At 45.8% G+C, this 144179-nt stretch overlaps 3 protein-coding genes across 3 annotated transcripts in view; all 3 read right to left on the minus strand.

The window, feature by feature from the left end:
* Positions 1-27275: 27275 nt before the first annotated feature.
* On the minus strand, positions 27276-36684 carry CHST12 (carbohydrate sulfotransferase 12). Its single transcript, XM_040439791.1, has 2 exons — positions 36534-36684; positions 27276-29094 (listed from the first exon to the last, which is right to left on the minus strand). Exon 2 carries the CDS (start codon positions 29007-29009, stop codon positions 27744-27746), a length of 1266 nt encoding a protein of 421 aa, XP_040295725.1. The 5' UTR covers positions 29010-29094; positions 36534-36684; the 3' UTR covers positions 27276-27743.
* A 5906-nt stretch (positions 36685-42590) lies between these two features.
* Positions 42591-105549, minus strand: LOC121008731 (kinesin-like protein KIF19). The gene is made up of 20 exons (XM_040441426.1): positions 105508-105549; positions 104378-104458; positions 100794-100904; positions 100593-100680; positions 96975-97111; positions 95801-95926; positions 84264-84458; positions 83308-83460; positions 81994-82116; positions 79193-79355; positions 76723-76891; positions 74737-74920; positions 73509-73779; positions 71453-71574; positions 60255-60412; positions 58474-58576; positions 56663-57079; positions 54086-54299; positions 53423-53530; positions 42591-42747 (listed from the first exon to the last, which is right to left on the minus strand). Exons 1-20 carry the CDS (start codon positions 105547-105549, stop codon positions 42644-42646), a joined length of 3069 nt encoding a protein of 1022 aa, XP_040297360.1. The 3' UTR covers positions 42591-42643.
* A 24432-nt stretch (positions 105550-129981) lies between these two features.
* The window catches only part of EIF3B (eukaryotic translation initiation factor 3 subunit B), a 21616-nt gene continuing 7418 nt past the window's right edge, over positions 129982-144179 (minus strand). Inside the window, exons 4-19 of the mRNA XM_040439790.1 lie at positions 143589-143646; positions 143280-143408; positions 142262-142419; positions 141285-141416; positions 141136-141202; positions 139198-139244; positions 135665-135875; positions 135077-135149; positions 134009-134131; positions 133849-133927; positions 133217-133355; positions 132287-132412; positions 132126-132203; positions 131706-131814; positions 131376-131488; positions 129982-130460 (exon numbers count right to left, since the gene is read on the minus strand). Of these exons, the coding sequence (XP_040295724.1) occupies positions 131391-131488; positions 131706-131814; positions 132126-132203; positions 132287-132412; positions 133217-133355; positions 133849-133927; positions 134009-134131; positions 135077-135149; positions 135665-135875; positions 139198-139244; positions 141136-141202; positions 141285-141416; positions 142262-142419; positions 143280-143408; positions 143589-143646 (1627 nt within the window). The 3' untranslated portion in view covers positions 129982-130460; positions 131376-131390. The remainder of the gene's footprint in view (positions 130461-131375; positions 131489-131705; positions 131815-132125; positions 132204-132286; positions 132413-133216; positions 133356-133848; positions 133928-134008; positions 134132-135076; positions 135150-135664; positions 135876-139197; positions 139245-141135; positions 141203-141284; positions 141417-142261; positions 142420-143279; positions 143409-143588; positions 143647-144179) is intronic.

The following is a 144179-nucleotide window of genomic DNA, read 5'->3' on the forward strand; positions in this document are numbered from 1 at the left end:
AGCACCGGGTCATTACCAAATGTATGCAGTGACGAATAGCGGCATACATCCTACAGTGCCTGTCAGTATGGGTAGAACATTACTGCTTAGGACTCAGGAATGCGCAGAGGACACGTTATTATGTGAGACCTCTACTTAGGTCTCAGGGAAGCGCAGAGGACACGTTATTATGTGAGACCTCTACTTAGGTCTCAGGGAAGCGCAGAGGACACGTTATTATGTGAGACCTCTACTTAGGTCTCAGGGAAGCGCAGAGGACACGTTATTATGTGAGACCTCTACTTAGGTCTCAGGGAAGCGCAGAGGACACGTTATTATGTGAGACCTCTACTTAGGTCTCAGGGAAGTGCAGAGGACACGTTATTATGTGAGACCTCTACTTAGGTCTCAGGGAAGCGCAGAGGACACGTTATTATGTGAGACCTCTACTTAGGTCTCAGGGATGCGCAGAGGACACGTTATTATGTGAGACCTCTACTTAGGTCTCAGGGATGCGCAGAGGACACGTTATTATGTGAGACCTCTACTTAGGTCTCAGGAATGCGCAGAGGACACGTTATTATGTGAGACCTCTACTTAGGTCTCAGGGAAGCGCAGAGGACACGTTATTATGTGAGACCTCTACTTAGGTCTCAGAGAAGCGCAGAGGACACGTTATTATGTGAGACCTCTACTTAGGTCTCAGGGAAGCGCAGAGGACACGTTATTATGTGAGACCTCTACTTAGGTCTCAGGGAAGCGCAGAGGACACATTATTATGTGAGACCTCTACTTAGGTCTCAGGGAAGCGCAGAGGACACGTTATTATGTGAGACCTCTACTTAGGTCTCGGGGATGCGCAGAGGACACGTTATTATGTGAGACCTCTACTTAGGTCTCAGGGATGCGCAGAGGACACGTTATTATGTGAGACCTCTACTTAGGTCTCAGGGATGCGCAGAGGACACGTTATTATGTGAGACCTCTACTTAGGTCTCAGGGAAGCGCAGAGGACACGTTATTATGTGAGACCTCTACTTAGGTCTCAGAGAAGCGCAGAGGACACGTTATTATGTGAGACCTCTACTTAGGTCTCAGGGAAGCGCAGAGGACACGTTATTATGTGAGACCTCTACTTAGGTCTCAGGGAAGCGCAGAGGACACATTATTATGTGAGACCTCTACTTAGGTCTCAGGGAAGCGCAGAGGACACGTTATTATGTGAGACCTCTACTTAGGTCTCAGGGAAGCGCAAAGAACACATTATGTGAGAGACCTCTACTTAGGTCTCAGGGAAGTGCAGAGGACACGTTAATTATGTGAGACCTCTACTTAGGTCTCAGGGAAGCGCAGAGGACACATTAGTATGTGAGACCTCTACTTAGGTCTCGGGGATGCGCAGAGGACACGTTATTATGTGAGACCTCTACTTAGGTCTCAGGGAAGCGCAGAGGACACGTTATTATGTGAGACCTCTACTTAGGTCTCAGGGAAGCGCAGAGGACACGTTATTATGTGAGACCTCTACTTAGGTCTCAGGGAAGCGCAGAGGACACATTAGTATGTGAAACCGGCATTAATTTAGATTGTCAGCTGTAATAGGGCAATGTTGGGGCATAAAAAGCCATTCATGATTATTTCAATTCCTTGCCAAGGCAAATTTACTTTCCAATATCTCATTGTTAAGGTAATTACGGGTGAAATTTCCATTAGTGACATTTTCTGTATCTCGACAAGTGAATGCACTCACCCGTGTAATGATAGCTTCTCTGAAAGTCACAGTCCCATTGCTGAAGTCTAATCAATCCCATCTTGTGACTGCCCCCTTGTGGCCAAGCCCTGGAATGCAGGAGCATGAAAGCCAACGAGTGAACCTGAATGGTCCTGGTGATACCGAGATGAATGAGATGAAGCAAATACTGAATGAACGATGATATAAAGTAGACATGTGCAGACATACAGTACAGACCAAAAGTTTGGACACACCTTCTCATTCAAAGAGTTTTCTTTATTTTCATGACTATGAAGGCATCAAAACTATGAATTAACACATGTGGAATTATATACATAACAAACAAGTGTGAAACAACTGAAAATATGTCATATTCTAGGATCTTCAAAGTGGCCACCTTTTGCTTTGATTACTGCTTTGCACACTCTTGGCATTCTCTTGATGAGCTTCAAGAGGTAGTCCCCTGAAATGGTCTTCCAAAAGTCTTGAAGGAGTTCCCAGAGATGCTTAGCACTTGTTGGCCCTTTTGCCTTCACTCTGCGGTCCAGCTCACCCCAAACCATCTCGATTGGGTTCAGGTCCGGTGACTGTGGAGGCCAGGTCATCTGGCGCAGCACCCCATCACTCTCCTTCATGGTCAAATAGCCCTTACTTTCAAAGTTTTCCCAATTTTTCGGCTGACTGACTGACCTTAATTTCTTAAAGTAATGATGGCCACTCGTTTTTCTCTACTTAGCTGCTTTTTTCTTGCCATAATACAAATTCTAACAGTCTATTCAGTAGGACTATCAGCTGTGTATCCACCTGACTTCTCCTCAACGCCACTGATGGTCCCAACCCCATTTATAAGGCAAGAAATGCCACTTACTAAACCTGACAGGGCACACCTGTGAAGTGAAAACCATTTCAGGGGACTACCTCTTGAAGCTCATCAAGAGAATGCCAAGAGTGTGCAAAGCAGTAATCAAAGTAAAAGGTGGCTACTTTGAAGAACCTAGAATATGACATATTTTCAGTTGTTTCACACTTGTTTGTTATGTATATAATTCCACATGTGTTAATTCATAGTTTTGATGCCTTCAGTGTGAATCTACCAATTTTCATAGTCATGAAAATAAAGAAAACTCTTTGAATGAGAAGGTGTGTCCAAACTTTTGGTCTGTACTGTATATAGAGGTGGTGTAAAGTGACTGCATATTTGACTTTAGAACTCATGTCATATCATACCAGACTCCAATAGGCTTTAACAGGCAGCCTAATGAGAATAGAGCAAGTGTCACGAAAAACATATTCTACATTTTTCAAATCAGCACCTGGATCTGAACACTTGTAATTTCATGCAATCAAAAATTTAGTATAGGCACTGAGTTATTCAATAAAAATCTATCTGTATAGCGCCACCTGCTGGGTTTTTTTCACCCTATTTCTTTGTCCGTCTCACTGAGCTGATCAAACATGCTCCGTTTAAATCTTCAACTGTCACCAGATATGGGCTCTGTTAGAAGCAGTGGCAGTCACAGAGAGAGAGCTTCAGCAGAAAGGACACGTCCCCTGCCAGACTGAAGATAATCTAGCAGAACAATTGTAACAGTTAATGTGGAGATCTCTGGATCCATGTGAGGTGCAGGACTGGTTCTAGCTTTGTTACAAATGTACCGCCATGTACTATATGATCTCTTATGTTAATTTTTTTCATCAATCACTGGATAACCACTATAAAGGGGTCGGCTAGGACATGCCATCAATGTCACATAGGTGCGTCTCTGAGTGCACTCTCTCGACTATTTTTGGGAATTCCCATAGCAATGAAATAGAGAACACACCATGCATGTGCAGAGCGTTCTGTTTCAGTTTGGGGGCCCCGTTCTGGAGATAGAAGGTTGTAAAGGTTGGACCCACACCCATCTGACATTGATGACATATCCTAGTGATATTTTCTGCAAGCCCAGGAGAGAATAAGCAGTGGCTGCAATAATCATTGACACTGGCAATCCTCACACCGATGCTCCCTAGGGCCAGGGCAGCGACAGGAGGGAGCAGCCTTTTCTTCTCCTGCTCCTGCCTAATGGTAGTTGGGGTGGCCTTGATGTTGTTGGTTTGGTGCAGATATAACCTACAACAACCCAAATGCAATACCCAATTCCTCAGCCTACTACAAACTATACAAAAAAAGAGCAAGGATGTATCACGATAAAAAATCTCACTTTATTCAATTCAAATGACATCATCATTACAGGTAAGAGCGAAAAAGGGAACAGGACATGAAGACTGGGCCTGGAGAGCTCTACAATGTGGAGAATCCCATTTGGGGGTGAGGGTAACCATGAACAGCAGATCACACAAGTTTATGCAGGAACTATAGACACAGGAGTAGTTGTGGATGCAATGTGCTATTCCCTAATTAATGACAACTGACATCCTCTCAGTCTAAGTGTCTCACAAATAGATACTGTGGGGTATTGAAAGGACGGTGGAGTAATAGCATGAAGGTGACAATATACAAAGTGACTAAAGCCACCCGTCCAACCCTGCACAGGGTACCATGTTACCTACCCATATTGCTGCTGTAAACTGGTGACACGAATCCCCAAACGCCTCTACCTCAACACGTGTTTCGCCACGTAGGCATTCGTCAGGAGGTGCATACAAACTAAGACAGGATTGGGCATATAAAGACTAAAGAGGAGGGGTCAATTAACACTAACCACGATCATCCGTGTCAGGGGCGTTCCTTCAGCGCTTCCTGGTCACCTGATTTGCGACCTAGCTGGAGCACTTCCGGGTAACAGCCACACAGCGCATGCGCCGGCCGCCTCATCCCCCGATCACGTGATCACTGACCGGTCACCTGGTCCTGACGTCATGAACACATGACAGTCTCCCAGGTCCTTCAACCAAAACTGCACTGTTCACAGGTCCGGAGCGCTCATATGCACTCTCACAGACCCTGTGCATACTAGCTGTCAATCAATCATGACGCCATAACCCTGCGACTGACCTACGTATCCCATACTATCTCTGACCTCAATTATGAGGTCATTACATCATATGGAAACTATTACGGGTATTTTAATTTGACATCCTTATCTAAATCCCAGGGATGGGTTGATGTTATCATTGATTGAATTGCAGAAAAAGGGGGGGGGGGGGAACCATCCTCTCATCCATTCATACAAGGAAAAAACATATATCTTGATTAGTAAATAAACTAGTGCAATATATTGGCATTAAACCACTCCTCAATCATGAGGGATAAAGTGCATAAGTGCTACAATAACAAAAATAGCCAGCCGTAAAATCCTATATAAGCGACCATTGCCGTGTGTAACCGTGTACAGTAAGTTGCAGGCGACCCCGACCCCCAGTGGCGAGCTGCAGGGCGACCCCGACCCAGGAGGAAACTGGGAGTCCACCGCTCCGCAACCGCCAGTGGCAGGTCAGTTCCGCCCTAACTGTAAATACATAAATGAGGACATGCTGTCCAGATGAGGACGGAGCGGAACCACCCAATATGGATGGCCCAGTCCCCCATCAGATGGACAGCATACCCAATAAATAACCCCACTGGAGTGCTGAATACAATTGTTACAGACGACCCCACCCTCCAGTGGACTACAGCAGAGGAGCCAACCCTGCCTTAGGTGTTGACTCGTCCGCCGTGCACAGTGGAGGGGGGGGGGGGCGCCGCCATCCAGAAAAATAATAAAGTGCAAGGGTCAGCTGTCCACCTAAGGGCGGACTGAACGACCCCTAATCATGGACTCCATAGTGCCTTCCATAGTGAAAGGTGTGCTGAATTAGTGATCTATTATTCCATCCTTGATTAAAAAATTACTCGTCAAAGTTGACATGATGAAAACTATCATCATGATAGTATAGTGATTAAAAACTAAAAGGTGCTTCATCACTGGTAGAAGGTGACAGTCCCATAGATAGTACTGGATTAGGGTCCATCATAAAGACACAACCCGTGTCTCCCTTTCAATTCACGTCATACGGTTGGCAGACTTGCTCGTGGCTCGTGGCTCTCACACCATCCAATCCCACTCCATCGTAAATCTAGACAGAAAATGAAAATTAGAAACATATATATAAAAAAGCTTATATGCCCATATATAAAATTCACGTCTTACAAAAAGGATTTGAAGCTATTATACTCATTTAAACCACCTGGAGCCACTGTATCCAGCAAAGTGATCCACTTAGTTTCCTTTTGTAGTAACGCTTTTTTTGCGTCACCACCCCGCACCCCCAACCTCACTTTGTCAATCCCTCTTACCCTCAGAACACTGGGATCACTATTGTGGCACTTAAAGAAGTGCCGTGGAACAGATTGTAATTCATCCACGTCCTGATCTTCACATTGTGAGGCTGTGCGGATTTTGCTGGCGTGTTCCAGTATCCGAGTTTTCAAAACTCTAGTTGTCATGCCGATATAGATAAATCGGCACGGACAAGTTAGCCAATATACAACTCTCTCTGTGGTACAAGTTATATAATGAACGATCTTAAACTCCATGTCCCCGGAGTCGTCATAGAAGGTGGTGGAACGTTCCATGTACATACATGCAGCACATTTGCCACAGGCTCTCGAGCCCCAAGGGGGACCCTTACTCCCAAAGATTCCCTTGGGAATATCTGCTACATAATGACTCCTTGTCAAGATGTCCTTTAGTGTTCTTGACCTTCTCCAGGTGATTTGGGGATAGTTGGGTAAGGAAGACCGCAGATCCCTATCAGTCATCAACACTGACCAATGCCTCTTCATTATCTCCTGCATTTTGCGCCATTCACTGTTGAAGGGAGTGATGAATCTTACTGAGCCATCCTTCGGTTTTTCAAATGGCTTTTTTCTAGACAGTAGGGCATCCCTCGTCCTGGTTTTGGCCATCTCATAGCCCTTTTTCACCACCCCCGTCTGATACCCCCTGTCCAGAAAACGTTTCGCAAGATCCGAGGATTGTTGCTCAAACCTCTCATCCTCAGAGCATATGCGCCTCATCCTCATAAATTGACCTTTCGGTATGGCCTGTATTACCTTAGGATAGTGTGATGAGGTGGCATGCAACAATGCATTCACCGATGTAGGCTTCCTATGTACATCTGTCACTACCACCCCCCTCCTCTCCTTTTTGATCATTATATCAAGGAAGTCCACCTCAATTGGGCTGTACTTCCAAGTGAGCTTGATGTTGAACTCATTAAGATTGAGAGCGGCCAAAAAGTCATCCAGCTGCGACGTGGAGCCCTGCCAGATGAAAAACACGTCGTCGATATACCTCGACCAGAGCTGGGCCGCGTCATAACCCACCGAATTCTGGACGATTTCTCCCTCCCACAGACCCAGGAACAAATTTGCATAAGAGGGCGAACATGGCGCCCCCATTGCAGTTCCCCGGAGCTGAAGGAAGAAGCGATCCTTGAAAAGAAAATAATTGTGGGTTAATAAAAAAATCTAATAATTTCAAAATCAATTCAATAAGATCATCGTCCAGATTCGTCATCGAGAGAAAATATCTCGACGCCCTTAAGCCCTGGTCGTGGCATATCGACGTGTACAGGGACTCCACGTCGCAGGTGACCAAGAGCATGTCATCTTCCAGGCACAACCCATCCAATCGCCTTAGCATATCAGATGTGTCCTGCACAAATGATGGCAGAGTCTCCACGCAGCTCTTAAGATAAAAATCAATGAACCTCCCAATATTGGCACACAATCCACCGATTGGGTCGTCCCGGTGGATCGGTGGCATTCTTGTGTAGCTTGGGAAACAAGTATAGTGTAGGGCTGACAGGAGACTCAACCATCAAGCCCTCCATCATTTTAGAGCTGATGACATTATTAGTCACTGCCTCATGCAGCAACATGTATAATTCTGCCTGGTACTTAACCGAGGGGTTACCATCCAGGCGCATGTAGCATGACTTGCCATTAAGTTGCCTAAAGGCTTCCTGCTCGTACAGCTGCACCGGCCAGATCACGACATTGCCCCCCTTGTCCGCCTGTTTAGCTCCCTCATTGCCATCCTTTGTGGTGGGGTCAGGTTATCTTTATATTTTTTAGATTAAATTTTCTTAAAGTCTTCCTTCACCAATTTGTTGAATATATCCACTACTGGACAAAGTGACCTGGGGGGAAATGTCTGTGATCTCCGGCGCTGGTGTACGGGGGCAAGCGTCCCAGACTGACTTTCCTGTTCCTCTAAGAGGGACATCAAATCCTGAAGCGCCTGTTGTTCAGTTGTATTCACAGGTGCTGATTTGTCATCTTTCTTATTGAAGTACTTCTTCAACAGTAGTTTGCGGGAAAAGAGTTCCAGATCCTTCACTGCCTCAAAGAAGTCAAATTTCCCCACAGGGGAGAAGGACAAACCTTTTTGTAACACCTGTATTTGGGGAACACTAAGGGTAATGCTAGATAAATTAATTACCTTCAATTCTTGGGTTTCCTGTTCTTGTCGCTGGTGTTCCCATTTTTTCTCTTCTGAGATGGGGTGCGCAGGTTGTACTTTTCTTTGTCCACGTCTGGACCTCGTCCCAGGCTTTGGACGCTCCCCTAAAAAAGGTTGTCCACATTCTTCCTCAGAGGTAACCGAATTGCTAGATATGGAGCGTCTTCTATCCCACGTTTTCTGCCACCTGAACACCTTGTTTTGTTGGTAATCTCTTAGGTCACGCTGGAATTTTGTGGCTTTAGTGGTTTGGATCTCCTTCTCACATTTGAGCAAATCCTGCTCTACCACTTGATCAAACGCATCCAGCTGCCGCACTTAGGTGGACAGCCGACCCTTGCACTTTATTATTTTTCTGGATGGCGGCGCCCCCCCCCCCCCCCCCCCCTGTGCACGGCGGACGAGTCAACACCTAAGGCACGGTTGGCTCCTCTGCTGTAGTCCACTGGAGGGTGGGGTCGTCTGTAACAATTGTATTCAGCACTCCAGTGGGGTTATTTATTGGGTATGCTGTCCACCTGATGGGGGACTGGGCCATCCATATTGGGTGGTTCCGCTCCGTGCTCATCTGGACAGCATGTCCTCATTTATGTATTTACAGTTAGGGCGGAACTGACCTGCCACTGGCGGTTGCGGAGCGATGGACTCCCAGTTTCCTCCTGGGGTCGGCCGTCCTGCAGCTCGCCACTGGGGGTCGGGGTCGCCTGCAACTTACTGTACACGGTTACACACGGCAATGGTCGCTTATATAGGATTTTACGGCTGGCTATTTTTGTTATTGTAGCACTTATGCACTTTATCCCTCATGATTGAGGAGTGGTTTAATGCCAATATATTGCACTAGTTTATTTACTAATCAAGATATATGTTTTTTCCTTGTATGAATGGATGAGAGGATGGTTCCCCCCCCCCCCTTTTTCTGCAATTCAATCAATGATAACATCAACCCATCCCTGGGATTTAGATAAGGATGTCAAATTAAAATTGTAGTTTCCATATGATGTAATGACATCATAATTGAGGTCAGAGATAGTATGGGATACGTAGGTCAGTCGCAGGGTTATGGCGTCATGATTGATTGACAGCTAGTATGCACGGGGTCTGTGAGAGTGCATATGAGCGCTCCGGACCTGTGAACAGTGCAGTTTTGGTTGAAGGACCTGGGAGACTGTCATGTGTTCATGACGTCAGGACCAGGTGACCGGTCAGTGATCACGTGATCGGGGGATGACGCGGCCGGCGCATGCGCTGTGTGGCTGTTACCCGGAAGTGCTCCAGCTAGGTCGCAAATCAGGTGACCAGGAAGCGCTGAAGGAACGCCCCTGACACGGATGATCGTGGTTAGTGTTAATTGACCCCTCCTCTTTAGTCTTTATATGCCCAATCCTGTCTTAGTTTGTATGCACCTCCTGACGAAGCCTACGTGGCGAAACACGTGTTGAGGTAGAGGCGTTTGGGGATTCGTGTCACCAGTTTATAGCAGCAATATGGGTAGGTAACATGGTACCCTGTGCAGGGTTGGACGGGTGGCTTTAGTCACTTTGTATATTGTCACCTTCATGCTATTACTCCACCGTCCTTTCAATACCCCACAGTATCCATTTGTGAGACACTTAGACTGAGAGGATGTCAGTTGTCATTAATTAGGGAATAGCACATTGCATCCACAACTACTCCTGTGTCTATAGTTCCTGCATAAACTTGTGTGATCTGCTGTTCATGGTTACCCTCACCCCCAAATGGGATTCTCCACATTGTAGAGCTCTCCAGGCCCAGTCTTCATGTCCTGTTCCCTTTTCGCTCTTACCTGTAATGATGATGTCATTTGAATTGAATAAAATGAGATTTTTTATCGTGATACATCCTTTCTCTTTTTTTGTATGGTTTGGTTCAGATGGCAGGAGATGTAGGTGCTGTGGCCAGCGAATGGTGCTGGAGTCAGTAAGCAGGCCAGTTGTAGAAAATAAACGTCTCCCTTTAATAAAGTTCAGAATGAGAGTTGTAGTACAGTTCCACACAATTGTCAATGCAAGTTTTCCCAAATAGCAATGTATGGAGATAGGCCAGGATGAGGGTTGTAGTACTCCTTCCCTCTGTCTCGCTTTACAGAATCTAAGGCTGCCAACATTACTCTTACAATGGTGGCTGTACTTCCCAGGCTGAGTGGTACAGGGTTGAGATACGGCTCACCAGGACCAAGTGTGAAGGGTGTTTTAGCAATGTCCCCCTCACTGCAGTAAAGTCTACATCACCTTAGGCCTTATGCACACGACCGCGTGCTGGCCATGCCCGTGCTGCAGACTGCAATGCACGGGTTCTGATCGTGTGCCCACCGTCTGCGCACACAGACCGATTCACTTAAATGGGGTCCGCGATCTGCATCTGACGGTCCGCAACGCAAAAAAGTAGTTCACGCACCATTTTTTTGTGGTGCAGAGGCATGGACAGAAAACCCACGGAAGCACTCTGTAGTTCTTCTGTGGGCTTCTTCTCCGTGCCTCCGTTCCGCACCGTATCTCCCAGATTGTGGACCCAATTCAAGTGAATGGGTCCGCATCGGTGATATGGTGCGCACGCGGCTGGTGTTTATGGGCCGCAATACGGGCACGGCCGCCCCACTGTCATGTGCATGAGGCCTTACTGACTGACTCCGGTGCTTTGCCATGTGGATTTTGGACCTTCTAGTTCTTTCCTTTCCCTCTCTGGAGCACTGCGAAGTAGGGATGGCTCTCTCTCTATCAATTGACTCTCTGGGATGAAGGCCTTGTTCTTTGATGAGTGAGCCCATGTAGCTTCCTCTCACTTCCTCCACTAGCACACTACCGACTGACTGAGCTAGGCGCGGACCTAAGTCCAACACCTAACTTCCTACAGGGGCAGAGTCAGGATTGCTAACCCCAGACTAATCCATATGAGCCCATTCTGGTGCATCACAATACATTAGAACATTACATAACAATAAATAACATTATGCAACAAAAAAATAATTTGCATGTACCCTATTCCATCAATGTCCGAGATGGGAATACCCCTTTAATAGGTCAGGAATTAACGCAGCAATGTAATTTTTTAGGGGAATGTACACTTTTGCAACCAATGTTTAATATTGCTACAATGAATCCAATAAAGCAAGCAGGCTATATAACAACATAAAACAACTCATACCGTTTTGTGTATACAGCTCCTCTGCAGACCGATGTGTTAGAATGGTTACACACTAGAAACAAATCCTTTGTAGTCTGCTCCTGCCATCATGTCACCCCCTTCTTGTCCCCTTTGTTTCCTGAGCCATCATGTCACCCCCTTTGTCTACTATTTGTAGGTTAGACGGCTGACAGGCCTAGGTATATGTGGAAAATGATCGGAGTGTTGCCTGTAGGTTAACACAAAGAATGGAAGGGGGTCAAACATGGATGCAAGGGGCAGACTGCACAGGGTTTGTCTGTATTCTGTATACACATGTGCTTGCATATGAGCTGCATACACAAAACGGTAAGAGGTTTTTCATCAAGACTGTCTGCAAAGATGTTTTAGTTGATGCACAGGAGTAATAAAAGAAGCATCGGATGCAAAAAGTATACATAGCCTTTTTAAAATGACTCCATGATAATGGAAGGTGTAGGAAATACAGCCACGTGGTATATTTGCCTGCAACCGTTGCCCCCGGTGGGTAGAGGTGTTAAAGGGTTTCTGTCACCCCATTAAACAGTTTTTTTTTTTTTTCATTAATAATAATCCCTATAGTGCGATCTCTTGATACATAATAAAATTAATCATTTTGATTCAGTAGATTTAGCTAAAAAACGATTTTTAAAATATGCTAATTACCTTGCTACCAGCAAGTAGGGCGGCTACTTGCTGGTAGCTGCCGCATCCTCCGTTCGTAATAACGCCCCCTCGGCATGCTGATTGACAGGGCCAGGGAAGGGAATCCTTCTCTGCTGGCGCTGTTCGAATTCGAAATCTCGCGCCGGCGCCGTACCTGGCTTCAATCGGCGCAGGCGCACTGAGAGGCGGCCGCTCGCTCGACCGCTCCATCCTCAATGTGCCTGCGTCGATGACGTCATCGCATACACCCGGAAGAGAAGACGAACAGCGCCAGCAGAGAAGGGTTCCCTTCCCTGGCCCTGTCAATCAGCATGCCGAGGGGGCGTTATTACGAACGGAGGATGCGGCAGCTACCAGCAAGTAGCCGCCCTACTTGCTGGTAGCAAGGTAATTAGCATATTTTAAAAATCGTTTTTTAGCTAAATCTACTGAATCAAAATGATTAATTTTATTATGTATCAAGAGATCGCACTATAGGGATTATTATTAATGAAAAAAAAAAAAAACTGTTTAATGGGGTGACAGAAACCCTTTAAGACACATACCTACAAATGATGGGCTATCCTCAGGATCGGTGGGGGTTCGACGCCCCACCTTACCACCGATCAGCTGTTCTGCAGTAGCTTTGGCACCGGAACTACACAGCGCCATCCAATGTGCAGTGGGCAGAGCTGGTTACTGCATTCACTTCACTTACCAGCTATGTCCACTAGATGGCGCTGTGGAGTTTCTGTGCCAAAGCTGCTGCAGAATAGCTGATCAGTGGCAAGGCGGGGTGTTGGACCTCCCCTTTAAGACAGTAATTCCCTTTTCATACCTGACCTCAAGCAGCACAGGAGTCGCACACATCCCTCTGTCCACCCCCAGACCCAGCATAACACCCTTTGATCTCTGGTTCAGAGGGATAATGCTGGACATTAAGAGCTATTTAAGAACACGAGAGTAACTTCGTCTTAAGAAGCTTTTACTACGCCGCTTACAGCGGAGGGGGGGGGGGGGCTTTTACTTGATGACCACCGATGCATTAACCCTTTGGCCCCTTTCACACGGGCGAGTTTTCTATGCGGGTGCAATGCGTGACGTGAACGCATTGCACCCGCACTGAATCCGGACCCGATCATTTCAATGGGTCTGTGCACATGAGCGATGTTTTTCACGCATCACTTGTGCGTTGCGTGAAAATCGCAGCATGTTCTATATTCTGCGTTTTTCACGCAACGCAGGCCCCATAGAAGTGAATGGGGCTGCGTGAAAATGGCAAGCAAGTGCGGATGCAATGCGATTTTTTCACGGATGGTTGCTAAGGAGATGATAATAAATTGGGATGAGGTCCATTCACTTTATTATTTTCCATTACAACATGGTACAGAATGTTTAGTAAAATGTCCCTTGAGGGTTAAAAAAATAATAAAAAAATTACTCCCCTCACCCACTTGATCGCGCAGCCGTTATCGTCTTCTTTCTTCTTCTTGCAGGACCTGCGCTGACGTAATCGCGCTCACCACGTGGTGACGTCAGCGCAGGTCCTGCTGAATGAAGACAGGTCCTTTTGTAGGTTCTGCAAGAAGAAAGTAAGAAGACGATAACGGCTGCACGATCAAGTGGATGAGGGGAGTCATTTTTTTATTATTTTTTAACCCTCAAGGGACAGCATTCTGTGTTAAAGAATGCTATAATTTTCCAGTATAACCATGTTATAATGGAAAAAAATACAATTTAAAGAACACCGAACCCAAACCCGAACTTCAGTGAAGAAGTCCGTGTTCGGGTCTGGGTACCACATTCAGTTTTTTATCACGCGCGTGCAAAACGCATTAAAACATTTGAACAACGCAACACAATCGCAGACAAAACTGACTGAAATTGCGTGGGTTTCCCGCAACGCATTCGGACAAAATCCGTGACGTCCGTGTGCAAGGGGCCTTTGAGTGAACAGGAAAAAAAAAATTATTAACGTCAAAGTGTGTGCAAGAAACTAAAAGCAACATGTGCTGTGCAAATCCAAAAGATGGCAGAGCTTAGAGTTCTAAAAAAATAAAAAATACATTTAAAAAATATGCCGCTGACGAGATGATCCTGGAGTTGATTATCGTCTCTGGCGCGGGGCAGGAACACATGTTTTGGATGAATTACACACTGCAAAGAGCAGAAAGGATTCTGGCGTCTAAACACTCAGGAAATGATGGGATTCCAATTCCTCCACATAACAAAACGCTTCCAGGAGGCACGTGACGGGGATTGTGCAGCGGTCAGTATGACACGTCATCTTCTAAACTTCATTTTGCAGTTGGAATTGCACACCCGAGAAGCTGCGGTGCCGAAAACTGTATAGCGTAAGGAGCAGAAGCATAAGGCTCCGTGAAGTGTGTAGCTTCACTTGAATGGGAGCTGAGCTGCAGTACACCAATATGGCCACTGCACAGTGTATGGCGCTGTCTGCTTCCAGCTCCGTTCAATGTATGGTTTCCAGTGGCTGCCCAAAACAGGTGACCGATGCAGAACGCCCCCACCAATCTAATATCGATGACCGATCGGTCATCAATAGCTGGAGTCCAGACATCAACTTTAAAATAGGTGCGCCAATAACACTAGCATACAGTGCACGAATAGTCTCTAATCGGTGGGGGTGGCGAGTGCTGGCATCATGAGAAGAGGGTCCCAAAGTCTCCAAAGTGAATGGAGCAATGTTGGCTCCTGCCAGGGATAGCCCAGCGCTCGGCTTCTCTTCAGCAGCACCATAGAGATGAACAGAGCTATAGTGAGCATGCACAACCGTCTCTCCATTCACTCCAGTGACTCCGAGACCCCGGCCTGGTGATCAGTGATGAAACCAGTGGTCAGTCCCCCCACAATCAGATACTGGTGACAGTGCCCTTTATGGGGAGTGCCATGCTTGTGATCAGCTGCGCCATCATCCCCCATCGTCACTCTCTCCCATGTGTGTCCTTAAAGGGATCTTCCGATTTGCCTCAGCACCCTTTAGACTAATCATTTATGAAGGATACTGTCATTTTGTAATGTATTTCTTTAACCTTTATGGCTCCTATCTCCTGTTCTGGGCTGTGGTCACATGCTGCTCCTTCTCATTTCCTGTGATAGGGGAGTGTCTATGTAAATAACAGTGTAGGAGGAGCTATAAACTAGCTGGGTGGGAAGGGCTATAAACTAGCTGGGCGTTGTTAGGGGCGGTGCTGGAGCTGTGGCAGAGGAAGCAGAAGTGCATCATGGGTTTGGTTGGATACAGGAACAGGAAGTGCTACCTACAGCATGGAAACGAACCAGAGGGATTGGTTTATATGGGGAAAACAGGTCAGGAGGGACCAAATTGAAAAAAATTGATAAATACACCCCAAAAAAATAAGCCATAAATCGTCAAAAAATAAATTAATGAAACAACCATCCATACACATCAATACCATGCATAACACAATCCACTCATGCCTATGGCAAAAAGTGTATACACCTATATGCCAATTAAATGAATTGCCAGACCGCATGAAATATAAATATAATTTATTAACACTCTTTATAAATGACAATCCATACATAAAATCAACCGCAGGGAAAAGGCGACATCGGGAGACACAAATGGTGACTCAATCCCTATTATAAATAATATTAAAGTGCAAGTGCATATAAATATCTCATACATATAATAAATAGAGTCTATTTACCCATTATGTGTCTCCTCTGGGATGGCGCCAGCCCCGACGCGCGTTTCGGCGGACCTTAGTCTCCCAGAGGAGACACCATAATGGGTAAATAGACTCTGTTTATTATATGTATGAGATTATATGTATGTATAATAGGGATTGAGTCACCATGAGTGTCTCCTGATGTCGGCTTTTCCCTGCGCTTGGTTTTATGCATGGATTGTCATTTATAAAGTGTGTTAATAAATTATATTTATATTTTATGCGGTCTGGCAATTTATAATTGGCCTATATGAAAAAAAAAAAAAAAAAAAAAAGAGCATATACATGAGATAAGCAACTCCATGAGCAGGTCTGTTAAACACTATAGCAATCCTGGAAAATCCTTTTAGGGTCCATTCACACGTCCGTCCAATTCTGCGGAACGGGTGCAGACCCATTCATTCTCTATGGGGCGGGAATGGATGCGGACAGCACATTTCCGGAGCGCGCCCACGAACATGTCCTATTCTTGTCCGCAAGGCAGTTCTATGGGGGGGTGCCAGATCAGCAGTACACTACGGACGTGTGAATAGACCCTTAAAGGGGATGTAGAACAATGTAGGGGGTGCAGCCGTACCAGATATTATGGAATTGCTCTTCATGCCCTAGCATACTAGAAAAGGTTCAGCGGAGATGATACTTCTCTCAAAATAATGAAGCACCCGTTTTTTCTCTGCGGCTGAGGGTTGCCCTCCCAGACAAATAAGGCATAATTTGGGCGTCAATACAAGCCGGGCTTTGTATGCCAGGCTCCCTCCTGGTCACCAGTGAGAACCGAGCAATGTCGAGGCAACGCAGGAAATTTTTCCATCTCAATGCTTTTTTTCTTTTTCCAGGCAAAAATTGAAGAAAACAGTTAAAGGGGCGGCTTGTGGATGTCTATGACTCAGAGAACCTGAGTGTAGTTTTCCATGAATTCCTGAGCCCGGTGTCAAAGCCAGACCGGTTTGCAGCGTTGCAAACACTAGAGGCCTTTCACAGAGGATTTTCTCACAAGTTGTGATGAAGAGAGACATCCTTCGTGAATATCCAAAGGCTTTCATTGTGAGACACTGCCCCGCACAAGACATGTCAGTGTGAGACGTGGAAATAACTTATTCCTGAAATGTACCGCCTCAGGCCCTGCATTCATTAAGTGGCTTAAAGCTGAATCACTCAAGTCCTCCACTCTCATTTCACATGTGGTTCACCTTTAAGAGGGAATTAGTACCAACACAGCAATTAGGATTAATTAGGACTTAATAAGGCCACTGTTCTCGTCAATACGACTCCACATTGGCCAAGTGCTTCTCCGGGCCGCATATACAGGATGGCACCGTATTCATTATCGCTACCTATGTCTTGATCTTCTACAATCAAAGGTCTCATTAATCAATACATAAATCTATGATCTATGGCCAGTGGTTAATGAACCCAAAATATGAGTCATTAGAGGGATTTTCCATATAATACAGATGACCTATCCTCAGGATACGTCGTTAATATTTAATTGTGGCACCTACACCTACACCGATTAGCTGTTTGAAGAGGCTGAGGCACTCTGGAGTGCCAGTGACATCACGTTCATCGGTCACATGGCTTAGAGGGGTTGTCTCATCACAGACAATACAGGGGGCATATCACTAGGATATGCCCCCCATTGTCTGATAGGTGCGTGTCCCACCTCCGGGACCCGCACCTATACCAAGAACGGAGCCCTGAAAGCGGTGGAGGGTGCACAGTGCTGGCTCGGCTATTTCCGTCGGGCCTATAGAAGTGAATGGGAGCGGTGGCCGGTCATGCTCGATGCGCTCCCATTCACTTCTATGGGGAGAGCGCTTGGTGGTGGCCAGACCGGAGTCCTCCAGCCACCACCTTTGCGGGGCTCCATTCCAGATAGAGGTGCGGGTCCCAGCGGTGGATATGCCCCCATTTTCTGAGATGAGACAACCCCGTTAAAGCGGAATCACTCAAGTCCTCCACTCACAATTTACATGTGGTTCACCTTTAAGAGGGAATTAGTACCAACATAGAAATTAGGATTAATTAGGACTTAATAAGGCCACTGTTCTTGTCAATACGACTCCACATTGGCCAAGTGCTTCTCCAGGCCGGAACTGTATTTATGATCGCTAGCTAGGTCTTGATCTTCTACGATCAGAGGACATTCAGGCCTGATTAATCAATACATAAATCTGATCTATGGTCAGTGGTTAATCCACCCAATATATGGGTCATTAAAGGGATTTTCCATACAATATTGATGACCTATCCTCAGGATAGGTCATTATTATCTGATTGGGGGGGGATAGGCTGACTCCTGGCACCTCCACCGATCAGCTGTTTGAAGAGGCTGCAGGACTCCGGCATCTTCCTAGGCCACAGCAGCTGGAGTGCCGAAAGGTTGCTCATCCCTGGCCTAGGTGCTGCTCAGTCCCATTCTAGTGAACGGACCTGGGCTGCAATACCAAGCATAGCCACTATACAATGTACGGCACTGTGCTTGCTTAGCAGTGAGGAGGCCGCGGAACTCACGCAAGTACCGAAGCCTCTTCAAACAGCTGATCAGCAGTGTTGATGAGTCGGACCTACTTTGATCAGATATTGATAATCTATCCCCAGGGATAAGTCATCAATATTCCGCCCATTTTTAGAGGAGCACTCCAGGCAAAAGACGTAATACACTCTGTGATGCCAAGAGAAGTGCTTGAGGGGGCGGAGCGTGACACAAGGATTCAAAAAACATTCTCACTCCCTCCCAATCAGACGACAGGGACAGTTTCATGCACACATCCAACGGCCAGCAAGCCTCTCGCTTATGTCCTATGCCAATTAGTAAGTCATGTGCATGCAGCTTGCTGCGCATCAGACATCGGCCTCAGTAACTGCGCAACAGTGTCTTGACACGCCCAACGTCAGATCAGGTGGGAGAGTGAAGCTGGTTCCATGCACTGCCTCTTAAAGGGGTATAACAGTAGTAGTAATAAATATGGCAGCCATGATGCCTAATAATTAAAATGGTCGCCGCCCCCCTTGCAGGAACCTCCCGGAATACTGCCTGCAGAGGTACACCACTTAGGCTAAACCTCACCCCCTTATTTTCCAAAGGATTAGGAAAGGATTAGTTGTCAGGAGATTACAGAAAGTCTTGTAGGCCGATCAACATGATTTTCTCATTTCACTGCCCTTGTGTGTCGCATCCCTTTAAATTTCACAACGCTTTCCCTAGATTCCTATGGGCAATTATAATCCCTTGACGATTTCTTACCATTGTCACTTTCTGGTACATCTCCGATTTGCGACAGCAGTTACATTTAATGAAGACCACAAACCATGTTTTCCGCCCGGAGTTTGTCGTTATTACGCGATCTGATGGATAGGAGCAAACTTCAAAGTACCAATCCTGGATCTGCAGAGAAGGAGGCCTGCTTCTATCAACATTTAAAGAGACATTACGCCTACACTTTAAAATCTATGTTAAAATATGCAACAAAGCTCTCGTGCACACAGCCGTTGCCCGGCCGTGGCGGTATTGCAGCCCGCGTACGGCGGGTCCGCAATACACGGGCACCGGCCGTGTGCATCCCGCATCATGGACCCAATCCGGGAGATGCGGAACGGAGGCACGGATCTGAAGCCCGTGGGTTTACTGTACGTTCCTCCGCACCGTGAATGGGTCTGCGATCCGGGGCCCGGCCAGCACACGGTCGTGTGCATGAGCCCTAAAAGCGATCTATTGCTCCATGTTATCACGTCACACGCACCCCCCCACACACACACACACACACAAACCCATTGACATAGGCTCTTTCAGGTTCGTGGTTCCTTTAAGTCCAGCACGGGTTAACGTTTTCTATTTCAAACATTTTTTCTATGATTTATTCAGCGCCCTTTTAAGTCATCTCTTGGCCGCTTCGGTGTAATTTCAGCGCAGCTTTTCCATGTACAAGATTCCTGATGCTTTACAGCTGCATGAAATACACGTTGGCTCTTGTCATTGCTGATTCTGGCTCTCGTTAAGATTTTTTATTTTTTTTTGCCTTTCCACTTGAAGCGGATACAATTCCCCCTCTCCTGTACAAAAATTATATTTTTTTTCCATAGTCTATTCCAAAAAGGTCTCATTTCTACAGATTTTAGCTAAGGAACGGTCACACTCTCTAGAGCATTGCACCCCCCCCCCCCCCCCCCTTAAAAGCAGAAAATCCATTCCGACCAGCCTCGTGCACTTGGGCTATAAAAATGGAAAAGGCTCCTTGGTTCTGAGCCCCCTGGAGGGGCCCCAAGCACCCAGACCTCCACCGATTAGATATTGATGGCAAAACTAGTCAATACTCCATCATGGACAATTCCACATAGCGGGCCCAACGCGGGTTTTCCACAGCAGAAAATCAGCAGCACATCTGTCCTCTACATGGATAACCGATACTGTGACAACCACCGGTATGTTGCCCAAATGACTAGAAAACTGCCTACATAACAACTTCCTAATATATAACCTATAAGAAAATGAAAAAAAACAACACCTGGAAAAATGTATGCGATTGAGCCGAGATTGACAGAGTGCAAACTGTTGGTGGTGCATCATCCTTGATCACACAACCAAGGTGGGGCCCCCTTTATTTTGGGTTCTGCAGCAGGGTATATGTTGAGGCAGGGTCACATTAATACTAGGGGCATCTCCCCTTGCTGCCCCTCTGGCATGGTGACGGTCATACAGATGCTGGATATCCTCCTGTGGTCATTCCAAGATCTTCCTACTTAAAGCCGTAGTTCAGACAAGTTGGTTGTTGGCCGCTGTGTATGGGAGGTCCATTGCCCCATCCAGTCCCAGACATGCTCGATGGGGGAAAGATCTGGTTATGGAGATGGCCAGGGAGCAGCTGGATACCCTGAAGAGGACGTTGTATGGACGGGCATTATCTTGTTGGAATGGTATGTCTCCTAGCAGGGTCAAAAGAGGCAGTAGGACTGGTTCCACAATGTCCTGGACATATCGAAGGCTGGTCATTGCTCTCTCCATGAACACCAGATGGGAACGGCCAGGGTAGCTAATGATGCTGCACACCAGGACACCTGGTGTTGGTCCTGTGTGTCTCCACACTATGCATGATGGCAGTAAGCACTCTCCTGCCAACTCTGATGCGGCCATCATTAGTACCAGGACAGGACCTGCTTTCATCACTGTCCTGCAAATCAAAGAAAGCATATACCCTGTAAAATGAGACAGGAGTGTAACTATAGGGGCAGTGGAGTAACTAGAACCGACTGGGGACCCACAGCAAATTTTTTTATGTCAGTCCCCTTAATGCAGAAAAAACAAACAAAAAAAAAACTCGCCTCTCTTCTCCTCCTGCGAGTGCCTCCGGTCCTCCTGCAGCACTGCGTCACAGTTACACAGCCTCCACTCGTAGTGCGGTCCTACGCACACTACATCCCGTCCTGAAGCCGTGAGCGGCCAGGACTTAGTGCAGGTGCCCAGAGAAGACGACCAGGGAACGGTGAGTTATACCAGTGCTAGAACTAGGAGAACTATACTCGTCGCTCCCTGGGCCCTGAAAAGAAATGTATTTGTCCTCCTCCTGGGCCCCTTCCTGAGTATGGGCCCCATAGCAGCCGCTTCCCATGCTTCTATGGTAAGCATGCTCCAGTATGGGGGGTAGGACTTCATTTGCACTCAAAGGGCCCTATAGATTCTTCTGCGCAATATGAGATAAAATTGTTATGAAACTACAACTCCCAGCATGCAGATTTGCTCAGCTATTCTATGAATTTGCACTCGAAGGGCCCTATAGGTTCTTCTTCCCAATATGAGATAAAATTGTTATGAAACTACAACTCCCAGCATGCACATTTGCTCAGCTATTCTAGGAATTCCAATGGAGCATGCAAGGGATTGTCATTTCACAACAACCGCAGTGCTGGAGATTGCTGATCCCTGTGCTATATTAGCTGGGGGTCATTTTTTTTTTTTTTTTTTTACATTCAGGCCCAGGTGCTTCAAGTTCCGCCTCTAGTCTGACACGACCATACATGAAGCCATAGTCTAATGCCTGCTAATGATGTACGTTCTCTGGCAAGGAAACCGAACTGCACTCATAAAGAAGGCAACCGATAGCAATACATTGGGTAATTGCTATCTGTGATGCTGTTGGTTAGACCCACAGCCAGGCCGGAATATACAGCTAGAAAAATGCAAAAATGCTCCCGTCATCATCGGTCTAAAGGCAGTAGGTGCAAGTATTGCAGCCGATATATAGAAGCTAGAAATGGGCGACTGTACAGACCTGCAAATATGCCTTAAAATTATACATTTATCAAAGACCGGCTTTTAATGCGGTATCGGAGGATGTGCCTAATTTATAACAAGGGGTGTGACTCGTCATAAATTAGGTGCATCCTCCACCAGACCATGCGGAGGATTCCTTACTGGAGTAGACTTCATCCGCCATTTATGCCAGGGTTGAGGGCAGTGTAAAAACACTGCATGCAACAATATTTTGTCCCATGGAGTTAAAAAAAACGGGCAACGAAGTCTTAATAAAATGCCCCCCCCCCCCCCCCCCCCCATCCCGTTTATATATGAAAAAAAACTAAATCAAGCCAGGTACAGTAAGTATCGGAAACCCTGGCAGCAAAACGGGAGAGATATCTGGAAGACGGGCATGTTATCGTAGCTTTTGGCGTAACCATATACTGTTCTGTACTTTAGTATGAATTGCTGGTCAGAAAAAGTAAGGACACATTTATTGAAAACTGTGGTCAAAAAAAGCCGCCAGATATGTTAGAACCCTGAATTAGTATAGTAGAATAGCCAAACTACTTTCTAGTCAATGACCGTGGTGCAACACGTGCTGTGCATTTGGATCTGTGGAAGGAACCCTTCAATGTACTACCTGACCAGGCAGGAACCCAGTCATACACAGCAAGTGTTAATCAGTTTACTGGATGCCTTTATGAGGGTTCATAAACATATTCTCCCTGTCAAAATACAACCAGAACCGTCTCCAGGACTTCTCCGAGCTGCATCTGTTTGTGGAGTAGTTACTTATCCCTAAGAAGAGGAACCCCACCCTACGAGGCCAAGCAACATCGCAGTATTCTCTGTCAACTGGTGAAGGTCAAAATTGTCCCAAATGTAGTATGAATATTTAACTACATAGAAATGATTTTTTTAAAAAGCTGGACATCTGTGAGCAGCTGCTCTAATGCGTGTAAAGTGAAGAAGCTCTTCCCACGATCTCGGTAACAGGACACGACCATTAGCACATGGACACAGAAGAACCGGACGTTCTCAGCAGAAGTCGCCAGTGCTAGAAATAAAGTGGAAAAGCTACACAATAAAGCACGGGGAAACAAAACAAATTATCCATCTCTGATAAGTAGCCTAAAGTCAATAAAAGGATAAAATGTGTTTTTTTTCCCTAAAATAACCCGTGGCTCCCTGTTATCAGCCATTGCAAACGAGGTCAAGTTTAACTGACGTGGTCTTCAATGGGACGACTTACGTGAAGTTCGGACAAACCTCTGCCTTCATGATCCGTGCTCTACATGCGGTTTTGAGAAGATAAAGAAACCTTTACATACATAGGACGTGTTGTTCTAGCACAGTGATGGCTAACCTCCAGCACGCCAGCTGTGGTGAAACTACGACTCTCAGCATGCTCCATTCATTTCTATGGAGTTCTGTGAACAGCCAAGCAAGTGTGCATCTTGGGAGTCGCAGTTTTACCAGAGCTGGAGTGTCGAAGGGTTAGTCATCACAGTGATCATGGAAGCTCACCACTCTCCAAACGCCAGGAACGGGAGAAGCAGAGATACAACGTCATCACTAGGGATGAGCGAATCGACTTCGGATGAAACATCCGAAGTCGATTCGCATAAAACTTTGTTCTAATACTGTACGCAGCAGGAGCTCCGTCCAGTATTAGAATGTATTGGCTCCGATGAGCCGAAGTTATTGCTTCGCGAAGTCTCGTGAGACTTTGGGTAATAACTTCCTAAATTAATTTGTACGGTAAAAAAAACATTTCCTGAACTCGGGTTCGGTTCCAAGTAATTTATGAAGTTATTGCACAAAGCCTAGCAAGACTTTGCAAAGCAATAACTTCAGCTCATTGAAGCCAATACATTCTAATACTGTACGGAGCTGCTGCTCCGCACAGTATTAAAATGAAGTTTTATGCGAATCGACTTTGGATGTTTCATCCGAAGTCGATTCGCTCATCCCTAGTCTTCACTCTGGATGGTAAATGGTGTTTTTTCTTTGGGCACACCTTCCGTCCACTGATTAAGCGCTCATGCACACGAACGTGTGCCGGCCGGGCCCGTGCTGCGGACCGCAAATTGCGGTTTGCAATGCACGAGCACCAACCGTAGGACTGCCGTATGCAAATGCATGACCAATGGGTGAATGGGGTCCGTGATCCGCATATGATGGTCTGCATTGCAAAAAAGTAGTGCATGCACCTTCTGGATTGCGGACCGATTCACGTAGTGTGGTGCACAAATGGCCAGTTCCTGTATATTGCAGACCCACTGTTTGCCACAATAGTGGCATGGCCGGCCGTGTGCATAAGCCCTTAGTATGTTGCTAGGCTAAACAATCCCTTTAAACGGTTGCTGTCCAGAAGATTTCAGCTTCTGATGTGTATTGGGGTGTCCCAACTCTCCCCCGACAGATGTATTGGGCATGCGTCGGGCAGCAGCTTACTACCCTCTGCCCATTCAGAACACATGCATACTTGGGCAATGGTCAATCTGCTTCTGTAAAGTTGCCTTAGCTTTTAGTTGAGCTACACTGGAACAATTAAAAAAAAATGGTTGAATACATGGCAATATACAGGTTCTTCTCAAAAAATTAGCATATTGTGATAAAGTTCATTATTTTCTGTAATGTACCGATAAACATTAGACTTTCATATATTTTAGATTCATTACACACAACTGAAGTAGTTCAAGCCTTTTCTTGTTTTAATATTGATGATTTTTGTATACAGCTCATGAAAACCCAAAATTCCTATCTCAAAAAATTTGCATATTTCATCCGACCAATAAAAGAAAAGTGTTTTTAATACAAAAAAAGTCAACCTTCAAATAATTAAGTTCAGTTATGCACTCAATACTTGGTCGGGATTCCTTTTGCAGAAATGTCTGCTTCAATGCGGCGTGGCATGGAGGCAATCAGCCTGTGGCACTGCTGAGGTGTTATGGAGGCCCAGGATGCTTCGATAGCGGCCTTAAGCTCATCCAGAGTGTTGGGTCTTGCGTCTCTCAACTTTCTCTTCCCAATATCCCACAGATTCTCTATGGGGTTCAGGTCAGGAGAGTTGGCAGGCCAATTGAGCACAGTAATACCATGGTCAGTAAACCATTTACCAGTGGTTTTGGCACTGTGAGCAGGTGCCAGGTCGTGCTGAAAAATGAAATCTTCATCTCCATAAAGCTTTTCAGCAGATGGAAGCATGAAGTGCTTCAAAATCTCCTGATAGCTAGCTGCATTGACCCTGCCCTTGATAAAACACAGTGGACCAACACCAGTCCAGACTGTGGGTACTTGACACTGGACTTCAGGCATTTTGGCATTTCCCTCTCCCCAGTCTTCCTCCAGACTCTGGCACCTTGATTTCCGAATGACATGCAAAATTTGCTTTCATCCGAAAAAAGTACTTTGGACCACTGAGCAACAGTCCAGTGCTGCTTCTCTGTAGCCCAGGTCAGGCGCTTCTGCCGCTGTTTCTGGTTCAAAAGTGGCTTGACCCGGGGAATGCGGCACCTGTAGCCCATTTCCTGCACACGCCTGTACACGGTGGCTCTGGATGTTTCTACTCCAGACTCAGTCCACTGCTTCCGCAGGTCCCCCAAGGTCTGGAATCGGTCCTTCTCCACAATCTTCCGCAGGGTCCGGTCACCTCTTCTCGTTGTGCAGCGTTTTCTGCCACACTTTTTCCTTCCCACAGACTTCCCACTGAGGTGCCTTGATACAGCACTCTGGGAACAGCCTATTCGTTCAGAAATTTCTTTCTGTGTCTTACCCTCTTGCTTGAGGGTGTCAATGATGGCCTTCTGGACAGCAGTCAGGTCGGCAGTCTTACCCATGATTGCGGTTTTGAGTAATGAACCAGGCTGGGAGTTTTTAAAAGCCTCAGGAATCTTTTGCAGGTGTTTAGAGTTAATTAGTTGATTCAGATGATTAGGTTAATAGCTCGTTTAGAGAACCTTTTCATGATATGCTAATTTTTTGAGATAGGAATTTTGGGTTTTCATGAGCTGTATGCCAAAATCATCAATATTAAAACAAGAAAAGGCTTGAACTACTTCAGTTGTGTGTAATGAATCTAAAATATATGAAAGTCTAATGTTTATCAGTACATTACAGAAAATAATGAACTTTATCACAATATGCTAATTTTTTTAGAAGAACCTGTAAATGCTGGACTAAAATCTGTAAAACATGAAACCTGCATGAATCTTTAAGTAACAGGGGCTGTTCTGTAACTTAACGGTTTCTTCTGCTCACCGCAATAAGTCGCCAAGATAACAGTAGGTTTATCGCTTTAGGAAAACCACAGACAACACATGGCAATATTGAAATAAGTTTCAGCAAATGACAAACTCAGCTCTGCTCCATCTAGATATATACATTAAAGGGAACCTGTCATCAACTTTAGGGTAAATTCATATGACCGTATTATTTTATCCGCATCCGATCCACATTTTGCGGAATAGATGCGGATCCATTCATTTCTATGGGTGAATAAAATGTGCGGACAACGTTCAGTATGTCGTCCGCATCCGTGTTTCCGCATTTCTAGTCCGCAAAAATATAAAGCTTGTCCTACTATTGTCCGCACAGATCGGTCCGCAGCCCCATTCAAGTCAATGGATCCGAATGGTTTCCGTATGTCATCCGTTTTTTGCGGATCCGTTTACGTATTTTTGAAGGCCTTAATAATTCTTTTTTTTTTTTCTTCCATTTTTTGCGGACCGTAAAAAAACGAAGACATACGAAACACAACCGGAAGTCATTTGTCCGCAAAATGCGGACACACGGTTCCGTTATTTGCGGACCCATAACGGAAAGGATTACACACGACCGTATGTATTTTGCGGTCCGCAAAATGGGGATGGTGTCTGTGATTTCAACGGGTCTGTGGTCCGCTTTTTGCAGCCAAGTATAGGACATGTTCTATCCCTTTTGCGGAAGGGACATACGGATGCGGAAGCACACGGATGATAAATGTCCGTTTCGCAAAGGATAGAACATGTCCTTTCCTTGGCCGCAAAATGCGGTCCACTGACCCATTGATGTCAACGGGTCCACAAAAACAAAAAAAATTTATGCAGCACAGATGTCATCCATATTTTGCAGATCGCAAAACATATATGGTAGTGACAGGAATGATGCCTTATGAGTCAAGCAGCCAGCACATGACTGCAGCAGCTGTACTGCTGCCATCGCCGTGCGGTGACGCCTGTAGTACAGCATATGTAACTGAAGTCGCCAATTGGCTGCAGCAGTCGCATGCATTTACACTGGATTGACGTAGGATTGAATAGGTGAGTACTGTTTTGCTCCATTTTATTTTTGGGTTGTTCTTTTTAAGAAACTGGAGAACCTCTTTATTTCCTAAGGGGAAAGTCTTACCTATCACAAGTCGGCACCGGGGACCTAAAATGTGAACTGAGTGTGATATGACCCAGACTATGAACCACAAGAACAGGAGTTCTTTAACAGACAAGCCTTTACTCAGTCAAGTCCTCCTTAGACACAGTATTAAATAGTTTAAATAATATATTAATTTATAAAATAACGGTAAAAAGCATTTCTGGGAAGTCCTCCTGAGAAAGTAGAATTGCAAGGAAATTTTTTCATGGCATTTTAGTCTTTAAAAGTGGAAAGAAAAATAAAATATCCTTCTTAAAAACGCATCCACTTAAAGAAATCCAATCCTTGGAGGTCCCTCAGCTCTCGTAGGACATGAAATGGAGAGTAAGGGGTGGAAATCAGGTACCATTCCAGGAAAGGCAGCAGACAGGTGTTCATTTTTGGTATTTTACATTAGTTGTTGACTCTTTTTATACATTTAAGATGTTCTCAGGTTTAGGGTATCCAAACAGAACGAAATCGGGCTCATATAATTTGTAGAGTTTTTGCCTCCATTCTAGAGGTATCTTGGAAAACCAGTCCTCCTCCCAGCTACTCACGGTCCTGTTCCTGTAACTGGGGGGAAACTGGAAGAGAGAATCTAGGTTTAACTGTCTTAGAAGCTGAGATGCATCCTCATCGAGGGTCTCCAATGTCCCTATAAAGTCATAATCAATTTGACACGGGTGGCAGAGACGATACACTTGACGCCAGTGCTCATTGAAAGGTCTCTGTTCTTCCGTCCGCGCATCTAATAGGTACTGTATAAACTGAGAAAATGACGGCTTTGCCCCAGAAGAGATTGCTTCTCCGGCAGATGTGGGAACGTTGGTCCAGTTGGAGTAACGGGTCAATATGGGTATAGCAAACGTTTTATAGAAGTCCTGGTTTTCTAGCTCAAACTTGCTGCGGAAAGCGGAGATAAGACGCACGAAAGGATCACGGACAAAGATGAATTTGGTGTACTTTTTTAACTTGATCTTCATCATGTGTCTGGAGAACTTCCCATATCTTCTCCAGAACTTGTTAAAGGTGAGATGACTGGTTGTATTGTGGACATCTTCACGGGGGATCTCGAGAGGGTCCTGATACGGGGCTCCTTTTTTGTCTAAAAGACTTTCGCTCAACACAATCATGACCCGTTTCCAATTGGTGCAAGCTACTTTTGGCACGTAGCAATAAATGATGCCGTGCCGATCGTCCACAATGAGGTGATCTAGCTCCTTGTTTGGAATATCATCAAATTCCCGGTCCTTGGTTGGAAAATGAAAACTGGAATTACCACAGAACTTGCGTAAATTAAATTTTCTTTCCTCCTGTATCAATTCCTGATCTAAAATCCCTTCCTCCAGTTTGCTTCTGGAGGACCAGTCATACCCTCTCACATTTTCTTCAAAGCTATTCGATTTTCCTCGATGGGCCAATTTATTCCCCTTTGTGCTTAGTGCCTCATTTTTTGCTGTGCCAAAATTAAGAAAACCATCTAAAAATCTGTCCACGTCTGATAGATCATTGTTTTCTGTGGCGGAGACTGAAGAAGGGGGCTCCGCGCTTGGATGAGTTGGAAGAGACTTCGAGAAGGCTGTATGAAGATTAAAATTTGCCGTCCCAACATTGTCCCAGTAAACGATTATAAAAAGGACCATAAAAGCAGAGCCGAGGACTACCAGCAAACAGAAGAGACGTGACTTGGTCATTCTTCTCAGAACTATCTAAAATTTGCTCACAGAGACCTCATGCAGTGGTTGCTCCTACATCCATACTGAGTCAGCGTGGACAACCCTAAAATAAAACAGAAAATTGAGGAAGTTAGAGTTATTTCTTAAAATGGGTTCTGAACGTCTTAGACGCTGTAAAAAGAGCTGAAATAACAGGGGGGAAGGGGGGGAGGCGACATGGCGCTTATCTGTACCAGCAGCTGTATGATGGAACGGAAGCATGCCCAAAATGCTCTAAGGGCCTATCCAAACTATCCCATAAATGGGTAACTAAACATATTTAACATCCCCTGTTGCTAACCGGACCATGAAAGCACCTTACCAAAAAAATCCTGTTGTTAGCTGGCCATAGACAGGAGTCAATCAACAGAGGAAACGTAGGATTCTAACGGTCCTATTACACGGAGCAAACATCGTACAGAACAAAAATTTACGAGAATCAGGTGATGTAATAAGTATGAACCATTCAAAGACGAGCGACAAACGGCTTGTTTCTCGTCCATCGTGATCTTTTAGCATGCTGAAAAAATGTATGCTCCTCGTTAATAGATCAGTTCGTATAATATGGAGCCGTCTACTCGCTAACGATCTTATACATGCCTTTTGACCAAGCATCTGTCCCCCATCTTTACGTGTTATAACGAGTAACGACCGCAAGTACGAACAATTATCTGCCTGTAAAATAAGCGAAATTTTCGTCGTTAACGAGCCGCTACATCTTCGATCGTATTCTGTATGACGTCTACTGGTGTAATAGTATCTTAACTCTGTGGGGGAGATGATAACAAAGATTAACCACACCACTTACCACCTGGAAGAGGAAGACTCTGTGCTTTGTTGGCCCATCTCCTTTTTAAACAAAAATTTATTATACGTGTTTGGACTCCCACCGCAGTGAATGGAGAGAGCCACCATACATGTGCACGGCCACCTCTCCATTCATTCTTTGATCTGGATGCTACATCCACCTCACTAAACAGTTCGGAAGACTCTCCTTCCTCATATAGATGCAGGACCCAGAGGTCTAGAAGGCTCTAATGGGGGCCATTTAATACCCCTTGCGCTGGGGCATGATGTGCCTAAGTTATGTAGCTCTGTTTATGCCAAGGGAATGGCGGAGACCTGCCACAGAGCAGTAACAAAAAGGACTACAGACAGACGAGTTGGTCTTTTTCTTTTTTTTTAAATGGTCGCAGATTACGACCATTGGGGTTGTCGGCGCCTAGGTTAACCCTTTATATGATCATTTTGGAGCACATTTATAAAGACTGGCGTTTTAGACGCCAGTCTTAAGAAGCCCTATAGCTGGCGGTGGATCTGCCAGAGTTATGAGGAGGCACCGGCCTCTAGAGAACTGCAGGGGATCCAGCGCCGGTTCTAAATCTAAGACAGCTTCTTAGTAGCCTTACATTTAGACCATTTTCAAAGCCTAAACCAGAGATAGAAAATGATAAATGAGACGGGACTGCCGGGCCACCCCCTTCCCCGCCGCACCCACTTTTTAAAACTTGGTGTCAGTGGAGAAAAAGTTGCAGATTCTGCCGCACCAAAGGGGCATAAATGACCCTCGTTATTTGTTTTCAGTGACCAAATTTGTTGATTTCTTAAGAATTCACTTTAACCTCCAATGGTTCCTCTTATCGTTGAAAGTTGTACTGTCTTTGCGTAATCACTTCCCATTTTGTAGGCGCTAGAATACTGTAAGTAGTATGTGTGTATATAAACTACGGGAGTCATTTATTTTACTGAAATATGCCAAAATTTGGTGTATTTCAGGTGCAGATGGCACTGCAACTGTTAGTTGCTCCATTACCTGTGACTTCTCCCTGCCCACGCCAGGTCTAAAATTGTGGCGTGGGCAGGCTGGCAGGCCCGTCTTATTCCTTATTTTCTACGCCTGTTTTAGGTGAAGAAAATGGTCTAAATGTCTTACATTTATAACTGGTACTGGATGCACCAATGTTATGGAGGCCGGCGTCTCTTCATAACGTCGGCGGATCCTCCGCCAGCTATGGGCCTTATTAAGACCGGCATCTATACACACACACATATTTCAGACTCTTACTACACTTGGGCTAGGAAAACCCATGGAATCAGGTAGTCAATCACCTTACAACACCTTAGATGCTGCGAGTGTAGTATAAACTGCTGGGATTGGAGTTCTCTGATCCCGGCAGCTGCAGATCCCTGTAGAACAGCCCCGATCCTGTTGCAGTCCATGCATCTTTGAGATGACCATGATGCAGATGGCACGTTGCAGTGCAGGATCTGGCTCCCAATATTTTGTGATTGGATGTTAACAGGTTAAACGTCCCCCAGGAGAAGAGGATATAAGACTCTGCATGCTGCTTATGCTTCCACGCAGTATCTGAAATAAGAAAAGCCTCTGATGTCACGGGGGACCGGGAGGGGTTTACAGCATGGCAAGGAGTTCAGCGAAATGCTGGAATGAGTACGTCTGCTTAAAACAGAAACATGTGGACGCACGCCGCGGTTTTCTGCAGAATTCTTACAGACAGGATTACTTTAAAAGGGAAAAATTTCGAGACAATTTCTGCAGCCGTGTATATTTATAGCGACAAGTTCTAGGGGGCCCCAGCGCCTGTAGAGCCACCAATCACCAAATATCTTCAAGAAACATCACCCAGGAGTCTACAGCACACAGCGGGGGGAGTCTCCCCTCTGCAGCTTGAGATTCGGGAGCCTGGTCTTGGGTTAGAGCGGTGACATCATAGCACCTGGGCGCCTGAGTCCCAGCGTCTCAGGCCACAGAAGGGAACGGGACTCAGTATTTTTTTTTCCTGCCCTGGCCACTTGGAGACATTGCACTTTGAGGGACATTACTGGGAGGGCACTATGGATGCATTGGGTGCGGGACATTACTCCCCTAGGGCATTTTAATATTGGGGCACTATGGGGGATTTTTTTTTGTATTGGGGACATTATTATTACTGAGTTCACAATAGGGGACATTATTAAAGAGGACCTTTCATGTGTTTTTTTTATTCTAGATAAATACCTTTACTTTCAGGGTACCCCCTGCTGATGCTGCCACCTTGCTTGTTTTTTTTTTTAAATATCACTCCTGTGCCCCCCTGCAGTTTTCCCGCTCAGTATGTTAACACTGAGCATCGGTACAGGGAGGAGGAGACACCTGGGTTTCTCAATGGGCGTCTCCTTCCCCCTGGCTGTGCCGCCATCCAATCACAGCGGAGAGCGTCACAGCCAGGCAGAAGGTGAGCTTTAATACAGAATGCGAAGTAAAATGTCCATTAAGGGTTAAAAAATGCTGCGAAAATTACTCACCTCATCCACTTAATCGCGCAGCCGTTATCGTCTTCTTTCTTCTTCTTCTTGCAGGACCTGCAAAAGGACCTGCGCTGACGTCATCGCGCTCACCATGTTGTGAGCGCGGTGATGTCAGCGCAGGACCTTTTTTTGCAGGTCCTGCAAGAAGAAGAAAGATGATGATAACGGCTGCGCGATTAGGTGGATGAGGTGAGTAATTTTTTTTTGTATTTTTTAACCCTTAATGGACATTTTACTTAGCATTCTGTTTTAAAGAATGCTATTATTTCCCCTTATAACCATGTTATAATAGAAAATAATAAAATCTACAGAACAGCGAACTCAAACCCGAACTTCAGTGAAGAAGTCCGGGGGCGGGTCTGGGTACCGCATTCAGTTTTTTATCACGCGCGTGCAAAACGCATTAAAACGCATTGCACTCGCGCGGAAAAGACTGAGCAACACATTCGCAGACAAAACTGACTGAAATTAAGTGCGCACTCGCGCGGGTTTCCTACAATGCACCTGCAACGCATCCGGACAAAATCTGTGACGCCTGTGTGAAAGGGGCCTTAGACTTCCTGAACTGTATATATACCAAGTTGGTCTTCAATAAAGTCAGTTCTTGATTTACTCTTCAACATTGGTGCTGCCTGATGATCGAGGAGTTTAGCGTCCAGTCCTCATATTGGCTCTGTCCAATTATTAGGCAGGTTTGGGCTGAGGACACTGGAATTCGGGTTCCAGTGGAGGGGAAGCTGTTTTCTGATGGAGGTACCCAGTCGGGGTACTAGGCGGTCTGTCACAAACTAAATACAGTCACATAGTGAGTATACACAATACACATACAGTACTCCCCTATATACAGTCAGAGAGTATACACATACAGTACACACCTGCATACAATCAGAGATTATATACATACAGTGCACCTATATACAGTCAGAGAGTATATACATACAGTACACACCTATATACAGTCAGTGAGTATATACAGTCATACAGTGAGTATATACATACAGTACACACCTATATACAGTCAGAGAGTATATACAGTCATACAGTGAGTATATACATACAGTACACACCTATATACAGTCAGTGAGTATATACATACAGTACACACCTATATACAGTCAGAGAGTATATACATACAGTACACACCTATATACAGTCAGAGAGTATATACATACAGTACTCCCCTATATACAGTCAGAGAGTATATACATACAGTACTCCCCTATATACAGTCAGAGAGTATATACATACAGTGCACATCTATATACAGTCATACAGTGAGTATATACATACAGTACTCCCCTATATACAGTCAGTGAGTATATACATACAGTGCACACCTATATACAATCATACAGTGAGTATATACATAGAGCGCACACCTATATACAGTGAGTATATACATACAGTGCACACCTATATACAGTCAGAGTATATACATACAGTGCACCTATATACAGTCAGAGAGTATATACATACAGTACTCCCCTATATACAGTCAGAGAGTATATACATACAGTACTCCCCTATATACAGTCAGTGAGTATATACATACAGTACACACCTATATACAGTCAGAGAGTATATACATACAGTACTCCCCTATATACAGTCAGAGAGTATATACATACAGTACTCCCCTATATACAGTCAGAGAGTATATACATACAGTGCACACCTATATACAGTCATACAGTGAGTATATACATACAGTACTCCCCTATATACAGTCAGTGAGTATATACATACAGTGCACACCTATATACAATCATACAGTGAGTATATACATAGAGCGCACACCTATATACAGTGAGTATATACATACAGTGCACACCTATATACAGTCATACAGTGAGTATATACATACAGTACTCCCTATATACAGTTAGTGAGTATATATATATATACACAGTACACACCTACATACAGTCACACAGTGAGTATACACATACAGTACACACCTACATACAGTCACACAGTGAGTATACACATACAGTACTACCTTATATACAGTCATTGAGTATATACATACAGTACACACATATATATATAGTCAGTGAGTATATACATACAGTGTGCACCTATTTACAATCATACAGTGAGTATATACATAGAGCGCACACCTATATACAGTGAGTATATACATACAGTACACACCTACAGACAGGCAGTGAGTATATACATACAGTACTCCCCTATATACAGTGAGTACGTACATACAGTGCACACCTATATACAGTGAGTATATACATACAGTACACACCTATATACAGTCATAGAGTGAGTATATACATACAGTGCGCACCTATATACAATCATACAGTGAGTATATACATACAGTACACACCTACATAAAGTCAGTGAGTATATACATACAGTACTCCCCTATATACAGTCAGTGAGTATATACATACAGTACACACCTACATAAAGTCAGTGAGTATATACATACAGTACTAGCCTATATACAGTCAGTGAGTATATACATACAGTACACACATATATATATAGTCAGTGAGTATATACATACAGTGTGCACCTATATACAATCATACAGTGAGTATATACATAGAGCGCACACCTATATACAGTGAGTATATACATACAGTACACACCTATATACAGTCATACAGTGAGTATATGCATACAGTACACACCTATACACAGTCAGTGAGTATATACAGTGTGCACCTATATACAATCATACAGTATATACATACAGCGCACACCTACATACAGCCAGTGAGTGTATATACATACAGTGCATCTATATACACAGTATACAGTGACTATACATACAGTGCACATCTATATACAGTCATATAGTGATTATATACATACTGTGCACCTATATACAGTCATACAGTAAGTATAAACATACAGTGCACATATGTATAGTCATACAGTGAGTATATACATACAGTGCACGCTTATATACAGTGACTATATATACATACAATGCACACCTATATAGTCATACAGTGAGTGTATATACATACAGTGCACCTATATACACAGTCATACAGTGACTATATATACACATACAGTGCACACCTCTATACAGTCATAAAGTGAGTATATACATAGAGCGCACACCTATATACAGTGAGTATATACATACAGTTCACCTATATACAGTCATACAGTGACTATATATACATACAGTGCACACCTATATACAGTGAGTATATACATACAGTTCACCTATATAGTCATACAGTGACTATATATATATATATATATATATATATACACACACATATATACAGTCATACAGTGAGTATATACATACAGTGCACACCTATAGTCAGTGAGTGTATATATATACAGTGCACACCTATATACAGTCATACAGTGCGTATATACATACAGTACACACCTATATATAGTCATACAGTGCGTATATACATACAGTACACACCTATATATAGTCATACAGTGAGTATATACATACAGTACACACCTATATATAGTCATACAGTGAGTATATACATACAGTACACACCTATATATAGTCAGTGAGTATATACATACAGTACACACCTATATACAGTCATACAGTGAATATATACATACAGTACACACCTATATACAGTCATACAGTGAGTATATACATACAGTACACACCTATATACAGTCAGTGAGTATATACATACAGTACACACCTATATATAGTCAGTGAGTATATACATACAGTACACACCTATATACAGTCAGTGAGTATATACATACAGTACACACCTATATACAGTCATACAGTGAATATATACATACAGTACACACCTATATACAGTCATACAGTGAGTATATACATACAGTACACACCTATATACAGTCAGTGAGTATATACATACAGTACACACCTATATACAGTCATACAGTGAGTATATACATACAGTACACACCTATATACAGTCAGTGAGTATATACATACAGTACACACCTATATATAGTCAGTGAGTATATACATACAGTACACACCTATATATAGTCAGTGAGTATATACATACAGTACACACCTATATACAGTCATATACATACAGGCATATCATATACAATGTAACCCCTTCGGCGCTGGACAGGCTGATCTACCATCACTCTTCAGCCCCAGCAAATTTCCCCAAGGGCCCTGGAAAAAGCGGAGCTATATTCGCCATCACCGATGCAGAAGACAGCATTTGTCACGACATACCGCACCTTAGCCATCAGCTGGATGCCTTTCCATGTCGTCTTCCAGTTTCCCCTCGTCGCCGACATGAATCTAGGGAAGGAAGCAGACACACAGCCAGCTCAACCCGGATCGCCAGCTCTCCACTACAACCTCCTCATCCCCTCACAGAGCCGGGGACCGCAGCCCCGCCCACACTCCCAGGACCAGAGAGGAGGCGCGGACCACGTGATGGGGCGGCGACCGCCATGATGCTTGTGGTCACTGAGGGCGGCCGAGTACACAGCGGTGACACACCGTTATCTAGCAGTCACTGTTAGTTTTTTTCGTTTCAGTTTGCAAAGAGGGGGTTATTTATGGAGTGGAAGATTTAAAAAAATAAAATAATTTTAAGTGTTCCCCGATTTAAAGGGACCTTTCCTAAAGCCATTGCTAAATGTATTGTCTGTCAGAATCCTACTGGGAGTTGTACAGTCGTGGCCAAAAGTTTTGAGAATGACACAAATATTAGTTTTCACAAAGTTTGCTGCTAAACTGCTTTTAGATCTTTGTTTCAGTTGTTTCTGTGATGTAGTGAAATATAATTACACGCGCTTCATACGTTTCAAAGGCTTTTATCGACAATTACATGACATTTATGCAAAGAGTCAGTATTTGCAGTGTTGGCCCTTCTTTTTCAGGACCTCTGCAATTCGACTGGGCATGCTCTCAATCAACTTCTGGGCCAATTCCTGACTGATAGCAACCCATTCTTTCATAATCACTTCTTGGAGTTTGTCAGAATTAGTGGGTTTTTGTTTGTCCACCCGCCTCTTGAGGATTGACCACAAGTTCTCAATGGGATTAAGATCTGGGGAGTTTCCAGGCCATGGACCCAAAATGTCAACTTGTTGGTCCCCGAGCCACTTAGTTATCACTTTTGCCTTATGGCACGGTGCTCCATCGTGCTGGAAAATGCATTGTTCTTCACCAAACTGTTGTTGGATTGTTGGAAGAAGTTGCTGTTGGAGGATGTTTTGGTACCATTCTTTATTCATGGCTGTGTTTTTGGGCAAAATTGTGAGTGAGCCCACTCACTTGGATGAGAAGCAACCCCACACATGAATGGTCTCAGGATGCTTTACTGTTGGCATGACACAGGACTGATGGTAGCGCTCACCTTTTCTTCTCCAGACAAGCCTTTTTCCAGATGCCCCAAACAATCGTAAAGAGGCTTCATCGGAGAATATGACTTTGCCCCAGTCCTCAGCAGTCCATTCACCATACTTTCTGCAGAAGATCAATCTGTGTCTGATGTTTTTTTTGGAGAGAAGTGGCTTCTTTGCTGCCCTTCTTGACACCAGGCCATCTTCCAAAAGTCTTCGCCTCACTGTGCGTGCAGATGCGCTCACACCTGCCTGCTGCCATTCCTGAGCAAGCTCTGCACTGGTGGCACTCCGATCCCGCAGCTGAATCCTCTTTAGGAGACGATCCTGGCGCTTGCTGGACTTTCTTGGACGCCCTGAAGCCTTCTTAACAAGAATTGAACCTCTTTCCTTGAAGTTCTTGATGATCCTATAAATTGTTGATTGAGGTGCAATCTTAGTAGCCACAATATCCTTGCCTGTGAAGCCATTTTTATGCAACGCAATGATGGCTCCACGCGTTTCTTTGCAGGTCACCATGGTTAACAATGGAAGAACAATGATTTCAAGCATCACCCTCCTTTTAACATGTCAAGTCTGCCATTTTAACCCAATCAGCCTGACATAATGATCTCCAGCCTTGTGCTCGTCAACATTCTCACCTGAGTTATAACAAGACGATTACTGAAATGATCTCAGCAGGTACTTTAATGACAGCAATGAAATGCAGTGGAAAGTTTTTTTGGGATTAAGTTAATTTTCATGGCAAAGAAGGACTATGCAATTCATCTGATCACTCTTCATAACATTCTGGAGTATATGCAAATTGCTATTATAAAAACTTAAGCAGCAACTTTTCCAATTTCCAATATTTATGTAATTCTCAAAACTTTTGGCCACGACTGTAGTTTTGTAACAGCTGGAGAGACGCAGTTTGGAGACTGTTGGTCTTTAACAGGGATCAGCAACCTTCGGCACTCCAGCTGTTGTACTACAACTCCCAGCATGCTCTATTCACTTCTGTGGGAGTTCAGAGAACATCCAAGCAAGTGTGCACGATGGGAGATGTAGTTTCACAGCACCTGGAGTGACGGAGGTTGCTGATCCCTGGTCTATAAGATCTTATTTGTAAGACGGAATTTAAAACAGAAGACCAATTACAATCATTTTCTGGGAGAAATAAATGACTGTGTATGTACTACGGTATATGAACACTGTAGTGTAGTATTATTGGATATGGTACTATTATTTGTGTCATTTAGGGTAGTGACGGAGAGATGATTGTGGCTGTGTACTCATCATCTCTCATCTGTAGCCTTCTGGTTGTCGTCGGACTCCACCCGGGGTCTTCATTCGGTGATCAATATCTGTTTTTCAGATGACAAATCATCTCCATAACAGTGCCAGCCACAGTGTCCTCATAGCAATGTCAACTACATAACGCACCTACAGCTTCCATACGGCTCCATTTTTCTTGACAAGTGAAAATGTGTGTATGTGCTGAGTTCTCTTCCCTCAATTGCCACAGACATGGTGTCACGCTTCAGCGTGGTAGAAACACCACACCGAGCATAGGAGGGAAAGGGGAACAGGGAATCAGGCCTGAGAACTAGGGAAGGAAAATGGACACCTCCTAGTGAAAACCCTAACCAAAATCCTGACTGACTACTAGTATGAACAGACCCCAAAGGTAGGTGAGTTCATACGCAGGAATACCTAGAGTCCTATCTAGCTCTTTAGGACCCTGGTACTAATGGCAGGGACGAGACTACCTGTTCCTCCAAAAGGAAGGACGAACAGGAGTCTCCTTCAGGCCTAATACAAAAAATAGGGAAATGCAACACACAGAACCCAAACTAAATACAAAAGGGAAAGGAAAGACCTAACTTCAACGAGGCTATGGAAGCACAAGGAACTCAGCCGAGATCCAACCACAAACAATCCACAGGTACTGAACCTATAAACCGCACAGCATAGTGGGAGCAGCAACTATAAATAAGGAAGGTTAACCCCTTAAGGACCCGTGACATACATGTATGTCATATCTGGACGTGACTTAAGGTCCAGTGACGTACATGTACGTCATGCTGATCGGGCGGGTGCAAGAGTAATACCAAGATATCAAAAAGTCATATCCACCCCAAAATAGTACCAATCAAACCGTCATCTTATACTGAAAAAATGAGCCCCTACATAAGACAGTCGCCCAAAAAAATAAAATAAAACTATGGCTTTCAGAATATGGAGACACAAAAAAATCTTTTTTTTTCAAAAATGCTTTATTATGTAAAACTGAAACAAGCAACCCAAAATAGTAGTCATATTTGGTATTGTTGCATCCGTAACAACCTGCTCTATAAAAATAGCACATGATTTAACCTGTCAGATGAACATTGTAAGTAACAAAAAATAAAAACGGTGCCAAAACAGCAATTTTTTGTTACCTTGCCTCACAAAAAGTGTAATATAGAGCAACCAAAAATCATATGTACCATAAAATAGTACCAACAAAACTGCCACCTTATCCCGTAGTTTCCAAAATGGGGTAATTTTTTGGGAGTTTTTACTGTAGGGGTGCATCAAGGGGTCTTCAAATGTGACATGGCAACTTAAAATTATCCCAGTGAAATCTGCCCTCCAAAAACCATATGGCGTTCCTTTCCTTCTGCGCCCTGCCGTGTGCCCGTACAGCAGTGTACAACCACATATGGGGTATTTCTGTAAACTACAGAATCAGGGCAATAAATATTGAGTTTTGTTTGGCTGTTAACCCTTGCTTTGTTACTGGAAAAAATGGATTAAAATGAAAAATCTGCCAAAAAAGTGAAATTCTAAAATGTCATCTACATTTTCCTTTAAAGGGTTAACAAACTTTGTAAAATCAGTTTTGAATACCTTGAGGGGTGTAGTTTGTAAAATGGGGTCACTTTTGGGTGGTTTCTATTATGTAAGCCTCACAAAGTTACTTCAGACCTGAACTGGTCTTAAAAAGTGGGTTTTGGAAATTTTCTGAAAAATTTCACGATTTGCTTCTAAACTTCTAAGCCTTCTAACGTCCCCAAAAAATAAAATGGGATTCACAAAATTATCCAAACATGAAGTAGACATGTGGGGAATGTAAAGTAAGAACTATTATATGAGGTATCACTGTCTGTTTTAAAAGCAGAGAAATTGAAATGTGGAAAGTCGCAAATTTTTCCAATTTTTTAGTAAATTATGTATTTATTTTTTAAATAAAAATGAAAAATATTGACTGAAATTTACCACTATCATGAAGCACAATGTGTCACGAGAAAACATTCTCAGAATGGCTTGGATAAGTAAAAGCGTTCCAAAGTTATTACCACATAAAATGGCCTGATCCTTAAGGTGAAAAATGGCAGGGTCCTGAAGGGGTTAAATGACCACATAAGCAACACCTGGAGGCAAGGGGTGCGGCCATTACCAGAGACAACACAGACACCTATTGATCCGCAAGGAAAGCCTGTCAGATTAAACCACGTGTTGCCAGTCTCACAGATCTCCTGCCACTCACTGTCGCCAGGACGTCCATATGTCTCGGTACATCCGTGACACATGGGGACCCCTAGCGAATATTAGTTTTCTCCAGGGTCGGACTGGCCCACCAGAGGATCCAAGCTCTGACAATAATTAACCCCTAATAAAACAGGGCCCTTAAAGGGGTTATCCGACCCCTGAAATGCCCCTAACCCCCACCCCCCCATATGCCCGGGCCTCTCACACACAATGTACTTACCTCGCTCCCCGGCGCCCGCGTCGCTTCTGAAGCCCACACGACGGCCGCTGAATTTCCCTGTCGCCGGATGAAAACATCCCGCGTCGGGGAGGGGCAGCCAATAGCAGTTAGTGATGGGGATGAGTTCCCCTAGCATCGCGGGTGGCAGGGAGATGCAGCAGTGGCCGTGCTGGCTTCAGAAGCAACACGGGTTGCGGGGAGCAAGGTAAGTACATTGTGTGTGAGGGGCCCGGGCATATGGGGGGGGGGGCATTTCAGGGGTCGGATAACCCCATTAAGGTCCTATATACACAGAGGGTGGGTCCGCAGAATCCTCTGTTGGTCCCAAGTGTCTTCAGTCCGACGCTGTTTGGCTCTGACTGTTTTTAATGGTTTTATGGTAAAAATGCTTAATACTTGTGTAATGGAAAGTTATTGCTCAGACCTCTGCTGGCTGTCAGTGAATAGAAACATTAATTATACGCATTCCTGAACTGTAAACTTGTCCTGGTCATGTCCAATTAAAGAGGTACGGCTAATTACAGGAGATCCTTAGAATTAAGGGGCCACAGGACTGCATCTGCTTCCGACCCCCCGCTGAAAAACAGTGACCCGGCTGCAGGGCCAAATTCGCGCTGCAGCCCTTTCATTCTGAGGACTGATGGGGGTCCAAGAGGTCAGATTCCCACAATCATAAAGTATTGGCATATTCTAGACTGAAATTTCCTTTTTACCCTGTGTTAGGGCTCATGCACACGATCGTATGCATTTTGTGATTCTCAAAACACGGATCCGCAAAAAAAAAAGCATGACATCTGTGTGACGTCTGTATTGCATCTGTTTTTTTTTTTTTTGCAGATCCATTGTAACAATGCCTGTCCTTGTCTGCAAAACGGACAAAAATAGGACATGTTCTATCTTTTTTGCGGAACGGACATACGGACACAGAATGCACATGGAGTTTTTTTCCAAGCCTGGATGGTTCCGCATATGGACCTGTAAAAAAAAACGGAACGTAGATGGAACAAAAATACGTTCGTGTGCCTTAGTCAAACATGGTCGGTACGAGTTTTGAACTAAAGGATGTAAACCATGGTGTTTCTGTTCACCAACAGCAAGCGGAGAGCTTAAAAACATTGAGCGGTCGACTCACACAGACTATTGCAAAGCTTCTCACATCGCGTACAAGAGAAATCAATGGACTCATCTTCTTAAGTTATGTTTTATACAAGATTTCACTTATACACAATTCACAGGTTCTTGACGTTTTCCAGTCCGGTCATTTCCTCCTGTTCTTCTGCCTTGATGGGATTTTGCCCGCGGTGTATTGGGGGTGTAGATTTCCTGGAAATCTGGATTTGCCAGCTGTGACTTCTCCTGGACCTAGAAAATTAAAAAACATGAGACACGGGTATGAACAGGCGCAACGTCGGTCATGCTGTCTTGACATCACTGACCTGGCCCTCTCCTGGACCACATCATACCTCACAGACCGGACGTTTAGCTTCTCCCACTCTCGCACCACCTCCTCGTCTCATTCCCTCTCTATTGGTGTCCCGCAAGGCTCTGTCCTAGGACCCCTGCTCTTCTCTATCTAAACTTTTGGCCTGGGACAGCTCATAGAGTCCCATGGCTTTCAGTATCACTCCTACGATGACGACACACAAATCTACCTCTCTGGTCCAGACATCACCACCTTACTATCAATATCCCACAATGTCTATCTTCTATATCATCCTTCTTCGCCTCTCGCTTTCTAAAACTTAACATGGATAAGACAGAATTCATAATCTTTCCCCCATCTTGTTCAATCCCCCCAACAGACCTATCTATCACGATCAATGGCTGCACACTCTCCCCGGTCAACAAAGTCCGCTGCCTTGGAGTGACCTTGGATTCTGCCCTTTCCTTCCGACCACACATCCAAGCCCTTTCCACCACCTGCCACCTCCAACTCAAAAACATCTCCTTAACTTTGAATCTGCGAAAATGCTTGTACATGCCCTAATTATCTCCCGCCTAGACTACTGCAACATTCTCCTCTGTGGCCTTCCATCTAGCACTCTCGCACCCCTCTCTGGTCCAGTGACAGTTAATTGGCCCGAATTACATATTATAATAGATGCATACATAGAGATGCTGTGGGTATCGGTGCGCATGACAGCCTCACCATGCGCGCACTTGCGCCGTCATCCATCGAGGCCACCCATCGGCGAGTTCAATCTGCGTCATCAGTGACGTCGTGTGATTGCCCTCTCTGATGCGTGGACTCAGGGTGAGGGCGGAAGTTGCGGAGCGCGGTGGGTGGAGGCGTGTCATGCGCCGAGCACGTTACCTCATCAGCTGGAATAATCAACAGAGAACACATGAATAATCACATGACCCCACGCTAGGATAGTGATAGGACAACATATGATTTAAAGGGAACCTGTCATGTGGATATTTGATTATAATCTAACTAATTATATACAATCATTAACTACTAAAAAGTGCCTTAGATGTATTCACTTAGTGGTGTGACAGATGGTTACCTCATAATATACACACAAAGATGCCGCATGCCGCATGCTAATGAGCTGATTTGAGTCCAGCGTGATGTCATTGAGTCCAGCGTATATTTAATTCAGAGCTATAGCCACTCCCCTGCCCACCTGCTGCTGATTCATATGGAAAATAACTGTCATTCAGCAGCAGGTGGGCGGGGAGAGTCAGGAGCTCATAAATATTCATGACTCATCATTATCAGCTGGAGCTTTTCAATACAAGATGTTGGCAGATTGACTGGGTCAATTAAAGAAAGTGACCCAGCATTTTGCTAAGAGAATCAGTCACTTATTTACAGTGGGATGCGAAAGTTTGGGCAACCTTGTTAATCGTCATGATTTTCCTGTATAAATTGTTGGTTGTTACGATAAAAAATGTCAGTTAAATCTATCACATAGGAGACACACACAGTGATATTTGAGAAGTGAAATGAAGTTTATTGGATTTACAGAAAGTGTGCTATAATTGTTTAAACAAAATTAAGCAGGTGCATAAATTTGGGCACCACAAAAAGAAATGAAATCAATATTTAGTAGATCCTCCTTTTGCAGAAATTACAGCCTCTAAACCAGTGGTTCTCAACCTTTCTAAAGCCGTGACCCCTTAATACAGTTCCTCATGTTGTGGTGACCCCCAACCATTACATTTTTTTCCTTGCTACTGTTATGAATTGTAATGTAAATATCTGATATGCAGGATGTATTTTTATTGCTACAAATTGAACATAATTAAAGCAGAGTAATTAATCACAAAGACAAAATAAAATAAATAATAAACAACAAATACCCCCTAAAAAATAAATCAGTGGTGTGCACAGTACCCCTCAAATAAATAAATAACTCTGTGGTGCTCACAGTACCCCCCCCCCCCCCCCCCCCCCCAAAAAAATAAAAATTAAATCAGTGGTGCTCAGGGTACCCCTCAAATAAATAAATCAGTGGTGCTTCAAGTCCCCCCCAAATAAACAAATCAGAAGTGCTCAGGGTCCCCCAAATAAATAAATCAGCGGGGCTTCAGGTCTCCCCCAAATAAATAAATCAGCGGTGCATCAGGTTTCCCCCAAATAAATAAATCAATGGTGCTCAGGGTCCCCCAAATAAATAAATCAGAAGTGCTCAGGGTCCCCCAAATAAATAAATCAGCGGTGCTTCATGTCCCCCCAAATAAATTAAGCCTTGCTCAGCCAAATAATTAAAATAAAATTAGCCAGGCTCAATTAAATCATTGGTGGCAGTGGTGCTCAGCGGCGGTGTCATTAACGAAAAAACTCGGACCTCAGCAGACAGGCGGCCCGACTTACCAGTGACGTCAGGCTCCTTCAAGCACAGGCAGTGATAGGACATCACTTCCTGTGCGCGAGGATAAGGGGCCACTGCCGTTGTGCGGGCGACCCACAATAGGAAGCCTCAGGCGACCCCCCGGAAAGGGCCGATCGACCCCCAAAGGGGTCGCGACCCCTAGGTTGAGAACCGCTGCTCTAAACGCTTCCTGTAGGTTCCAATGAGAGTCTGGATTCTGGTTGAAGGTATTTTGGACCATTCCTCTTTACAAAACATCTTTAGTTCATTCAGGTTTGATGGCTTCCGAGCATGGACAGCTCTCTTTAAGTCACACCACAGATTTTCAATTATATTCAGGTCTGAGGACGGAGATGGCCATTCCAGAACGTTGTACTTGTTCCTCTGCATAAATGCCTTAGTGGATTTTGAGCAGTGTTTAGGGTCGTTGTCTTGTTGAAAGATCCAGCCCCGGCGCAGCTTCAGCTTTGTCACTGATTCCTGGACATTGGTCTCCAGAATCTGCTGATACTGAGTGGAATCCATGCGTCCCTCAACTTTGACAAGATTCCCAGTCCCTGCACTGGCCACACAGCCCCACAGCATGAAGGAACCACCACCATATTTTACTGTAGGTAGCAGGTGTTTTTCTTGGAATGCTGTGTTCTTTTTCCTCCATGCAGAACGCCCCTTGTTATGGCCAAATAACTCAATTTTAGTTTCATCAGTCCACAGCACCTTATTCCAAAATAAAGCTGTCTTGTCCAAATGTGCTTTAGCCCACCTCAAGCGGCACTTTTTGTGCTGTGGGCGGAGAAAAGGCTTCCTCTGCATCACTCTCGCATACAGCATCTCCTTGTGTAAAGTGCGCCGAATGGTTGAACGATGCACAGTGACTCCATCTGCAGCAAGATGATGTTGTAGGTCTTTGGTGCTGGTCTGTAGGTTGACTCTGACTGTTCTCACCATTCGTCGCTTCTGTCTATCCGAGATTTTTCTTGGTCTGCCACTTCGAGCCTTAACTTGAACTGAGCCTGTGGTCTTCCATTTCCTCAATATGTTCCTAACTGTGGAAACAGCCGAAATCTCTGAGACAGCTTTCTGTATCCTTCCCCTAAACCATGATGGTGAACAATCTTTGTCTTCAGGTCCTTTAAGAGTTGTTTTGAGACCCCCATGTTGCTACTCTTCAGAGAAAATTAAAAGATGAGGGAAACTTACAATTGACCCCCTTAAATACGCTTTCTCATAATTGGATTCACCTGTGTATGTAGGTCAGGGGTCACTGAGCTTACCAAGCCAATTTGAGTTCCAATAATTAGTTCTAAAGGTTTTGGAATCAATAAAATGACAACAGTGCCCAAATTTATGCACCTCCCTAATTTTGTTGAAACAATTATAGCACACTTTCTGTAAATCCAATAAACTTCATTTCACTTCTCAAAAATATCACTGTGTGTGTCTCCTATATGATATATTTACCTGACATTTTTTATCGTAACAACCAACGATTTATACAGGAAAATCATGACGATTAACAAGGTTGCCCAAACTGTATGTTGCCCTTAGTTAGGACACCATAAAACTGGTGACAGGTTCCCTTTAAATGACCCATTCCAAGTTCACTCCTCCTGAAGAAGTTTAAGATGACGAAACGCGCGTCGAGGAGCGGCACCCCCATCCATAACGCCCACCCACACAGGTAATGACGAACTTCAGATGAGGTTCATCCACATGCATCAGCCACTTTATTTCAATCAGATACATCTATTGACATCAGTGCGGTTGAACATAGTTGGGATTCTTATATCTGTCATGGCCTATGGTGTGCGCTGTGACACTGTTGCTACACTTGCAGTTGCCCGCGGCAACGTGTTGCTGTGTGTGCATGCGGTGGCAGTGTCTCGGCCTTCTGGGTGATTGCTGTGACATGGTTGCCATGCATGTTGTTGCCTGCGGCAACGTGTAGCTTTCCTATGTTTGTGTGTGCACTTTTGTCCTTTAAGTGGCTTCCTCCCCTTGTCTGGTGTTGGAAGGGTTAACTCACTTCCTAGTGTTTTAACACGGGGTTTATGTGTGTGTGTGTGTGTGGCTGCTTGGGCTATTTAGCCTCTGCTGGGTGCCTGAAGCTGGGGGTTACTCCAGCCATGGTGTATGCTGGAGTTATCCTCCTGGTCTTCATATGCCATCTGTCCAGTGAGGGCCACCCTTGTGGTCATAGATGTTAGATGTTCTTGTGGTGTCTCACGTTATTGCAGCTATGGTTGTCCTGGGTTCCTGCGTGGTTGTGTTGTGTGCTGTGTCCTTTTAATGTTGGTGTGGACACCAGCACTTGTGCACGGGTTCCAGTCAGTGTGTCTGTGGCAGGTAAGTGTGTTACTGGTTTCACTTACCTGCCATCTCCATGTGCTGTATGTGTTCCCCTCTCCTTGCAGCTTGGCCAGTGGAGACTCCTGTTCGTCCGTGTTGTGGAGGAACAGGTTGCCTTACCCTGCTCCTAGTCCAGGGATTTCCTGAGGGTTAGTAGGGCCTCGAGGTTCTGGAGTATGAGCCCTCCTACCATCTGGGTTGGCTCATACGGTTAGGAGTCAGGGTCAGAATTAGGGACGCATTAGGAGGTGACCTGCTCCCTGATCCCGGCGTCCTGGCCTAGCAGCTACCCGTTATCCATTTGATACCGCACTCCCCGCCGTGACAATATCCCACATAGTCAGGCACATAGCATGTCCTTTTGATATCAACATATGATTGTCATAGTTTTCATGGTATAGTCATTGGGTGTTATAGATGTGGGCAATCTTGGATATTCTCACCATATACGTTGTTTGTATTTGTGTCTAGTACACTTTTTAAAACAAGGTTCAATAAATATATATTTTTATTCAAGGAATTACATATACTCTTTTCGTGTTGTTGTTGAATTGAATTGTTGAGTATTCCGGTCACGTTAGATCCGTCTAATCGTAGACCTTGTTGTGTAATAATGTGTAATATGATGTTGACAGAGCTGGCCTGTCTCAGAACGAAATGCAAGTAGCTTTAAAAGTGAAAAGCAATTACCAGGGAGGGGAGAGAAAAACAGCTGATAACAGGAGAACTAGACTTTTCTCACTGATAAGACATATTGTAAAGTTTCTTGTTGCAGTCCTTGTGCTATTGATTTATGCAAAGTTGTGTGAAAAGTTAGTGACCATTTAAAGGAAAAAAAAAAAAACTCAACAGATAATCTTCCAACATGATCTGGGTTTATACAGGCTGAAAATAATCATTTCATCTTTTCCTCTGGCATAACTAGTTGCAGACAACTGAAGATCTTCAAACGTCTAGCTGGCCCACATATAACTCTGTGAAGATGTTGCTAAACATCTCGGCAGCCGCACGAAAATCACACAGCTCCAGGAGTGGAGAGGAGACTGTAAGAGACAGCTGGAATCGCCATAGAGAGTACAGAGACTTTTCATTACTATCTCTGCCTTGATCATTGTAAGTATGGCGCTACGTATGGTGTTCCTCCAGTCCCCGGGGATCATCTCATGTCAGCCTCAAGAGAAAGCAGCAATAAAAAAATAAAAAATTTCATGGTAAAAATGTCCCATAAAGATCTCTTATGACGTTAAAGGGAACAAATTATAAAAATATACCAAAAAATATATACAAAATAAACATACAAAGAACCAAAAACGGTGCTACCAGCACAGACTACAGCTCCATCCCCATCCTGATGACTCAAAACTATGCATTCCATATATATAAATGACTGTATCGGAAAGGGGGACACAACTTAAAGGGTTTGTTCGGGTTCATGAAATAGATGACCTATTCTGAAGGTAATTACAGCTTCTTCTCGCATTGACTTGAACGGGAGAAGTAGCTGTAATTGCCCTGCACGTCGCGGCGCGCTGGTTAACACTGAAGACGATGCATCGCTCGTACTAGCTCACCTTCAGACAGCTGATCGGTGGGGGCCTCCTGGCGATCTGATATTGATGATCTACAGGGGTGCACTACCAATGAGGCCTTGTGAGGCGATCACCTCAGGTAGCACTAGGTAGGGAGCAAGAGGAGGGGGCAGCCGAAGGGCCATGGGCTGAAGGGAAGGGGTTAGGTTAAAAAATTGCCATTGGGAAGGGGAGCGCCGATTCAGTTTTCGCCTCAGGCAGCAGAAAGGCTAGGTGCACCCCTGATGATCTATCAATCATGAACCCTTTTAAAAATGTATTTTAGTGGGGCTTTTTGTGCTTTAAAAAAAAAATATTTGAAAAACGTTTTTTGAAAAGGATGATTTAAAAAAAATATTTTTCAGTGATTTCACCCTTCCAAAATTTAAAATACTAATATAAAAAATGTCACAAAAATAAAGCCCAATGTAGTAAAAATTACGAATAATAGAATAAGAAAAAAAATATATAGCGAAAAAAATATATACCGAAAAATAAAGCGACCGATCAAAACCAGTAAAATAGTCGAGTCTTGGACCAGTTAAACAAGTGCGGCACTGGACTGATTGCTTTGCTGTTGATCTTTGATTTGGTTTGTTGGGTGACCTTTTAAAAAGGGAATGAAGGAAAGTTATATTTTAACTAGGACTTTAGTAATGTTTGCAGCCATGTCTTCATTGTTTCCTAGGCCTTTGTGCGCACACATTCCCCCTTAGTTAACCCCTTAGTGACCAGCCTGTTTTGGGCCCTACTGACCAAGCGTTTTTTCTTCCTTTTTTCATCGTCGCGTTCCAAGAGCTATAACTTTTTTATTTTTCCGTCTATATAGCTTTACGAGGGTTTGTTTTTTGTGGGACAAGTTAAAGTTTTTAATGCCGCCATTTTGGGGTACACATAACTTTCTGATTAACTTTTATTAACTCTTTCTGGGAGGGAGATGGGAAAAACAGCAATACTGCCACTGCGTTTTTACGCTATAAATTTTACGGCGTTCTTTTTTCGGTACAAATAACAGAATATCTTTATTCTCTGGGTCAGTACGATTACAGTGATACCAAATACATATAGTTTTTTTACATTTTACTACTTTTTTGCAATAAAACCCCCTTTTTTTTTTTGCAAAGAAAAAAGTGTTTTTGCATTGCCGCTTCCCAAGACCCATAACTTTTTTTTTTATTATTTCTATGGAGTTGTGTGAGGGCTTGATTTTTGTGGGATGACTATTTTTTATTGGTATCATTTTGGAGTAAATTGAGCTTTTTGATCATTTGTTATTAAATTTTTTCGGTGACAACTAAGAATAAATTAGCAATTCTGTCTTTTTTTTTTTTTCTACGGCGTTCACCGTAGGGGATAATTTACATGATATTTATTTAGTCCAGGTCGTTACGGAAGCGGCAATACCAAACATATGGGGGAAGATTTTTTATTTTTTTTTATTTTTTTCATTGAAAAGTGTATTTCCAATGGCAAAAAAAAAAATTATGGGATTTTTTTATTGAATAAATTTGTTGTATTTTTAACTTTTTTTTACCACTTAATAGTCCCACAAGGGGACGATAACAGACAGCTTTTTGATTTTAAAATGCAATGCACTATCCCAACAGTGCATTGAATTTTAATGGCAATGCTATTCTGACATTGACCAGCAGGCTGCGCCAGAGAAATTACTCAAGGCTGGTCTCTGGCCTACATCAGAGACCAGGCAACCTTCACACACATCGGCACCCCGCGATCGCATTTGCGGGGTGCCAATGGGAGACAGAGGGAGTCTGCTCCCTCTATCAGCACTTTACATGCGGCGGGCGCCATTGCCCGTGTCAAGTAAAGTGTTAAACAGCCCGGATAGGCACTCCTGCCGGTCCAGGCTGTTAGAGCAGGGCCGTGGCTCTCATGTGAGAGCCGGGTCCCTGCTGCACGGGGGACTTGTGCAGCGCTAAGACTGGGCCGCAGTAAAAAAGCGGCAGCCCAGCCTAAGGCCCCTTAGTGACCGCCGTAAAAACACGTATGGGTGGTCACTAGGGGGTTAAAGGGGTTGTTTGGGCACTTGATATTTTTTTTAAAGGGTCAGAAATGTTATAGACTCCACCCATACGGCATGGCACCCACCTTACCGGTCCACCGCAGCTCCTATTTTGACACTCTACTTCCTGAAGTCTCTTGACATGCAGGAAGTGACCACCGAGCCAATCGCTGGCTGAGTGGTCACTGCAATGGACGGTGATTAGCCGAGCAGTCATTTCCTGTGCATCGAGGGAACCGGGAAGGAAGTGATGGGGGACTGGTATAGTCAGTATGAAATATTGTACCCTGCACTTCCGCCCATCTGCCCAGGGCTTTTAATCAGAGCATTATACAGCTGGACTCTATATTGCCCTGACATTTTTAAGGTTTAGGCCCAGGAGAGATAAGTCTGATGGTGGCTTCCAACAGATGGGACCTACACTTTGTCGCCCGACACAATTTTGATCAAGGGTGTGCACAGAAAGCTTCTAGTTTTCCTATAACATGCCAGGGGGATAAAAACAGAACTGGATCGCACATCCACAGTGCTATGCTTTGATCTAATCAGCGCAATATTAAAGTGTACAGCCCCCTATACTGCATGCTGTACAAGAGGCATTAGTGTACATTTTGATCAAAAGGAATAGGCCCACTCACCACGCCAAGGTCACCTCTTTGAGTGGGACCTAGTCTGACAAAAAGGCGCAGCGCAATGCGGTGACAAAGCGGCACTGCCCTAGTAGGCGGCGGGACCCAGGAGTCAAACAGCAACCCTGCTGTCCGACAATGCCACCCATGGCACTGGGTCCCACCAACCCTCCAGCACAGCGCCACATAAACAAAGGCCACCACGCAGTACTGCACCATGTGAACAGTTGTCTAACACAACATGTCCATTACTATCAGGAGCTTCAGGTCAATGACCACTATATGCCGACTTCTGTGATTAAAACCACCTGTGCTGATACCAGTAATAAAGAAAAAGATAGTCCGATAACATGCCAGGGGGAGAAAAACAGAACTATAGTTTTCCTATAGTAGTGATGCATTTTACATTTATGCGCATGACAGTGTGCTGCTACTTGTAGTCCTTGTTTGCTGTTGCATTGCAGCCAAGGTGGCGTGCACCTGAACCCCTTTGTTTAGTCTCATTATTTGATTATTTTACACCATGAGGAAGCCTGCCTGACAACCTCTTCTGGTGTATGGATTATCCAGTAGGATAACATAAGGTATTTCGGAAACGCTTTTGTTACAGAAGTAAAAGACGTATAAGCCGCTGTTCGCTGGAAACATATATGAGCTTCACAAGCCCTCGAGATAGCTCCAGCTGTGTCATAAAATATTCATCCCAATAATTATTTTCCGTGGTTCTTAGGTTGATCAGTGAAAGACGTCACAGATCCTTTAAGAGACAGCATGGAGGATGGCATATGGACTATGCTGGAGCTCTGCTGCCCATTGTGCAATAATCCCAGTATTCAATATGGATATACACGGCAGAGCATAGCTACACCTGTCAGTATACACCCTCAGGGCTCACCTTCCCCAGATTGACGTCATTGCAAGGACCATGTAGAGGGACCCTGCAATGTACCCCATGTCTATGAACCAGGGACTCAGCACAGCCAAGGTATTACGGTAGACGGTTGTAATACTGCATTTCTCCTGTAGTGGCCACTGTAGGGAAAACGCGTGGTCTGATAAACAGACTTATAGGCTTAGAAGGAGACTGGGAGACCAATACTTTCTGTATATACCTAGAAATGAGAGTGTCTGCATGGCTAACATAGAAACATAGGGGCACATTTATTAAGCCCCTGCACTGACGGTGGATCGGCAAAGTTATGTAGAAGCGCTGGCCTGTACAAAACTTTGGCGGATCCACCGTTGATTCTAAATATAAGATAGCTTCCTAGCTGTCTTACATTTAGACCATTTTCTACTCCTAAACCAGGCAAAGAAAACGACGGGTCTGCCGGATTATCCCCTTTCCCGCCCATGCCATGCCCCCTTTTTTAGACCTGGCGTGAGCAGGGAAGAAGTCACAGATTCTGCCCCAACATGGTGTGCGACTGAATCTGCGCCAGATAACCACCAAAACAGTGGCGTATATCTGTTCGTACATGCCCGCCATAGTTTGTAAGGCTGAAAAGAAGACATCCGTCCATCCAGTTCAGCCTGCTATACTGCAAGTTGATTCAGTTGAACCATGAGACCATATCGCTACATGGCGGAAGCAAGTAGTGTCAAGCCGGGACTACAGGGCCAATGATGACAGTTCTAATGGCTGACCTTTGACTCTCTTGTGTAGGACTTGGCCCTTCTCTGATCCTGCATTGATCTGCTGGATCTTGCTGGGAGGCGTCCTGTTGACCTGAAGAACCTGAAGAAGACCTTCTCCTGAGAAGACAAATGAATTATATTCTTAGGTATTTGTTTACAGCTTCTTATAGAATCCTGTCTCAGCATGAACTACTAAAACCCAAACCAAATTTACATCCATGGTCTAAGCTCTGTTATAGATTTTGTGCTGGGGCCCAGGAACTTCACCTCTGCAGGTGGCTAATAGTTCATGAATATCTCCCTGACCATTGCCTTACAATTAAGGGGCTTCTGTTCAGTTTAAAGAGCATCAAAATTATGTGCAAAATTATAAAGGTATGTGAAGAACATTGAGAGCAGCAGCTTACTGTGTACTGCAATGGTAAAACTAAGTGGGCCCCCATTCCAGATTCTGCTTTGGGGTCCCTCAACTATTTGTTGACCTTCCATGTTGTAGAGTCACCACTTTATGTATGGCCAGCTATATACAACAGAGGTGTGGCGTGGTGGACTTTAGATCCCCAAGGTGTTAACACCTGGTTAAAATTGCTACCAATGCTTCCCCTCTAGATATGCTATTGATATGTACAGACTATCGTGCATATGCAGAAACCAGAAGAGATGAACATATACCGGTTTGTTGATCACAGTTCTCAGGCATCATGGTTGCTGGTGGCACGTTGTTAGGAATACTCTTCTTCCCCTTGGGCCTCACATATGTCTTGGTATTCAACATGATCTTGTCTTTAGAGGCAATCCGTGTTGGCTTGGTGGGAAATTCGGAATGAGGTGATGTCCAATGACGTCTGTTGGGATAGGCTCTTTGCATACTGTGAGACTTTGTCAGCTGAAAGAAAGTTTCCGCCATAACCATATGTTCTGTAAGATCAAAACCCGTATGAGTAGGTCATCACAATACCTGACTACCTGGCGACTACCTGGCGCAATGACACGAGTGTGACTGTCCCTGGTCCTGCAAGACCAGGCACAGCCACTCTTCTATTGTCTTTAGCAATGCTTTTGTAGACTTTTCCAGCTTTACCCGTCTGTATAACTGTCACAGACGTTCCCGCGACAGGTGGCAGGAGAACGGTGAGACTGGCAACACGTGATTTGATCTGCCATTTTTACCGTTTGGATCAAATGATGTCTGTGTTGTTTCTGGTGCTTGCCACACCTTCTTTCCCAAGGTGTGGCTATTAGGGTCATTTAACCTTCTCTATTTATAGTTGCTTCATCCACAATGTTGTGCAGTTTATAGCTTCTGTTTGGACCTTTGGATAGATTGTGGTTGGATCTCGGCTGAGTTCCTGGTGCTTCTATTGCTCCTTTGAAGTTAAGTCTTTCCTTTGCCTTTTGTATTTTGTTTGGGTTCTGTGTGTTGCATTTCCCTATTGTTTGTATTAGGCCTGAAGGAGACTCCTGTTCGTCCTTCCTTTTGGAGGAACAGGTAGTCTCGTCCCTGCCATTAGTACCAGGGTCCTATAGGGCTTGATAGGACTCTAGGTATTCCTGTGTATGAACTCACCTACATTTGGGGTCTGTTCATACTAGTAGTCAGTCAGGATTTTGGTTAGGGTTTTCACTAGGAGGGGTTCATTTTCCTTCCCTAGTTCTCAGGCCTGATTCCCTGTTCCCCTTTCCCTCCTATGCTCGGTGTGGTGTTTCCCTACCACACCGAAGCGTGACACCATGTCTGTGGCGATTGAGGGAAGAGAACTCCGCACATACACACATTTTCACTTGTCAAGAAAAATGGAGGCGTATGGAAGCTGTAGGTCCGTTATGTGGTTGACATTGCTATGGGGACACTGTGGCTGGCACTGTTATGGAGATGATTTGTCATCTGAAAAACTGATATTCATCACCGAATGAAGACCCCGGGTGGAGTCCGACGACAACCAGAAGGCTACAGATGAGAGATGATGAGTACACAGCCACAATCATCTCTCCGTCACTACCCTAAATGGTCTTCTGAAAGTTGTTTGCATCGAGGCAGCTAATCTTTCATTAGATCAGATTGATCAGTAACCACGCTTTGTGTGCCTTTTATTTAATTTGGAGTTTCCCTTAATTGAAACACATTTTGTCACTTTGCTTTTGTAAAAGCCATTAAAATAGAGGTTCACTGAGGCTATATTCAGATGAAAATAGGCCATGTGATTGCCATTTTGACGGCTGTTTTCAGAGCCAAATATTGTCTATGGAGCTGTCCACATGGCCATTTAACGGCCACTGAATGGTGGCCATCAAAAAATAGGACGTGTATGTTTTTGGCAGTTTTCACAGCCAGATAGGTGATGTGAACCCACCTTAGCGGGTATGGAGGTGGTGTGAGGGGCATTATTATGGCCACTGTGAGGACATAAATATAAGGTGCACTATAAGGAAATATATACAGGAGGCACTATGGGACCATTATATATACCGAGGGCGTTATTGGGGCTATTATAGATACTGTGGCACTAAGGTATATGTCCAGGGGGGCACAACAGAGAGGCATTATATATACTCAGGGTACTGGGGGGGGGCATAATATATACTGAGGGCACTGCTGGGGTTGTGATGTAAAAAAAAAAGCCTATGAAATGCAACTGTTATGGCCGTTTTTAAAGTCCATTAAAAACGGATGCAAAATGGCAGTTAAAAACGGATACATGGCCACACTGTCAGTTTCAGAGTCTATTTTAAACGGCCGGTGAATTACATACATAAAAAAAAGTAGGTTGTCCTATTTTTGGCCGTTTTCACGGTCAGACATTCCCCATTAAAATTAATGGGCCCTTTCTTAATGGATGTATAGACAGGAGTGAACCCAATATTTATCTCATCCACTTGAACACACTGAAGGACGTGGGAAGGGAAATGGAAGGAGCTGACGTACCCAGAGTCGTGATGTCACATGTGGCACTGGGGGCACTACAGGGGGGTCACTATAGATACTGGGGGCACTGCAGGGTTTGGGATGCTAAAAAAAACAATGACACCGATCTCCCACCCTCTTCTTCAGTGCATGACCTCTCCCTGGTGTCCCACCCTCTTCTTCAGTTCATGACCTCTCCCTGGTCTCCCACCCTCTTCTTCAGTGCATGACCTCTCCCTGGTTTCCCACCCTCTTCTTCAGTTCATGACCTCTCCCTGGTCTCCCACCCTCTTCTATATAAGGACTCCCACACTAGAAGCTCACAATATAAACAACAGCGCAGTTACCTGTGAAGAGGCAGCTTCAAATGAGCGGGACCTTTTTCCCCAGAAGCTTTTTTGGATTTGGAGTTTTTTGGAACTGGCAGAGGCGAGGAGCTTGGTGTCCTCATCTTTCCTTGGAGCTATTGCGGCCACGCTTTCTGTGCTCACAGCCTTCCTTAGAGGTGGAAGAAGTACGATCCTCGGGGTCTCTGGGACATGCAATGAGGGGACGCCATTCTCTTTCTTTAAAATGAATGAAGACTCGGTGCTGGCAACGTTTGAACGTCTCTTGGCCGCAACTAGGGAGATGCTTTTCGTTCTAGCAGCAATCTCTTCCAGGGCTTCAGGGCTGAGCGGCAGGACAGATAGGGAGCATCTCCGATTAAAGGAATTCGGAAACAACATGGTCGGTGTGCCTTCTTTGGAGGGATAATTCACTGTCTAATAGAAGGACAAGTAAACAGATGGTTATTTTGCCATCATCTTGTAATGATAATGCAGGTTTTATGAATAGATATTGCAGAAACCCCATAGCAAACATAGCGATGGACCTTATTCAGGTGCTGGTTCACACTGGCATTCCTCCATCTTTGGACAAGCGGATACAATGCTTATGCCCAGCCCCATTCTTCCTCTTTCTTATGATCGGCACTTGCCCTTCTCTTTCTGTTAGCTAATGATGCACTGTGACAACGTCAGGTGATAGTGCGCTCCCACACCCACTACATCACGGCCACGGACTTACAATGAAGAAGACCAGGTGAGTAATACCAGTGCTAGGACTAGAAGCGCTATGCTCACCGCTCTTGGGCCCTGAAAATAAATCCATTTTTCTTCCAACCGGACCCCATAGCAGCCGCTTCCCCTGCTTGCCATGGTAGCTACACCCTTTAACACCATATATTACCCAAATAATACAATTTTACAGTACTCAAATAGCAAAGATGTACAATGCCCAACTACTAACACCATGCAGTGCCCAAAAAATACTGCTATACAGTGATCAAAAAGCAAATTTCTACAATGTACAACTAATAACACCGGGCAGTACAGTGATCAATTAGCCAAGTTGTACAATGCCCATCTAATAACACCACGCAGTGACCAAATAATACTGCCGTATGTGATCAAATAGCAACGCTGTACAATGCACATCTAATAACACCATACAGTGCCCAAAAAATACTGCCATGCAATAATGAAGTGATCAAATAGCAAAGTTGTTAGATGCCCAACTAATACCACCATGCAGTGCCTAAATAATGCTTCCATATAGTGATTAAATAGCAACGTTATACAATGCCCAATGAATAAAACCATACAGTTCCCAAATAATGCTGCCAAATGGTGCTAAACAGCAAAGTTATATAGTGTCTAACCAATATACCATTCTGTGCCCAAATAATATCAGCCCCCAGCCCAAATATTCACCCACAGCCTACTGATCCATCTGAGGTAAATGTAGACAGTATATGGCCGTTGGTTTTCCTCCGCACAGTGCTGGTGGTGTAGTGAGATGATCCTTCTAGAGATTACGGGAAGGTTGGATGTTTAGAAAAGCAACTGTAAGTCTATTTCTCCACAAGGGAATTTAGCAGAGGACACGGGCCACAGGACCTCCTGAACATTTGACGGAGCTGGTAGATGCCCATTTGCCCTCTCTATAACCTTGCAGTGGTTGCAGACGTAGCCTCCATACTTGGTCCTTGGTTTCTCTATAGTGTGACCACCACCACCACCACCAACCTGCTGAGTGATAGGTACACCAGCATGCTACCAGCAATCATCTATTCCAATTTTAGCATCTTCTAGGACAAAACAATCATATCACTGACCTGATGTTTTGGGGTCCTCAAATGGTGAAAGGGTGTTAGGCTCAGGGAAGAATTTTGTCTTGTGGGCTTCAATCCAGGAGTTGATTTAGAAGTCCCGCAGTCACTGGTGTAAAAATATGGTTACGTTAACTTTTCAGTTTTTATATATCATAGAGGTGCCACAGTAGTGGGCCGCCTACCCGCGTCTATCATCTATTACTGGAGGAGAACTAAAATGGGAGCTCTGTTGTGCCACTGCGAGGGTCAGCAACCTTCAGCACACCAGCTGCTGTGAAACTACAACTCCAAGCATGTACATATTCTCAGTTATCCTCGTAACTGCTACAGAAGTGAAAGGAGGATTCTGGGAGTTGTAGTTTTAGAACAGCTGGAGTGCCGGAAGGTTGCTGATCCCTGTACTTCTGGCTGTAGAAGGATCCTCCAGTGGGCCAATTCGATGACACAAAAATGGGCCGTAAAGCTCCAGCAGAAGACAACCCCTTGTAGAGGTGAGCCCATCACTTTCAACGGTCAGTTCCTCATGGGATGCTTAACAAATAGCCAATGGGATCTTATTGATGATGTGTCCTGTGTCTGCAATGGTGACAGAGATTGCAATGTGGACAGGGGAGAATTGTTTTACAACCAAAATACCCCTTTTTAAAGGAGTTTTCTGGATATTAAATATTTATAATTAAATAAATAAATAGTAATTTAATAATTAAATTGTGATCCTCTATCTTCAGGATAGGTCATCAATATATGACCGGGGGTTGGCGTCTTTCAGGATCCCTGCTGATTAGCTGTTGGAAAGAGTTGCGGCACTCGGGAAAAAGCTGCAGCCTTTTCCTCTGCGAGAGCCGTCGCGTCCATCGGCCTTTGTGCAGCTTAGTCCCATTGAAGTGAATGGGATTGAGCTGCAATACCAAGGACAGCCGCTGTACATTGGACGGCACTGTGCTTGGTATAGTATGAAGCGGCTGCAGCGCTCATCAGTGCTGCGGACTCTTCAAACATGTGATCAGCGGGGGTGCCCGGAGTCGGATTCTAACGAGGGCACCAATATTTAAAGGGAACCTGTCACCATGATTTTGCGCACAGAGCTGGGGACATGGGCTGCTAGATGGCCACTAGCACATCTGCAGTACCCAGGTCCCACAGCTCTCTGTGCTTTTATTGTGTTAAAAAAACCTTTTGAATGATATGCAAATTAGCTGATATGAGTCCTGTAGCCGGAGATGAGTCAAGCGTCAAGGAGCCCAGCACCGCCCCGCGTCCTCCGAATCTCCTCCTTGCCGGCTGACGTCACAGAGCTGGAGCGCCGAAATCTCGCGATGCGCGAGCTAGCGCATGCGCAGTGTCGGCATCATGTTCATTCCCTGTGCTGGCATCAGCACAGGGAACGAACTACGCATGCGCTAGCTCGCGCATCGCGAGATTTCGTCGCTCCAGCTCTGTGACGTCAGCCGGCAAGGAGGAGATTCGGAGGACGCGGGGCGGTGCTGGGCTCCTTGACGCTTGACTCATCTCCGGCTACAGGACTCATATCAGCTAATTTGCATATCACTCAAAAGGTTTTTTTAACACAATAAAAGCGCGGAGAGCTGTGGGACCTGGGTACTGCAGATGTGCTAGTGGCCATCTAGCAGCCCATGTTCCCAGCTCTGTGCGCAAAATCATGGTGACAGGTTCGCTTTAACTCACGGAAAACCTCTATTAAATTCATATATTTGGCAGCTGAATAACTGGAACATTAGTATACGGTCATACAGGGGGAAACAGTAGGTGACTAGGTGTAATACCTGTCTGAATCGACGGTGTAAGGAGACAAGCTGTATCTTGTGCAGTACCCACCGCTCTTCTTCCTGTCACTCACTGCTTTTTCTTGTTGTTCTATATCCAGGTGCAGGAGTGAACCTCCATTATTCTCCGGGTCAACCCCATTTTGCACTGTATCGTCCTGTAAAATGATAAATAACGGAATTATCTGAATCAGATTTTAAAAAATGTACGTTATTATAACCTAAAAAACAGTACGGCTAACAGGTGGCACATGCCAGGGCCCAATGGGTTTGGTGGACCCATGGAGATCTAGGTAAAGGTAGGGTAAACAGGGGATCCACTGTGAATGTCTGCCAGGGGTCCTCATACACCTAGAGTTGGTCCTGAATGGGAGTACCAGGCTGCAGATCGAGGACCCTAAGGCCCGGTCACACGGTCAGGATTTTTACATGGATTTTGGGTGTGAAATTCACAATAAATCCAATGATAATCTGCATGCCGTGGATACGAATGGGATTTCCGCAGTCCATCCACATGTGATGGAAACTTTCTACAGATTTATAGCTGTGGCATGTGCGGCAATGTGAACATTGAGGTGTTGTTTGCACCAGGAGCATGTCACCAAGGGGCCCCGCCTTGGTAGAGTAAGAGCCATAGTCCAGGTGTCCATTAAAGTAGTTGGGGGACACCATATAGATAGTGTAGCTGGTTCAGCTATTTCAGGGCGGGCTTTTACTGGGAACAGGCAATGTGTTGGGTGGGTGCCTGTTCTCCATGCTCCAGTCCGGAACTTAGGGCATGCTCATGTCCAGGGATCCTATTTAATCCTGCTACTGGATCTTGGGTGTGTCTCACTCTGGAGTGTCTTGTGAAGCAGAGTCCTGGTGAGACTCTGTGTGAGTGGTCTCAGCGGGGTGGGCTGAGGGGCCACGAGGATAGGCGATAGCCTGAACTTTGGGGGACGCGGTGACGCCTGTGAAACAAGGATCACGAGGCCAGAGTCGGGAGGACTACTGGGCCACAATCCCCCAAAAGGTATTGAAGTGTCACAGCCTGGAGGTTGCTGGACTGAATGGCTGAGGAAAGCCGCATTTGTGCTCCATGTGTGAACTGGGCTCTCTAGGCGAGTCAGGGTTACGCTTATGTGTTTAGTTAGAGCCTAGCCGGGCAAGGGTTTGTTATTTTGTCTGGATGTCACACGTAATAAGTTGAAGCTGTGACTTCTTAACTTGTGCTTTGCTAAAGTGTCTGAAATAAAACAAGAGTTTGGACATTATAATCGTGTCTGCGAAGATATCCGTGATTGTGACCCCCTGAAAAGAGACGATCCCTTACAATTGGTGGAGGATACGGGGAAGTTGTCCATGAGAGAAGGGCAACGGTCGGTTGCTAGGGGCAATGCTGAGACTGCAGGTGCTGCTAAAAGCAGTTTTTTGCCGTGTGTGGAGTTAAAGGGCCGGAAGCTTTTTTTTTTTGTCCAGTGGAGCAGGTGCTGCTCATAAGAGTGTGGACTATTTTGCTGTGGTGCAAGTAAAACTGCAGTGAATTAAAGGGCCAGTAGCCCAGCAAAAGTGGACTTGTGGCTGAAAGTTTTTCCTGCTACCGTGGGTCTCGGGGAAGAGTACGTCCGGCGGCGCTGGCGCATACAGCAGGCAGAAGAAATGGCCATAGCAATTGGCTACACTAAAAATGAATTGGCGAAATTTGATGCAGAGCGAGAGGCTTTGGAGGCACAGTTGCAGCTGGCCTTGAGAAATGGGTTCTCAACGCTGTATGGACCCTGTACAAGAGGCTGGTGGTGTGTCGGGACTATCGGGGGGAAAAGCAAAGATATGCCGTTGCCAAGGGCAACCGTCGGGAAGATAAAGAGGGGGGGAGCGGTTCAGCTCTCAGGAGGTCGAGTGTTCCCTACCAGGGGAGACAGAGTCCTAGAGAGGACGTGCCGAGGATCTGCGAGGCTGTTGCTAAGGGCAACCAACCGCAACAGGGTGCGGCTGCCCAGCAGTTATGGAGCGGAGCAGGTGGCTTATATTCTGTGGCTGGAGATCCCAAGGACAGGTCTCCTGAGAGTGTGACTCCACATCTGGAAGGAGGATGGAGTCACAGCGTTTCTCGTAGCAACCACTGCAGTCAGGAGGCTGCAGGTGACTTTGTAATGGAGGATCCTGGAGTATCCTTGGATTCTGGGACTGCCGAACCCGTGAAATCGCTGGGTAAGATCGCTCCTGTTATTAATTATGTGACAGACCCAGTGACAGTGAGTCGGCGGCAGGGGATACCTGCTGGGAGGGTGAGTGATAAATCACCGAGGCGAGGAACTGTCTCGGAAGTGTGTGACATTGGAGAAAACGCAGGGTCTGAACAGGCGGGTAAGCCTGTTGCGGTTGTTCCCTTGCAGGACTTTGCAGGGAAGAAGGTTGTGTTGCCCAAAATGCCCGTGACCAACGCTAGGCATGGGGTGGCAAAAATTAGAGACCCTATGATGGCCCGGGTAAGAGGTAGCACAATATGGAAACCTGAGATAAATAAAGTGGTAAATATGCTGGACAGACATGCGGTTAATGAGGACTGTCCGGTAGTTCTCACCGAGTGTGAGGCTATAGTGTGTCATGGTCTTACCTTCTTGCTGTTCTCCTTCGTTTGACATGTGCTGGCGGCCATCTTGGTTTCTGGGTTTCTTGTAGCCTCCCACCCTGCGGCTCCTCCTTCCCACTGGGAGGAGCTGGATGCCTAGCTCATATATATAGGAGGTCTGTGGCTTCAGTTCCTTGCTTGGTCCCCCTGTGTTCACATGCTTCTAGACTGCTGCTTCTGGTTCCTGATCCTGGTTTCGTCCGACTACCCTGCTGGTTCCTGATCCTGGTTTCGTCCGACTACCCTGCTGGTTCCTGATCCTGGCTTCGTCTGACTACCCTGCTGGTTCCTGATCCTGGCTTCGTCTGACTACCCTTCTGGTTCCTGACCTCTGGCTTCGCAAAGACTCTGCTTCGGTTTCGCCATCCGTTTGGACTTTTGCTTTACAGCTTTATTTTCAATAAAGCCTTCTTATTTTCACTTATCCCTTGTTGTACGTCTGGTTCATGGTTCCGTGACATTAGGACCAAGCCATGAATTCTGACGGTACAGGGCCATCCTCGCTACCCACGCTGGTTGCCAGACTTGATCAGCAGGATCACCTAGTGGGTCGGTTCGCTGTGGCGTTGCAAACCCTGCTTGAACGCACGGCTCTTTTAGCTCCCGTTGCCGATGGGTCGGTTGTCGCTCCTGGGCCCGCTCCTACTGCCGCTCCGGTTGTTGCGCCAGAGTCTACCCCGACACCTGTTGTTGCACCTGCGGTGTTTCGGGGTATGACCGGTTCTGCCCCTCTTCCACAGCGCTTTGGGGGAGAGCCAACTCAGTGCCGAGGTTTCCTTAACCAGGTGGGCATTTATTTCGAGTTGCTGCCACATGCCTTTCCCACTGAGAGATCAAAGGTGGGCTTCTTGATCTCGCTGCTCTCGGACAAGGCCTTGGCCTGGGCCAGCCCTTTATGGGAGAACAACAATCCGGTGGTTGCCGAGTTTTCCGGTTTTGTTGCTTCTCTTCGGAAGGTATTCGATGTGCCGGCTCGTGCTGCCTCTGCTGCGAAGCTCCTTATGTCCATCAGACAGGGTTCACGATCCGTAGCTGAATACGCCATTGAGTTTCGTACCCTGGCAGCAGAGGTGGGCTGGAATAATGAGGCTCTGGTCGCTGCTTTCTCTCATGGTCTCTCGGATGCCTTGAAGGATGAGGTTGCAGCTAAGGACCTACCAGTGGAGCTCGAGTCTCTTATTTCTTTCCTGATTTTGATTGACACCAGACTCAGGGAGAGACCTTCCTTTAAGGAGAGCCTGCAGAGGTTTTCTAACAGATTGGCGCCTACGTTTGCTGTCCCACCCGTGCCTCCCTCTCCTCCCACGCCTCCTGGGGATGACTTGTCTGGGGGTGAACCCATGCAGCTGGGGTTTGCTCGCCTGTCCGAGGGGGAGAGGGTACTCCGGAGACGCGAGGGCCGATGCATGTACTGTGGTCTCGGTGGGCATTTTCGGTTGGCATGTCCGAACCGTCCGGGAAACGCTCGCACCTGAGATCCTGTCGGGGGCAGATCTTGGGTGGAGTCTCCTCGTCCCCGGTTTCCCGTGTTGACAAACCACTGATCACTGTTGTCCTCTCCTGGGTCGGGGGCTCGGTGACGACCCAGGCGTTGGTGGACTCTGGTGCTGGTGGTTTGTTCATTGATAATGTGTTCGCTGCCGCCAATTCCATTCCTCTGCAGGCTCGAGGTTCCCCACTGGCTCTTGAGGCGATAGACGGCAGACCCCTTCTGCCGCCACACGTGACTCATGAGACCCTTCCAGTGGGGATAGCCATTGGTGCCGTTCACAGAGAGTCGGTCTGCCTCCAGGTTATTTCGTCTCCACACTACTCGGTGGTCTTGGGGTACCCCTGGCTCCGGAAGCATAATCCGACTTTCGATTAGAGATCGGCCGAGATCCTCTCGTGGTCACCGCAGTGTGGGGCTAGTTGCATCCATGGGTCTGTCAAGTTGCTGTGTACTTCCTCGGACTCTCTGTTGCCTCCTGAATACGAGGAGTACCGGGATGTATTCGATAAGGTGCGCGCGGTTGCCCTACCTCCGCACCGCCCATACGATTGTGCCATAGAGTTACAATCTGGTGCCGTTCCTCCTCGTGGCAAAGTCTATCCACTGTCGGTAGCGGAGAATGAGGCCATGGAGGAGTACGTGAGGGAGGCGCTTTCACGCGGACACATTCGCAAATCCTCGTCCCCGGCAGGGGCTGGATTTTTCTTTGTGAAAAAGAAGGGCGGTGAGTTGAGGCCTTGCATCGATTACAGGGGTCTCAATCGCATCACGATCAAGAACTCTTACCCGATACCCTTGATTTCCGAGCTGTTCGATCGCCTTAAAGGGGCCACGGTCTTTACCAAACTCGACCTGAGGGCGGCATATAACCTGGTAAGGATCAAGGCGGGCGATGAGTGGAAGACCGCGTTTAACACCAGGACCGGTCATTATGAATCCTTGGTTATGCCCTTTGGGTTGTGCAATGCGCCCGCAGTCTTTCAGGAATTCATCAACGATGTTTTCCGTGACCTGTTGCAGCAGTGTGTGGTGGTCTATTTGGATGACATCTTGGTATATTCTGAATCCATGGAGGCCCACATTCTGGATGTCAGACGAGTGTTGCAACGGTTACGAGAGAACAAGCTGTTCGGTAAGCTTGAGAAATGCGAATTTCACCGATCCCAGGTAACCTTCTTAGGTTACATCATTTCCGCTGAGGGGTTCTCCATGGATCCTGAGAAGGTTTCGGCTGTCTTACAGTGGCCCCAGCCCAGTGGTCTTCGTTCCCTGCAGCGCTTTTTGGGCTTCGCCAATTATTATCGGAAGTTCATCAGGGACTTTTCCATGCTAGCCAAGCCTCTCACGGATCTGACCAGGAAGGGCAGTAATTCCCAGGTCTGGCCGCTCGAGGCCATCCGAGCTTTTGAGGCTCTAAAGTCCGCCTTTGTGTCGGCTCCGATTCTGTCGCATCCCAACCCTGGGTTGCCCTTTGTCCTCGAGGTGGACGCGTCTGAGACGAGAGTAGGCGCCCTTCTGTCTCAGCGTAGAACACCAGAGGGTCCTCTGCTTCCTTGTGGGTTTTACTCCCGTAAACTGTCTTCCGCGGAGTGCAACTATCAGATTGGTGACAGGGAGTTATTGGCCATCGTGCAGGCCCTTAAAGAATGGAGGCACTTGCTCGAGGGTTCGGTGGTTCCGGTCCTCATCCTGCCGGACCACAAGAATCTGACCTACCTTTCTGAGGCCAAGAGATTGACACCACGTCAGGCCAGATGGGCTCTGTTCTTGTCACGTTTTAATTACGTGGTCTCCTACCTACCCGGTTCCAAGAACATCAGGGCGGATGCCTTATCACGGCAGTACTCCGAGCTGTCCAGGGAGGAGTCGATTCCGACTTCGGTCATACCTCCGAATCAGATCTTGGCCGCCATTCGCACCAGCCTGACCTCTCCCCTGGGTGAGCAGATTTTGGCGGCTCAATCTGGTGCTCCCTCTGGGAGACCCAACGGCAGATGTTTTGTGCCTGAGGAGTTGCGCACTCGATTGTTGCGAACCTACCATAACTCCAAGACCGCGGGGCATCCTGGAAAGAATCAGCTGTCCTGGGCTGTTTCACGTCTGTTCTGGTGGCCTTCCCTACGTTCCGACATCGCCGCATATGTAGCGGCATGCTCCGTTTGTGCCCAGAGTAAGTCCCCTCGGCACCTTCCGTTGGGCCTTCTGCAACCCATAGCCACCGGGGAGCGCCCATGGTCACACCTGGGGATGGATTTCATTGTGGACCTCCCTGCATCCCGAGGCCATACGGTCATTCTCATGATTGTGGATCGGTTTTCCAAAATGTGCCACTGTGTTCCTCTCAAGAAGTTACCCTCTGCACAAGAGTTGGCCACGATTTTTGCCAGGGAGGTCTTCCGGTTGCACGGTTTGCCCAAGGAGATTGTGTCGGATCGGGGGAGTCAGTTTGTGTCCAGGTTCTGGCGCGCCTTTTGCTCCCAGTTGGGGATTCATCTCTCCTTCTCCTCGGCCTACCACCCTCAGTCCAATGGGGCCGCAGAACGATCCAATCAGGCCTTGGAGCAATTCCTTCGTTGCTATGTCTCCGATCACCAAGACAATTGGGTTGACCTCCTGCCTTGGGCTGAGTTTGCCAGGAACACGGCGGTGAACTCTTCCTCTGGGACGTCTCCCTTCATGGCCAATTATGGGTTCCAACCTGCCGTGTTACCGGAGGTATTCTCTCCCCAGGATATTCCGGCTGTGGAGGATCACCTTTCCGTCCTACGTGCTTCTTGGGTACTGATCCAGAAGTCCCTTGAGGTCTCTGCGCAGCGCCAGAGACTCCAGGCTGATCGCAGACGAGCGCCTGCTCCTTCCTACCAGGTCGGAGACCGTGTATGGTTGTCCACCCGCAACCTCAAACTTCGAGTGCCCACTCCCAAGCTGGCGCCTCGCTTTGTTGGCCCCTTCCGAGTGCTTCGCAGGGTAAACCCGGTAGCCTATGCCCTTGCGCTTCCTCCTGGCATGCGGATCTCCAACGTGTTTCATGTCTCCCTGTTGAAGCCACTGGTGTGTAATCGTTTCACTTCCTCGGTTCCTCGGCCTCGTCCGGTCCAAGTGGGTAATCGTGAGGAGTATGAGGTGAGCAATATCCTGGACTCACGCCTGGTCCGCGGTCGGGTGCAGTTTTTGGTCCATTGGCGTGGTTATGGTCCAGAGGAGCGTTCCTGGGTTCCCTCCGCAGATGTCCATGCTCCTGCCTTGCTCCGAGCCTTCCACGCACGCTTCCCTCAGAAACCGTTCTTTACTCCGCGGAGGAGGGGCCCTTGAGGGGGAGGTACTGTCATGGTCTTACCTTCTTGCTGTTCTCCTTCGTTTGACATGTGCTGGCGGCCATCTTGGTTTCTGGGTTTCTTGTAGCCTCCCACCCTGCGGCTCCTCCTTCCCACTGGGAGGAGCTGGATGCCTAGCTCATATATATAGGAGGTCTGTGGCTTCAGTTCCTTGCTTGGTCCCCCTGTGTTCACATGCTTCTAGACTGCTGCTGCTTCTGGTTCCTGATCCTGGTTTCGTCCGACTACCCTGCTGGTTCCTGATCCTGGTTTCGTCCGACTACCCTGCTGGTTCCTGATCCTGGCTTCGTCTGACTACCCTGCTGGTTCCTGATCCTGGCTTCGTCTGACTACCCTTCTGGTTCCTGACCTCTGGCTTCGCAAAGACTCTGCTTCGGTTTCGCCATCCGTTTGGACTTTTGCTTTACAGCTTTATTTTCAATAAAGCCTTCTTATTTTCACTTATCCCTTGTTGTACGTCTGGTTCATGGTTCCGTGACATAGTGACAGCTGGGACTGATGGACTTGCTGCCGTAAATTCGCCCCGTACATGAGAGAAGGTTGTTCCGTGATTTGTGGGGTAGAAACACTTCTGCAGTCGGTCACGTAACTCCCGCAGAACTGGTACCTAGCCCATTAAATGAAGTGACCATTAGAAACAGTGGAGCTGATAAGGTGCAAAGTGATGGTACCATGTTTGCCGAAATGCATAATGGGAATGGGATGTCATGTGAAATATGTGATAATAATGACATGCCTTTTCCTTTGCAGGCTGTGATTGGTGAAGAAGCTCTCCCTGTTGGTAAACGTGTCTGATGTAAAAGTGTTGATAAATGTTGAAGGAACACCGCTAGTAGACCCCATTCTAGACAATGTGGCGGGGCTAGAGTATGTATCACATGTACCAGAAGTGGGTATGCAGTCTCCATGGGGTTCTATGGTTACTGAGGAAATGTCCAATGTGGGGATTAGCTCGTGTGTGCCCCTAGAGGTCAGGGATGATAATGACAAGAGTGGGACACGTGATATATGTAATGTGGCTGATAGCAGCTCAGAGAGCGAGGCTGCCATGTCAGTTTCTGGTGAAACTAAGGTGGTTACTAGTAGCAACCAGATGACAGTTATACCTGACGGGACGAGAGCTGAGTGGGGAGACGGCAACCTAGTGTCTGAGACCCATACCCAGGCAGGGGTAGATGACCTGACAGGTCAATACAGCTACAAACTTGAAGATTTTTTCCCTCGCTTCGCATTGTCCCTAGATACACTAGAGAAGGGACTAGCGGTAATCGCAGAGCAACTGCAGAAAGCTCCAGAGGAGTCACGGGAAGTGACTCAGAAAGAGATGTATGAACTGAAGGATCTAGAGTCACAAATAGAAGCGGAAATTCTCCAACTTCAAGAGGAACTTGTAGCTTCTGAGCGATCCAGACGTCATGCAGAGCAGGAAAGGGATGAGCTGGCTGATGAGGTCTTAAACAGCGCCTCAGAAAAATCTGCTCTCTTGGAGGAAAAAAGACATTTGGAAGCCAGGATGGTGGACCTGGACCACCAGAGACAAACTGTGTCTAGATTGGAGAAGAAACAGAAGAAGTTTGACCAGCTCCTGGTTGAAGAGAAATACATATCGGCTCCATATACCAAAGAACGTGACCGAGCGGAGGCTGATGCTCGGGAGAAGGAGACCAAAGCCCTCTCCTTGGCCAGAGCCCTTGGAAAAGTGCTTGAGGAGCGAGATAAATTTGAGAGGCTGAACAGGCAACTCAGAGCAGAGATGGAAAATCTCCTGAGCTCAAAAGAAGACGTCGGGAAGAACGTCTTTGGGTTAGAGATATCTAAGCGTGCTCTCGAGCAACAGGTAGAAAATGAGAAACCTGAAGAGGAGAGTCCTCTGAAAGATGTCAAGAAGTCTAAGCCAGAGCCTGTTAAGAATGGGACTGGAGATGGTGGCGCCGTGGTGCCGGCCAAGGCAGAGAAGAAGATAGAAGATGTATCTGCTGAACCAGTTGATGGAGCTGATGTGGATGCAGAAGACAAGATATTCATGGCAATGTGTGGACAGGACCTGGTCATGAAAGACATTTCCTCTGCTGTCAATGCTCTCCAGAAAGCCAGCAGTCTTCTGGGGAAGAAATACGGGGAGACGGATGACCAGTATGAGGATCCTGTCTACAACAATGGACTGGCTCTCCCGAATCTTGCCCGAAAGGAGAACAATATCCTGGGTGATGAGCCTATGGAGAAAATACCAGAAGACGACGAGTCTAGTGAAGACCCTGGTGTCCCCAGTAACTCCAACCTTGATGAGAAAGAGGAGGAGGGGTTTAGATTGGAAGTATATGATGCCGTGTCTGAGAAGGATGAGAAAGCTAACAAAGTGAATGAAGACTCCAAAGGAGACTCAAAGGCTGAAGAAGCTAAGGCCGATGAGTTGGAGTGGGAGAAATCCTCAGATGTTTCAAAGACCAAGGATAAGGCTGAAGAGGGGTCTGCCGAAGTGGGGAGAGCCACTGAAGAAGCAGAACACTCTGATACTGAAGCCAAACCTGAGGTAACCCCTGTGGGGACTAAAGAAAAAAGAGAAGTGCTATCTGATGATAGAATAAAGAAACAAAGTGAGTGGGAACACCAGGTGACATTAGAGCGGCTGAAGGGTGGTTTAAAACTGACCAACCAGATCTCCAACAAAAGCAGGAGGCGAGAGCTCCCTATGGAAAACGCGGCTGTAAATGTTGCGGAAGTTAAGGGTTGTGGGCCTAAGAAAAAATCTAGAAAAGAAGTAAGCCAGAAAGCTAAGTTCTCCGGCGAAGAGGAGACAGAGGAGGCCCTTAGACACTGTAGTCTAGGTAGCAAGGCAGTGTTTATGACAAACCAAGCTCTGATGGCCTGGGTCTGGCAAAATAAAGGGAAGCATGTGACGCTGGCCATCTCTTCCAGGGGGAACGTTGAGCCGGAAGATGGCAGTATAATGCGGATGCCCTGTCACGAGCATCCAGTTGGTACATGTGTTCACCCCCACAGGTTAAAACAGAGGGGGGAGATATGTGGCAATATGAACATTGAGGTGTTGTTTGCACCAGGAGCGTGTCACCAAGGGGCCCGGCCTTGGTGGAGTAAAAGCCCTAGTCCAGTTGTCCACTAAAGTAGTTGGCGGACACCATATAGATAGTGTAGCTGGTTCAGCTATTTCAGGGCGGGCTTTTACTGGGAACAGGCAATGTGTTGGGTGGGTGCCTGTTCCCCATGCTCCAGTCCGGGACTTAGGGCATGCTCATGTCCAGGGATCCTATTTAATCCTGCTACTGGATCTTGGGTGTGACTCACTCTGGAGTGTCTTGTGAAGCAGGGTCCTGGTGAGGCTCTGTGTGAGTGGTCTCAGCTGGGTGGGCTGAGGGGCCACGAGGCTAGGCGATAGCCTGAACTTTGGGGGACGCGGTGATGCCTGTGAAACAAGGATCACGAGGCCAGAGTCGGGAGGACTACTGGGCCACAATCCCCCAAAAGGTATTGAAGTGTCACAGCCTGGAGGTTGCTGGACTGAATGGCTGAGGAAATTTGCAGCAGAAATTAGTAGCATGCAACTTATTCTGTGTGAAAAAGCAGAGGATCAGCCTCACTGAATGACCATGGGGCTAACCCGTGGATCTTGTAGTAATATACTGTACATATAGGATTTGCTAAGCAAATGCATAAATAAAGCACTGAAGCAAGAATAATAACAAAAAAAAAAATATATATATATATATATAAATATATACATCCATGTATAACAATATACTTTAAGTCTGCCTGATAACAGGGAGTGCAGCTGCTCCAGTCGGCCTATCGTTCCACCCTCTATCTCCTTTGAGTATGATTGATGAAGCTTCTCCAGCAGCTCTGGACCAAGAGCCTTGTCATCTGCAAAATCAACAGGTCACAGAAAGGAAAACAAGGGAATATGGAAATAAGGAAGCACAAGATGCATACATTATACACATCAAGACAACATAAAAATTCAGGTATGTCCTTGATCAAACTACCCTTCTCCTGTCACACGCCAAGGAATCCAGGAAGCTAAGCTATAAGGAACTGATTGGTGGGGTCGTGATACTGATGGCCACCAGTGATTTTCTTTACCTAACAAGCAGGGGTCAGCAACCACCAGCACTCCAACTGTTGTGAAACTACAACTCCCAGCATGTGCACTGTTTCAAAACGTGAATTCTAAAGATTTGAGAATAAATAAGCTTACGCAGGCTAAGTGAATAAATATGTTTACTAAGTGTGAATAAATATAAGAGAATTCAGACAAATCACATACAGCAGAGTAAAAACTAAATAATCATCGCCGGCCTACATATTCAATATGGGGTAGGACTCCGGTCGGCCATGTTGTTGCACATGAACGACACCCCAGGGTGTACAAGAGAAAGGGCAAATCAATTCATCTTACCTAGAATGAAGTCTTCAATGTTTTTTTTTAGCATTTCCTCCCATTTTGGCCACTTTATTTTAGTGATTTTTCTTTATATATAAAAGAGACAGAATTAAGGGGGACAGAACAAATCAGCTCTTCAAAATACCCTTACAAGACAGCACTTGCTGGGCCATTTTGGAAACTCTCATAGAAGTGAATGGATCGTGCTGGGAGTTGTAGTTTCACAGCAGCCAGAGGCTGCATCTATCATCTCTGCACTGATGCTGTAAAGATCATCACCGCGGCATTGTGAGGAACCCTACCCAACAGCTCCACATATCTCAGCCTCCTAGATGGAAAAGCAGGATATATGTTGTGAAATTGTACATTGCAATCAAACACGTTTACCCCATAGTAGTGATATTGGGGGGGATACTAGTCTTTAGTTTCAGTAGCGCAAATTTAAGGCCATACCCACCCATAGGCACACTTACTGAACAGGACCAGGATGAGGCAAGGGATGGAGGTGGAGCTGCAGGACTAGTGGACTACTACAGATACGTGGCAGGGTGGCCCTGCACTGAGGACTGCACATATGTGGATGGGGTCTGGGAATGGAAGGCATCTTCCAAAATAGAAAAAAAAAACTCCTGTTCCCTTTGATCCCCATGTACCATCTGGCTAGTCCGACATTTTAAGGGGTTTGTCTAGATTCATACAGTGGGTCCCCCTTCAGACTTGAGGAGTCCATAAACACTTGATCTAATGTGTGGAGGCCTGCTGACTGTCCCTTGACTAAAGTCAGAGGGCAATGTCAGACTTCCACATCCCCAATCCTTTCTTCTGCTGCCAGTTCTGTTGACTCCTGGTTCTCATTGAGGAGATCCTTCTTTGAGATCCACCTTTATATTGAGGAGGCCGCACAGAAACTGCCTCCATTCTTTGCTGCCGTTTATGCGGCCAAGGTATATCTTCTGCAACTGCGCCTAGAAACAACAGGTCCTTTCTTGGCATGGTGTCCTGATATTAATCAGGGCTAAAACATTAGTCGCCAAACTGAAAAACCGCAGCAGAAACCCACTAAAAAAGGCAAAATCAGAAAATTATGCACTTACAGGCAATGCTCCACGGGAAAAAATTGTGCAAATTAGCTTTTCTACAGAAGGAAGACAACTGTCTCTCTAGTGCCACCTATAGGTAACTACCCTCCAAGCCAGTGTCTGACCTAATCATGTTTCAAGGCTCTTATAGGTCAGATATTAACTTACGGGGTTGCTACCGCAAGGACAGCTGCTTGCTTGCTTGCCCCATGCATTATCGGACAAGCCCAACAAGCATGTTAATAGGGGTAAAGGTTTTTGCAGCCATAATCACTTGCAGTTTTATTTTATGCAGTTTTTTTCATTCAGGTACATTTGTGGTCTTTCGTTGTCACCTTCTATGAGAGCCTTTTGCAGATGGATGATCTTTTCACATAAGGCCTTGTACTGCTGGTAGCTCATGATCACAAAGTCCTTCTGGTAGAGTAGACTGCTGTCCTTGCAGACACTCCGGGCCCGTAGCTCTGTATTCCAGACCTGCAACTCGTGGAGTTTGTGCAGCAACCTAAAGACCTCCCGCTGGTCACTACTGAGCTGATCTGGAATCATCTGCTCCAGCTGAGATGTCCTCATTTTAGCTCTTGCCCAAAGTTCTTCCAGTTCCTCCTATGAGGGAAGCATGTGACATTTTCACAGAGAATTTTACAACATACCTAGAGCAAATTAGTGGAATTGCTTCCAGTTTTGGTTTAAAGAAAATTTTAATACAGTTGTGCTTCTCACCAGTAAGGCACCCCCTACTTGTTGGTGAGCCACAGCTGGGGAGGCATATTTGATATAAGTGATTATATGCTGCAAAGGCCGTTCTCAGGCTGCAGCAAACTCTGGCAACATAATTGACTCCTTGTGTGCGGATTTTATTGCTCTACTAGTTTTAGGAGACAAATTTTAAGATGACTCAAGTAAATATTTAGAAATTTTGGCTTAGGCTTCAACCAATGGCGAGGCCCCAGTATACAAAGATTGAGAAGCCATGCTATAGAGGCTGCCAATAGAGCTGCTATGTGGCTTAAAGAGAATGGGGGCCCAAGCTTATGATTCCTCATGAGTGGTGTCAACCAAAGGGCTTCATGTGGACTTATCAATGAAGGAAGAAACACCATGAAGGTCATGCCACCCTTTTCTCCAAGTAAGAAGGGTGAACTAGTACAAGACTTTGGTCTTCAGTCTAGGGATAGAGGTATATCTGGTGGCATGAACCAACAAAAGCAGAAGGTCCTATTTTGCTGATGTCATATCTCCTATAAGAACAACGTTCTGGCAGGATTGACATTTGAGGTCCACCAATTTATTGTTTGGCTACAGATGTGGCAATGAATTTCTCATTTTCACCCAAGTAGTCCACACCTGGCCACTTACAGTCACAACCACCTGGTGTTATATTTCAAGTCAAGCTTGGACACAGACTGATGCACTAGATTAAAACCAACTATGGATCCTCAATAACAGAGAAAACCTAGTAAGCCACAACTTTTGGTCACCACTCAACCCATTCCTGGTGCTTTGGCCCAAATTTTTACATATGTTTCCTATAGAAAGACACATCATTCACGTTATCCATACCATCATAGATGCAGTTTTCTTCTGCTCTGCAAGAAGCACATTAATTTCTTCTCTGGCCACCACGACTTCAAGAGGCTCAACCACATCTGCATCTTCTTCATCCGCCTCGTCCCCTGAGTATATGTCCTCGGTGACCTTATCTCTTCTTGGCCGTGTGGATTCCCGAGCTTTCTCCTGCTCCCAGCTGTATCATGCCAACAAAAATAAAGGAACAGAATGTCGAAGGAGGTAAAAATTCAAAGCGAAAGTGATAATATTTTGCAGTAAGGATATGGCACAAAATAGGAAATTAGCAGATTTCAGTTAACCCCCTCCGCGCGGATATTGGGCTAGCAGAGCTGGAATAAATAGCATTACACGGATAGGGACTGGGGGTAAAAGAAGACACCAGTCCGTCAAGTTCAATCAGTCTTCATTTCTTGCTGTGTTGGTCTTTGCAAATCCCATAGGGTGCCCGTACCTGGAGCATTAGTAGCCGAGAACCACGTGGCAAAAGGGTTTTACCATGGGATGCCTCCGTTTTGCAATTTGGTTTTTGGCTGCACGGCGCATATAGCACCTTGAATTTATTGTACAAGCACCCATAAGATGTGAAACCCCATCTCCAATAATCGGTGCAGTATTTCTGCCACTTTTTTTCTACCTCTAAAGGGCAATATCATGACATAACATGACCGGTTTTCTCTTTGACCAGTTTTACAAATGGACAGCACACGGACGCATGCAAGTCAACGGGGCTATTCACGCATGCACACATCAGATCCAAACTCACCGCAGGTTCTTATCCACTTTTAAGGCTAGTTTCACACTAGCGCTGAACTGTTGCAGTAGGCTGTTCCGGTAGAGGAGCAGCCCGCCAGAGTTCATCATATCCGGCATAGTCAGATACTACCTTTCCCTGCCAGAGCCCATTGACTATAGTGGGACCCGTTGGGGATCCGGCCTGTTTCCGGCACTAATGTCAGATCCCCACCAGACCCTATTATAATCAAAGGGACTGCGGCTGCGGCAGGATCCGGCTGTGCCAGATGCGCTGAACAGTTCAGCACTAGCGTGAAACTATTCTTAATCAAATAGTCATTTTTCATCTACTCTTGTCTGTTTTTGTCAACTTGACCATTTAAGTATGGGACTGAAAAACCAAATGTAATGCACACGGGAATTCATCGTACGCTATCTGTTTTTCATGGATCCCTTTTTTTTTTTTTACAGCCGGAAATCGGACATGGTCGTGTGAATAAACCCTAAGGCCAGAGTGCCGAGGTTTAGTATGGCCTCTGAATTTGGTACCATAATACCAGCCGCATAGTCTCCATAATGGTGGAAGTCACACCGTTCCCAGAAGAGTGCAGGTTGCGCTATCCTAGTACAAGTAAGGCCTCATGTATACGACCGTATTTTGCTTCCGTATCCTGTCCGCATTTCTTGTGGATTGCCAATGGACCCATACATTTCTATGGGTCTGCAAAAAAACGGACGGCACACAGGTGTCATCGTTCTGCTGTCCGCATTCGTATATCCAGTTATATTATTGTACGTATTGCGGACGATAATAGTGATTTCTAGTGAAAGGAGTGAGAAAATTGCAGATTGCACACAGAAAGTATCCGTACTTTGAGAATCTGTGGTTTGCGGACTGCATTACATCCTTCACTCCCAAAGAATCCTCGGTCTAGAGCAGGGATGTCCAATCTGCGGCCCACCCAGCTGTTACAAAACTACAACTCCCAGCGTTCCAGGACAGCCTAAGGCTTTCAGGGCTTGCTGGGAGTTGTAGTTTAGCAATAGCTGGATTTCTTCAGGTTGGGCATCTCTGCTCTAGAGTAATATCGTCAATAGAAGACAAGAAGGAAAGGGAGAAGCCCCCATGCACATTGTACTCCACCCCTATGACCAGAGCTGGCTCATAGGTGAACCTATGCTAATGCAGTCAGCGCACTTACAATAGCCCATAGTACTGTAAAGTTCACACAGAAGAATACTCACTCAGCAATGGTGGCCAGATGTCTGATGGCATCGATACGCATCTCCATATTAGCATTGTTCAGCTGCAGGAGGCTGCGTCTCACTTCCAGATGCTCCTGAAAAGTGTTGATGAGCTGTTCTTCCAAACTGACATGATCTTGATCTGAGAGGTCGTCCTGAAGTCCGACTTCTAAGGAACAGAGTATATGTATTACAACTACTGAGGTCACTATGTTCTTTTCCCACTGCGTGTGGATGGGGTTTTGAATACACTACACATATATACGGTGCTGTCAGAACTGCATAGTGGATCCTGCACTCCCATTCCACTGCAAATGTGCAGAGTATGAGCTTAGCTTAGCCAACGTGGAGAGCAATGAGTATCTTGCTCTGGAGGGCCAGACCAATGCCTGCTTCATATGGACTGCCTATTGATTCTCAGTGGAAACTGTGCAATACTTAATTTCCCCTGTGGTGGCGCTGTAGGGAAATTAAACACTTCATATTGGGTTCTCCCCACAGATCACAGCTGATCGCCATGGGTTCAAGAAGCAGGACAGCTTATTTCCGATGGAGCATTCCAACCAAAATAAATATCGTCTGAAGCAGACACCCCTTTAAGCAAATTTTGGGTTTATTAAAAGGGGTTAAATTTTTTTTAAATGAAAATCAGACATTATATAGTACATAAGCTAGAAGCAACCCTGTACCTCACATGGGTCCAGAGATCTCCCCATTCATTGCTACAATTGTTCTGCTAGATTTATTTCAAGTTGGCAGCTCAGGGGATGTGCCCTTTCTCAGGGGGTGTGTCTCTTCGGCTGCAGCTCTCTCCCTATCACAGCTCAGGGGGTGTGTCTCTTCTGCTGCAGCTCTCTCCCTATCACAGCTCAGGGGGTGTGTCTCTTCGGCTGCAGCTATCTCCCTATCACAGCTCGGGGGGGTGTCTCTTCGGCTGCAGCTCTCTCCCTATCACAGCTCAGGGGGTGTGTCTCTTCGGCTGCAGCTCTCTCCCTATCATAGCTCAGGGGGTGTGTCTCTTCGGCTGCAGCTCTCTCCCTATCACAGCTCAGGGGGTGTGTCTCTTTGGCTGCAGCTCTCTCCCTATTACAGCTCAGGAGGTGTGTCTCTTCGGCTGCAGCTCTCTCCCTATTACAGCTCAGGGGGTGTGTCTCTTCGGCTGCACCTCTCTCCCTATCACAGCTCAGGGGGTGTGTCTCTTCGGCTGCAGCTCTCTCCCTATCACAGCTCAGGGGGTGTGTCTCTTCGGCTGCAGCTCTCTCCCTATTACAGCTCAGGGGGTGTGTCTCTTCGGCTGCAGCTCTCTCCCTATCACAGCTCAGGGGGTGTGTCTCTTCGGCTGCAGCTCTCTCCCTATCACAGCTCGGGGGGGTGTCTCTTCGGCTGCAGCTCTCTCCCTATCACAGCTCAGGGGGTGTGTCTCTTCGGCTGCAGCTCTCTCCCTATCACAGCTCAGGGGGTGTGTTCTTTCTGCTACAGTTCCCACCCAGTAAGGGCTCATGCACATGAATGTATTTTCTTTCCGTGTTCATTCCGATTTGTTTTTTTGCAGGTTTTTTAATGGGTCCACAAAAAAAATGGAAGTTACCCCGTGTGCATTCCGTTTCCATATGTCTGTTCCGCAAAAATATAGAACATGTCCATATCATGATCAGTGTGGGGGGGAAACTCCACACTGAATACAGGAGGGAAGGGGAACAGTAACTGGGCCTGGAAACTAGGGAAGATACAAACAACAGGGAATATAACAAACGCGACACCTAACTTCTGTAGAGACGGACAAGCAGGAACACCAGAGACAAACTCACACCAGCTCCGCCAAACCCAAATGAAGCTATCTACCACATAGTCAAAAGGGTGGGGTCAGACTATAAAGGGTAGAAGTGATGACCACTGAGCAACAGCTGGGAAAAGGGAAGTGGTCATTAACCCTATCAACACTGAATCAAGAGAAATCAAAGAGGCTGTTAGATTTCTCCACGCTCAGCCAATCTACTTGATCTCCTGACATCAGTCCCCTGAGGGACCGTGTCAGTCCTTCTATTTTTCCGTTCCGCAAATATACGGAATGCACATGGACGTCCTCCGTATTTTTTGCGGATCCGTTTTTTGCGGACCGCAAAACATATATGGCCGTGTGCATGAGCCCTAACTCACAGCTTCTAACAAAATATAGAGCTGGTGGCAGTCGAAGGATGGAACTGGGCATGTGATGTTACCGAGATGGACAGAAAAAGAAGCAAAAGAACAAACAACAGGTGGCGCTATACAGAGACATTTTATTGAATAACTCAGTGGCTATACAAAAATTTTAATTACATGCAATTACAACAGTATTCAGATCCAGGTGCTGGTTTTAAAAATTCTGAATACTTCTCACGGGGCAACCTTTTTTAAATTGTCCCTATGCAGACAAGTTTGAAGCAAATGTGACCAATCAAGGTACATCCAGTATTAGTGATAACAATACCTTGTCTGTCTCGCATCCTTAGCCCCATGTCTTTGAGTTCTCTTAGCTCTCGCTCGTGTTGCCTGAAGCTGCTCTGCAGCTGAAGGATCTCTCGGTGAAGGTTGGAGATGGATCCACCATACTGAGCAATGTGCTGTGTGACGCTCTCGTAGTTCCTCTTCACCTGGAGGAGGAAGGTTTCCACAAAGATTTAGCAAATTGGCAACCATTTTCTTCGCCACTTTCAATGTTTCTGGACTAAAGGGGTTTTCCGTTTCGGATAATCCCTTCTTGTTTGAAGGCTCTCCTGACAAAAGACAGTTTGTAACGTGTCTTCCTGCAAGGGCCCCAATGATCAGCTGTGATCTGTGGGGAAACCTGGCAGCAAGTGTTCAGTTTCCCTGCAGCGCCACCACAGGGGAAATGAAGTCTTGCACAGCGTCCATTCAAATCACGGAACGGTCTGTGTAATGTAGCTGTTCTCCACTCTGCCCAAAAGATGAGGGCCCTGAACAGAGGACCCCCCCCCCTCCATTTATTAACTCAGAATTCACTAATAGGGTGTATGGACATGGGTTTTCAAAGCTTGGCTACTCCTTTTAACCCCTTTAGCACTGCCGCTGCAGACGTATGGCAGAAATGCGTAGTTTAAAACTGCCACCCGCTCCTGAGCGCCATAGCCGCCAGGTTTTTGCTGTTTTCAACAAACAGACAATAGGGGGCTTATGTCTGCGATCGGCGATAATGCTGGAACTGGTCCACCTAGCATCGATTGGGGGGAGTCGTTCATTACTGCTGTGGCAGTCTCTCTCCCTCTGAAGGATCGAAGGCCTGCCACAGCTATGTTCCTCCAGCAGTCCATAGGAAGATAGCAAAGCGTGCTCGTCAGCGGAAGAGACCACTATTACATGCAGCGATCTCCTCCACAGTATGGGGAGGAGCGATCATTATGCCATTGTTCGTCCCCATACTGAATTATTGTTTGCTGGCTGCAGATCGTGATCAGACCTGCAATCTGCCGCCTGCAAACGATGATTTTTAAACCTGATTCCAATTAACCATCGGGTAATCGGTGGCAGTATAACACTGCCAGATGATCACTAACGAGCGTGCATACGAAAGCTCGTTAGCAATGACCTGCAAGATTATCTGCTCGTGTTATAGAAGTGTAAAGAAATCTTATTATTGCTGGTTAATTAGGACTCTCACACAGTCGTGTCCATGATGACATCTGTGACAAGATGGTTAGTGGTTCATCCATGTTTGGTCCTGGTGTCCGTTTTTTGGCCTCCTCGTGTCAACTGTATTCCACAGACACTGCTAGGCTGAAAATTAATTTCCAGAGCATCCCCTACCAATGGTCCGTGAAAAGCATGGACCAAACATGGATGGCATCCTCGTTGTGTCTCATAGACTATGTGCACGAGGAATCCACAGACAGAAATCAGGCATGCTTCCACGGTGTCACCATGGACCTGTGGTCCCTGGAAATCCAGTGATGTATGAATATACACATTAAAGTCAATGGATACGTGAGCGGTCCGTGGAGATCACAGACCGCAAACGTCAGCAATTCACTGACATGTGAAAGGGACCTTAGCACATTCCTTAGGGCCCTGAAATTACAGCTTAGGCCGGGTTCACATCACCATTTCATTTTCCGCTTTTCTGATCCGTCAGAAGAACAGAAATAAAAAATTTGGATGCTGTATTTTAAGCATCCGTTACTCTTATTTTGCATCCTTTTTAAGCAGTTTCCATCCAAGATCCGTTTATTTCAGTCTAAAAGAAACGGATCTCAGATGGAAATGGCTAAAACAGATGCAAAATGTGCATAACGGATGTTTTTTTTTTTCACAGGATTATTATTTTTTTTTTTACTGGATCAGAAGAACGGAAAATGAAACGTGATGTGAACCCAGCCTTACAGTCAGGTAAATCGTCATCCATGCGCCAGTGTTCCTCGGATGTGTGCTGTACGTGTTCTCCATGGACCGCACACGTTCCCATTTACTTTTAATGTGTGTATTCATTCACACATCAGTTTTTTACCATGGTCCGTGGGTCCGTTTTTTTAGCCCGGAAGCATGCTCTATTTTGTCCGTCCATCACGCCCATTATAGTCTATGGGACCGTGAGAACTACGGATGCAACACGGATGCCATCCGTGTTCCACAGATCATGAGGAAGTGTATGCTTTGAAAATAATTTTTCAGCTGTTCAGTGTCAGTAAAACACGGATGGCACACAGACAGCAAAAAACGGACACACGGACCACACACGGATCCATCACTGACCATCTTTTCACGGATTTAGGGCTCATGCACACAAACGTATTTTCTTTCCGTGTCCGTTCCGTTAATTTTGCGGACCGTATGCGGAACCATTCAATTCAATGGGTCCGCAGAAAACGGAAGTGACTCCTTGTGCATTCCATTTCCGTATGTCCGTTCCGCATTACGGACAAGGATAGTACTGTTCTATTAGGGGTCAGCTGTTCCTTTCCGCAAAATGCGGAATGCACACGGACGTCATCCGTATTTTTTGCAGACCGCATAATACATACGGTCGTGTGCATGAGCCCTAAATAAGTCTGAGAGAGGGAAATGGAGGAGGAGGAGACAGAAGAAGGGGAAGACCCACTGAGCTCTGAACTTGCAGTTCCGCAGGCAGGACTATCAGAGAAAGTAACATTGTATCTCTCCAGATACATAGAAATGTATATTGTGTACATATGATATTGTATCCTATGCACCCTGTTTGGCCATGGCCTATGTCATGCTATGTCTGCCTCCGTCTATCCGCCATATACCCCGGCTCACCCTTGTCTTGATGTTCTTGGCTCTGCTGCCATAGATGAGCGTGGTGCGGGATTCCTCGAAGGCGGCGGCGGCCGGGCTGATGTGCACTATCATGACTGTCCTGCTGTTCCCACCTAATGCGTCCTGTGATCGAGAGAGCGTTGGCTGCCATTAGCATTTATAATGAGAGTTTTACAGATCTCCATTGAATTTTATTAGAAAGCCATCATTGTAATAAATGGCTCCCGGCTCGGAGATTTTCATGGAATATTAAAAAGATTGTTGTATTGTCTTAATAGCATCAATGAGCTATAATGAGTCTGCTGGGGGCGATAGGAAATCGTAGTAATGTATTCAACGGCATAACCTAAGCAGTCTGCAGCTTGTGCCTCCTCTATGGTTGTGTAACTACAACCCCCAGCATGCCCTGATAGTCAAATCTCAGTAAATGAGTCTTCCTATTCTGTTCAACAAGGGCCTGTCACCTCTCCTGACAAGTCTGTTCTACTATATAATTGTATTACTCATAATATAACAATTCTGGAGCATCTTAAACTAACTCTGTCTTGTGCCATTCCTCTGTTATTCCTCTTAGAATAAATTGACAGCTGGGTGTTGCCAGTTGAGGGAGGGGTGACCCTGCACAGTCTGACACTGTCAAATCAGTGCTGACAGGGCCAGACGGTGCAGGGATACATTGGTAACACCCAATTGTCAGTTTCCAGGAGGAATAACAGAGGAACCACACAATGCGGCGTCCTAAGAGAAGGTGCTCCAGAATTGCAGTTGCATGGGAAGTACAAGTATTTACTAAAACAGAGATGTCAGGTGAGCTAAATGTATATTCATATCTCCTTCTGGGAAAGCTGGGTGACAACTAATAGGGTTTTACCCTAAGAGGTAACATGGCTGCTTTTTTTTGTTGTTGCAGGACTGTCCCATAAACTGGACTGAGAGAGGATGATAAATGGATAATAATAATAATAATAATAATAATAATATAATAATAATAATAAATCTTTATTTATATAGCGCAGAGCTTTACAATAAGATTGTCCAGGATTAGAAAAACATGGCTCCTTCCTAAAACAGCAACCTCCCCGTCAATGGGTTCTGTCTAGTACTGCAGCTCAGCTCCAATGGGGCAGAGCTGCAATACCGCACACAACCTGTGGACAGAGGTGGTGCTGTTTTAGGAAAAAAAGCTGCCATGTTTTTCTAAAAGCTGGTTGTCAACCCATGTGGGAAGTGTGACAGCGGCTATATAAGTTATCACTAGGTGGGCACCAGGTAGACCAAGCGTTGTCCGTGGACCCGCTCGCCCTGAGGACATACCTTTAAGAGCCGAGTCAGTTTGCTGTCTCTGTAGTTTATATGATGAGCATGGCTCCCCCCTCGCTCGCTCAGTGCTGTGATACAGTTCCCGAGTGCTAACAGGGAGCGGTTGATATGCGCCCCCTCTTTCATCCTCTGGCCTCGGTTTTGTGTCTATTAAGAAAATAACAAAAGCAAAATCGATAAGAACATTAAAAAAGATAATAAAAAATTATAATTTGTTTAATGTATTACAGCCCATACAAATGTGATAATTATTAATCAATACGTTTTTCACATGGATGTGACCAGTAGGGGGCACTGTGTAACTGTAGTCATGTTTTTTGTTAATAAAAATGCATTTTATCAAAGCTTTGCAACCAGGTTTATTGCCCCAATGTATCTACAATAAAAAAAAATCTACCAACTCTACTGTTTTATGTCCACAACTCCTGTGCAGAGTTATGTGTCCTATAGTTAAAGAAGTTATGGCATAATTTATGTAAAAAATTTCAATCAGACATCATATAGCACATGGCAATACCTAACAAAGCTAAAACCAGCCCTGTACCTCACATGGATCAAGAGATCTCCCCATTCATTGCTCTGCTAGATTATCTTCAGCCTGGCAGCTCATGGGTCGTGTCCTTTCTGCTGCAGCTCTCTCCCTGTAACTGCCACAGCTTCCAACAGAACATATGGCTGGTGGCAGTGGAAGATTTAAACTGAGCACGTGCGACCAGCTCAGTGAGATGGACAAAAAAAATAAGAAAAAGAACAAGCAGCAGGTGGCGCTATACAGATACATTTTATTGAATAACTCAGTGGCGACACAAAATTATTAATTACATGCAATTACAAAAGTATTCAGACCCAGATGCTGGTTCAAAAAAATGTGGAAATGCTTTTCGAGACAACCATTTAAAGACTCAAAAAGTAAACCTACACCACTAGATCTTATAAACAGAAGCCAGTACCTGCGCCGCTCTCTCTGACCCCGCCAGATCAATCATGTACAGCTTTGCGATCCTAAGCACATCTTGGACATTGTGTGATTTGCTCATGTGCTTCACAGTGACCTGCAGCACTGCATGGGATCGGGAAGAGGTCTTGTTAGCGGCAGTAGGTTCTTGCGTCCGATGTCTGTTTCCCTTTTTTAGCAGCTGTATGGACTGTGAAAGGAAGAGTAGCATAGTGGTAAGTGCACATTTGGCAACCTACCCTTCCTGTCACTTTTCAGCAGTCATCTTATTATCAGAGGGCAGAATTACAATAGGAGGTCACACTTCTATTATAAAGCTGGAGAAAGATCCACCATTGACATTGGCCCAGCTCCTTCCCCTCCCTGCACAATGGATACTGCCCATGACACTCTCCCATAAAAGGAAATGTATTAAGGAATGTATTCAGATCAGCATTTTGTACAGCGATCTTTAATCTCTGTTGCTCTGGCGTGAGATGCACCACAATCATTGAGAGCTGCACGGCGCTTAAAAATTGTGGCGCCTCTCGGGCCGCCTTCGCCAGAACTGATATCTATGGCAGTTTACTGGAAATTCTAAGAAATGTGCCAGGGCAGCCACATCACCCACTTTTCAGAAAGGTGCCAAGCAGGGTGAAAAGCCCCCAAAAAGTCCCCAATTTTTGCACAAGCGGGAACTGAGCCAAAATTTGCAATTTTTTTGTCACTAGAAAATTGATGTAGGGGGCTTGATAAATGTGGGCCAATAAGTCATTTTCTGGCTAAAGTTTCTTATGACCATGAGGCTACTGTAAAGCAAATTATTGGGATCACAGTGGGCATTTTTGCATGGAGGATGTATATGGGAGATGGAACAAGTGTCATCGGACACCCCCTCTCTCCCCCAGGCATAGCACTACATAGAATATATTAAAGGGATGTCTGCCCGGTCAACGTTTTTTTTTTTAAAAGGTGCTGCTACTGTTACTCACCTTACCGATCCCCTGTCGTTGCCGTTCTAATGCTTCCCGGTCTGTACTTTCATTTCCAGGTCCATCTCAACAAACAGGAAATGACCACTTAGCAACGGAACGGGAGTGGCAGGGGATTGTCTTTTTTTTTTTTTTTTACTATTGTGAGCTTCTTTGGGGGACACATAAGTTCTGTATATACCTGAAGTAAAAGGAAGCTGAAATTTCTGAGCCTGATGATGTCATCACCTAATGGACAGACAGTTCTCATTGGATCACTACTCCAGGGAAGACAGGTGCTCACCATATGGCCATATCTCTCCATATTCAGGTCAGTCACAAGCAAGCATTGGAGAGTGCTATCAGCAGACAAGTGCATACATGGAAAATCCTTAACCCTTTCTACCCCGGAGGTTTTTATTGTTTTTGCGTTTTCTTTTTGCCTTCCCAGAGCCATAACTTTTTTTATTTGTATGTTCACATAGCCATATGAGGGCTTGTTTTTTGCAAGACAAGTTGTGCTTTCCAACGCCACCATATTGCATATGATGTAGTGGGAAGCGGGAAAAAATTTCCAACTTACTTTTACTCTACAGGTCAGTACGAATCCGGCGATACCTTATATGTATACTTTTTCTTGCGATTTGATAGAGATAAAATAATAAAAAAGTGGGAAAAAAATCTGTTTTATTTTTTCAGCGCCATATTTTGACCCCTATAACTTTTTGGTAATTATGTGTGTGTGTGGCTACTTTATTGCGGAGAGATCTGAACTTTCCATTGATACCATTCTGGAGTATGTATGACTTTTTGATCATTTTTTATTTATTTTTTTGTAGAAAATAAAGTGACAAAAAACGGCGAATCGGCCATTTTAATGCTTTTTTCCATTTTGCTGTTTGCCGTATGGGGAATATATTTTTATACTATGGACGTTTTTGCACATGGCAACACCCATTATGTGTATTTTTAAAAAAAAAATTGTTCTTTTATTTTTACTTTGGGAAAAGTGGCTGATTTGAATTTTATTTTATTTTTTTTACACTTTTCTATAGTTCACATAGGGAACTATAACAAGCAATCATTAGATCGCTACTCTCATAGACCCCAATGCACTATGAGAAAATTGCTAGTTTTCTATGGAGCCCTATTACAGGCAAGGGCTCCATAGGAAATACTATTCAACAGCCTCCTGTTTTTCACAAAGACTGGGGCTGCTGCACACAAGCTCCGGCTCCTCTGATCACTGCACGGGGGAGCCAGAGCATCACCGGAAGCCAGTGGCGCATTATAATTGGGGCGTTTGGGTCGGCAGCCCCGGGGCCCATAAACTACGGCGGGGCATGGGAGCGCATAGTTCCCTGCCCCGACGCCTATCACCGCCATAGGCTTCAAGCCTCGTAGAAAAAACAATAAAGACCAGAGGTAGCCAATTGGTAAAAGTGGAAAACAGTGTCCACCCAATAAAACCAAAAGGACACCCGTACAATGTGACTCGGTACTAGCTCCCGAGTGAAACAAGCGAAAAAACTAAGAAACGGAGCTCATAGTACCGTGTATAAAAATAGATAATTGTATTATGACATGATTAAAATATAAAGCAATAAATAATATGCCGTTAAAAAGTGAAAGGAAGCAGAAAAAAGAACGCCACCCTGGGATAGCACACGTGTCAAATATAAAGCATAATGATCAATGAAATATCCAGCCATTGACCAAGAATAGATCATAGATATCGGTTGAGTCAACAATCAGGGCTGGATGAACAGGGGTTGCATGCAAGTGCAGCATAAACCAGATGGGGCAGACCCCGATAGTAGCCAGGTATCAAATAACCTAAATCCAATGCCGTGTAAGTAAAAAAAGGGGACAGAGACTCACCAAAAAGGACCGTGTGCTATATCACCCAGGATGGCGCTACCCCAACGCACGTTTCGGCGTGCATTCGTCCAGGGGTCAAGCCTAGTAGGCCTGAGGCCTATGTGGTGGTAGAAGCCCGGCGTGCGTGGTGACGTCATCGCGCGGCGTGTAGCTGGCCAGCTAAGACCTGTCCTAGGTTGCTAATATAGCTTATATGTTTATACAGCTAGACCTGCAAATAACCTTAGTACAGTTCCTATGTTTGTGTGTTAAAGAAGCAGAAAAGATAATATGCCTTTAAGATTCATTATATGGATGTGAGGTAAGCTCAATGACACAGCAGAAACAACAGGAAGCATAGAGTTAAACTGTTGTTGCTGGGCAGGAGTCTAGACCAATCACAGCCAGCCTCACACACAGCCTGTGTGGGAAATTCCCTAGCAGGAGCTGCTAGAAATTATTATTCACCAGAAAGAGAAGCTGAACAGACATTCACTCAACTAAGAGCTGTGTTTAAGGAAAGCAGAGAGGCCAAAATAGGCATTTAAAACAGTTATATAATGTTCCTACTGTTAATATGGTGATTACAACTGTATACTGAACCAGTTATATGTATGTTTACTTACAGTTCCACCAATTGCAAACTACAAAGTTCACATACAAATTCAAATCAATGCAAACAATCAAACAAATTGCATACAAATGCGAACTGCTCATACCAGATAATAAGCAATTGTATAGAGCAAACTGCAAACCAACTTGAGCAAATGAACTATTGGTTAACCTCAGATATACCTCTCAGAGAGATCATAACGTGCTTAAATAATTTAAAGTGAGAGTACAGATACTGAAGAGAGAAATATATCTATCATTGTATGTTGAATGACAAGATTGAACAGTTGAACCACCATCTTATGCATGCCACCATTTTGTGATATCTTTTCAACACATGTTTTGAACATGGACTATCTGCTGCGGAGGCGGCAGTGTTATGTATGAAGAAAAGTTGAAGTTAATAAAGAAGCTATTTCAAGCATTTGGTTTGCTCTTTAAACCTACTGTTTCCATAGAACGGCGCTATAGGAATTACAGCGTAATAGATAGTCTGGTTAGACTAAAAAAGTCAGAGATATCAAAATTTTTCTGATGCCACAGCATAAAAGACACTTTATTGTGCTGCGCCTGCCACAGTGGAACTATTACCCTCAGATGGCGAAGTGATAGTGCTCCTCAACTTGCACAGTAAAGAGTGCATTAGAGCAGCAGAGCACCAGCATATACCGCCACGCAGCAACTGCTCCCTGAGTGAGCAAGCAAAGACATCTCAGCGGAGCTACCATAGAGGCCATAGAACGTGTGCATTAGTCAAACTGCAGCAGACTGTAACGGTCACGTACACACACACACAGGGGGGAGGATAGTGACCACTGCGCTCCACCCTCACCCCTGGCCCTGCCTACTTGCCTCACGAGTCCTGATGACAGAGGACAACTGGACGGCAGTCCCTAATTTAGGATACGTGCGGGAAGGACAGACAAGACAAATAATGGATAGTGAACGGACCGGGTCAAAACCAAGAGGACAACGCAGTACAGAGGGATAAGCAAAGAAAGGTTAGGAGAAGCCGGGGTCATAAATACCAGGAGAGTCGAGAAGTACCAAAGGAGTCCGCAAAGAATAGTCAGGTGGAAGCCGAGGTCAATATACCAGGAAGGATGCGCAGTACAGGAGGAGCAGGCAAAGGATCGTCAGGGAACAGGATCAGGTAAGTACACAGGTATCCAACAACTGCCAGGAACCTAAATTAACAGGCAACCTGTGGCCAGCAGGCTGCCTGTATTTATAGTGGGGAGTGAGGGTCATGTGACGTGGCCAGCGTCACATGACCGACAGACCAACCAGTCGAGCACCGAGTGATCAGCTCGGCGCTCAAGGCAGACCTAGGAGCAGGGAGCCTCCCAGCTAGCAAAGCCGCCTTGGGAACGAGGTCAAACACAGATCCTTGCTCCCAAAGCTAAGCAGCAGGTCTGCGGCTGATGGGAGACCGAGTGCACCTTCGGAACCCCGTTACAGTACCCCCCCTTTTACGAGGGGCCACCGGACCCAAGACTTCAGGTGATGGCCTTTCAGGGTGTTCTAAATGAAATTTTCGAACAAGTCTAGGAGCATAAACCTCCCTGGCAGGTACCCAAGATCTCTCTTCAGGTCTATACCCCTTCCAGTGAATCAGGTACTGCAAGGAATTACGCACCTTCCTGACATCCACTATTTTAGACACCACATACTCGACAGCATCATTAACAAGAACCGGCAGAGGCGAGGCTTTCGATGGTACTACCGGTTAAAAATATTTTTTAAGTAGAGATTTATGGAACACATTATGAATGTGGAATGACTCGGGCAGCTCCAACCTAAATGATACCGGGTTAATCACCTCCGTGATCTTATATGGTCCAATAAAACGAGGAGCAAACTTCTTAGAATCTACCTTAAGAGAGAGATTCTTGGAGGACAATCATACCTTATCCCCAACCTGAAAATTCACCCCCCTTGAACGTCTCCTATCAGCCTTGAGTTTCTGAGAACTTTGAGCCTTTTCTAAGTTCGATTGAACCCGGGCCCAAACTGTGCACAGTTCAGAAGAGAGCCTATCCGCCTCAGGGTTAGAGGAGGAGACGGATGACCCAGAATGAAAACGGGGATGGAAACCATGGTTACAAAAGAAAGGTGAAACTCCAGCCGAAGAATTGACACGGTTATTCAAAGCAAATTCAGCTAATGGAAGAAATTTAACCCATAATTGCTGGTCATCAGCAACATACAACCTCAAGAATTGTTCCACATACTGATTTAGGCGTTCAGTCTGCCCATTACTCTCAGGGTGGTAGGCAGAGGAAAAAGACAATGAAATTTGAAATTTTTGAAAGAATTTTTGAACCTCACAGGCTGACACGTAGGACTTGACATCCCTAGTTAGAGTGGGCCACCAATAAGATCTAGAAACAAGATCCTTAGTGCCCTCAACACCCGGATGTCCACAAAAGGCAGAATCGTGACACTCATCCAACAGCTGGAGACGAAATTGTACGGGAACAAACAACTTATCTATTGGGGTGGATACCGGTGCCAGATGTTGTTCAGACCTAATGCGAGCCGAGATATCCTGGGTTAGAGCTGCTATGAAGATTTTTGCTGGTAGGATGGATTCAGGTGGTACCTCAGTAGGTTGAAAAGCATGGAAGCTCTGAGATAATGCGTCCGCCTTCACATTTTTACTTCCCGGCCTGAACGTAATGGATAAATCAAAACGAGTAAAAAACAGAGCCCATCTGGCTTGACGGGGATTCAACCTCTTAGCAGACTCGAGAAACATAAGGTTTTTATGGTCAGTGACAACAGTTACACAATGCCTTGCCCCCTCCAGAAAATGCCCATTTAATGGCCAGCAACTCCCTATTCCCTATGTCGTAGTTTCTCTCCGTGGGAGAGAATTTCCTGGAGAAGAAGGCACATGGTCTCAGGTTAGTGAGGCTAGCAGGACCTTGTGAAAGGACTGCTCCTGCGCCGTCCTTGGACGCGTCCACCTCCACAATAAAACGTTTCTCCTGATCAGGCTGGATCAGAATGGGAGCGCTACTGAATGCCTTTTTTAATTTTTCAAATGAAGAAATGGCCTCAGTAGACCAATTCTCCAAATCCGCCCCTTTCTTAGTAAGGTCGGTCAACGGTTTAGCAATTACGGAAAAATTCATAATAAATTTACGATAGTAATTGGCGAAACCTAAGAACCGTTGTAAGGCCTTTAAGGATGAAGGTCTTACCCATTCCTTAATTGCTAGTACCTTACCAGGATCCATCTTGAAGGCGTGAGGAGTCAGAACATGCCCTAGAAACAGAATCTCCTGTACACCAAAGACACATTTCTCTTGCTTAGCGGATAGCTGATTCTCCCTCAACACCTCTAATACTTGTTTAACATGAGACACATGGGATTAGAAGTCAGGAGAGAATATCAAAATGTCGTCAAGATAGACAATAACAAATTTACCCTAGAACTCCCTAAGAATGTCATTCATGAAGTTTTGGAACACAGCTGGGGCATTGCTGAGTCCAAAAGGCATCACCTGATATTCAAAGTGTCCTACCGGAGTATTGAACGCCGTCTTCCATTTGTCTCCCTCCTTGATTCGGATTAGATTGCATGCCCCTTCCAGGTCAATTTTGGAAAACCAGGTTGCCCCCAGAACCTGGTTAAATAAATCCGGAATCAATGGGAGGGAGTATCTATTCTGGACAGTGATTTTATTTAATCTCCGGTAATCGATACATGGCCTAAGACCACCATCTTTTTTCTTAACAAAGAAAAACCCCGCCCCCATAGGAGAGACAGAAGGTCTAATATGCCCTTTACCAAGGCTCTCCTTAATATAATCTTCCATGGCCTTGCGTTCGGGCTTAGAAAGATTATAAATTCGCCCCTTAGGAAACTTGGCCCCCTCTACTAGCTCTATAGTACAATCATAAGGTCTATGGGGGGGTAGAACCTCCGGGGTTGGTGATGAGAATACATCAGAGTACTCCCTAACAACAGTGGGTAAAGTATCAGACTTTACTGAGACCCCAGCCTGTACCACGGACAAGCACGAATCACACTTAGGCCCCCATCTCACCAACTCCCCATTGGACCAATCTATAGTGGGGTTATGTAGTCGGAGCCAAGGCAACCCTAGTACCACCTCAGCCGGTAGGTTCTCCAGGACTAAAAGGGAACATCTTTCTGAGTGGCACACACCCACGGTTAGAGAAATCTCCGAGGTACATGAGCTCACCGTACCACCAATAAGAGGAGTAGCATCAATAGCCATGACATGGATAGAAGTTGGTAAAGCAAACATTGGAATACCCAATCTTACAGCATACTCAGAGTCAATAAAGCTGTCCGCTGAGCCAGAATCAATAAAGGCCTTACCCGGCCATTTATCTACTCCCAGAGAAATCGTAATGGGTACCAAAAGCTTACATTTAGAAAATTCCGGGTGTACCTGGTCTTTAGGTTGCCTTGCCTTAGGAGACTTGACAGAGAGGACCTTCTTAGGACACTGGTTGATCCAATGGTCAGGATCTCCACAGTAAAAGCATTCTCCACGTCTGCGGCGAAGATTCCCTCGGGTCATGCCAACCTGCATGGGTTCCTCGGTGGAGACCTCAGCATTGTCTCTGGGATAGGCCTCTGGCTGGACCACCATCTGGGAAGAGAACTGTTGTTCCTGTCGTCTCTCTCTAACCCGTCGGTCAAGTCGGACAACAAGGGTCATCATCTCCTCTAAGGTCTCTGGAAGTTGATAACTGACCAGAAGTTCCTTTAAATTATCAGACAGACCTGACCTGAACTGACTCTTCAGGGCTGGTTCGTTCCATCCTGAGGGGACACACCACCTTCTGAATTGGGTGCAATAATCCTCCGCAGGTAGATTGCACTGAACCAGTGCCTTTAGAGCCGTCTCGGCTACTAGAGCCCTGTCTGGTTCATCATAGAGGGTACCCAGGGCCTGAAAGAACCCCTCCACAGAAGATAAACAACTGGCGCCAGCAGGTAAAGAGAACGCCCAGTCCTGGGGATCACCCTGTAGTCGGGAAATGATAATGCCCACGCGTTGACTCTCTGGGCCAGAGGACACGGGGCGCAAACGGAAGTAAAGTTTGCAATTCTCCTTAAAAGAGAGAAACTTCTTCCGGTCTCCAGAAAAGGGTTCTGGGAGCTTAATCTGGGGCTCAAAATGCGGACTGGAGGCCTGAGGAGTGGAAGAACCTTGCCCTAACTCAAAAGAACTGAGTTTTTCCCCTAACTCCTGTACCATCTGCGTCAGATTAGAGACATGGTCAGTCAGGGTCACCAGAGGATTCATTATACAGTGGTTATTGGGCCTGTTAATCTGTAACGGTCGCGTACACACACACACAGGGGGGAGGGAAGTGACCACTGCGCTCCACCCTTACCCCTGGCCCTGCCTTCTTGCCTCGCGAGTCCTAATGACAGGGGACAACTGGCAATCCCTAGCTTGGAATAAGTGCAGAGATGACAGCCAGACAAACAACAGGACGTGAACGGACCGAGTCAATACCAGGAAAGCTACAAAGTACAAATGGAGCAAGCAGAGAATTGTCAGGAGAAGCCGGGGTCATAAATACCAGGAGAGTCGTGAAGTACCAAAGGAGTCAGCAGAGGATCGTCAGGAGGAGGCCGGGGTCAGAATACCAGGAGAGCAGCAAAGTACACAAGGAGCAGGAGGATCGTCAGGAATTCAGCAGGAGGTAAGTACACCAGGAAAGACCAAATCACAGGTGGAACCTAAATTAACAGGCAACCTGTGGCCAGCAGGCTGCCTGTATTTATAGTGGGGAGTGAGGGTCATGTGACGTGACCAGCGTCACATGACCGACAGACCAACCAGTTGAGCACCGAGTGATCAGCTCGGCACTCAAGGCAGACTTAGGAGCAGGGAGCCACACAGCTAGTAACGCCGCCCTGGGAACGAGGTCAAACACAGATCCTCTCTCCCGAAGCTAAGCAGCAGGTCTGCGGCTAATGAGAGACCGAGTGCACCTTCGGAACCCCGTTACAGGGACATTATAATTGCTGTAGACACTTTAGGGACCTTTGGGGTAATTTATCAAACTGGTGTAAAGTAGAACTGGGTTAGTTACCCATAGCAACAGATTCCACCTTTCATTTTTGACAACTCCTTTGGAAAATGAAAGGTGGAATCTGATTGGTTGTTATGGGCACCCAAGTCAGTTCTACTTTACACCAGTTGTCTCTGTAGAGACGAGATGCGGCTGAAAGAATTAGTCATGGCGTTCTGGGTCAAACGGAGAAGAAGAGGAAGATCTACATGACAGGAGATGTCCCTGGATGTAACAGGTATGTGGTGCTGTATTCCCCTATATGTAGAGCTTGCTCACCACTGTGACCTGCGTCTCATCTTCTCCTCCAAGTCTTTTTTTTATCATAATCATTTGTATTTTAAATTTGGCAACTAAAATTTTAATTTGTCACCTGCAGTCCTATGTAACAGCCCAGATAACAGTGAAAACTTTCTGTGTGCAGATAATGTAGTAGATGTTCCATGCAGTCCTATGTAGCACCCCACATAACACAATAGTTCATTGTGTTATGTGGGGTGTTACATAGGACTGCAGGTAACATCTATGACATCTGTACTCAGAGAGTTATGAGATGGTGGGGGTCCGACTCCTGGCACCCCCAACAATCAGCTGTTTGAGGAGACCGCGATGTCCCAGTGAGCGCCGCAGCCTCTTTGCTCGTTACCAAGAACAGCGCTGTCCATTTGATAGCAGTGCGCTTGGTATTACAGATCAGACCCAATCTCTCAGATGGGACAGAGCTGCACCTAAACCATGTGAACGATGTCATATGGCCTAGGAAGAGACTGTGGCACTTACGAAGCACCGCAGCCTCTTCATACAGAAAAAATAAATAAAACTAAAAATGGAGTTGGGTAGACAGCCCCGGGCCTATCATGCACTTAATCCAGCCCTGCTGGAAGCGCGCAATTCCGGTGTTGCACACGCGTAAATGTCCGCGATCAGCATTACTGCCGGTTGCAGACATTAGCCGCGGGTGTCTGCAGGCCACCCGCGGCTATGGCACCCGCTCCGCTCAGGAGCGGGCGCCATCTTTAAAGACCCAGCCAGCACCGTACTATTACGGCTCTGGTCGGGAAAGGGTTAAAGAGGAGCTGTCCCCTCTCCTGACATGTCTGTTTTAGTAGCTACTTGCATCCCCCATGTAATAACAATTCTGGAGTATTTATTCTTAGGGCTCTATGTTGTGCCATTCCTTTATTATTACTACTAGAAGTCATGAATGAATTGCTAGCAGTCTGCAGTAAGGGTACAGAGGGGCGGTAACCAATTGGGGGGGGGGGGGGTGTACCTGCACAGTCTGACAATGGCAGCACTGACTGGATCAGGTGAGACTCTGCAGGGATACACCCCTAACTGGTAACACCCATCTGGACCTTCAACGCAAACTGCTCATAATTCCTAACTTCTAGCAGGAAGAGGGGGCATATTCTCTTTAAGATGTTTTCAAGGGAGGCAATTTCTTCATCCTTATTCATTGTTAGTCCCTGGATTTCGTGAATGTAATGCCACATGTCTCCCGCGCGCCGTATTGTGCAACTCAGTGCTGTGGCATGCATCATATTAGCAGCTGGTTTTAATAGATCATGACACGCAGCATGCTGGGAGTTGTACTTTAGCAGCGCCTGAAGAGCCATAGGTTGGAAAGTACAGATTTAGGTTAGTTTTTTCAGTCTGCATCTGCGGATCGGATGCGGACCTATCCATTTCAGTGGGGCTGCAAAAGATGCAGACAGCACACCGTGTGATGTCCGTATCCTAATGTCCGTTCTGTGACCCCGTAAAAAAATATGGAACATGTCCTATTCTTGTCCATTTTGCATAGGCATTTCTATCATACAGCCAGACGTTCCATCCGCAAAATGCGGAGCGCACATGGCCGGTATCCGCGTTTTGCAGATCCACAATTTGTGGTCCGCAAAAACTGATAGGTTCATATGCATATGAGGCCCTAGACTCAGCACTCCTTCTGTTAGAGGTTTCTTGGCAGGCAGCGCCATCTGGTGGTCAAACATGAACACAACATGTTTTGCTTTTATTGTGTTTTAATATTCACCTCTTCAGCGTTGTTCGTGAAGAATTCCATAATCCCAGCAATCTGCACATTTCCTTTAGAGTCCTCTCTTAGCTCCAGAAACCCAGACGAAGGGTTTAACAGGTCGCGGATTAACTCATTGTAGATCTGTAGGTTGGAAGAGACCACATCAGTCACTGACTGAAGCTTAGCCTACATTACACGTTCAGAGGAGGGGAAGGAAATGTCTCTTCTGATGTTATAATAAGAAAAGCAAATGAAAACCCCCAAAACACTGAAGAGTAATCCAGTGTAAGAAGAAATAAGAGCTCAGTAAAACTCTTAGGCCCCTTTCACACGGGGCGAGTATTCCGCGCGGGAGGTGAACGCATTGCACCCGCACTGAATCCTGACCCATTCATTTCTATGGGGCTGTTCACATGAGCGGTGATTTTCACGCATCACTTGTGCGTTGCGTGAAAATCGCAGCATGCTCTTTGAGCGTTTTTCACGTAACGCAGGCCCCATAGAAATGAATGGGGTTGCATGAAAATCGCAAGCATCCGCAAGCAAGTGCGGATGCGGTGCGATTTTCACTCACAGTTGCTAGGTGACAATCGGAATGGGGACCGGAATGGGGACCCGATCATTATTATTTCCCCTTATAACATGGTTATAAGGGAAAATAATAGCATTCTGAATACAGAATGCATAGTACAATAGGGCTGGAGGGGTTAAAAAAAAATTAAACTCACCTTAATCCACTTGTTCGCGCAGCCGGCATCTCTTCTGTCTTCATCTGTGCTGTGAGCAATAGGACCTTTGATGACATCACTGCATTCATCACATGGTCCATCACATGATCCATCACCATGGTGATGGATCATGTGATGAGCGTAGTGACGTCATCAAAGGTCCTATTGCTCACAGCACAGATGAAGACAGAAGAGATGCCGGCTGCGCAAACAAGTGGATTAAGGTGAGTTTAATTTTTTTTATATTTTTTTTAAAAGAGAATATATGTGTTAAAATAATGTATTGCTATAAATATTTCTTTATCTTGTTAAGCATACAGCAGCAGGACTAGCTGCATACAGAGATCTCAATGTACACAGTCCTTACAGTCTTCTGTATAGAAGAGCAGGAATAAAGAGAAAGCCCAAAAGGCTTGAAAACCTGGATTATATCACAATATGTGTATACAGCACATGATTACCTCCAGGTAGGACATCGAGACAGAATAATTTGCGCTGTCACTAATCTCCTCGATGGTCCTGAAGAGATCATTCAGAGTCCTAATGAATATTCCAGGATCGCCATCCACTCCCAGCATGGTGTATGTCTTACCTGTGCCTGGTGTAAGACGTATGACGGATATAACCAACTGTATTACAGCAGCAAGTAATGTGCACACTGATAGATAGATACAGTCAGGTCCATAAATATTGGGACATCGACACAATTTTAACATTTTTGGCTCTATACACCACCACAATGGATTTGAAATGAAACGAACAAGATGTGCTTTAACTGCAGACTGTCAGCTTTAATTTGAGGGTATTTACATCCAAATCAGGTGAATGGTGTAGGAATTACAACAGTTTGCATATGTGCCTCCCACTTGTTAAGGGACCAAAAGTAATGGGACAATTGGCTTCTCAGCTGTTCCATGGCCAGGTGTGTGTTATTCCCTCATTATCCCAATTACAATGAGCAGATAAAAGGTCCAGAGGTCATTTCAAGTCTGCTATTTGCATTTGGAATATGTTGCTGTCAACTCTCAAGATGAGATCCAAAGAGCTGTCACTATCAGTGAAGCAAGCCATCATTAGGCTGAAAAAACAAAACAAACCCATCAGAGAGATAGCAAAAACATTAGGCGTGGCCAAAACAACTGTTTGGAACATTCTTAAAAAGAAGGAACGCACCGGTGAGTTCAGCAACACCAAAAGACCCGGAAGACCATGGAAAACAACTGTGGTGGATGACCGAAGAATTCTTTCACTGGTGAAGAAAACATCCTTCACAACAGTTGGCCAGATCAGGAACACTCTCCAGGAGGTAGGTGTATGTGTGTCAAAGTCAACAATGAAGAGAAGACTTCACCAGAGTGAATACAGAGGGTTCACCACAAGATGTAAACCATTGGTGAGCCTCAAAAACAGGAAGGCCAGATTAGAGTTTGCCAAACAACATCTAAAAAAGCCTTCACAGTTCTGGACAACATCCTTGGACAGATGAGACCAAGATCAACTTGTACCAGAGTGATGGGAAGAGAGAAGAGTATGGAGAAGGAAAGGAACTGCTCATGATCCTAAGCATACCACCTCATCAGTGAAGCATGGTGGTGGTAGTGTCATGGCGTGGGCATGTATGGCTGCCAATGGAACTGGTTGTCTTGTATTTATTGATGATGTGACTGCTGACAGAAGCAGCAGGATGAATTCTGAAGTGTTTCGGGCAATATTATCTGCTCATATTCAGCCAAATGCTTCAGAACTCATTGGACGGCGCTTCACAGTCCAGATGGACAATGACCCAAAGCATACTGCAAAAGAAACCAAAGAGTTTTTTAAGGGAAAGAAGTGGAATGTTTTTCAATGGCCAAGTCAATCACCTGACCTGAATCCGATTGAGCATGCATTTCACTTGCTGAAGACAAAACTGAAAGGAAAATGCCCCAAGAACAAGCAGGAACTGAAGACAGTTGCAGTAGAGGCCTGGCAGAGCATCACCAGGGATGAAACCCAGCATCTGGTGATGTCTATGCGTTCCAGACTTCAGGCTGTAATTGACTGCAAAGGATTTGCAACCAAGTATTAAAAAGTGAAAGTTTGATTTATGATTATTATTCTGTCCCATTACTTTTGGTCCCTTAACAAGTGGGAGGCACATATGCAAACTGTTGTAATTCCTGCACCGTTCACCTGATTTGTATGTAAACACCCTCAAACTAAAGCTGACAGTCTGCAGGTAAAGCTCATCTTGTTTGTTTCATTTCAAATCCATTGTAGTGGTGTATAGAGCCAAAAATGTTAGAATTGTGTCGGTGTCCCAATATTTATGGACCTGACTGTAGATAGATAGATAGATAGATAGATAGATAGATAGAAAATAGATAGATAGATTATTGGTTGATAAAAAGAGATAGATAGACTGAACAATATTATAAACACAACACTTTCGGTTTTGCTCCCATTTTGCATGAGCTGAACTCAAAGATCTGAAACATTTTCTACATACACAAAAGGCCCATTACTCTAAAATATTGTTCACAAATCTGTCTAAATCTTTGTTAGTGAGCACTTCTCCTTTGCCGAGATAATCCATCCCACCTCATAGGTGTGGCATATCAAGGTGCTGATTAGACAGCATGAATATTGCACAGGTGTTCCTTAGACTGCCCAGAATAAAAGGCCACTCTGAAATGTGCAGTTTGATCACACAGCACAATGCCACAGATGTCGCAATGTTTGAGGGAGCGTGCAATTGGCATGCTGACTGCAGGAATGTCTACCAGAGCTGTTGTCCGTGCAATTAATTTTCATTTCTCTACCATAAGCCGTCTGCAAAGGCGTTTCAGAGAATTTGGCAGTACATCCAACCGGCCTCACAACCGCAGACCACGTGTAACCACACCAGCCCAGGACCTCCACATCCAGCATGTTCACCTCCATGATGGTCTGAGACCAGCCACCCGGACAGCTGCAGCAACAATCAGTTTGCATAACTAAAGAATTTCTGCACAAACTGTCAGAAACCGTCTCAGGGAAGCTCGTCTGCATGCTCGTCGTCCTCATCGGGGTCTGGACCTGACTGCAGTTCGTCGTCATAACTGACCTGAGTGGGCAAATGCTCACATTCTATGGCATCTGGCACGTTGGAGAGGCGTTCTGTTCACGGACGAGCCCCGGATTTCACTGTTCAGGGCGGATGGCAGACAGCGTGTGTGGCGTCGTGTGGGTGAACGGTTTGCTGACGTGGGGTTATGGTATGGGCAGGCGTATGTTATGGACAACAAACACAGGTGCATTTTATTAATGGCATTTTGAATGCACAGAGATACCGTGACGAGATCCTGAGGCCCATTGTTGTGCCGTTCATCCACGACCATCACCTCATGTTGCAGCATGATAATGCACGGCCCCATATTGCAAGGATCTGCACACAATTCCTGGAAGCTGAAAACATCCCAGTTCTTGCATGGCCAGCATACTCACCGGACATGTCACCCATGGAGCATGTTTCGGAAGCTCTGGATCGGCGTATACGACAGCGTGTTCCAGTTCCTGCCAATATTCTGCAGCTTCGCACAGCTATTGAAGAGGAGTGGACCAACATCCCACAGGCCACAATCAACAACCTGATCAACTCTATGCGACGGAGATGTGCTGCACTGCGTGAGGCAATGGTGGCCACACCAGATACAGACTGGTTTTCTGTCCACCCCCCCCCCCCCCTTCCCAGTGGCCTTTTATTGTGGGCAGTCTAATGCACACCTGTGCAATACTCATGCTGTCTAATCAGTACCTTGATATGCCACACCTGTGAGGTGGGATTGATTATCTCGACAAAGGAGAAGTGCTCACTAACACAGATTTAGACAGATTTGTGAACAATATTTGAGAGTAATGGGTCTTTTGTGTATGTAGAAAATGTTTCAGATCTTTGAGTTCAGCTCATGCAAAATGGGAGCAAAACCGAAAGTGTTGTGTTTTTCTTTTTTTGTTCAGTGTAAATAGATATGACATAGATAGATAGAAGATAGATAGATATGAGATAGATAGATAAATTAGGAGATGGATAGATAATAGATAAATAGATAGATAGTTACCTGTTGGACCATAAGCAAAGACAGTGGCATTGTACCCGGAGACGATGCTTTCTACCAGGCGTTTTGTCGTTGACTCATACACGCAGTCCTATAAGGAGACACATCCATTAACCATCTGTCACCAATCACATTACACAGGATTTGATGAGACATGGGAGAACTGGTTATTGGATCTTTCCTTAGTCCAGTGAAGAGCGTTACCTGCGAAGCATACTGGTCCAGCACCTCATCAAACACAAAGGTTCTCTGCCTGGAACGATTCATTCTCCAGACATCATCTGGATCTTCATTTGGATCCTTCAGTAGTAACATCTGAAAGTTAGTAGAAATAAGTGAGGCTCAGTTGCATAGACAGACACCAGTTATATCCGGCCATTTGTACATTGCACCCACCTTTATTATTTTACTTACACAGGCTGCAATCATGACTAGAGTGAGGAAAAGGGGGAAAGATGGATCTGATCATCTTGTCTAGTCACTAAAGGTGCAGTAGCTGGACATTCCTTCACCAAGGATGAAGATCCTAGCCCTGTGTCCTAACCTCAATAAATCTCCCCCTATGGGTTCAAGCACATGGCACTTTTTTCTCATGCAAGATCGCTCTATGTGGAGAAAAAAACTGCAGCTTGCATTTTTCATGCAAGAAGGACCTCACAGAAATGAAGTCAATGGCTCAGTGACAAAAACTGAAGAACGCTGAAGGACTTCATTTTTTTTATTTTTAGCATGAAAAAGGAATGAAAACCGACAACATCCACACAGATGTAAGAAATGTTAAAAAATGAGAATCATACATCGTATGATACATGGCAATATCTTTCTAAGGCCGAATGCACACGGCCGTGTTCCGTGGCCGAGAGCGGTCCGTGGTATGCCGGGCTGGATTCCTGTTCAGAGCAGGAGCGCACGGCGTCATTGGTTGCTATGACGCCGTACGCTTCATGCCGCCGCTGCTGTACAGTAATACACTCGTATAGATCATACGAGTGTATTACTGTAGTGCAGCGGCGGCATGAAGCGTACGGCGACATAGCAACCAATGGCGCCGTGCGCTCCTGCTCTGAACAGGAATCCAGCCCGGCATACCACGGACCGCTCTCGGCCGCGGAACACGGCCGTGTGCATTCGGCCTAACAAAGCTAGAACCAGCCCTGTACCTCACATGGATCCAGAGATCTCCCCATTCATTGCTCCAATTGCTCTGCTAGATATATTTCAAGTTTACAGCTTAGAGGGCGTGCACTTTCTTAGGTGTCCTTTCTGCTGCAGCTGGTGGCAGTTGAAGGATGGAACTGAGCACGTGCGTCCACCTCACTGAGCAGGACAGAGAGATTAGAAAAAGAGCAAACAGCAGGTGGCGCTGTGCAGATAGATTTCAATGAATAACTCAGGAGCTATAATAATGTTTTAATTACATGCGATTATAAAAGTATTCTGATCCAGGCACTGGTTTCAAAACTCTAGAATATTTTTCATCGGACAACCCCTTGGATGCAAATTTTTAGCTTTTACTGGTCTATCAAAGGGGTTGCCCCACAAAAAAATATTCTACATTTTTCAAACCAGCACCTGGATCTGAATACTTCATATAATTAAACATTTTGTATAGCCAAATGTTGTTATTCACTGAACTCTATCTGCACAGCGCCACCTGCTGTTTGCTCTTTTTCTAATTTCTCTGTCCAGCTCAATGAGGTTGACATACATGCTCAGTTCCATCCTTCAACAGCCATCAGATGCAGCGGAAAGGACACGCCCCCCTGAGCTGCCAGCTTGAAATAGCAGCAAAGCAATTGTAGCAACGAATGGGGAGATCTCTGGATCCATGTGAGGTACAGGGCTGGTTCTAGCTTTGTTAGAAAGAGGTTGTCATGTATTATACGATGTCTGATTTTCCCTTTTTACTTATGGGAGAACCCCTTTAGCATCTAAGACGTCTCCGTGAGCAAATAAAGGCAAGCAGCGCATTTCCCCGGAGTGTAACAGAGATTGCTTCTTAGGTCTGATGTAAGATAAAGAAGGTGACAGAGTGAACGTGCGGATTCATCTATTCCACAGAGAAGCAGAGAACAGCAGGAGCTGCTCCCCGCGGACAGGACACTTTTCAGACATTGCAGGACGCCACTGGCCGGAATATGACAGGTCGTACATCATCACCAGGAACAGACAGGCCCGGAGGGACGTTCACCTGTACACAGCGCCAAAATAAGGGCGTCCCGATGCCGAGGGAAGGAAGCAATTTGATGAGGAATCTAACGCAGTAATGGAGCTGTTACTACTGATCATGCAATGGGCTTAAAGCAGCAGGATTTGTGTTTAAAGGGACACTAAACCCAAAAATGAATAGTCTGTATTATTATCGGATGGCACTCTCACTTTCTGGCCCAATTTGCACAGAAATACAGAAATCTATTATTTATTCAAAATACAATAATTACCTAAAACTGAATAAAATAGTAAAGAAATCAAAATCAACACATTTCTGTTTATTTATTTACTTATTTTATTTAGTTTTACGCAATTAATTGTATTTTGAATAAATTAGTTAAATTTAAAATATAGATATATTTGTGTGCAAATTGGGCCAGAAGGTGAGAGTGTCCTCTGATAATAATACAGCTTTATTCCTTTTGGTCTGATATTAGGCAGGGAATCTCCCTGGGGGAATGGCTGAAGGGCAGGGCTTTGACAAGGGGAGGGGCTTAACTGCCCTCTGCAGACAGGAGGGGAGAGGCTCCTGCTGCAGCCTGCAATCTTACAACCAGACACAGAACATAAAGGAGGAGGACGGGCACGGTTCATCCACTGGGGCACAGAGATGATTTCTTATATATGTAATAGGACCAAAGCAGAAGAGGAAGTTTATTTTTTTTCTATGCTTATTATTCCTCTAAAGAGGACCTGTCACCTCTCCTAACTTGTCTGTATTCTCCATGAACTGCCAATTCCGGAGCACCTTTTGATAGAACTCTGAGTTGTTATGAAACTCTATTATTCCCCCCGAGAGATTTACGAATAAATTGACAACCAGGTGTTACCATTCTGCTCCGTCTCCTCTGTCTGACTCGGTCAGCACTGATCGGACAAGGTCTGAGTGTGTAGGGATACACCCCCAAATGGTAACATGTAGTAGTCAATTTGCTCATAATTTTGTAGGAAGAATAACAGAGGAACATCACAATATAGCGCTCTAAGAAAAATTTCTCCAGAACTATTAATTAGTGAAGAAGTGCTTACTAAAGTAGATATGTCTGGAGAGGTGACAAGTCTTCTTTAACCATGGCTACAGGGGAAGAGGGGGAGGGAAGGAAGGGAGGGAGGGAAGGAAGGAAGGAAGGAAGGAAGGGAGGGAAGGAAGGGAGGGAGGAAGAGAGGGAGGGGAGAGAGGGAGGGAGGGAAGGAATGAATGAATGAAGGGAAGGAAAGGAAGGGAGAAGGAAGGGAGAAAAGGAAGGAGGGAAGGGAAGTAGGAAAGGGAGGGAAAGGAAGTAGGAGAGGGAGAAAAGGAAAGAAGGGAAGGGAGGGAAGGAAGGAAGGAAGAAAGGGAAGGGAGAAAAGGGAAGGAAGGGAAGGAAGGAATGAAGGGAAGGGAAGGAAGGGGAGGGAGGGAAGGAAGGGGAGGAGGGAAGGGAGAAAAGGAAGGGAAGGATGGAAGGGAGGGAAGAAACGGAAGTAGGGGAGGGAAGGAAGGAAGGGAAGGGAGGGAAGAAAATGAGAGAAGGAAGGGAGAGGGAGGAAGGGAAGGGAAGGGAAAGAAGGAAGGGATTGAAATAAACATTTCTTACTTGTTCTCCCAGTTTATATGTTATACACTGCACCCCCTCCTCTATTTCAGCCTGATTAAGTGGTCGAATACGCACAACAACCTGTAAAAGTACAGAAAAACACAAAAATCAAACTCACTATATCTGTAAAAACGTACCAATAAAAAAAAGAGAAAAAAAATCAATGATGTCAGTCTCGGCATACCTGCAAATAACATATTAATCTCATTAGTTCTAACTTCTATTCCTCCATTATAGACAGTAGCCATAGCACAGATGTGAACAGAGCCTTAGGCAGAATACGTGAGAATCAAGCCTATAGTTAGCAGATTCTAATTGTGCATCTGATAAAAGCGGCAGATATCACTATTGTATGTAATTGTGTCTGTCAGTCATCGCATTAAAGGGGTATTCCCATCTGAACATTTATGGCATGTCGATAGGATATGCCACAAATGTCAGATAGGTGCGGGTCCCATCTCTGGGGCGTTACACCCTAAGGATACCTGCACACGAATGCAGATAGACTTGCAGAAATTCCGCACAAATTTCCATGAAGATTTCTGTGCGTCTCCGCACCAAAATCCACAAGTGTGACTTGCGGATTTGATGCGGTCTGTCTTGCTGCAGATCTCACCCCTTGCATTGAAAAGGGTGACATCCACACAAAAAATTGACATGCTGCAGATTTCAAAATACCGCACCGCAGGTCAATTTCCGCATGAAAGAAAGAAGCAAAGTGTACGTGAGATGTCTACTCTCATACACTTCGCTGGTGCTGTATTACACTGCGGTTTATCCGCACGAGAATTCGCAAGGTGCTATAGGACTCGCTCAGCTATTTCCAGAAGTCCCATAGTAGTGAAAGGGCACCAAGCTGCGCATGCGCTGCCACCATTCATTGCCCTAGCGGTGTATGTAGGGTGGCCATGCATGCACAGCTTGCTCTTTATTTAGTTCGGGGGGGTCTTAGAGGTGGGACCTGCACCTTTTTGACATGTAGGCCCTATCCTATCGATATCCTATACATTTTCCAGATGGGACTAACCCTTTTACAGACCAGTACATTTACCTTCTCCCCAGTCAGACGTGGCTGCATTCAGCTGTCCATGACAAACCTCAGGTGATGCGCACTGTCGGGACGCACTTACCGTGATCGGCTGGTACATAAAGTCATCTTTTGCGCTCTTCATTGTCCTGGCCCATACGGAGAGGCGCAAAATCTGCAATAGGAGCTGCGACCCAAGCCGTACTCAGCTGCCTCTTCTACATGGCACAGTCCTGCTGAGATGCAGAGGAAAGCGTGAGGTCCCCTGGTAGCATTACATCAACACTGGTTCCTCTGTGCATAGGGACACTGGGAATAATGTGACATAAGCGCGTGACAGAGGGTTAATGCAACGGGGACAATACATCCTGGGCGTCCATGGCAGCTGGTCCTGGTTTTACCTTATCCTCTATGTATGGTGACACCAAGGGTTGCACCATCAAGACCCGGGATGGCGAATTGATTAGGTTAATGCCGCTACATGCGTGTGCCATCGCCCAGCAACAGCGAGGCAGACAAGACAAGCAACTGCTGCCACCAGTTTAAAGAGCAACTGACAGCTGCAGACATGAGGATGCAGCAAGACACGGGGGGGGGGGGGGGGGGGGGTCTCCAACTGCTAAGACCCTGCTGTTAATTTCTTAATCTATGCTCTTAGATGTCAGGGCTAATATTTTTTTTTCTGATACATAGCTCCAAATCCCCTGCTTAATGTAGAACAGAATGGCATGATAAAAATGTACCTGCCAGCAGCCACCACTGGGTGGTGCTTGTGAGTTTTCAATGTATGGCACAGAAGTGTATGAAGTAGGCGCCCTCTAGTGGTGGGTGTGTTCCCATACAGCGTTTCTAACTTGAAAGCCACTGGGAGATGGTCGGCAGCCATATTTAACATGGACAGACCACAGGAAGCAGCTGGAAATGGTTCCTAATGACAGCAAACTGGTTCAGCTTGAGACCTGCCACTGCTCCTGTACACGTCTTATCCCCTCGACGTACATGTACACCATATTGTGGTACGTCCGACCGATGACATACATGTACACTATATTGCTGTATCTCCCACTGATGACATACATGTACACCATATTGTAGTATCTCCCACTGATGACATACATGTACACCGTATTGCGGTACGTCCCACCGATGACGTACATGTACACCATATTGCGGTACGTCCCACCGATGACATACATGTACACCATATTGCGGTACGTCCCACTGATGACGTACATGTACAGCATATTGCAGTATCTCCCACTGATGACATACATGGACAGCATATTGCAGTATCTCCCACTGATGACGTACATGTACAGCATATTGCGATATCTCCCACCGATGACGTACATGTACACCATATTGCGGTACGTCCCACTGATGACGTACATGTACAGCATATTGCAGTATCTCCCACTGATGACATACATGGACAGCATATTGCAGTATCTCCCACTGATGACGTACATGTACACCATATTGTGGTATCTCCCACTGATGACGTACATGTACACCGTATTGCGGTACGTCCCACCGATGACGTACATGTACACCATATTGCGGTACGTCCCAATGATGACGTACATGTACACCATATTGCGGAATCTACCACTGATGAAGTACATGTACACCATATTGTGGAATCTCCCACTGAAGACGTACATGTACACCATATTGCGGTATTTCTCACTGATGACGTACATGTACACCATATTGCGGTATCGCCCACTGATGACGTACAGTACAGACCAAAAGTTTGGACACACCTTCTCATTCAAAGAGTTTTCTTTTTTTCATGACTATGAAGGCATCAAAACTATGAATTAACACATGTGGAATTATATACATAACAAACAAGTGTGAAACAACTGAAAATATGTCATATTCTAGGTTCTTCAAAGTAGCCACCTTTTGCTTTGATTACTGCTTTGCACACTCTTGGCATTTTCTTGATGAGCTTCAAGAGGTAGTCCCCTGAAATGGTTTTCACTTCACAGGTGTGCCCTGTCAGGTTTAATAAGTGGCATTTCTTGCCTTATAAATGGGGTTGGGACCATCAGTTGCGTTGAGGAGAAGTCAGGTGGATACACAGCTGATAGTCCTACTGAATAGACTGTTAGAATTTGTATTATGGCAAGAAAAAAGCAGCTAAGTAAAGAAAAACGAGTGGCCATCATTACTTTAAGAAATGAAGGTCAGTCAGTCAGCCGAAAAATTGGGAAAACTTTGAAAGTAAGGGCTATTTGACCATGAAGGAGAGTGATGGGGTGCTGCGCCAGATGACCTGGCCTCCACAGTCACCGGACCTGAACCCAATCGAGATGGTTTGGGGTGAGCTGGACCGCAGAGTGAAGGCAAAAGGGCCAACAAGTGCTAAGCATCTCTGGGAACTCCTTCAAGACTGTTGGAAGACCATTTCAGGGGACTACCTCTTGAAGCTCATCAAGAGAATGCCAAGAGTGTGCAAAGCAGTAATCAAAGCAAAAGGTGGCTACTTTGAAGAACCTAGAATATGACATATTTTCAGTTGTTTCACACTTGTTTGTTATGTATATAATTCCACATGTGTTAATTCATAGTTTTGATGCCTTCATAGTCATGAAAATAAATAAAATTCTTTGAAGAGGATTCTTTACGGTAAGAGCAGTGAGACTATGGAACTCTCTGCCTGAGGAGGTGGTGATGGTGAGTACAATAAAGGAATTCAAGAGGGGCCTGGACGTATTTCTGGAGCTTAATAATATTACAGGCTATAGCTACTAGAGAGGGGTCGTTGATCCAGGAAGTTATTCTGATTGCATGATTGGAGTCGGGAAGGAATTTTTTATTCCCCTAAAGTGGAGAAAATTGGCTTCTACCTCACAGGGTTTTTTGCCTTCCTCTGGATCAACTTGCAGGATAACAGGCCGAACTGGATGGACAAATGTCTTTTTTCGGCCTTATGTACTATGTTACTATGAATGAGAAGGTGTGTCCAAACTTTTGGTCTGTACTGTACATGTACAGCATATTGCAGTATCTCCCACTGATGACGTACATGTACAGCATATTGTGGTATCTCTCACTGATGACGTACATGTACACCATATTGTGGGATCTCTCACTGATGACGTACATGTACACCATATTGCAGTATCTCTCACTGATGACGTACATGTACACCATATTGCGGTATCTCCCACTGATGACGTACATGTACAGAATATTGCAGTATCTCCCACTGATGACGTAAATGTACCCCATATTGCGGTATCTCCCACTGATGACGTACATGTACACCATATTGCGGTATCTCCCACTGATGACGTACATGTACAGCATATTGCAGTATCTCCCACTGATGATGTACATGTACCCCATATTGCGGTATCTGCCACCGATGATGTACATGTACAGCATATTGCGGTATCTCCCACTGATGATGTACATGTACAGCATATTGCGGTATCTCCCACTGATGACGTACATGAACACCATATTGCGGTATCTCCCATTGATGATGTACAAGTCGCCTTACATGATGGCCATTTTAAGATGGGGGAGGCTTTTTGTCTGAGACAGTCGAGCAACGTACTGTCACAACCAGACAGTTGAGAAGCTCTGACAGGAGCTTTCCAGATCCTCCTCCTTGAGTTTCTTTGTTTTGGTTTCAGTTCCTCATCTCGTTAGTCTATCTCAGCTGTCATGCAGTTGGACTGATTGCTTCCCTTTAAGTTCCTCCCCATAATGCAGTAGTGTGCGGCTTATACAACTTCCTGGAGTGTGTGTGCATGCTGTTCCTACTTCCCCAGTCGTCTGCAAGATAAGTGCTGTTTATGTATTTGTGATTTTCTGTTTTCTGGATCCAGGTGACCCTGACTCCCTTCGTGTCTGTGTAGGGAGCCGGTGGTCGTGTCCCCTCACTATTGTAGGGTCGTCAGGTGTAAGATTGTCGAGGTACGTGGATATGCGCCCATCCACCTTTGGGGTGTTCGCATAGGCTGAGCAGTAAGGGAGAGTGGCAGGTCTCATGCAGGGGTCTCCCTTTTATTCCTTAGTTGTGGATCCAGTGAGTCATAGATTATATTGTATTGTCTTGTTTCCCTGTACACCATCCGTGACATTATAAGCCGCCTAAACCGTTTCAAGCATGGATCCGGTTTCACTTTTGGCTGAACGCTTCCAGGGTCTTTCATTGGAGGTAGCTGATCTCCGTAAGACTTTTTCTCAGTTTCAAGTGACCGGTTCAGCTTGCGTTCATGGAGTTTGTTCTGAGCCTAAGATCTCGCTCCCGGATACGTTCTCCGGGGGTAGTGAGAATTTTGTGCGTTTTAGAGAGGCTTGCAAACTCCATTTTCGCCTTCTTCCCCATTCCTCTGGTGATGAAGAACGGAGGGTGGGGATCATTATATCGCTGCTTAGGGGTAACGCTCAGTCCTGGGCCTTTTCGCTGCCAGAGGGGGCACGGCCCCTCCGTTCAGTGGATGAATTCTTTTTAGCCCTGGGTCAGATATATGATGATCCGGATCGTATTGCTCTGGCTGAGTCTAGACTACGTCTGTTATGCCAGGGTAAACAATCCGCAGAGATATACTGCTCAGAATTTCGGAGATGGGCAGCTGATACTGGTTGGAATGATGCTGCACTCCGAAGTCAATTTTGCCATGGTCTTTCAGAGGGATTGAAAGATGCATTTGCCTTTCATGAGAGGCCTATCTCCTTGGACTCTGCTATGTCTCAGGCCGTTCGTATTGACAGGCGTCTTAGAGAGAGAGGAGAGATCTCTCCTTCCTGTCATACTCAGTCCCGGGACAGTGCAGCGGTCTCATTCGGTGCACAGGGGTCTCAGTCGCTGTCAGCCCCTTCTGAGCAGGAGCCCATGCAGCTGGGGTTGATTGCCTCTGACAATAGAAGATTCAGCCCGAATGGGAGGGTTTGTTTTTGTTGTGGAGGTATTAATCATTTGGCAAATGTTTGTCCCTCTAGGAGATTCAGGCAGTTTTCTGGGAGTAATAAAGAAACAAAAAGGAAAAAATCTTTTAAAAATGTTCCGTCTGTTACTGTTGGCAGGGTTGAGGCGGAAATTGAAGGTTTTCCGTTTGTTTGTAGTTCCCGTTTTGTCCTGCCTGCTAGGGTGGCGCTAGACAGCAAGAGCATTTTTTGTGAGATTTTTGTAGATAGTGGAGCAGCTGTCAATCTTATTGATAATCAATTTGCTATAACTCATGGTTTCCAGGTATGCACTTTGGGAAAGGATATTCCTGTTTTTGCTATTGATTCCGCTCCACTTTCTCAGAAATCATTAAAGGGCATAGTTCACAATATCCGTTTAATTGTGAGTGATGCTCATGTTGAGGATGTGTCATGTTTCGTCCTTAGCGGTTTGCCTACTCTAGTGTTGGGGCTACCCTGGCTCACTAAACATAACCCCACCATTGATTGGCAAGTGAGGCAAATAAATGGTTGGAGTGACTTTTGCAGAGAGAATTGCCTCATGACATCTGTTTCTGAGGTTTCTACTAAGACTGTACCACCTTTCCTCTCTGAATTTTCGGATGTCTTCTCTGAGAGTGGAGTTCAGGATTTGCCTCCGCACAGGGAGTACGATTGCTCTATTAATCTCATCCCAGGCGCCAAGCTGCCTAAATCTCGTTTATACAATCTTTCCCAACCTGAGAGGGTCGCTATGCGTGCTTATATCTCTGAGAGTCTGAGAAAAGAACACATACGACCCTCGAAGTCACCTGTTGCCGCTGGTTTTTTCTTTGTTAAGAAAAAAGATGGTTCTTTAAGACCTTGTCTGGATTTCAGGGAGCTGAACAGTATCACTATTCGTGACCCTTATCAGCTTCCTCTGATCCTGGACCTGTTTAACCAGGTTGTTGGGGCTAAAGTATTTTCCAAATTAGACCTAAGAGGGGCATACAACCTGGTCAGGGTCAGAGAAGGAGACGAATGGAAGACGGCTTTCAATACCCCTGAGGGCCATTTTGAGAATTTGGTTATGCCTTTTGGTTTGATGAATGCTCCAGCCGTTTTTCAGCATTTCGTGAACAGCATTTTTTATCATTTAATGGGAAAATTTGTATTAGTGTATTTGGATGACATTTTGATTTTTTCTCCTGATTTCAAGACTCATAAGGAACACTTACGTCAGGTCTTGCTCATCCTGCGGGAGAATAAATTATATGCGAAACTGGAAAAATGTGTGTTTGCGGTTCCAGAAATTCAATTTCTGGGGTTTCTTCTCTCCGCTTCTGGTTTTCGCATGGACCCCGAGAAGGTCCGCGCTGTGCTTGAGTGGGAGCTTCCTGAGAATCAGAAGGCGCTGATGCGTTTTTTGGGCTTTGCCAATTATTACAGGAAATTTATTTTGAATTATTCCTCTGTTGTTAAACCACTCACTGATATGACCAGAAAGGGGGTAGATTTTTCTTCCTGGCCGGTAGAGGCGCGTAAGGCCTTTTCTAATATCAAGGAGAGTTTTGCTTCCGCTCCCATCCTGGTACAACCTGATATTTCGTTACCCTTCATAGTTGAGGTTGATGCTTCTGAGGTAGGGGTGGGTGCTGTCTTGTCTCAGGGTTCCTCTCCTGCCAAGTGGCAACCGTGTGCCTTTTTCTCGAAGAAACTCTCCTCCGCAGAGAGAAATTATGATGTGGGAGATAGGGAATTGTTGGCCATCAAGTTGGCTTTTGAGGAATGGCGCCATTGGCTAGAGGGAGCCAGACACCCTATTACCGTGTTTACTGACCATAAAAATCTGGCCTACTTGGAGTCAGCCAAGCGTCTGAACCCAAGACAGGCCAGATGGTCTTTGTTCTTTTCAAGGTTTAATTTTGTTGTCACGTTCCGCCCTGGGGTTAAGAATGTGAAGGCAGATGCCCTGTCACGTTGTTTTCCGGGAGGTGGGAATTTTGAAGACCCGGGTCCCATTTTGGCTGAAGGTGTGGTGGTCTCTGCTCTTTTTCCTGAATTGGAGGCAGAGGTGCAGGCAGCCCAGTCAGAGGCTCCTGATCTTTGTCCTCCTGGGAGGTTGTTTGTGCCTCTCGATTTGAGACACAAGATTTTTAAGGAACACCACGATACGGTCCTTGCTGGGCACCCGGGGGCAAGAGCCACACTGGATCTCATCGCTCTGAGATTCTGGTGGCCTGCACTTCGTAAGTCGGTTGAGGGTTTTGTGGCAGCTTGCGAGACTTGCGCTCGTGCCAAAGTCCCTCATTCACGGCCATCAGGTCCTCTCCTTCCCTTACCCATTCCTTCCCGTCCTTGGACACATCTGTCCATGGACTTCATAACGGACTTGCCTCGTTCCTCGGGGAAGACTGTGATTCTGGTGGTGGTGGACCGTTTTAGCAAAATGGTGCATTTCATCCCTTTTCCTGGTTTGCCCAATGCTAAGACGCTGGCGCAGGCATTTATTGACCACATTGTCAAATTGCATGGTATTCCTTCAGACATAGTCTCTGATAGGGGCGCGCAGTTTGTTTCCAGATTCTGGAAGGCTTTCTGTTCTCGCTTGGGGGTTCGGTTGTCATTCTCTTCTGCTTTCCACCAGCAGTCGAATGGCCAGACAGAGCGCGTCAATCAGAATCTGGAGACATATCTGCGCTGTTTTGTGGCGGAGAATCAGGAGGATTGGTGTTCTTTTTTGTCCCTTGCTGAGTTTGCTTTAAATAACCGTCGTCAGGAGTCCTCTGATAAGTCACCATTTTTTGGTGCATATGGGTTTCATCCGCAGTTTGTGACTTTCTCGGGAGAGGGGTCTTCTGGTTTACCTTATGAGGACAGATTCTCCTCGTCTTTGTCATCTATTTGGCAAAAGATTCAGGATAATCTAAAGAGCATGAGTGAGAGATATAAGCGTGTGGCAGATAAGAGACGTGTGCCTGGTCCGGACCTGAATGTTGGTGATCTGGTGTGGTTGTCTACCAAAAATATCAAATTGAAGGTTCCCTCCTGGAAGTTGGGTCCTAGGTTTATTGGGCCTTACAAGATCCTGTCTGTCATCAATCCTGTTGCCTACCGTCTTGATCTTCCTCAGACTTGGAAGATCCATAATGTTTTTCATAAGTCCTTATTGAAACCTTATGTTCAACCTATTGTACCCTCGCCTTTGCCTCCTCCTCCGATTATGGTTGATGGAAATCTTGAATTTCAGGTCTCTAGGATTGTGAATTCTCGTCTTGTCCGCGGTTCCCTCCAGTACCTCGTTCATTGGCAGGGTTATGGTCCTGAGGAGAGGATGTGGGTCCCAGTGACGGACATTAAGGCCACTCGTCTCATCAGGGCTTTCCATAGGTCCCATCCTGAGAAGGTGGGCTCTGAGTGTCCGGAGTCCACTCGTAGAGGGAGGGGTACTGTCACAACCAGACAGTTGAGAAGCTCTGACAGGAGCTTTCCAGATCCTCCTCCTTGAGTTTCTTTGTTTTGGTTTCAGTTCCTCATCTCGTTAGTCTATCTCAGCTGTCATGCAGTTGGACTGATTGCTTCCCTTTAAGTTCCTCCCCATAATGCAGTAGTGTGCGGCTTATACAACTTCCTGGAGTGTGTGTGCATGCTGTTCCTACTTCCTAGTTCCCAGTCCCCAGTCGTCTGCAAGATAAGTGCTGTTTATGTATTTGTGATTTTCTGTTTTCTGGATCCAGGTGACCCTGACTCCCTCCGTGTCTGTGTAGGGAGCCGGTGGTCGTGTCCCCTCACTATTGTAGGGTCGTCAGGTGTAAGATTGTCGAGCTACGTGGATATGCGCCCATCCACCTTTGGGGTGTTCGCATAGGCTGAGCAGTAAGGGAGAGTGGCAGGTCTCATGCAGGGGTCTCCCTTTTATTCCTTAGTTGTGGATCCAGTGAGTCATAGATTATATTGTATTGTCTTGTTTCCCTGTACACCATCCGTGACACGTACTTGGCTATCTCCAGAACTCCCATAAAAAATGAATGGAGCAGCTACGAGCGACCGTCCGCTACAGTAATTTCAGGAGAGCTGCAGGGGTACAGGGCCCCCGTTCTAGTGCTAGTTTATCATTCAATGCGCAGTGCCATTCAATGGAGGCTGCTATTGGATGGATTTGGCCATGTTCTGGCGTACGTGATACATGTATGTTTTAGGCCTCTTTCACACAACCGTATGGCTTTTTCAGTGTTTTGCGGTCCGTTTTACACGGATCTGTTGTTCTGTTTTTTGTTTCTGTACCGTTTTTCCGTATGGCATATACAGTATACAGTAATTAAATAAAAAAAATTTGGCTGGGCATAAAATTTTCAATAGATGGTTCCGCAAAAACAGAACGGATACGGAAGACATATGGATGCATTTCCGTATGTGTTCCGTTTTTTTTGCGGACCCATTGACTTGAATGGAGCCACTAAACGTGATTTGCGGGCAATAATAGGACATGTTCTGTCTTTCAACTGAACGGAAAAACGGAAATACAGAAACGGAATGCATACGGAGTACATTTCGTTTTTTTTTGCGGAACCATTGAAATTAATGATTCCGTATACGGAACGCAAAAAATGTAATATTAATTAAAATAAAAAACGGTCGTGTGAAAGAGGCCTTATCGTGAGCCATTTTCTCCTTGTTTTGCACCTAGGACCATGCTGCACAACCTCATCTGTTCTACACGGTACATGGAGCCAGTACTGCAACCATTTTTTGCATATTTTATTCCTGCGCTTGTTTTTTGTGCTGTTTGCACCTCCGCTGCATCTGTATACCTTCACACATGTGCTTCAGCATACGATACAGCCATCATCTTCAACAATTCAAGGTATCACCTTGACTACCTGCTAACAAACCCATCTAACGGAGCCGTTGGCTCTGCTGCTCTGAGTTTCTTTCACCCAGAAGTCATCCCTTACCTCTACGTTCAAAACTCTGTACCGATAGAATTTCTGAAGACATCTTTTAACCAGCATCAGGGGCTCTGTTTTCTAATCAAAAAAAAAGTAAAGGCGGTTCCTGACTTATGCATTTTATGGAAAAAAATAATTTTTGCACAGCCAGATCCTGGCAGACACATGGTGGTGCAGCCAGACCATGAGAACGTAGGGCAGGGCGAGGTTGTCCGAGGAGAAAAAATAAAAATTAAAAATTCTTGCCACCTATGTTCTATATGGCTGGAATATCTATTTTGTCTTTACATTTAAAAAAACAAAAACCGCTTTTTCCAGTGGCATTTTTTTGTGGCTTTTTCATCATTTTTTTTGTGAGAAACAGTGGCTTTCAAAAGTCACAAGCTTTGTGATGGTGTCTTTTTTTATGCCGCCCTCACCAACGGCCGAGACAAATTTATCTTATTCCACACAAGTATTTCCGAAGCAAATGAAGCCAGTTTTATATTTAGGCGCATGGACTGCTGTAGGACACGTCTAATTTATAGCATCATAAATTAGACACATCCTCCGGCAGCGCAGGGAATATCAAAACTAGCGGAAAAAGCACCGGTCTGGATAAATCTCCTCCTGTTGTGTCCAGATGTTACATGTTATTAGACAGTAGTATGAGGCCTCATGAACACGGCCGCAACTTGAATGGGTCCGTGATCCGTCGGCACCGCAAAAAAATAGAACATGATCTATTATTTTGCAGTGCGGAGGCACTCCGTAGTTTTTCCGTGCCTCTGTTCCGCACCGCAGCTCTGGATTGCGGATCCATTCAAGTGAACGGACCCATTCAAATTTGCGGGCCGCAATACGGCTACGGCTGTGTACATAAGGCCTAATACAGTATATTGCCCCTTGGTAATTTTTTTTTGTGGATGTGGCACTTCTCTCTAGGAAAAATAAACATCTGGGGGGAACGGGGACAAAAAGGTTTGCAAAACTGTGTTTTTCTTGGCATTTTTTGTAAGCAAAAAGAAAAATATGGCAAGAAAAGGCGTAGTGTGGATGCAGCCTAAAGACTGGACTGCTTTCCCGTATCACGGAGTATTGATTATGCAAATTGCAGTTTTTAGAAATGGACAGCGAGGTGAAAAGCCCTGAAACTGGCTGCTGGCGTTTTATTACTTTGCTCGTGGCGGCCTCACACTGAGATATTAAGGCCTCTTTCACATGAACGAAACGGATTGTGTCAGGATGCGTTCAGTGAAACTCGCACCATTTCGCAAGCAACTTCAGTCAGTTTTGTCTGCGATTGCGTTCAGTGTTTCAGTTTTTTTAAGCGCGGGTGCAATGCGTTTTGATGTGTTTTTCACACGTGTGAAAAAAAACTGAAGGTTTACAAACAACCTGTCTGAGCAACCATCAGTGAAAAACGTATTGCATCTAGACTGCATCAAGGTTACCGCCGGACGCAATGTGTTTTTCACTGAAGCCCCATTCACTTCTATGGGGCCGGGGCTGCGTGAAAAACGCAGAATGTGGCCTCATGCACACGACCGTTCCGTGTTTTGCGGTCCGCAAATTGCGGATCTGCAAAACACGGAAGCCGCCCGTGTGCCTTCCGCAATTTACGAAACGGAACAGGCGGCCCATTGTAGAAATGCCTATTCTTGTCCGCAAAACGGACAAGAATAGGACATGTGATATTTTTTTTGCGGGGGGCCACGGAACGGAGCAACGGATGCGGCCCCATTGAAGTGAATGGGTCCGCACCCAAGCTGCAAAAACTGCGGCTCGGATGCGGACCAGAACAACGGTCGTGTGCATGAGGCCTATAGAACATGCTGCGATTCTCACGCAACGCAGAAATGATGCGTGAAAAAAAAACCGCTCATTGTGCACAGACCCACTGAAATGAATGGGTCCGGATTCAGTGCACAGGAAACTTGCTCGTGTGAAGGGGGCCTAACAGGCGCAGGGCCGTCCAATCCCAGCTCAGAGACGTCATTTCTGCTTTCTCTATAGGAATAAGCATAAGGGGGGAAATATGTTGTGTAAAACCTCTAGTGTGCTGACCATTCATCCATACGGGCCGGTCTACTGGAAGCTGCCTGACAGCTGCACAGGGGCCCCAGGCTACATACAGGTGCCTGTAGGACAGCGGTGACCATACGCCTTAGGCCCCATGCACACATGACTATATTTTTGATACTAATTTTTTGTGGATAGAATGCGGACCCATTAATTTCCACATATGGAAAAAATAAATAAAAATATCCTATTCTCGTTCATTTTGCAGATAAGAATAGGTATTTTTAACATAAGGAGGGACGCGCGAAGGTGAAAATGCAGAATGCACGCGGCAGATATCTGTGTTTTGCGGATCCGCAATTTGCAGACTGCAAAATGGAGATGGTCGCATGAATGGGACCCTCGATAACCATTGCCAAATATTTGTTCCACAGCTATTCCTCCCCCCCCCCCCCCCAAAGACATGCATACTCACCTCAGCTGAGTGTGCATGTGTTCTCAATGAGAAGAGAATAAGATGCTGCCAAATACCTCAACAGTTAAGGAAGGGGGGGGGGGGGGGGAGAGTACAGCCACAGAGCTCAAAATGTCCACAAAATCCACACCGAATCCCTGCCACAGATTTTGGTGTGGATTTCACTCTATGCATTGCAATGTGGTAGATTCAAAATCCGCATGCAGGTCAATTTACACTGCAGATTTTTTTTTCAGCAGAGTGCAAGTGCGGTTTCAAATCTCATCCACTGTGCTGCTACAGTAAAATGCTGCAGATTTGCAAATCCGCAGCGCATACCTGCCACGTGGACCTACCCCAAAATCCAACAGCTCGGTCTTTCTTTTTCAGAATCTGTGGTTGGGTGGAGAGTCAGGACACCCCCCATATACAGTTGCAAGAAAAAGTATGTGAACCCTTTGGAATGATATGGATTTCTGCACAAATTGGTCATAAAATGTGATCTGATCTTCATCTAAGTCACAACAATAGACAATCACAGTCTGCTTAAACTAATAACACACACAGAATTACATGTTACCATGTTTTTATTGAGCACACCATGTAAACATTCACAGTACAGGTGGAAAAAGTATGTGAACCCTTGGATTTAATAACTGGTTGAACCTCCTTTGGCAGCAATAACTTCAACCAAACGTTTCCTGTAGTTGCAGATCAGACGTGCACAACGGTCAGGAGTAATTCTTGACCATTCCTCTTTACAGAACTGTTTCAGTTCAGCAATATTCTTGGAATGTCTGGTGTGAATCGCTTTCTTGAGGTCATGCCACAGCATCTCAATCGGGTTGAGGTCAGGACTCTGACTGGGCCACTCCAGAAGGCGTATTTTCTTCTGTTTAAGCCATTCTGTTGTTGATTTACTTCTATGCTTTGGGTCGTTGTCCTGTTGCAACACCCATCTTCTGTTGAGCTTCAGCTGGTGGACAGATGGCCTTAAGTTCTCCTGCAAAATGTCTTGATAAACTTGGGAATTAATTTTTCCTTCGATGACAGCAATCCGTCCAGGCCCTGACGCAGCAAAGCAGCCCCAAACCATGATGCCCCCACCACCATACTTCACAGTTGGGATGAGGTTTTGATGTTGGTGTGCTGTGCCTCTTTTTCTCCACACATAGTGTTGTGTGTTTCTTCCAAACAACTCAACTTTGGTTTCATCTGTCCACAGAATATTTTGCCAGTACTGCTGTGGAACATCCAGGTGCTCTTGTGCAAACTGTAAACGTGCAGCAATGTTTTTTGTGGACAGCAGTGGCTTCCTCTGTGGTATCCTCCCATGAAATCCCTTCTTGTTCAGTGTTTTACGTATCGTAGATTCGCTAACAGGGATGTTAGCATATGCCAGAGACTTTTGTAAGTCTTTAGCTGACACTCTAGGATTCTTCTTCACCTCATTGAGCAGTCTGCGCTGTGCACTTGCAGTCATCTTTACAAGACGGCCACTCCTAAGGAGAGTAGCAGCAGTGCTGAACTTTCTCCATTTATAGACAATTTGTCTTACCGTGGACTGATGAACAGCAAGGCTTTTGAAGATACTTTTATAGCCCTTTCCAGCTTTATGCAAGTCAACAATTCTTAATCGTAGGTCTTCTGAGAGCTCTTTTGTGCAAGGCATCAGTCACATCAGGCAATGCTTCTTGTGAAAAGCAAACCCAGAACTGGTGTGTGTTTTTTATAGGGCAGCTGTAACCAACACCTCTAATCTCATCTCATTGATTGGACTCCAGTTGGCTGACACCTCACTCCAATTAGCTCTTGGAGATGTCATTAGTCTAGGGGTTCACATACTTTTTCTACCTGCACTGTGAATGTTTACATGGTGTGTTCAATAAAAACATGGTAACATTTAATTCTTTGTTATTGTCTATTGTTGTGACTTAGATGAAGATCAGATCACATTTTATGACCAATTTGTGCAGAAATACATATCATTCCAAAGGGTTCACATACTTTTTCTTGCAACTATATATTAGATTGTCGGATGGTCCCACTGAAATTGGGCTAGTTTCACACCTGTGGATACAAACGGAATGCTCGCTGGCCCCATTAAGTATAATTGGGTCTGGCAGAGATCCGTACGCATTCCAGCAGACAATGCGGAGAATCGGCTGGACACAAACCGCTGTAGTTTGTGTCCGGACAATTCCTGGCATTGTCTGCCTGAATTCTTACCCCAGGTGTGAAACTAGCCTTATCAAGTTCATGCCTCGTTCACATTTCCGTGTCAGTGTCACATCCATGGAAAAAAAAAAAAAAGGATACGTGTTTCATCTATGAAGGATCCGTGGTCGGTCAGTGTGTCCGTTTTTACCCTCCGTAATTCACGTTGCTCAGCAGATTACTGTAATTTACAAAGAATCTCCTATTAGTCTTCAGTGAAAAACGGACGCAACACGGATTCCATTCGTGTTATGTCAGTGATTTTCACGGACCCATAGACTTCAATGGGCAAGCTTGGTCCACATCACGGATCAAAGTAGTGCATGTCCCCGTGATTTTTTTTACTGACCCACGGTCAGTTAAAAAAATACTGAAATGTGAACAAACACATTTAAATCAGTGGGTAGGTGTGCTGTCCGCAGAAAATGCGAAAAACGGAAATGTGAATGAGGTCGAAGTTCAGCTAATGTGTTGGACCATCTTGGGGTGCCCTCACATGTGGCAGATTTTGTTTCAGAAAATTCTGAGACTGAAAATCAGTTCCATTCACGTGAATTGGGTTGTTTTGGCGGCAAAAACATGGATTTCTGCAAGCCCCATTCAGATACCTGGAACGATTTTCAGTCGCAAAATTTCTGCAACAAAATCTGCCTCACGTCAAGGCGCCTTCACATGGCTGATGTACTAAACGTAAGGCTGGATACATACAGGTCTGATCAGGAGCTGCGTACACAAAAACAAGATTTTTGTGAACTCAACTGTAAAATCTCTTTCTCGCTTTATTCATTGGGGGTCACAGGACCGTGTGTATAGCTTGCTGCTGCCACTAGGAGGCGACACTAGGCTGAAAACTGATATGCTCTCTCCAAGCTGGAGGGACCCCACATGCCACACTAAGAACATTGGGTGGGTACTGTGTCCCCCAATGAATAAAGCGAGAAAGAGATTTTACAGGTGAGTAATCATTGGGGGACACAGGACCGTGGGACGTCCTAAAGTAGTCCTCGGGGAGGGAAAACAAAGCCCCCAAGAAAGCAACTCCCTCATCAAAGTCACTACACTGCGGCATGCAAGACCCTGCGGCTGAGAGCAGCACCTGCCGAGGCCAAAGAATGCACCGGGTAAAATTTTTTGAAGGTGTGTAAGGCAATTGGGATGCAGAAGCGTGGTGAAGGTGAGCCCAAGAAACCCAGACCACTCTGGTAGAGTGAGCCGTGATCCCAGGAGGAGGCGCCTTGTCCCTGGAGCGATAAGCCTCCGCAATTGCAGATCGAATACACCGGGCAATAGTCACCTTGGAGGCCACCAAACCCTTACGAGGACCCTCTGGGACGACAAACAAAGCATCCGTGCGCCGAAAGGGGGCCACGACTGACAGGTAAGTCTTCAAAGCCCGCACCACATCCAGACGATGGAGCAAGACCTCCATCGGATGAGAAGGCTGCAGACAAAACAAGGGCAGAACAATGTCCTCGTTAACGTGAAAAGCTGATACTACCTTAGGTAGAAAAGATGACACTGAGCAAAGCACCACTTTATCCTGATGGAACACCAAGTAGGGCTCCTTGCAAGAAAGAGCCGCCAGTTCTAAAACCCTTCGGATAGATGTGATGGCCGCTAAAAAGGCCACTTTCCAGGAGAGCAAGCGAGAGGTTCAAACAGAGCTCCTGGAGTGAACCCAGAACTAAGTTCAGGTCCCAAGAATGCAAGGGGGGACGATAAGGAGGTACTGTGTGAGCCACCCCCTGCATAAAGTTCTGTGGGTCCCCCCTTGGCGGTTGCTATAAGCCACCGCCGTGGCATTGTCCGATTGCACTCTGATCGGATGGCCCTACAGGAGGGAAGTCCAATGGCGAAGGGATAGATAGATGGCGCGGAGCTCCAAGAGGTTGATGGGCAGTTTGGACTCTGATTGAGACCAAACGCCTTGGACCGTCCGGGTGGTGAAGACTCCGCCCCAATCGTGAAGATTGGCGTCGGTTGTAATAACCGTCCATGTGACCGGGAGGAAGGATTTTTTCATATCCAGGTGCGCAGGTGCGATCCACCAACTGAGTGCCGGCCGTACCTGCCAAGACAGGTGAATCTCCCGATCCAGCGAATCCGGAAATTTGTCCCAAGAGGACAAAATGGCATGCTGAAAGGACCTGGTGTGTTACCAGGGCCGGTGCTACCATAAGGCAGACCAAGTGACTGCCTTAGGGCGCAGCCTGGGGGAGGGCGGAAAAATGTGACATGGAGGGGGAGAAATGTGACATGGAGGGCTGATATGACATAGGGGGTTTTTTGACATGGAGGGGGAAAAAATCTTACATGGGGGTATGATGGCTTACATGGGGGGGCTGATGGATGGGGGCTGATGGCTGATATGTGGGGCTAATGGCTGACAAGGGGGGCTGATGGATGGGGGATGATGTCTGACATGGGGTCTGATCTGAGGTCTGATTAACATTGGGGGTCTGATTGGGGCTGTGAGCTGAGGTCTGATTAACATTGGGGGTCTGATTGCTGATCTGACCTGAGGTGTAATGGAAAATACACTGCTCAAAAAAATAAAGGGAACACTTAAACAACACAATGTAACTCCAAGTCAATCACACTTCTGTGAAATCAAACTGTCCACTTAGGAAGCAACACTGAGTGACAATCAATTTCACATGCTGTTGTGCAAATGGGATAGACAACAGGTGGAAATTATAGGCAATTAGCAAGACACCCCCAATAAAGGAGTGGTTCTGCAGGTGGTGACCACAGACCACTTCTCAGTTCCTATGCTTCCTGGCTGATGTTTTGGTCACTTTTGAATGCTGGCGGTGCTTTCACTCTAGTGGTAGCATGAGACAGAGTCTACAACCCACACAAGTGGCTCAGGTAGTGCAGCTTATCCAGGATGGCACATCAATGCGAGCTGTGGCAAGAAGGTTTGCTGTGTCTGTCAGCGTAGTGTCCAGAGCATGGAGGCGCTACCAGGAGACAGTACATCAGGAGACGTGGTGGAGTCCGTAGTAGGGCAACAACACAGCAGCAGGACCGCTACCTCCGCCTTTGTGCAAGGAGGAACAGGAGGAGCACTGCCAGAGCCCTGCAAAATGACCTCCAGCAGGCCACAAATGTGCATGTGTCTGCTCAAACGGTCAGAAACAGACTCCATGAGGGTGATATGAGGGCCCGACGTCCACAGGTGGGGGTTGTGCTTACAGCCCAACACCGTGCAGGACGTTTGGCATTTGCCAGAGAACACCAAGATTGGCAAATTCGCCACTGGCGCCCTGTGCTCTTCACAGATGAAAGCAGGTTCACACTGAGCACGTGACAGACGTGACAGAGTCTTGAGACGCCGTGGAGAACGTTCTGCTGCCTGCAACAGCCTCCAGCATGACCGGTTTGGCATTGGGTCAGTAATGGTGTGGGGTGGCATTTCTTTGGAGGGCCGCACAGCCCTCACTGTGCTCGCCAGAGGTAGCCTGACTGCCATTAGGTACCGAGATTAGATCCTCAGACCCCTTGTGAGACCATATGCTGGTGCGGTTGGCCCTGGGTTCCTCCTAATGCAAGACAATGCTAGACCTCATGTGGCTGGAGTGTGTCAGCAGTTCCTGCAAGACGAAGGCATTGATGCTATGGACTGGCCCGCCCGTTCCCCAGACCTGAATCCAATTGAGCACATCTGGGACATCATGTCTCGCTCTATCCACCAACGTCACGTTGCACCACAGACTGTCCAGGAGTTGGCAGATGCTTTAGTCCAGGTCTGGGAGGAGATCCCTCAGGAGACCGTCCGCCACCTCATCAGGAGCATGCACAGGCGTTGTAGGGAGGTCATACAGGCACGTGGAGGCCACACACACTACTGAGCCTCATTTTGACTTGTTTTAAGGACATTACATCAAAGTTGGATCAGCCTGTAGTGTGTTTTTCCACTTTAATTTTGAGGGTGACTCAAAATTTGATTTCCATTTTTTTTATTTTTGTGTGATTTTGTTGTCAGCACATTCAACTATGTAAAGAACAAAGTATTTCAGAAGAATATTTAATTAATTCAGATCTAGGATGTGTTATTTTTGTGTTCCCTTTATTTTTTTGAGCAGTGTATTTTTTTCTTATTATCCTCCTTATCCTCCTCTAAAACCTAGGTGTGTCTTAGAGGGCGAAAAATATGGTCCTCAAACCAGCGATTGTCTGAAGCAGAGAGAAGATACCAGGACCACACAGAGGAGAAGCCAGCTGCTGCAGATGGGACCAGGGCCAGGTGAGCTGCGAGGGGGGGGGTAGCGCCAAAATGTAGCTTTGCTTGTGTTGGCAAAAATCCTTGCACCGGCCCTGTGTGTTACTGAGCGATTGGGACTGCCTCGAAGGAGACCACCATCACCCCCAGTACCCGCATACAATTGCAGATTGTCGTACTGCGGCGCCGTAGTAGCAGACGCACCAACCGCTGGATGTCCAGTCTCTTGTCCTGTGGTAGGCGCACCAATGCCGCGCCCGTATCCAGAGTCATGCCAAGGAATCTGATCTGGGTGGAAGGATTATGGGAGGTTTTCCGCAGATTCACTATCCACGGTGATCCGAAGACTTTCCTCGCACTAAGTGACTGTCGGAGCTTTGATCAGAATGTCGTCCAGGTAAGGGAGAAGAGTAATACCTCTGGACCGTAGAAGGCCCAGGATGGGAGCGAGTACCTTCGTGAACACCCACAGAGCTGTTGCCAGGCCGAATGGTAGGGCGACGAATTGGTAATGGCACAACTGAACAGCGAAACGAAGAAAACACGGCTGCGATGGGGACGTGCAGGTAGGCATCTATTCACAGTATATATATATATATATATATATATATATATACTGTGAATAGTAATGCTTTCTAGTGCAAGGTTTTGTTTTTTTCTAGTGTAATGAAAGCAGGTTCACACTGAGCACATGTGAAGTTTAAATGTCAGTTCTTGTTCCTCTGTCCATGGCATCTAGGATTGCTCCAAACAACATTTCATTGTATTGTAGTGACAATAAAGGCATCTTATCTGCAGAATTACTTGTATTTTTATTCGCATAGCATACGCTCTCTTTATTATTCTTACTTCTCTATGTATAGTGACAGACTCAGTCAATATGTTATACATAAGATAAAAACTCGAGTGACCCACTGATTTGACTTGGACCTGCACCCTCATGGAACTTGTGTATTATCTTATGTATAACATATTGACTATGTCACTATACATAGAGAAGTAAGAATAATAAAGAGAGTATGCTATACGAATAAAAATACAAGTAATTCCGCAGATCACTCTACGGGTAGATATGTCAGCCATTGTGACATATTGATATGTGTAATTAATGGGATTACAATATATGAGACCGTAATGTTGATGTATATACTTACTTTTGACACTAATTGTATGTCATTTGCTGTTTGCGCTTTAGTTTGAGAAAGGCTGTGAAAGGCCGTAACGTCACACTTAAGCCGCATATTGAATAAAAAAATCACCAAGAAGAACCTCTATTGATGTACTGGAGGGGTTAACCATTAGTCTGTATGCAGTGCTGCCTGGGGCTGCAGTGCTCCTTGCAGCATGGGGTCCAGGCAGTATCAGGAGTGCTGGATACCTGTGTGTGTTGTCTGTATGGTGTCCTGTTTGGTATGTGGGCACCTGTACTTATGCTCGGGTTCCAATCGTGGTGGCAGCGGCAGGTAAGCAAGTTTTCCAGTGTTCTTACCTGCCGATCCAGATGCTGCATATGGTCATTTCCCTTCACCTGCTACTAAGCAGCTGGAGACTCCGGTTCGTCTGAGTCCCTGAGGAACCGGTTGTCTCCTATTCCTGACCATTATGCGAGGGACAGTCAGGGTCAGCAGGATCCAGTGCATGAGCCCTCCCACCTTCAGAGTTTGCTCATGCGGTCAGGAGATCAGTATTAGGGCAGCTGTAGGTTTTGGCCTGCTCCCTTCATTGTTGTCTGGCCTAGTAACAGTTTCCATTATTCGGTGGGGGGTTTCCCCCACCAGGGCTCACCTTCATGCGGAAGACAGTTTTCCTGAAGAGGAATGTGGTGGCTGAGCCTGCGGATGCCAGGCCGGCTGGGGCTTAAAGAGGACCTTTCACCTGTATAAACTATGGTAACTGAGTATGCTGACATGTAGAGCGGCGCCCGGGGATCTCACTGCACTTACTATTATCCCCGGGCGCCGCTCCGTTCTCCCGTTATAGGCTCCGGTACCTTTGCTTCTTAAGTTATAGTAGGCGGGTCTTCCCTTGTCCTGTGGGCGTCTCCTTCTCCTAGGCTGCAGCGCTGGCCAATCGCAGCGCACAGCTCACAGCCTGGGAGAAAAAAACCTCCCAGGCTGTGAGCTGTGCGCTGCGATTGGCCAGCGCTGCAGCCTAGGAGAAGGAGACGCCCACAGGACAAGGGAAGACCCGCCTACTATAACTTAAGAAGCAAAGGTACCGGAGCCTATAACGGGAGAACGGAGCGGCGCCCGGGGATAATAGTAAGTGCAGTGAGATCCCCGGGCGCCGCTCTACATGTCAGCATACTCAGTTACCATAGTTTATACAGGTGAAAGGTCCTCTTTAAAGGATGGCTTTTTACGCTGGTCCTGTGTGGGCAGTCTGGCTGCTGAGGCAGCTGCCAGACGGTGCCAGAGGACCGCCAAAAGGACTCATAACGGGACGACGAAAAGAACGTTTCGCCTTGGGTTGTGGAAGATGTGTGCTCTTACCACCCGTCGCTTCTGATATAATCTCGTCGAGTCGGGAACCAAAGAATGGAGACCAGGGTAAAGGGGAGGCTCGAAAGCGAGCTCTTAGAGGAGGAATCTGCCGCCCAAACTTTAAGCCAGAGCTCCTGGCGAATAGAGACTGCAAGAGCCGAAGAGCGCGCGACCATAGTACCAGCGTCCAAAGCTGCCTCACAGAGGTACTTCCCTGCCTGAGAGATTTGGACCGCCAAGGATTGGCGCTCCGCAGGTGGGAGATCCGCCGCTAGGTCTTGGTGTAAACGGAGGGCCCACTCCGAGACCACCTTGGCCACCCACGCAGAGGCGAAAATGGGTCGCAGGGCCGATCCACTGGCGGCAAATACAGACTTGGAGCGATTCAATGCGACGGTCCACCGGGTCTTGGAGAGAGGAGCCATCCGCCACCAGAATAGCCGTGTTCTTCGCTAGGCGAGCAACCGGTGGGTCCACTTTCGGAGGAGAGGTCCATTTTTCCTCGCAATCAGCTGGAAAAGGATAGAGCAGGTCCAGCCGCTTCGGAACCAGGAAGCACAGACCTGGCTGGTCCAAGCTTTTGCTACAACCACAGAAAAGTCATCCTGCAAGGGGAAAGATTAGGGGCCTGCTTCGCACACAAAAAGGACCCCCCCTGGTGGATAGTTGAGGGAAGGTCCTCTTGTACCTCGAAAGTGTCACAGATAGCAGATACTAGACTATCCACCATGGATGAAATCTGGGAAGATCGCTCCAGATCCATCTCCACATCCGAATCCACAATCTCCCCCTCCGACAGCGTGTCACCCAAGTGGGAGGACACCTGTGATCGGGAACTGGGAGGAGGGGGGATGTTAAAGTGTCAGATGAGGAATGGTGACCTGCTCTAGGACGCTTGCTAGGAAGCCTGCTCCTGCATTGTACGCCCTGAGACGGTGTGGACTGTACCGGTAGCGATTTCTCAACCAAACGACCCATTAGCAAAAGGGTGGAGTGGGAGATTTTAGAAAGGTCTTCCACTGCCCGGGACAGTGCTTTTGCCCAGTCAGGTTCCACACAGCCAGAATGGTCCTGTACTTCTGTGGGCCGTAGAGGAGGGATGGCTCTGTGCGGGCGCCTGGCATGCAGAATACAGAGATGTTGTCTGACCACGAGGGAATTTTTCCCTGCACGAAGTGGAGGAAATGGCGGTAACCCAGGTCCTGTGTCTCACCACGCTGAGGAGAGCCGAGCAGAAGAGGAGTGGCACACTCGCGGCGGGAAAGATGGCTCCTCCCTCTCCAGACGCTGAGGAGCATGATTGGAGATACCTCAAGCCACACCCCCTGAATGTCCGCTGTTGCGCATGGAAGCTCCCATGCGCCTGTAGGAATAAAATTGAGTGCCGCCATGCCTGTAGGAGGGACGCATAATGTCGCCCAAAAGTATGTCTGCAGAGCTCCGCAAACGCGTGGCCGCATTAATCCCCGCTGCCTGATGATGTCAGAGCACCGCCTGCAGTTAACCCCCCCGAAATGAGGCCAGGACGCTACCCCCTCTCCAGATCTGTACTGGGCTTGAGGAGTAGAAAGGGCTGCCAGTGGTAACATACTCACCTGTCTTCATCTGTGATCTCCACCCTTCCTTGTCAGACCAGCAGTGCCACCTCTACGGCCGCTGGCACCGAAGTGGCAGGGGACCGGGCAGTAAAGGGTTTGGAGTAGGTGGCCCTCTTGCTGGCGGAAGCAGGGGAGCTAGGCTGCCCTTGTCCACTTGTCTTCTTGGGGAGGCAAGGCGGTGGGACAACCGACACCGGCCAGCCTCCCAGGAAGACAGAAGCCTTGCGACTCTGTGTCCCCTCCAGAAATCTGTGAAAAAAACGGATAAAAATAAATAAATAAATCACCAGAGCCACCCTGCTTAGCAGGGAGGTCTGCCTCCTACGACATTAAGCTAAAAACTGATATGCTCTCTCCAAGCTGGAGGGGGTACAGCTGGCAGGGGAGGCGCTAACAGTTTTCAACCTAGTGTCACCTCCTAGTGGCAGCAGCAAGCTATACCCACAGTCCTGTGTCCCCCAATGATACGAGCGAGAAAGGGTATTTTTAAGACTTTTATTTTAGATGCATAGGACTAATTAAAGAAAAAAATAATTGCAAAATTGTACATGGCTTTTCCTGTCTACATTATTGACTACCTCTTAAAGGTCTGGGATCCACTGAGACTGTGTCGTCGAGGGAGTGGAACAAGCCCTGGCAAATTTACTAATTTTACTCATAGAAAAGGGCACTTTTTCCCCACGTGTGAAAAACACATCAAAACTGATTGCACCCGCGCTGAAAAAAAGTTGCCATGCGCTGGCGTTGTTTTTCAAGCAGGCGTACCCTCCATCATAAATTAGGTGCATCTTCCTCCAGCAACGCCGGCATAAATGGTAGTAAAAAGCCCTTAATAAATGACCCCCAGATGTATTCATTTGTAACAAGAAAGCCTTCAGTAGTGCTACAAAGAGTCTCAGTGTGGCCCTAGCCTTGCAAGCCTGTACACAGAATTTAACCCTTTGAATACCTCCCAGCCAATGAAAACAGCTTTGTATACAATGTCGACTATGTTCACAACACATCTGCATTCAGCATGAGGGGCTCTTTCACACGCGCAATACAGATTTGGGTCAGGATCCGTTCACTGAAAAACTGATGGTTTTGCAGGCAAATTCAATTTTATTTAATTTTTTCTGTGATCGCGTTCAGCGTTTGTGTTATTTCCGTCCAGATTGTATGCGTTTTTCATGTGTGTGAAGAAAAACTGAAGAACAACACTCTACATCGCCTAGCAACCATCTGCAACAAACGCGTTGCATCCGGACGCCTTCCATTTTCCACACAAGCCCCGTTCACTTCTATGGAGCCTGAGTTGTGTGAAAAATGCACAATATAGATCATGCTGGGATTTTTCCTGAAGGCAAAGAAGATGGGTCTGGATTCAGTCTGGACGCTATGCGTTCGCATCAGGGGGGAAAACTCGCTCGTCTGAAAGAGGCTTAACAGTTGGGGGAACGCTCCCAATGTATACTTCAAGATTATCGAAAGGATCCATGCACCTGGCAGATGCCAAGAGTGGCCTTTAGTCCATAATTTTTTGCAGTATGGAAAAGTGCAATGGATTACGCTATTTCATACAAAACGTATACATCGAAGACCAGTTTTTCCCTAACTGCTTCACACCTTACTGTGTCAGACACATAGGTCAGTGACTAAATGCGGGAAAGCTATGAGCTGTAAGAGCCAGAACTTTTGGCGACTTCCAATACCCTCTTTTCACCAGGGAGTACCTATACTACACTGGATCGAATAAAACCAGAGACATTTTAAATATGGGTTTACTTTAAATTCCATCTTTAATCCCACAAAGTTGCAATCTGAATGGAGGAGGATACAGTCCACTGAAGTGCTGCTTTCGCACACTAAAATCTAGACCAAGAGTATTTTTACTAATCGTCTGCCAGTAGAAACCGATGGCTGTCCATTCTGAATGGAAGTAGAAAAGGCCCTTTTTCGCAAGCTGAACCCACGTGCATCGAGCCTCAGGAGGAAAAGTCATGGTGAGGCAGAGAGGCTCTGGATGTGAAAGCAGCAGAGCGGGAGTTCCCTTCTCTTTGTTGAGGATGGAATAAGTGGAGATATGAGAAATTAGATTAAAAAGTAGCGCTCTTTCGAAGATCCTCCACTGAAGATTAAAGGCACAGCTTCAGAGAGGAACGATGTAATGTCCATTCACGGTCGCAGGAGAAGGACTAAGACGGAAGGAGTTTCGGATTTTGGTAGAGGACAAGTATTGATGCTGGATAGGTCAACGCTGCAGAGAGGGAGAGAAGTCGGTTAGTGCCCCCGTCTACCATAAAGAGAAGCCCCACTTTTCAAAAATTAACCCCTGATAGTCTACAGATTAGGTGGAGCAATATGTCGAGTAAGTTTATGTTTTATAAGCTATTTTTACCATGTGAACATATTGCAAGTAATGATTGTGAATGTGGTTGCATTAAAATGCCGCAAGAAAATTGTGCAAAATCCAAACCTAATAATTTTATTTTGGTCGCCGCTGCAGAGTTCAATTTCATGTAACTGCATCTCGCTTGCAACATGTCAGCGATTTCTGATTTTAAGAGTAATGGAGCTTGCAAATCTTAAATCGCATGCGACTTGCAGTCGTTTTGCACTTTAAAGGGGTTGTCTCACTTCAGCAAATGGCATTTATCATGTAGAGAAAGTGAATACAAGGCAACTTACTAATGTATTGTGATTGTCCATATTGCCTCCTTTGCATCTCGTTATACACTTCTCGTTTCCATGTAGAGACTGCAGGAAGAGGTGCAAGCAGGACCACCACCGATGGACTGCAGGGTGGTCATAACCATGGAAACGAGCCGTGTATAATGTGAAGGAAAAATGAATCAAGCCAGCAAAGGAATCACAATTAGTGATTAGTGTCTGGTGACTTCCAGTACCCTCTAAATGAAAAATGCCATTTGCAGAAGTGAGACAACCCCTTTAAGACTAGGCCTGCACATCTTTGGTGACACTAATGCTAATCACTGTAGCACTGAAATTGTATGACAAATTTTGGGTGCGATTTCGCTGCGAGTGGTGTTTGACAGAACTTGGACTAAAGAAAAAAAAAAAAAAAGTTATAGTAATAAAAATATATATGTACATCAAGCAATTTTTGAGAGATGCATAGATATAACAAAACGGAGGACAAAGAGCAACTCACTAAAACGCTAGCGGACTACTCCTCCAGTGGGATAATTTCTTCAGTGACAAAGAATTCAATGGTCTCCTCTTCCCAGTCTTCCACGTTGCTGTCCAGCTCATCTGTATCAACTCCTGATATACAAGAAACAGAAGATAATCAGGTTAAGTCTTAGGCTGGCCCTAAACGCTGCTGGATATTTTTTTTAGCAATTTTGGCGTTGGGCTCGCTGCAGCTTCCCAAGCAAAATCAGCTTTTCCAAGGGTGCTGAGAGCAGGGCCTAGGGAAGCATTTTGAGAGGGGTTGTCCCCGATGAGAAATTCTTATATAGCGCAGTTTATATTTACTTACCACCTCTGAGCTCCAAGCGGGCAGCTTTCTGCTCCAAATACATCTTATGTGAGTCCTCTCTGTATTTCTTGTATTCTTCCATCATGGTCCTTCTGCGATCAACCAGTTCCTTAAAAAAAAAAAAAAAAAAAAAAAAAAAAAAAACACATTTAGATAATTTGACAAATGAAGAAACTACTTTGTTTTTTGGACTATAAAATGCCCTTATTAGCAAGAATTTTTTTGGACATTTCCTGTTGTCTAAACCTGGGATGCGTCTTATGGTCCGAAAAATACGGTAAATGAGTAATTTATCCAAACTGAACTAATGAAAGCCAGCAAATAACCAAATATAGGAAGGATAGTATTCTGATGTTGTAGTTGGTTAAAAGGCTTACAGTCAGCAGAATAATTCTGAAGTTAGAATTTTTTTTTTTTTACCTTTGAAGCCTTGGTTTGACTTAAACGATCTTTCTGTTCAAATATCTTGGAGTACTTCTTCAGATCTTTCTTGATTAGCTAGAATAAAAAATAAAAAAATATGAACCACCATTCATCATAACAAGAAAGAAACCAAGTCCTCAAAGAAGTTCTCCGCAGACCTTTATCTCATCTTGACTTAGCAGAGTTGGTGGTCTTGGCCGCCACAACAGCTGGCAGAACCTGTCTTTGTTGTTCTTCTGGAGAAGTCGTCCTTGGAAGGTCCACAGCCAGTAAGCGTTATCCACCTACACGAGAAAAATACACATGAATACACATGAACAAGAGTTGGATGCATCCGCATTTCCGGAGCGCGCGCCCCCCCCCCCGATCTTCCGGTCTGCGGCTCTGGAAAAATAAATAAATAATACGAACATGTCCTATTGTCTGCAATCTATTGGGGATGCCGGCCGGGTGTATTGCGGATCCGCAATACACCACGGACGTGTGAATGGACCCTTCACACGTCCAACTCTTGTTCCCTCGATAAACTAACAGTTATGTGTGGTCTAATCAGAACGTGCATCACGACGACGTGAGTAAGGCCGAAATGTATCAAACTGGTGTAAAGAAATACTGCCATAGTTGCCCATAGCAACCAATCAGATTCCACATATTTTTTAAAGCTCCTTTGGGAAATGAAAGGTGGAATCTGATTGGTTGCTATGGGCAACTAAGCCAGTTCTACTTTACACTAGTTTGATAAATCTCCCCCTAAGTACAGCTTCTTTCACACTCGCATTAGGTTTGTCTGGCAGGCTGTTCCCCTGCCGGATGGGTACTAACATTTGCACACGTGTGCTGCCGCAAGTCTGCCCTGACCCCATTCACTATAACAGGGAGGGGCCAGAGATGCGGCCGCAGCACTGCAAACATGCTGAGAGGCGGCAGGACAGAAATCGTAGCGTACTTTAGAAAAGATTTTATTCAATTCTTTTATTCAAGTGCTTCTTCAGCGGCTGCTGCACAGCATTCTGACAGATTTAACAAGGTCTCGTGCTCATCTCCACCACACTAAATCGACAAACAAGAAGGTGTAATAAGCCTCTTACTTTGTGGCTCCACCAGGACACAGAAGTGACGACGTAACGGCCTGTTGGATCCCACTCCACATCGGACGCTGTGTAATGCTCTGCAATGTTCATTATGGTGCAATCTGAAGTGTCCACAAAGGCAAGGGCTCCATTCATGCTGTAAGCAAGAAAGGGTTAAAACAGCTGGGGACTGTACAAAACCTCTTCTCCTGCTTACACTTTAAGCTCCTTCTACACAAAAGCCATATATTTTGTGCAAAGGGAAATTGAAGCTCATCAGCAGAGAACATGGGGTGTCCATTTCTTCCGTAAGTTCACAACTTCTTGCATAAAATACATTGATCTACAAACAATTCATGCATAGCTGTTAGGGTCCATTCACACGTCTGCAGAATGGGTCCGCATCCGTTACGCAAATTGCAGAACGGGTCCGGACACATTCATTCAGTATGGAGCAGGAATGGATGCGGACAGCACACTGTGTGCTGTCCGCATCCGCATTTCCGGAGCGCAATTGCGGTCAGGAATAGGCACTTCTATGAGGGGACCAGCTGGGTGTATTGCGGATCCGCAATACACCACGGAAGTGTGAATGGACCCTTAAAGGAACCATGGATATCTAAATAAGGCATGACAGACGTTATGCTCACCTTCGTAAACCTGCAAGGACCAAGAACTGACCCTGTGGACTCCAGAAGATGGTATTAGCTTGCTGCTTGTCATACGTCTCTGAAAAGAAAGACGCGTGGTACAGATTACACACACTGGAAGAAGTTATAAAACAATAGTGCAATAATAAATTAGACTTACTGATCAAATCAATTTTCCCGTTGTTCTTGACGTGGTAGAATGAGACTGATATTCGAGGGACTTCGCCATGAAGCACAGCAAACTTGCTTCCATTGGGCTCCCAAGCAAAGGCAATGATACCATCTACAGAATACAAGATGACATTATACGTATGCAATAAGAACTACTCTCCCTAATTTTTCGTAAGAAAAGGCACGTGGCCAATTTCAGCCCTCCACCCTTTTTGAGTTGTGACTGTAGCCCTATTGTCACCAGCTCCAATATCTAAAACTCAACCATGAATACCTACCACAGTCTGAGTATTGTGTCCAGCCCAGTATAACACATTGTACATCATACAGGGTCAGAGGGGGGTCTAAATAATAAGCTCCAGCGCCACCATTACTCAATGTTGTGAGGCTATTCAGTGGTGCTTACTGATTTAACCCTATGTGGCATCCAATATATCCCTTGAGGGGGTTGGCCAATTAGAAAAATAAAAATTGCCAATAGCCTTTAATCTATTTTGATGTGATTTAGATCTGTAGGTCACATCCTAACTGACCGCCACACACAGCAGAAGGCCCCCGGGCTCCCATGTGTGGGCTGTGTAAAAGTCTACGATCTTTAGGCGCAAGGTTCACCCACGTCACTGCTTTCTGTGCTGTCCCTGGACAGACCCTCTTCAGCTGAATGGTAATTTACTGTTTAGCACAACCATGTCACCGCCACAGGCTTACGACCTATGGACGCAGCATTTGAGGAGTATAGGTGTTTACACAGCCCACACATAGGTACACAGGGCATTCTGCTGCACAACTGTCCATATATGGACAATTGTACCTTTTGGCATCCAAGAAAGGTAGTTGAAGGAGTTTTCCAAGACTTATATACTGATGACAGGTCATCAATATCTGTAGCCCGGACAACCCCTAAGTGCAGCTACAGCTTAACACTATTCTGTGTATGTAAATACATATTTCTATATGAAAGTAAGAACTCAGCAACAGCTAAGTTTCTTCATTTATTCTATACATTAAAACAAGTAGTACTTTCCCATTACAAGCAATAGGGAGGGGGGAGGGTTACCTTTCATTTCAACCACATCTACTGGAACTTGCTTCTCTCTCATTCTAAAGATCTCAAAGTTGGTCACCATACCCTGTAAATAAGAGATAATAAATACTTAATGCCACAAACTTTAAAGGGGTTGTCTCATTTCATCAAGTGGCATTTATCATGTAGAGGAAGTTAATACAAGGCACTTACTAATGTATCGTGATTGTCCATATTGCCTCCTTTGCTGGCTTCATTCATTTTTCCATCATATTACACACTCCTGCAACCACCCAGCAATCTATCAGTGGTGGTTGTGCTTTCACACTATAGGAAAAAGCACCAGCTTATATGCACTTCCACGGTCTCAGCCACCAGAGAGGCCTGTGCTTTTTCCTATAGTCTGACCACCTCCAATGCAATGATGGGTGGTCATAACCATGGAAACGAGCAGTGTATAATAGGAATTGAAAAATGAATCCAGCCAGCAAAGGAGGCAATATGGACAAACACATAAGTGCCTTGTATTCACTTTCTCTACATGACGAATGCCACTTGCTGAAGTGAGACAACCCCTTTAAAAACCTTGCTGCTCATTAGAATCCCCATGCCTGTACTCACCTGAGTGCCTTTAGGAGTCCTATCCACCTTCACACACAGATAATCTCCATTCTTCTGCCAGTGCAACTTGCAGTCCACCACATTGAACAGGTTTCGGACTCTGATCTCTTGTCTGGAGGGCAGCTGCATTAAAGTCACTCTGGCAGGGATATCTTTGTCTTCTGGAACCCAGAATGCAATGATGTTGCCACCAGGGGACCATGAGAAATCTCTGCACAGACAAAAATGCCATGTTAAAAAGGAACATGAAACACTAAAAAAAAAAAAAACCAGAAAAAAATAATCCTTAATCTCCTCCTCTTTTATCTTATATGACAAGTAAAACTAAGAAATGGACATTTCCTCTACAGCAGGGATGCTCAACATGTGACCATCCAGCTGTTGTAAAACTACAACTCCCACCATGCCCTGCTGTAGGCTGTCTGGGCATGATGGGTGTTGTAGTTTTGCAACACCTGGAGGGCCGCAGGTTGGGCATCCCTGCTGTTCAGGTTCCAGGAGAGCAGACATGCCCCTGCTTCTCCCCACTGTCCCATGTCTGGCTGCAGCAGGATCCTCTCCCATCTGCCATATCTGCAGTAAGACAATATAAGTCCTATCCCTCAGCCAGTCAGCAGCTGAAAATGGAAAAGGTCAGCAGATTAAGGCCTCATGCACACGGACGTTTTTTTTACACGGTCCGCAAAAACTGGGTCCGTAGGTCCGTGATCCGTGACCGTTTTTTCGTCCGTGGGTCTTCCTTGATTTTTGGAGGATCCACGGACATGAAAAAAAAGTCGTTTTGGTGTCCGCCTGGCCGTGCGGAGCCAAACGGATCCGTCCTAAATTACAATGCAAGTCAATGGGGACGGATCCGTTTGACGTTGACACAATATGGTGCCATTTCAAACGGATCCGTCCCCATTGACTTTCAATGTAAAGTCTGGAGTCCCTTTCATACCATCGGATCAGAGTTTTCTCCAATACGATGGTATATTTTAACTTGAAGCGTCCCCCATCACCATGGGAACGCCTCTATGTTAGAATATACTGTCGGATATGAGTTAGATCGTGAAACCTCATTTCCGCAGGGCTGTGGAGTCGGAGTCGAGGAGTCGGGGGAAATTTTGGGTACCTGGAGTCGGAGTCGGCAAACAATGCACCGACTCCGACTAAATTTAGATTGGAATAAAAAAAAAAAAAAAGCAAGTTTAAATGTCCCAATTCACAAAAAGTTATAATTAATGACTTCTCTACTGTAAGAATAAAGACCAATGCATGCAGTGCGTCACGTAACCGCAAAACGAACACGTTAAGTGACCGTGAAGAAGCATGCTTTTCATGTGCTTCACTATATGGCACGCAACGCACAATTAGGAGCTGCAATACTTATACTTTCCATAGTGTTGTGTTCTGCTTTTACAGGGAACGCAGCGTCCATGTGTAACCTAGCCTCTCACTGATAAGGGATTAAATAAATATGTTTTTTGCAGGACTAGAGAGTGAGACACTTGTATAAGTGAAGGGAATGGAGGGCCAATAGTTCAAGACTGAAGCTGTAAACCATTGGAAAAACTGCTGTCATTTAGCTAAGGCTATAAAAACTTGTAAACTCCGATTGTTAGCTTAAACTTTAAACATGACTATGGGATTCTCCTAGGAAAATCATGTTTTAGAATAAATGCCCCTTCCTGGATCCCCCCACTGCCCTATCTTCAGCAGCAGATAAGCACACAAAGGAGAAAGCAGCAGCCCAACTACCTCTCTGCTAGAAGAGCTTAGAAGAACTTGGTGGAACAGCTTCTTGGATTCAACTGCATATTCGCATATTAATACAGAGGAGTCGGGGAGTCGGAAGTACATAAAACTGAGGAGTCGGAACATTTATCTACCGACTCCACAGCCCTGCATTTCCGACAGTATATTCTAACACAGAGGCGTTCCCATGGTGATGGGGACGCTTCTAGTTAGAATATACTACAAACTGTGTACATGACTGCCCCCTGCTGCCTAGCAGCATCCGATCTCTTACAGGGGGCCGTGATCAGCACAATTAACCCCTCAGGTGCTGCACCTGAAGGGGTTAATTGTACTATCATATCCCCCTGTAAGAGATCAGGGCAGACCCCCCCCCCCCCCCCTCCCCAGTTTGAATATCATTGGTGGCCAGTGCGGCCCCCCCCCCCCCCCTCCTCCCTCTATTGTAATAATTCGTTGGTGGCACAGTGTGCCACCCCCCCGCCCTCCCTCTATTGTAATAATTCGTTGGTGGCACAGTGTGCGCCCCCCCCCCTTCCTCCCTCTATTGTAATAAATCGTTGGTGGCACAGTGTGCGACCCCCATTGGCCCCCCCTCCCTCTATAGCATTAACAACATTGGTGGCCAGTGTGCGGTCTCCCACCCACCCCCCCCCCCCCCCTCCCCCCGATCATTGGTGGCAGCGGGTTACTAGCAATAGTACAATAGTAAAAGATTCATACTTACCTGGGAGCTGCGATGTCTGTGTCCGGCCGGGAGCTCCTCCTACTGCTAAGTGACAGTTCATTTAGCAATGCGCCGCACAGACCTGAGGCTGTCACTTACCAGTAGGTGGAGCTCCCGGCCGGACACGAACATCGCAGCAGCCGGTAAGTATGAATCTTCTACTATTGTACTATTGCTAAGTAACCATGGCAACCAGGACTGTAGTAGCGTCCTGGTTACCGATCGGAGCCCCAGCGATTAAACTGGGACTCCGATCGGAACTCCGCTGCCACCAATGATGGGGGGGGGTAGATGGGAGGCCGCACACTGGCCACCAATGTTGTTAATGCTATAGAGGGAGGGGGGGGCCGATGGGGGGCGCACACTGTGCCACCAACGAATTATTACAATAGAGGGAGGGAGGGGGAGGGGGCGCACACTGTGCCACCAACGAATTACTACAATAGAGGGAGGGCCGCACTGGCCACCAACCTATTATTACAATAGAGGGGGGGGGGGCTGCACTGGCACTACGGCACAACGGCCACGGGTGCACACAACGGTCGTGTGCATGAGGCCTAACTCCTGTGTTCTCTGCAGAAGACGGTTTGTGCCATGCACAAAATCCTACAGACTGACAAACAATGAGGGTGCAAGATTATCCCCTGTTAACTTGCATCAATAATTTCCAAATTTGATGTTCCTTTTAGCAATGGATATTTAAAAGGGGTTTTCCAAGACTTTACAAAACTTGGCAGAGGACGTGTAAAATAAATATGGAAAAAAAAAACCAACACATACCTTTTAAATGTCCTGCCTCTCCAATCCCCAATGGCTCTGCAGTAGTAACCTGCCATTTGTCAGCAGAACATGTGGCTACATCAGTCACAAACAATGAGGTGACTGACTACTGCAGGCCCAGCAGGGATCTGAAAGGCAGGACATTTAAAAGGCTAGTAAGTTTCTCCCCCCCTCTATTTTACACAGCCTCTGCTCTGTGCCAAATGCAATAATACATTTTTTTTTAGATAAATGTCTTTAAGAACTTGCATGGCTCATAAAAGAGCCAAGGATAGAAAGTTTTACTCACTTTATCCCAGTAATTTTCAGACTCTTCTTATCCAACAAGCCCATAGACTGAAAGCGGAAATACAATGAATAAAATCTCAACGTCACAATGAATAATCATATGCATAAAACAGGATTAATTATGAATCCAGCGGTAACGCAGCTACTGTTCTCTTCCTACCCTTTATCATTTAGTAAAACACAGAACGGCAGTGCAGGCTAGATACCAAGCGCTAAGACGACCTTTCTTGTTTAACGACTTGGCATAAAGCCCAGCAGACGGCTACCGGTTAAATCTCTCCGATATTGGCTCTCTCTGAATGTCAGGCTCTGGAAGAGTTTTCTTCTGTGTGCGCTACAGAGAACCTGCCTACTTTTCCTTATCTGTCAGGGTACTTTCACACTTGCGTTGTGAAGATTCGGCAATCCGGATCCGGAAATCCGTGTGCAAACGGATAGCTCTTGTATACGGATCAGTCTAACAAATGCATTGAAACACCGGATCCGTCTCTCCGATATCATCCGGAAAAACGGATCCAGTATTTATTTATTTTTGCATTTTTAAAGGTCTGGAACAGTTTTGCTGGAACACTTGGGGCCGGATCCGGCATTAATGCATTTCAATGGAAAATAATGCCAGATCCAGCAAGTGTTCCGGAATTTTGGACGGAGAAAATACAGCAGCAGGTTGTGGTATTTTCTAGGGCCAAATACCGCAAGAGGGACTGAACTGAAGACATCCTGAGCGGATTGCTCTCCATTCAGAATGCATTAGGATAAAACTGATCCGTTTTTTTCCGGTATTGAGCTCCTAGGACGGAACTCTATGCCGGAAAAGAATAACGCTAGTGTGAAAGTACCCGAAGTCTCCAATTGCAAGACGTTTCATAACTACATATGACCAAACCCATCAGATTACAAGACAGTTGAGAAGTATTCAGAGCTACTGATGCCACTTTACTGCTATTTGCACTCCAGCAGCCTCACTACTGCAAATGTCAGGGAAGATATTGGGCACATTGGATTTCAAAATGTCTGATCTATTTGATCCCAGGGAAGATAAGCTACTATCAGAACTGCGTGGCAGCAGAGTATTCACTTCTCTCTATTCAGAACACATTAATGCTCAGATGTGACCAATGCCTGGAAATAAGCAGTGGCGGCTTGATATGTCAGACACGTCAAAAGTCTTGATACGTGGGGTCTGAGCACAGAGCCCCCTTCCCCAATGATCGCTGGAACAAGGAGAGAGAAGCACGTGCATATCGCGCGCTCTCTCCCTGCTGCAGAAGACAGTCTATGGGCCCATCTCGATTCCATCCGAGATTTGCACGCTTTTCTCTCCTACTGATCAGCGGGGTCTCAGCACTCAAACTTTTGATATGTCTCTATGAAATATCAAAGTTTTACTAAAACTCAGTGACCCTTTAAACTGTTGAGTAGGTGTTATTTTATCATTTTAACGCACTTGAGACTTTAGGCAATATAGTTTATGTGCTGGACAACCCTTTACGATGATCCGTATCATCACATCTTAGGGTACTTTCACACTCGCGTTTGGTGCGGATCCGTCACGGATCTGCAGACGGATCCGTTCAGATAATACAACCGTCTGTATCCGTTCAGAACGGATCCTTTTTTATTATCTGTAACATAGCCAAGACGGATCCGTCTTAAACACCATTGAAAGTCAATGGAGGACAGATCAGTTTTCTATTGTGCCAGATTATGTCAGTGAAAACTGATCCGTCCCCATTGACTTACATTGTGTGTCAGGACGGACACCAAAGTGCAATGGAGATGGAACGGAGGCAAACTGATGCCCTGAACGGATCTCATAAATGGAAACCAAAACGCCAATGTGAAATTAGCCTTACAGAAACATAAAACTTCAATGGATTTTTATTATTACACCCCCCCCCCCCCCCCCATAGACTACAGATTTCAGTTAAATACTTACAGGAGTTTCATAAATACTCAGCGTATCTGGTGTCATTCTAGCGAAGAACTTGCCATCGTGACTCCATCTACAGAAGAGATGAAAGACGCTCAGTCACACGTGATATCTTGATGCTCAACTTAGTGAAATTACAGGATTACTTTGCATACTTAAAGATTGGCCAGTGTGCAGAGCTCTCACAGTGGAATCCTCTCCTCTTCACTCCACTCAAAGTGTCCCAAATAATAATGGCCTGAGGGTCGTCCTGAGTATCCATAAGAGGGCTAAATGTAACAAGATACCTACAAGGAAAGAAGGTGAAATGTTAGCCAGAAAACACCATTCCACACATAAACAAATCAAGATGTATACCAATTTCAGCCGCTCATGGCGAAGAGCAGAATACTGGCCACCATGTAGGATGGGTATTCCAATCGCAGCAATTCATGGCCAAGATAGGAATACCCCTTTAAGGCCTCCTACACACAAATACACTGTTGCATCTTCAAAGTTAGGGTACTTTCACACTAGCGTTAAAGTTTTTCGGTATTGAGTTCCGTCATAGGGGCTCAATACCGGGAAAAAATGCTTTGGTTTTGTCCCCATTCATAGTTAAATGGGAACAAAACTGAACTGAACAGAACGGAGTGCTCGAAAATGCAGGTTGCCTAGGACAGGGTTCCTCAACTCCAGTCCTCAGGGCCCATCTGCCGGTCATGTTTTCAGGATTTCCTTAGTATTGAGTATAGTAAGTGTCAATGCATCAGAACTTACCACAGGTATTCATTCTGTGGGATATTCTCAAATCATGACCAGCAGGTGGGCCTCGAGGACTGGAGGAACACTGGCCTAGGAGACGCAGCATGGGGCTGGATCTCCTCAGCCCCCCTTAGAAGGAAGGTCCCGATGCTGTGCAAGGCATCGGGCTGCCTTGTCTCACCCATCGGGTCCCCGCCACAGCAGTGTGACAAGCGCTTGACCGCGGCATAGAATGGGATAATTCGGCAGCTTTTACAGCGATGCTGGCGGATACAGCAGGGGCCCAGCTATTATGGACTGGCGGGCCCCTGCAGTGATCAGGCACGCACCGCTCCAGTGCCCGCCCGATCACCATGATGTAATAGAACGTAATGTAAAACATATATACCTTTCACATGGAGAAAAGTCAATGAGTTGTACTCCTTGATGGCTGAACCTTTGGATCTGCTTGAATTTCTCCCCGCCCCAAAGGGCAATTCCTCTCTGATGGAAAGTGGCCAAGTAAGTGCCTCTTGGAGACCACCGCACGTATGTCTCGGTCCATCTCTGAAGTCACAAATGACATTACCTAACATTACACTCCATTTTTACCTAAAACTCTACCATACAGGTGACTAAGCAGGTCAGAATGGCTGTTAGGAAGTGCCAAGAATCTTGCTCATAGATAAGAATAATAAAGGGAGGGCTGCATGTAGAGTCTTGTAAAGTGATGGCATATTGCCAAGATCCACCACCAATCCTGACAATGAAGGGACCTCAGCACTGATTGAGGCCTTTGCAGTTGTTCCCACCTGAACACCGGCTGTGCAAGGAACTGAAGCCGGCCCTGTTCATCTGAATGGAGCAGGGCTTAAGTCCCTCTGCACAGCCGGTGGTCAGGACGTTGCTGTGCAGGATTAGGGGGGCCCACAGGTCAGACTGCCACCATCAAAGTAAGGGCATATTCTAGTGATATACCATCAATTTATAACTTAAAAGAACAGCCTAAGGCCTCATGCACATGAATATATCCATTGCGGTTACATAAAACGCGGATGCGGTCCGTGTGCCCACCACATTTTTGTGGATCCACTGACTTCAATGGGCCCATAGTCCGTATTTTGTAGAACGGACATACAGTTGCGGAAAGCACACAGATGAACCATGTGCTTTCTGTATCCATATGTCCATTCCACAAAATGAACACATCCTATACTTGGCTGCAAAATGCAGACCACAAATTCATTGAGGCCAATGGGTCTGCAAAAAACGCAAATGCAACATGGACGGTATTTCTCGGATCTGCAATTTGCACAAAGCAAAATACATACTGTCGTGTGCGTGAGGCCTAAAAGGTAGGATCACATCAGCTAATCGTATCATTAACTACGGATTCTCTTTATGCCATCCACACACGGACAACTTACAGCTCTTTCCTCCACTGGAACCGACTCCTTGACATCATTCCAGAAGATTGTCGTTCTGTCACCCGATTCAAATATAACACTGAACTGATCCCTGCAATCTGCATCTTCAAGCCATGATCGGAGGTTACCCTAGACCCGAAAAACAAGACCGGTGAGGAGTCTTTCTTGACAGATGTGCACATGTAATTATAAAGTAGTGGAATGAATAAACACGGCACTCACTCTACAGGATCACAATTACGTAAAAACAAGCGACGTTACACCCATAAAGAGGGGGGGGGGGGGAAAACCGACATGATATATACTTACAAAGTCTTTAAATGGCTGCTTTTCAGGGACTTCCCACTCATCACAAATTACCATATATCTGCAAGGGAGTAAACAAGTGGTTGATTAGAGCAGTGGTCCCCAACAACCGGGCCGTGGATCATCTGGTACTGGCCCGCAGAGTGTGCTGCTGTTAAATAATGAGGGAGACAGGAACGGTTTGCTCCTGTGGTCCGTCGTTTAGCTTCATAGACTGAAGACTGCAAGGCCTGACGCCTATGAGGCAGTGATAAGGTGCAAGATGGATAAGGTGCAAGATGGTCGCGATGTTGACATCATTGCGACCTGCTGTGCCGGGTCAGAGGGTGTGTGTGTGTGTGTGTGTGTGTGTGTGTGTATAACTAGGGCCATAAAAGGAGGTAATAATACTAAATATCTGTGTTCTGTTTGTTCAGTAAGAAGTTGTACGGGTCAGAGGGTGTGTGTGTGTGTGTAACTGTTTGTTCAGTTATACAGAAAGAAGTTGTAGAAAAAGGAAAGAGAATAACTCCAGTCAGAGGAGACATCATTCATAGTCACGAATGACCCCCCCCCCCCCCCTCTCCCCCCCGGCGGTCCGCGAGAAAATTGGTG

The sequence above is a fragment of the Bufo bufo genome, chromosome 7 (assembly GCF_905171765.1).
Source record: "Bufo bufo chromosome 7, aBufBuf1.1, whole genome shotgun sequence".
Lineage (NCBI taxonomy): Eukaryota > Metazoa > Chordata > Amphibia > Anura > Bufonidae > Bufo > Bufo bufo.

Coding starts and splice junctions, on each gene's coding strand:
- CHST12 (XM_040439791.1), bottom strand. CDS start 29,009: ATGACCAAGTCACGTCTCTTCTGTTTGCTGGTAGTCCTCGGCTCTGCT.
- LOC121008731 (XM_040441426.1), bottom strand. CDS start 105,549: ATGAAGAGCGCAAAAGATGACTTTATGTACCAGCCGATCACG. Junction 71,575..73,508: donor GCAAAAGGCTCTCATAGAAG/GTGACAACGAAA, acceptor TTGATTTTGCAG/ATGACAAGGCTCTTGGTCCA. Junction 54,300..56,662: donor TTGAAGCTGCCTCTTCACAG/GTAACTGCGCTG, acceptor ACTTTCTTTCAG/CTGACAAAGTCTCACAGTAT.